This window comes from Chionomys nivalis, chromosome 4 (assembly GCF_950005125.1).
Source record: "Chionomys nivalis chromosome 4, mChiNiv1.1, whole genome shotgun sequence".
Classification (NCBI taxonomy): domain Eukaryota; kingdom Metazoa; phylum Chordata; class Mammalia; order Rodentia; family Cricetidae; genus Chionomys; species Chionomys nivalis.
In genome coordinates this window covers 81,915,288-82,059,466 of record NC_080089.1, presented here as the reverse complement: position 1 = coordinate 82,059,466, position 144,179 = coordinate 81,915,288, and the positions used below count along the sequence as shown (strand labels likewise).

General features: G+C 43.9%; 1 protein-coding gene across 2 annotated transcripts; it reads right to left on the bottom strand.

Moving 5' to 3' along the window:
- Positions 1–72,095: 72,095 nt before the first annotated feature.
- On the bottom strand, positions 72,096–127,295 carry Sh3bgrl2 (SH3 domain binding glutamate rich protein like 2). 2 transcript variants are annotated; one of them, XM_057768468.1, is made up of 5 exons: positions 122,233–122,336; positions 121,999–122,167; positions 97,471–97,656; positions 79,734–79,814; positions 72,096–76,212 (listed from the first exon to the last, which is right to left on the bottom strand). In XM_057768468.1, the coding sequence occupies exons 2-5, from the start codon at positions 122,002–122,004 to the stop codon at positions 76,201–76,203; spliced, it is 285 nt and encodes a 94-aa protein (XP_057624451.1). In that variant the 5' UTR covers positions 122,005–122,167; positions 122,233–122,336; the 3' UTR covers positions 72,096–76,200. The 2 variants fall into 2 exon arrangements, with proteins under 2 accessions (XP_057624451.1, XP_057624450.1); XM_057768467.1 differs by lacking the exons at positions 121,999–122,167; positions 122,233–122,336 and adding an exon at positions 127,102–127,295.
- Between the last annotated feature and the right edge of the window lie 16,884 nt (positions 127,296–144,179).

Here is a 144,179-nt window from a genome sequence, read left to right as displayed (position 1 = left end):
CACAGGAACCACATGGGTGGCGGCCCTTCCCCCAGAGGGGTCATGACTGTGGTTTACTGAGAGCAAGCAGGTCTCAGACCAGGCGCTGTTTCATAAACACAAAGGGGCTCTCACAGCAAAGTCACTGGTGGTTACAAAGAAGGCAGGTGGCCAGGGCTTGAACCCTGGCCCCGCCCGGGGCTCCTGTGTGACTGACTTTAAGTGAACTATGTGTCTTCTCTGCTCTTCCCTCGGCTTCACTCACAAAAGGGGCCAATAATAATCCCTGGTGGGGTTAATATGTGGGAAATGGCCATACATGCTAAGCATGCTAAAAATCGCTATGACTTTATCAGTGAATCGTTCCTCCCATAAGAGTTTGTGTGAGGAGAGAAGCCCCGTGAATCTTTTTTGAGGATAATTAAAGGTTTTCTACAGAGCACAGAACCCAGAGCAAGAAAAAGGAAATATGAAGACTTGAGCTGCTCTACACAGTCTTTTCATGGAAAATAGGACCTGGCTTGAGCTTTTGAGAATGGAAGGGAGGTAAAAAGACAGAAAATGAGAAGATCTGATGTTCTAAAAGGAAGGAGGGAGGGAGGAAGGGAGGGAGAGAGGGAGGGAGGGAGGGACAGAAACAGAGGCAGACAGAAAGAGAGGGGGAAGGAGAGAGAGAGGGAGGAGAGAATGCACTGTTAAAAAAGAGAATAAAAGGGTGGAACAAAAACCAGTCAGAGAGAAGTAAGAAAAGTTATACTACGGGGATGAAGGACCTGGCGTCTCCAGAGTCCTGCGGAAGGGACCCAAAGGGAGGCTGTAGTGTTGTGATTCTCACTAGCTGTTGCAGTTAGCATTGCCTGAAGTGAGGTGAGGGGCAGGCACTAGGGATAGAACCTAGGGCCTTGCTCCTAGTAGCAACCACTCTACAATGAACCATAGTCCAGCCCTGAGATTTTTTTAGAAATGAGAACACTTAGACTCTATTCCAGCCAGATTCTCTCTCTCAGAAGCTCTGGGGGTGGTGTCCTCTTGTAGTAAGGCCGCTTGTTTGTTCCCAGATGTTCAGCCCTAAAATAATCACACAGAAACTGTATTATTTAAATCACTGCTTGGCCCCTTAGCTCTAGCTTCTTATTTGCTAACTCTTACATCTTAATTTAACTCATCTCCATTAAATCTGTGCATCACCACGAAGTCATGGCCTACCAGCAAGGTTGCAGCATGTCTGTCTCTGGCAGCAGCTTCATGGCTTCTCTCTGATTCTGCCTCCTTTCTCCCAGCATTCAGTTTAGTTCCCCCACCCCCCAGCTCTGTTCTACCCTATCAGGCCAAGCCAGTTTCTTTATTAACCAATGTTATTCACAGCATATAGAGGGGAATCCCACATTGTTGTAATAAGAGCGGAGGGGCTGCGTCCCCGGCACCCGGCCACCCGCATGGCTTTACCCGAAATAATTGTACGGAAACTGTATTTTTTTAAACACTGCCTGGCCCATTAGTTCTAGCTTCTTATTGGCTAGCTCTTACATATTGATCTAACCCATTTCTAATATTCTATGTAGCACCACGAGTTGGCTTACCAGGGAAGATCTTAACCTGCGTCTGTCTGGAGTGGGGGAATCATGGTGACTCACTGACTCCGCTTCTTTCTCCCAGCATTCTATTCTGTCTACTCCGTCTACGTAATTTTCTGTCCTATTAAAGGGGCCAAGGCAGTTTCTTTATTACTTAACCAATGAAACAACAGATAGAAAGATGACCCACCTCCATCATTTCCCCTTTTTCTGTTTAAACAAAAAAGAAAGGTGTTCATTTTGACATAGTAAAATTACATATAACAAAACAGTTATCAAGCAAGAAGTATAGTTATAGTATTTATATCTATTTTATCCTTTATCATAACTAAGGAAAACTATAACTATCTATTTATTCTTTAACTCCATCAAAGACTCCAGAAGGATATAATATTACCTAAGTAAACAAGAACTAAGAAACTTTAAACTCTAGAAATGACAGAGACATCTCGCTGCCTGGACAGTCACCCAAAGTTCTTTTGTACCGTTGGGGCATCCATCTTTAGCCTTTAGGCCCATGGTATCCAGCAGACATTTTTATGAAGCAGGAAATTCCAAAGACATTTTAGTCACTTTCTGTTGTGTCCTGTAGAATGTCTCACAGACTCTTTCATGAGTCAGGAACCCTGAAAGACCATCTTACCTTTAGGCAAGTTCAGCAGTCCTCTCTCTGCGGGTTCTCTGTGTCCAGTCTATGCAACAGTCCAGGCAAGAGCAGTTTCTTGTCCAAATGGCTATCAAACTCCATAAGGAGCCTCTTTGATGCCCATCTTCCTCTTGAAGTAGATTGGTACTGCCAGGAGCAGACGTGTCTCATTGTCATGAAAAGTCCTAAATTATTAAAACATTAAATGCCATATTTTGTAGTCTTTGAAAGATATGAAGAATGCTATCTTATTGAAATATATATCTATATATCTAGAAAATCTAACTAACATGACTACAAGCTTGACTATTGATGATTATCCATTAACAACCTATATTTTCTAATTATACATTACATTTTTAAAATGATCTTTACAATCACAATACCTTAATAAAGAGCAGAAACACATATACATATAACAAAATTGACCTTAAAATCCATACCAATGCCCTAATTAAAGCTGAATATTTTATTATAATTTCCGTCTGCCTTTCATTTATGCCGCGACACCACATCAATGTCCTCCATGGGATTCTGATATACAAACAAGATCTGAGGAGCACTGTCTAGTGCGGTGGATAAAAAATCCCATGGTTCTACTTCATTCTTCCCGCTTGGACCACTAGCACCTTCTAGGGCAGCCTCAGCATGGGTGGTAGAGGTCCACAGCTCAGACATTTTCTATAGATGGAAGGAGAAACTCCAGTGGATAAGCAGAGTGTGAGAACAAGTTCCTCCTCACATCTCTATGGCCTTGCAGGTACCCATTCTTGAGTCTGTACTGGTATCTGCAGGAGTAGATACCATTATGCCTTTGCTATCCCACAGAGTCAGTCTTGGGTAGTGGACCTAGGTGAAGAAGTCAAGATGATATCTGGCATATGTTGTTGAGTAAGTACCTAATATTCTTTTATTTTATTTAGGAAGTGCTGTCATAGGAAATGTTGAAATAATTTAGGTTATTTCAGAACAGAAGAATATAGTCCCCAAACTAGTTTAATCCATTTGAGAAATTGATACTGCAGTGATTTTTCTATCTTTCCAATTACATCAGCCACAGTCACTGGCTTTCAGTCTTCATTAGAGTCTGGGCTTCCATGAGCAGCCTAAGGAGGCTGTAGTGTGTTATTTCCTGCTAAGAGCAAACAAATGGCTCTTTGCTATAAAGAAGAACATTTGAGAGCAGCAGAGAGGAGAGAGTACCAACATGTTTGCTAAGTGCCCATGTACATGTTTTGGGAAAGATAAATGATGGAACAGATTAATTGAATTTGCTGATTCTCTTAAATTCCCTTATCGACTTATTTGATAGGTGCTTAAGACTCACAGACAAATTCAACCATGAGTCTACTGATTCCAAAATAATTCCAGAGGATATTAACCCTTTTCCCCTTTTGTTCCAACACATGAAGTACCTTATGTTAGACACAGTTGCCTTTGTTTCATAAGAACATAAGGACAGGGACTGGGAATGCCAAAGAATTGGGAAGCAATTTCTATTTCCATCAGTGTGTAGGTGAAGAAAATTAGTCTATAGTAAATACAAGTAGAAATCACTCTGTCAACTTTCTAGAAGGAATCATCGATATTGCTTATGCTATCTTGCCCAACAGCTCTTCATTTGCACAGCATGGAAATCTATACACACTGACAGACAAGAAATTAACACAGGCTTGTGAAACCAGACTCTGAAAGTCTTGAGCTTCTATTTGCAATATTGCCTAACAGGCAGGAAAGAATGTGAAGCTGTCATTGGTCAGTTATTGATAATTGTAACTAGCATAAAGTACTGAGACTCAATGGCCAAGGTGTGTTTTTCTATTTAGGATGGGAAAATGAGAATGAGGAGAAATAAATAGATAGAACTTTTTCTTTTCAATGAGGAAAGATGTATTTAGGTTCACAGTTTCAGAAGTTTCAAGCCCCCTTGGCTCCATTGCCTCAGCTCCATGACAAGATTATCATGGAGGAAGGGTGAGCAGAAAAACTGTTCACCCTATGGCAGATGGAGGAGAAGGAAAGACTGATATGATATACCCTCTAAGTCTTCTAACTAGGCTCCACCTCCTATTAGCATCCATTTAGCTAAGAATTCATTAATGACTGAATCCATTGATGAGATTGACACCTTTATGATCCAATGATCTCACAACAACACCACTTATAGGAGGGCAGTCTGTCAATAAATAAGTCTTTAAGGATATTTTATATCCAAACCATAACATTCTGCCCATGTTTCCTAAAGAGCTGTGTCCACTTCATAATGGAAAAATGCATTGTCTATCCTCATGAGTCCCCCAAGGCTCATCATCATTGCCATTTCTCAAAAATTCAAGTTTAATGTCTCCTAACTCTTAGTTATGAGGCTCTGTTAAATACAAGGGCAAGGTACATGCTTGTAACACACAAGTATGGCACCACACAGATGGGGCCATTGACTACTAGCAGCTCAGGGAACTGCATCCCTTGGATCATGACTATAAAGACCTTAGAATGCCTGGAGTGTAGAATACGGGAAAACACTTTCCTAGAAAACTTTTTGTAAGCAGGGCACCCTGGAGGTCTCTTTTCCAAATAAAGCATTTGAAATGAGTTACAAGGTTTCCTTGAGTCTGCATATGAGCGGTGTCTAGTCAGTTCCTGAGATGACCTCCATGCATTGCTCCTTTGGTTTTAGGGCAAATTGTCTGTCTCATTTTTAGCGGTAATATTTTCTTCAGCTATCATACTTTTCTTAGTCCCAACTTAAAATATATTATTGAGGGTGGATAGCAAAAGCAAGTTTTTCAAATCTTTCCACTCTGTTTTTTTCCCTGGGGGAAGGGAAGGAGTTCTGATTATCACTATAAATCCATCTAAAAGCAGCTGCAGTGCCCATACCACACCGTGAATGATGGGATGCCTTGAAACTTCCTCCCACAAAATCTCAGGATATGAACAAACTGAAGACATGATTTCTTTTGAGAGTATAAGAGGAGTGGACTCCAGCTCAGATCCTAATAGAGTCTTTGCTCCCTCTGGGAAGCTCATGAGCAGTCACCATTGTCCACATGCTTGTCAGTGTTTTGTTCGTCTGAGTTAACAGCAGAGCTGTTTATGCAGCCCTGCCCACAACATTCCAGTCCACGTCTCCATTTCCTTTCCTAATTTCCCCCACAAGACTGCCCCTACAGCCCCTCAACCCTCCTGGCAGATACAGTCAGGGCGGCAGCCCCCATTACTCAGTACCAGTTTTCTGTGTTAGTTGCTTTTTATCTCCATAACAAAACAAATTAAGGGGGAATGCTTTCCTTTGGGTCATATTTTCTATGCCTTAGAACTACTTACAGGTGTAAACAGAGCAGCTTCCAATAGATGCGTGACACGCCAAGTGCTTCCTTGTGAATGATGCTGCCACTGGGAAGCCACTCACACTCCACAGACATCTGTTGGCTATTGTGAAATGTAGCCTGGGGAGACTCGATAATATGGACACACTGTGATACCATGGCTCTCCTCAAAAGTGTGGGACACAAGAACACATGACTGTGGTCTCCTATTTCTGTTATGTGATGGGCTCTTCCTATCCCCCTGCATTCAGTCTTTTTTTAAGGCAAAGTAACATAAGTACAAATAATTAATTATTGATTTGACAACTGTTCTTGTCAAAACAGACTGTCATATGTTGTTTTTCTTGTCCCATTTGGAATTTAAATTTTGCTAATTCTTTCAATTAAATCTGGGTCCCACAATATGTTTCTTGGACTCCATACAGTTATTAGCAGCAAAATATGTTATTATACAGCTGAGTGAATTTATTGTTTTATAAACTTTGGTGTTTATTATTAAAGATTAAGAACCCTAATGAGATAGTAATTTGGGCTTTATTAAGACTATGCATTCCATTTTTTGTAGAAGTACTTTATTTTCCCTCAAGTACAGTTTAAGGCAAAATGAGATACATAAAAATTTCACTTTTCGAATTAGATCTAAATGTGTTGTGGGGGCACAGGGAGATAGCTCCTCTTAATACTGGTGTAAGATGTAAGCTGGTAGAGCCTTCCTGAGTGGCAACTGAGCAAAATCATTCCAGATATAAACTTTATAAAGTATTAGTAAAGCAAAAGGCAGAGTAGAGATGAGGCCGTTGCGGTAGTCCAAATAAACAGGGTAAGGAGGGGTGTATCCAAGACAAACCCACTGTCAGAGTCCCAGCAGGGCGAGGAGGGAACTGGAGTCGATGGACAGCAGTAACAGCTATCTGCTATAGGACAGGAGAGCTTAGTTGTGTAATTATTCAGCCACCCATAAGGCTGCACTTCCGGGTCGCCCGTCATCAGTGTCTGACACACTCATGCAAACCCCTTGTGTGCATGTGGGTCGCCCGTCATCAGCATGTGACGTAGCCCTGTCTTCCCCCTGTGCGCATGTGCTAGGCAGCCTTTTAAAGCTGGACCACCATCTTTGCTCTCTCTGTCCTCAGAGAGGCAGCCTAGAGAATCTTGTCAGTTTCAGGGAATTCCTGAAGCTATTTTAAATTCTTTACCTTCCTGCTAACTGCAGCATGGAATGTTTCAATTTTGGAGGAAACTGTTAAGCAGCAGCGTGTGCGTGCAGGCATGTGTATGTGCATACATGTACACTTGTCTATTTATAGATTCACCACAGATTTACTCTCTGTTCACTAAGAGCTCAGAAAGCCCTGCAGTATTCGTAGCAATGAACATACCTAGTGTCTAGATTTTGGTTTATAAATGCCGTTCAGTACTAAAAGAACCAAAGATCATTGTATGAATGGTACCAGATCTGGGGCAGGAAAATAGAAACCAAGCCTGAACGTTCTTACTTTGCCAAAATCAAAAAGTGCTCAGAGAATGAAAATAGCATGTAGAAAATACGGCAGCAGCTTGAGTAGGTTGAACAGGTCTGGGGTAATCAGTGAATCGAAACAAGTTATGGGCTGAAGAGATGGCTAAGAGGTTAAGAGCCCTTATTGCTCTTGCAGAGGACTCAAGATAAGTTCTCAGTACCTACATGGCTACTTACAACTGCCTGTAGCTCCAGTTCTAGGGGATCCAATGTCTTCTTCTGACCTCCTAGAGTTCCTTCATGCACATGGTACCCATAAACTCACGCGGGCATATACACACATACCCACACAAATAATAAAGACATTTAAAAATTATATGATGCTAATGAATTATAACCTACAGAATCCAGGAGTTTGTAATGATATGAGTAAATGAATGAAGGAATGAATTTGAAGTTTGGAAAAAAAAACAGAATAATGTATGACTTCAAAATGCCTTCCCACAAATGCTTATTAATTAAAACGGGGAAAGAGTTGCTTTATAGTAGAGACAGGATCAACATCCTTTAACCAGGCAAAGTTAGCCGAGTGACTGACAGCACAGGCTGAACTCATGTACCACCTGATAGGACACAAAGACCACAGCAACATGACTTCTGTGATGCGTGTAAGCTGCACTCTGAATCCAAACCTCAGGCAATATCGAGTGAACCTCAGCTCAGAGACAATCTATCAAATAACTGACCTTCAAAGCAGGAAGGTCACACAGACAAGGCAACACTGATAAACTCCATCATAAGCAAGAGTGAAGAGAAAATTAACTGTACCCTGTGGCTCCAGCCTGGATCTTTTTGATATTTGGGACATTTGAATCAGTTGATGAAATCTGAGATGATCGGGGCACCAATGTTAATGTCCTGGTTTTGATGGCTGTGTTTGTGGGTAGGAGGGAGGATGTCTAATAAAACACTTGGGGGCTGGAGTTGAAGCCTCAGGTCAGCCGCTCACTTTCATATGACTCGGGATAAAGCTGTTTGCCCTACTTTTACAACTTTCTGTGCACCTGAATTTGTTTCATATACAAACTGCTTTTAGAAGGAGGTTACAAATGGATGGTTTTTGTTATATCCTTTTATATATGCAAAGTATCACGTGTACACTAATATTCAATGGACACATTGTAACAAGCTAAGGACTCCATAAACCTAAGCTTGTTACTGCTACCGTTTTCCATGACACAGCATCCAGTAAGTTTGCAGGAACAGTGTGGAAGAGCAGGCATCTTCTAGGGATACACATCTGTCTCCATCTTATTGATTGACTCAGCATCCCTCAGTGGAACACATCACTGCCAATAGGCTGGTCTGGCTTGCCAACTTGCTCTAAGTATCCTCTGTCTCTTCCTTTCCAGCACTGGAATTATAGGTAGTCACAGGACCCACTTTTCATTTATGTGGGTTCTGGTGATCCAAACATTGGTCCTTATTGGGCTAGGCAGCAAAACATTTAACCATTGTGGGACCTTCACAGTCAAAAAGATTACTGTTAATTGAGATGTAAAACTGAATCTCTCCATCATACAAGGTTTGCTGATGCCATTCATATTGATGTCTGGACTGCATAAATATTCCTTATAGCTTTGCTTGACCTCTACTATCTGTGTAGAGGTTCCTAACCACCAGTTGGAAAACCAAAACACTCCCGTGCATTGTGCAAAGTCCCCGGAGAGACAAGGTTGGACCTAATGGGTCTGCTTCTTCAGAAAGGAAACCTACTTTGGGAAAGTCCATATATTCTTAATACACTACACTGAAATAGCCAGAAATTGCATTAGCTTTTGAGTTTCCTCTGGAATCCATGACATAAGGTTTAATAATATGCAAAATTTTAAATAATCATAATTTCTAACAATAAAGTATTGGTTTAAATAATCATGCCATAATTCCAGAACAGAATACTATATGGAAGTTACATTTCCAGGGCAAACGTACTCTTAGGATTCTGGGCTCCAGTCTAGCCTCACTGCCGGGGAAGCCAGGTGGTCAGTAAGGCATGGAATAACCAAGTGGATCCAATGCATTGTTTCTAGGTCAACCCAGTTAAAAGTGTGGCTTCCTGTGTCATCTATTACTTCCTTTAGCAGCAACAATAGTGCCTTGAGCTCAAGTAACATGACCTTGAATGGAAACAGCTCCACTACTTGAAGAAGAGAAGTAAGGGACAGCCACCTTGTCCACAATAGTCTTTGCATTATCATGAAAATAAACTTTTCTATTCTTTTTCTTCTTCTTTATATGTGAATGATATACATATATATGTGTGTTTGCATGTATAGGGATATACATGTGTGCAGGCATGTGGGGGTGCATATCTGTGTGTATATATTTATGTGTATGTTTGTGTGTATATGTGTGTCTATGTGTCTGTATGTGTGCATCTGTCTGTGTGTCTCTCTGTGTGTATTTGTTTGTGTCTCGGTGTGTGTGCCCATGTGTGTGTCTGAGGTTGATGCTGGGAATCTTCCAGATTGCTCTTCCACTTTATATTGCGAAGCACTCTCCCGGTCAAACCCAGAGTCCCCTTATATGGACAGCTTTATTAGCCAACTTGCCTTTGAGGATCCAGACTCGACATCGTGAGACTGGAGTTGCAGGTGAGTGGGTCACCACAACCACCTGCATCTATGCAGCTTCTGGAGATCTGAACTCTAGTCCTCTTGATTTGGGGCAATTGCTTTAACTACTGAGCTGTCTCCCCTGTCCCCAAAAGGAACACAACTTATAGCAGTCAAGATATCAAGGCTTACTTATTACTCCTGTATAGTTTCTCCTAGCTGATACAGACATTCATCCTTACAAAGGATTAGGTACAAAGAAAATCAAATGTGAACAGAGGACGCATTCCAGTGGTGGACTCACTGCTGATTTATTGATGCCATGCATTTGGACAAAGATTTACCCAGTCCATCAGCTCCTGCACTGTAAAAATGGGATCCAGTGATGAGTGTGGTGTTATCTTCCCCTCGGGGAGGCTCACAATTCCTTCGTGACAGAAGACAGTGCGGGCAGTATACTCTTCATGCAAACGTCAGGGGAAAAAAATAAGATAAAAAATGTTTTAAACATTGAAAGAATTCTACATCGATGACTCAAAGAAAAACATGCAAACCCGCCCCTTCATGCACCCCTGGCTGCATGTATTTCGCAGAACCTCGTCTGTACAATGGTTTAAAATCCTAAGCTCCAGGATGCTGTGTCGTGGTGGAGCAAGCCCCGTTGTGAACACGGTTTGAGGAGAACGATTTCATTAGATTTTTAGTCTTCCCCCTTGCCAAGGTGTCGCCTGTGTTTAGGACTCGCTGCCTGTAATCTTTCCGCTCTAGTTGCTGCATGAACGTTCATTATTTTAGATCAAAGAAAACAGAGGAACCGCTCATACACTTCCCCAGTGTCTCTCTCATTAAAAGTAATTATTTCCCCAGTTCAGTCCTCTTTGTTCACAGTCGCGTCCAGCGAGGAACTGGGTCTTAAGAAACCCAATTATGTCTGAGGCGGTTTCGGAATCCGATAAAAGGGTTGGGGGCTGGGCGTCAGAGCGGCCTGGTGGAGAGGAACTCCGCATTTTCAGCTCTCAGCCACATTAAGAATTCTGCTCCCTAGGATTAGCTTGGAAAGCACTTGGCCTTAAATAGAGAAATTTTCTAGTTTTAATGTCTAAAGCTGAAAATAATGAATTTCATTAAAAACGAATGAATTCATTTTCTGTATTACTTTACAGCATGTGATTTAATTACTGCACCAGCCAATGAAGACTCACAATTCATTCTGGGAAGTGTTTTGGTAATATTGTGCAGCTATGAATTTTTTGCTTGCTTTATTTAATGAATCTGTAAAAGACATATAAACGATCCCTTTAGACTGGGGGGATTTGATTCCCAGCTCACGGTGGAACAAATAGATCGATTATTATCAGCATGTCAGCCATGCCCAATTAAAGGTCTCTGTACAAATAATTTCACAGAAGGGACACGATAGTCTAGTCTAACATAGTTTATGCTAATTCTTATTTATTTGTAGAAAATAAAATGGAAAATTAAAAAGGAGCTTTGTGTCTGAACGACAAATAAAAATGTGTTTAAAATTTTAGAAGAATAGTGAAAACTGAGGAAAAGTCTCTTCTCTCACTTACAGAGAGAGCGTGGGCCCTGGGTAGGACCTGAGTCCTAGAAGGCACTGGGCTCAGAGCCCACGTTCTGTTTTCTGTACTGGCTGTGACTTTTCATGATTGCTAGAGACATGTGGGCTTGGTGATGCTGTTCACACACACCTGGGAAACAGCCATAGCTTCCCTCCCTTGGATGTGGCTCTAAGAACCTTGCAAGGGCCAGTGTGCAGGACCCACCTTCTCCAGAGGAAGGGGGTGGGAGACTCTGGCTCTTTTTCACTTTTTAATGTCTCACTAGGACTTCAAGTTTATTATTTTCATGACCACAGGCTGTAAGTCGGAACCATAAGAGAAAATGCTGCCCAATTGAGCTGAACCAGGAAGTAGAAGATGCCACTTAGCATCAATAATGCCTAACAGTCCCTTTCAAGTGCGGGCACAGAGAGTCAACGCCATAGAAAACACAAATGGCTCTAAGACAATCGCCCTGCACAAACAGCGTGACGAAATGGATATAGCCACAGAACATACACATATCGTAACATTCTGTCGGTCCACTGAGGAATGCATGTTCACAAAAGACAGACATCTGTACGGTCCACCTAACCGTCCTCAAATGACGGTACCTGTATTACACCTGTGCTGACGATAAGCTGCAGGTGCTTCATATAGCCCAGGGTTTTCCTAAAATAAAAATATTTCGAAAGCATTTCAAACATCCATTTGTTCTCTCAGTGCAAAAGAAGATCAACTTACCTGTGTTGCTTTCTATAGGCAGGATTTAGAGTGAAATGCCTTATTTACTGAAAGTATGAAAATGTAGATATTCAAGAAAGTAACTTATGTCTGTCGTGTGAGGGGGTTTTAAACACCAGCCCCCTGAATGATGCGTGGAAAGGTCTGGGGAGGGATCGCCATTTCAAGTTGAAATGGATTAGAATGTTTTGGTATTTATTTATACATCAGACAGCAAATTACTCTGATTAAGATGAGACAATATCACCTTAATGTGGTAAGCCCAGGGAATTTTAATTAGTGTGTGTGTGGGGATACTTTAAAAAACTTGGTATCCAATACCTCATGGCATTGAGGACACAACATCATGAAATTAAGATTGTTCTATGGTGGTTAGCCTCTTTACACTCTAGTCTAAATTCCACTTTTCTTCTAAATCAGCTTAACAGAAAACGAGGTTTTAATACAAGGAAAGTTCTAACAGCTTGGTAAGTTCTTTTTTTCTCTTTCTTTATCAATTAAAAAAAAGGTAGTAAACATTTTGTTATCTTGCTACTCTTATATGTAAAAATAAGCAAAACAGACGAACTGTTTAGGCCAAAATTAAATGCATACACTACAAGCCCCTTTCCACTTGTGTTCACTGGAAGCTTTTACCATTCAAACAGTTGAAGTGCCTTCCAGTGCTAGCTCTGGAGAAAGTTTGAGAACAAGCCTCTCCCAAACTGAAAAAATCAAAGGCCGGAAGTCTGCTTTAGCCTACAGCAAAGATTGGAAGTCTGCCTTACCGTGTACCCATGGGAGTGTTTTAAGAGATTAAACTCTCTCTTCTCCCCAGGATTAAAATGAACATTTACCAGCTTCGTTTGTAAGAAGCCAGTTTTATAAATAGCAAACACTCGGAAAGGTATATAATGACCTACAGGTCTTTAAATCCAGAAGGAAGTATTTTTAAAAATATATTTCTCTGGCTGAGGAGATAGCTCAGTGGGCCCAGCGGTGCTTGCTGTGCAAGCGAGAGAACCTGAGTAGGGATCCCTAACAGTCAAGTCAAAAGCAGATATAACAGCATGTATCTGTAATCCCAGTGTCCTATGGAAAGAAAAGAGAAGAGAGGGGGAAATCCCTAGAAACGGAGGGCCAACTAGCCTGTAGGACACAGTGGTGAACCACAGGAGGTAAAAGATGGAGACTGACATCAAAGATGTCCTCTGACCCCCACATTTGTGCTATGGCATGGGTACATTCACACACACAAACATGCATTCACATCATAAAGATAAGAAAAAGTGTATGTAAATCTGTTTCACATATGAGGCTGTAGTGGTTTGTGAAAAGGGCTTCCATAGACTCATAGGGAGTGGCATTATTTGAAGGGATTAGGACATGTGGCCTTGTTGGAGTAGCTGGAGGAAGTGTTTCCCTGGGGGTGGGCTTTGAGGTTTCAGATGCTACAGCCAGGCCCAGTGTCTCTCTTCCTGCTGCCTGCTGATCCAGATGTAGAACTCTCTCAGCTACCTCTCTAGCACCATGTTGCCCTGCGTGCCACATGCTTCCTGCCATGAGGAAAATAGGCTAAACCTCCGAAACACAAGCCAGTCCCAATTAAACACTCTTTTAACAAGAGTGCTGTAGTTATAGCGATCTTCACAGCTATCAAACCCTAGCTAAGACAGAGGCTTTCATGATTCCTTTTAAATTTTTATCTGATGCCATAATGGTTTGGTTAAGTGGTCAAATGCATCTTTTTTTAAGTTGAACAATTGAGTTGTGCATGATGTTCTCTCTGTAGCTAAAGGTCAAGATAGAGCGGAGCACAATAGTAGAGCTCTCGAGCCTGCAAGAAGCCCTGGATTCAGTCCCCAGTACTGCAAAACCAAGCCACACCAACCAAACCAAACCAAACAAAAATCAAGAAAACATACAGAGCTTCAACTGGCCAATATTCCTTGGCCACAAGACAAGCAGAACCCTTTCCTATCTCTGTTTAAAACCAGAGGAGACTACAGCAAACCTTAAAAATCCCACAGCATAATTCTAGAACAAGGGTGGTGGTGGCTGACAGTACTTCCTCTAAATTCCAGAAGGAACTAGCTTAGGTGCTTTACATCTCATTGCAGCAAAAAACTTACAGTAAATGTGTGCCAGACCAGGGAAGAGGGACCCAGATGAGAATGTCTGATGATGTTACTACTTTTAGAGAAAAAAAATACTTGCAATAGATTTATTTAAACTATACTTTCATTTATTTATGGTTTAAGGAATTAAAACCTTTTGTATTCTCATGCTGAAGGTGGTTATTTCTTATTATGTATTACTATTATTATTATTAATTATATGTATGGGTGCTTTGCCTGTATGTATATATGTGTGTGTATGTATTATATATGTGTGTGTGTGTGTGTATGTATGTGTGTGTGATCCACTTGTATACAAAACCTACAGAGGCTAGAAGGCACCCAATCCCTGGAACTGGAGTTAGAGGTGGTGTGAGCTACTATAATGGATGCTGGGAATCCATCAAGATCCTCTGGGAGCAACAGGCAGTGTGCTGGGCCATTTTTCTAGTCCCTGACTGGTACTTCTAATGCATGCAGTAAATATTCCAGTGTTCAGGAAGGAGTATATTGTTTTGCAGCCAAAGGACAAGACAATTCTTCATGTATTTGATAGCTCACAACAGACAGTTCTAATTCTCTAATTCTAGCTGGTTCATCCTCAGCTTTTTGTCGCTCAGATTCCCTCTCTCCATTCAGCCCTACCTTCCTAAAACTAAATATTGAAGAGAAAAAAATTGCTAGGGTTAGCCTATGCATCGGTAACAACAGTAGAAGAACTGAATGGATCCCCAAACTTTCCGGGAACTTTTATTTTGGAGCCATTTGTCTGGGAAAGGCTGGACTCCATCATTCCATTTAAAGTGAGCAGAAGAGGGACTTAAAGAGAAAGCTTAGCAGCCAAGAGCACTTGCTGCTCTTGAAGAGGACCCAGGTTCCGTTCCCAACACCCATATTGGGAGGCTGGAAACCTTCTGCAACTCCAGTTCCAGAGTATCTGATGCCCTCTACTGGCCTCCTCAGGCAATGCATACATATACTACACACACACACACACACACACACACACATGCACGTCTTTTTTTAAGGGGTTATAAGAACCCCCTTTGTTGATAAACGCTTTCTCAGATAGAGGGGACAGGTCTTGTTGCTCTGACCTTTGGTGACAGTGCTATGTATGGTTCATCTTCAATTTGACAGAGGCTTCTTCACACACATTTGTTTAGCAACTGTCTTTCTGACAGAGTTCCAGGCAGCTGAAGGAAGAGGTTTTCATTGCTGCCCTTCGCAATGTGGTAAAAGCATTTTGACCCCTTGAGTTGCATCTGCAGTTAACTTTCTGCTTGTGTCCCTCAGTCACTCATCAAAGTGTCCCTCTGCTTGCCACTTTGTGTCAGAGGTCCTAGCTGGTGGTGGGATCATCTCTGGACTCACCCTTCAAGGGGATCAATGTTTTCTATTAATTCTCAATCAAGTGAAAAATCCAAGACAACCGAATGCTTTTTAAAATCTACCCACAGTGCTTTGTGACACAAAATGCCCAAAGGTCAATGAGTAAATGAAGCCAACCTGTTTTCAGGAAGGTTCCATACATCATGGTGCAGACCCAAATCCACCCACATCTTTATCAGTGTCTATGCAGATTGAGTCACTTTCCATTTTTCTTCACAGGATACAACCCACAGTTTTCTCTTGGAAGGTGATGCCAAGGCTAGAGGCAAGGTTAGCCATGGCTCTTTTCTCCAGTGTACAGTGTAACTGAAACACGGCAACAGCAAAGACATTCCAGTCAAGTTTTCTATCAGTGGTCAGCAACATTTCACCCTCTTCCAGGGAATTCCATGATCACTTAGAGCGGAGCAACCAAAATTCCAGTGTTTCACCAGATAAAAAGACATCCGCTGAACTTAAACTGTCAGAACTTACAATGAGTTAGCCTTGTTTTCAGAGTTCACTGCCCTTGGGAGTGCGGCGAACTCCCTGACCAGCAGGAAAAGACGACCACCAGACGAGGATTCTTCCCAAATCACGCTTTATTGGAGCCTCTTGGTTGAAGGGAGAGCGGAAGCGAGGGGCCCCCGAGCGCCAAACGGCGGCTGCTTATATAGGGGGTAAGGGAACGAGTCGTGCCTGGATTGGCCGATGCGCGCCTGCCGATGCTCCTGGCTACGGGATTGGCCCTAAGCACATCATCGTCACTGCACATGCGAGAGGCACGGTTCCACTGCATTGCCTAATATGGAGCTGTCCACCAAGCGAGGCCGGGGCCAAGCGCCATCTTGTAATGGCGGTCACTTGAATTGGCTCCCAGCATGGGAGCTCAGCTACAGAGGCTCTGGTTGGTGCAGACTGCTGGGATCCTGAGATCCGAGTAGAGGAAGAGCAGGTGTTGGTGGATTTCTAAGCTCCATTGGTGAGGATACAGTTGACTTGTTTACCAATACACTTCCACTGTCTGACATGTTCCTGTTCCTTCATGAATGTGCAAATAATCAAGTGAGGATACAGGGATTTTGTGGTTGTTGTTGTTCTAGTTTTCTAACATATCATTGAAAATATACAGAAAAACATGAAAGAAACAGAAATAACTGCATATGTAAAAATTTACACAACGTCTTTTTCTTGTTTGTGTTTGTGTATGCCGTGTGTGGATGTGTGTGGTGTGTGGTGTATTTGTGTGCCCACGAATACACAAACAGAAAGGGCAATGGCAGGTGTCATCCTCTGTGCTCTTGACTTTATTTCCTGAGACACTCTCTCATGGAACTGGAGCAAATCAGTTGGCCAGACTGCAGGCTGGTAAGCCCCAAGGATCCTCCGCCTCTGCCCCCAGCAATGGCTTTATAGGCTTGTGTCACCACTCTTGGCTTTCCACATGGGTGCTGGGGAGCCCGGACTCACGTTCTCATGTTTGCAGAACAAGTACATCACCCACTGAGTCATCTCCCAAGACCCCAAGAACTTAACTCCTGTGAGAGTTGAAACATAAAAAGTCTACAAGAGGAGGAAAAAACTTCTTACAGCTATTTAAAAGAAAAGGATTACAAACACAGCCTCGATTCTACCAAAAAAAAAAAAATCAAATCAGAGGGAAGCACAGGGAAGAAAAAATATCAAAACACTTCGCTGGGTAATTGATAAAAGGAGAAACCTACACGGTTAATTTCTAAAAGGAAAAGGAGACACTAGAGACATGCAAATGAAAATAGCATGAGCTATTTGCTCAGACCAATCAGATCGGGACATTATGTATGGAGGCAATCCAGAAATATGGATCAAATTTCATGCTGAGCTGATTAGTTGATGTAGCCATTCTGCTTCTAGTCATTTGGCTTTAATTTTATCTTTATCTTAATTTAAATATTTGATTTAATCTTGAAATAATTACTTAGGCATATACATTTAGAAGAAACTAATAAAGCAAACCACTAGGGAGCCATCTGCTTCCATCAATCATTTTGTTGCTTTTGCATGTCATTCTGAGGCTTCTCTTCTTTTTTTCTCTTCCTTATTCTTTTCCTCTTTCCTTTGGCCGCAAATAAAGAGAGAGTACTAATTGCAAACACTGATGAATGGTGGTGTAGGATGGTGGGTTAGTTGCTGTTTGCATTCCTTTAATCATGCTAATAATTCATGTTTACATTTCCATATTCTGTGGGAAAATTGGACCCATCAGCGCCTCTTCACTGAGATCTGGACTTGCAAGAGACCTCCATGTTCAGTGCCCAAGGGAGTCCCTCAACCCGCTCACGCTCCCACCCCTCTGTCCCCCTATTTTACTCCCCCAAATCCCCACCCCACACAAACTACACTTTTAATGTCATTTTATACCCAGCTGGATGTGGGAGAAATAAAACATCCTGGAATCCAAGCACAGGCCACATGAAGAAAGCAGCACCTGTATTTTCTCAGTTTGGAATGCAACAGACGACTTTGTCAGCCAGGCAAAGAACCTGACACATTCTCTCTTTCTATATAGATAGGGTGCTGAGGTCGCACTGTGTTGCCAGGCTTCCTTCAAGCTCAGGATCCTCCTGCCTCGGCCTCCCAAGTAGCTGGAATTACAGGCATGTGCTCCCACCCCTGGCCTCCATCTCTCCCTCAGAGGGCTCTACAATCTTATTTTTCATAATGCAAATTATGTGGTCAGTGCTGCCAAGCTGTTTTCTCTCTTGTCTCTTTTCAGGAAGTGGTCCCTTCTTTTGTGTCCTTTCAATCGGCATTGTTATTTCTGAGAAGCTTGCATGAATGAGTAATAGTTAAGTTCAGGTCGACAGTAGGACAGGGTGCTAGCTCTGCTCTGAGCATCCTGACATGACAACAAACAGCCTGATTTCTACCTCTCCTCCACAGTGTGGGACCAGTTCAGAAAGGTGCCCAGGTGCCGACCGAGGCTGCTCATTTGTTCCCAGCTGTCCAGACCAAAATAATCACACAGAAACTATATTAATTACAACACTCTTTGGCCAATAGCTTAGGCATATTCCTGGCTAACTCTTCTATCTTAAATTAACCCCTTTTTATTATTCAAGGCTGTGACTTACCAGTAAGATTCTGGTGTTCCAGCATCTTTCTCCTTCGGCAGCTACATGGCATCTCTTTGACTCCACCTACTCTCTTTATATATCTCTTCCAGCCTGGCTATGTCCTGCCCTGCCATAGGCCAAAGTAGCTTCATTCATTAACCAATAAAAGAAACACATATACCAAAGGATACCCCACATCATCCAGGGTCACACGGCTGGCTGAGTACTGGGAAGCCAGTGTTCAGTCACCACACTGGCTCCCACAGCCTGTACTCAGTTTACAGCGTTCCCCTAACACTCCTCTTAGGTTCAGATGTGTAAAATGTAAACTTCAGACACTGTGTCACTTACTGTCCAACTGAAGCTAGCAGAGACCAACTCATGGGCCCTGAACACTGTTGTCTTTACCCCCATTCTCTTTTTTTTAAACATGCTCATTCCTCTTATCACAGATTTTGTTGCTCTTACAGAGTCTGACATCTCGACCCCTTTACCATGCCCACTCTGGCCCCAGCCACTCGCCCTCCCTTCATGGACAGCCCTACCCTCTGTGGAACTAGCTCAGCTTTCAAGGGTACATCACATCTCCTGTCTTTATGATGAATCCCACTTCATTCAAAGATAAGTCTTTGCTGCCTGTGGCCAGCACAGCCCTCTATGACACCAGCATTAGGAAAACACTGGGAATTCTCTCGGGTACTATAGTCCATGAAACACATGACATAGTCAATGCTTTGTTATAAACAAGGCAGGGCTGGAGAGATGGATCTGTGGTTAAGAGTGCTTGCTGCTTTTCCAGAGGACCCAAGCTCCTGTCTTAACACTCATACCCGGCAGGTCACACCACCTGTAACTGCACCTCCAAGGGATTTCACACCCTGTTCTGACCTGTGTGGCCACCTATCCACTTGTGGAAGGCAGCCATACAGACATACACACATACACTTGAGTAAAATGAAGTATTTAATTGAGAAGTGAAGTCAAATGGGCTTTATGTTAGATGCCTCTGCCCCACTGTATGTTAATGTAAGTGCTCCACAACTATTCAAGGAAGACTGGGTGGAGCTGTGAGGCCTGATGCAATAAATGCAATTTAAACTCACAAGAGTTCCTTTTGCAATGGGTTCACTGAGGCAAAACCTTACTGTGAGTCAAAGGAGCTCCTAATGTATTCGCTGGTGAAACAAACAAGTAATTCAAACATCTCTGTGCTTTTCTTCTCTTCTCCTGGCAACATTTTCTTTCTGATAAGTTCTCTATCACAAGATAGCGAAGTTGTACATGGGGAAAGAAAGGGATCTTAAATCAGGAAGGCACTCCCAGGTAATGAGGCTAGGGGACTCTCTAAGTGAGGTTTCCACCTGCCACCCTCCCACCCCCTGATGTCCTCCCTTAGATGCATGCATGAGTCACTGGAAGAGACGGAGGCTACACAAGTTATTCCTGCCACACCTAGTCTGCCTTCAACCCCAGGAGCCCACACTGCCTCTCAACAAGAACCACATAAAGCAGAAACCTTGGCGTACCTAGGGAACAATAGAGCGCACCCAAGTGGAGAGAAGTGCGGTGTTGCTGAGGAGTTACCCTTGAGGGCACAGTTCTGTGTGTCCTGTGACACTGGTCAGTAGCCATTCGTGCATTCATGGCAACCTTTACAGGAACATTGGATCCTAGTTTGTGTTTTTTGCTTGGCCACGGGAATGGGAGTGCGTGGGGGCTGGGGGTGGGGGCCAGGGGGTGGGGTTGGGGGGTTGTGTTCCTCTGCAGCGCCACCCGTGGTAGATATGGTGGCAGCCATCACAGAATCAGCGCCACCTTGTGGCCACCAAAGATGCTACAGTGAGGGGTTCCGGGTGCTTGCTTAATCTAGGGAGACAGAGGATGCCAGAGGAGGAAGTGAAACACTGTTATCTAGAAACATGAAGACCAGCTATTTTCAATAAAAGAAAAAACGAGGCACTTTGTACCCATCATCCTGGCGGAACGACACACATTCCCAGTTCCTCCTCTCTCGGGTCTTCAGTTTCTCTTATCGGTGTTTTCCTTTCCTCTCATGAACAGCTTACATAAGAGAAGAAAAGAAAACAAAAGTCTACCCGATGCCTTTTGGTATTGCTGTCTTATACATATTACGGCACAAGACACATAACAGAGTTCACCGCGTTGCTTTGTAAACATTGCTCCACGCACCCCCACAGCTTCTCATCGTCCCAAACTGGAACTCTGAACCCACTCTTGCCTCAGTTTCTGGCCACTCATTCCACTTGCTGACTTTCTTGTGGGTACCCTGGCTTTTCTGGGGAGTTGGGAAGTTGACACATCCCAACTCGAGGCATTTTCCCAGACAGTGGGAGATTTCTAGTAATTCTCGGTCTTTTCTGACTTCCTTCCGCCCCTCGTACACCCCACAACAGCATGTAAGAAAAGAGAAAACCACCGACAGACGCTGGGGAAAGGGTAAGTGTGTAAGAAGAAAGAGGCTAGGGTGGGTGGGATGGGCAGTCCAGGCTAACAAAGTATTAAGGGCTTGTCATGTGTGGTATGCACTGGTTGCCACAGCAAGAGCTTGTGTGGTTAAGGGGTGGGGAAGCCATGGCCTGCCAGGTGGGCAGAGGGCAAGTCTGGGCAGCTTTGTCTCTCTTGCTGAGAAGCACATCTTTTTAAGTAACAGGGAAGGGGATTTGAAAGAGCAGGTACCTACCTAGTCAGGGACAGCTTTAGGAAGGAAACTGGGATGCCTGAACTATGCTAAGTGGTAGAAAGGGGAGGAGAAGAAGAGAATGCAGGAAGCTAGAGAATAGCATAGTAGCCCAGGGAAAGGTACTAAGGGCCTGAGTTGCAGAGAAAGGTAAACAAGAAAAACTCAGAATAGGAATTTCCCAGTACTCAAAGATGGAGGCAAAAGGACCAAGAGTTCAAGACATATCCCTGCTATGACAAGAATTGTCCCCCAAATGGAAAACAACAACAAAATATGCAAAAAAAGAAAAGGAATGAAAGAAAAGAAAAAGAACTAATAGCAGCTGGAGGGACCGAGCTAGTCTGTGGAGGAGGGAGAACGGAGGGAGGTGCTGACCTTGAATAAGTGAATGGTAATATTTCTCACTGAGTTAGTGCAGTGTCTTGAATGAGAATGGCTCCCACAGGCTTATATGTTCTCATACTTGGTCTCCAGTTGGTGTATGTTTGGAAGGGATTAGCAGCAGTGGCCTTGTTGGAGGATGTGGGGGCTTGAGGTTTCAGAAGTCTCTGGACATTCCTATTGTGCTCTCTTTGTCTCCTGCTTCTGGATCAAGATGTGAGCTCTCGGTCACTGTCCCAACACCATGCCTGCCGACTGCCAGACTCTCCACCGTGATGACCGAGACCCCAGCCTTCTGAGACTCTAACCCCCAAATAAACTCTAATTCTTCTATAATCTGCCTTGATCATGATGTCCTATCACAGCAATAGAAAAACAACCAAGACAGGTGGTCAGTGAAATGGGGTAGCAGATCGAAGGAGAAAGCCTACAGGCTCCCTGTGGGGCATGCTGGGTTCTAGGGTCCTAGAACATGAGGAATCTCAGGGTCAAAGACATAAATAAGGAGCCAAAGAACATATAAACATGGACCAAAGCAAAGGGAGTTAATGGGACCCCCAGGAAGGCCACGTGTGATAAAGAGAAGTGGCACTAGGGTCTGATCGACGCCCTCCAGTATCTATTATAGGTCCTGATTGCAAGTAACAGAGACCACATCTAATCCAGAGTGCTGGATGGAAAGGAACCCACGAGAGGCTGAAGAACAGAATAAACAGTTGTACAACCAGGCCCAGAGTGGACAGAAGGAAGGGGGTGCTGAGATTTCCATGTCGCCTTGCAGCTACCCACCATCTCACATGTCTCCACTCCAGACTGATGTGCCTGGAAGGGTCATCTCGTTATTCCAATCCATGTTACAGTCCTTCGTCCTGAATGATGGTGTTGCTATCCTGCCTTGACATACTCCAAGAACTGTAACTGAAGCAACTGAGAAACAATGCTTAAAGCTAGAGAGAAACCAGGACATGGGCGCTGTCTAAAATCCTGGGAAGGGAGTTGTAAGAAAGAGGGGTATACGGTGTCTAACTCCACATAGAGAGCCAGATCCAGCAAGATGAAGGGTTAAACTCTCAGATTAACTTGGGCAGGTAGGACATCATTGATGAGTTTCATCCTAGCTGGTTGGGCAATAGAAGGACTGAGAAAACTGCAGTGGATTGATAAGGAAATAGGAAAGAAAGGTAGGTGGACTCCTTACAGTGGGAGAGGAAAGGATGGTCACGATGAGGAACTGTTTATTCTGTGACCTGTCCTGAGATTTGATGATGGCAGAGTGTGAACACGCTTAGAGCCTGCAGGGAAAGATCCACTGGAGGTCAGGTGTGCAAAAAGATACCGAGAACGAAATCAAGGGGATAGCAAGGACCCAGGGACAGAGACAGGTCACCTCAAAGCAGAGAAGAGGACACATTCTCCTTTAAGGTTGGACAGAAGGGGACAGTAGTTGTAGCTTTAACTAAGTGCTATGCTCTGAAACACCACACACACACACACACACACACACACACACACACACACACACGATGCCTGGCTGTGGTTATGCTCCTATATGGCTACCTATATCAGAGCTGTTTTATCTGTCACGTGATGGGATGCGGCACAGGGATTTTGAGGAGGCTTTTCCTAAGCCAGACTCCCTCACTTCTCCCCCTCCTGCAGGGCCCACCATCATCTGCTGAGGAGCAGTGACAAGTGACACCAGGAAAGGCAACTCTATTTTAAAATGTAGCTTGAGGTGACCCACTGCTGCTGCTTCACTCTGACCTCATTACAGAGAGGCACCCCAAGCTTCTGCAGTTTGTCGGTAAGATTAACAAAACATTTTGGGAAAGAGTAGCTTGTTGGCTGGGTTGACTCACTGGGACTGAAAAGCAACTGAGTGAACATATCAAAAAGAAAATAAAACAAGTGAGCCAACACAACCCATCCCAAACACATTTGAAAGAAATTCAGTGCTATCCTAAGCCTTTCAGACAAGACAACATTTCAAGGATGTCTCTCTCTCTCCTCTTTCTCTCTCTCTCTCTCTCTCTCTCTCTCTCTCTCTCTCTCTCTCTCTCTCTCTCTCTCTCTCTCTCTCTCTCTGTTTTTCTCTCTCTCAATGCAGATAGGAAGTCAGGATGAGTGAACCGGCTGGCTTTGAGGGCTATTAAGGGCAAGATGGGCTGTTCCCAGGGCTGACCAGTGAGCCACCAGATGCATCCTCAGAGCCCAAGAGACTGTGTACAGCAGAGGCCAGCTGCACTGCCATTTAAATCCTTAGCACCTAGCCTGGCATGTCACGGGGACCTAATTATTGAATCAGCTGGTGACTGTATAAGCTATAAAATATGCTATGTTTCCTCAAGGGAAGATCAACAAAATCCATTTAGCTGGGTTCCTCGGTCTGAAAACTCCTAAAAACCATTTCCTTAATTTCTATTTAAGTGTTCCTTGGTTATCTAAATAAAGGAATTAAGTGGTTATTTAGTTTAGAACTGAGGGTTTTAAGTAAAACAGCTCAAGCTAGATATTTTTTTTCCCTGTCTGGCTCCGTTAGCTTTCCGCCATGCAGCTCTATCCTTGTGTGTCTAACAAAGCCATGTTCACAGTTAATTAAATGCAGTGTCTCTATGAAGAGCCGGGGCAATTTTCCTTCTGTGCTATTTCCACTGCAAACTAAACAGAACAGGTTTGAATTTGTTCCATGACAAAAGTGAAACTAGGGTCTTCCTGGTATCATATTTAACTATTCCATGACGATAGCAAAAGAAAAAACAAGTATCCGGGACTAATAACATGGCTCATGGGAAAAGGCTCTTGCTACTGTAGAGCTTGTTCATCTGGATTCGGTTCTAGGAATCCCCTCACTGAAGGAAAGAACAGAACCAGCTCATGCAGGTTGTCCTCTGACCTCCACATAGACGCTGCAGCGGGCAGGCCTACATATATACACAAATAAATAGGTATATGATGGAGGAAGGTCATTGGTTAAAAAATAAAGAAACTGCTTGGCCCTCATAGGTTAGAACATAGGTGGGTGGAGTAAACAGAACAGAATGCTGGGAGGAAGAGGAAGTGAGCTCAGATGCAGGGCAGCTCCTCTCAGAGACAGATGCCAGGGCATATGCGATGAAGCTCCAACCCAGGATGGACGTAGGCTAGAATCTTCCCGGTAAGCTCACCTTGGGGTGCTACACACATTATTAGAAATGGGCTAGTCCAGGTGCGAGAGTTAGCCGAGAAGAGGCTAGATATAATGGGCCAAGCAGTGTTTAAAAGAATACAATTTGTGTGTTGTTATTTCGGGGCATGAGCTAGCCAGGCGACCAGGAGCTGGGGCAGCAGGAACACAGCCCACAGCTCCCACTACAGGTATAATTCTAAGTAAATAAATATCGAGGGTTTGGGGGTTTTGCTGTTGTTTGTTTCTTGGGTTTTGTTTTGTTTTTGCCCTCTTTCTGGCACACAGGTCCTAGAGCCCTGGACTCTCCAGAATGATATGTCGTTCGTCTGCTAATGAGACCACTGGTGGCTAGAGCTGTCTAGCTGTTCCCTGCAGGGTCACCAAAAAGAACGAGTGTTGGGCAGGAGCTTTAGAGCTTTCTATCAGGTTTGGTGTTGTTTGCTTGTAAATCCAACTTGGGAGGCTGAGGCAGGAAGATGGTGAATTCAAGGTTAGCCTAGACTGTACAGGGAGGTCTTGTCCGTCTGAATTCAAGACAAAAATAAATTAATTAATAAACAAGCAAAAAAAAAAAAACCAAATAAAATGCTTGGCTTGTTCATCCCTCCTCCACTGGGGAGGAAGGAAGGGTTGGAGGTGGAGTTCCTCTCCAAAGGCTAATGATTGAAGCAACTGTGCTTGTGTAATGGTGCCTCTATAACCCCCCAGCCAGTGGACGTAGGGCTGCCACCTTGGTGAGCACCCTGAAGGACAGAGAGGTGGAGCCCACTCCTGACCCCATTCATGTTGATTCGTACTTTTCTCTATGACGCCCTTCCACTTGGCAGTTTCTGAGTTGTTTCTGTCTTACTTTTCATTTACATTTTATTTTGTGTGGATGCACACAGCATGGCCTTATGTGGAGGTCAGAAGACAACCTACAAGAGTCGGTTCTTTCTCCTACCACACAGGTTCCAGGGATTGACCTCAGGGCATCAAGCTTGGCAACAAGTGTTTTCTTACTAACCCTTCTTCTGAGATTTATGCTTTATAACCAACCAGTTCAGCAAGGAAAGAAAGCCCTTCTGTGAATTAAATGAATCCCCCTGGCGAATTCCCAAAGTGCATCAGAGTAGTGGCATCCTCAGTGTAGTTGGTCTACCAAGAGATGGGAAGCCAGGGACTTCTGGTTGGCATCTAAAACAAAACGTAGTCTTGTGGGACTGAGAATTTGAGCTTTTGGGATTTAACTCTAGCCCTAGGAAGACAGTCTCAGAATTTAGCTGAATTACTGGATATCCTTCTAGAGTCAAAAATATTGTGAGTAAAAACCAGCTCACTGTTATTATGTCAAAATAAACTTAAATGGTAAAAAGAAAGAAAGAACTGTATATCTCACAAAATTCTTTCACAGTTAGTTAAGACCCTAGATGATCATACTGGAAAAAGACATCTCAAGAGAATTCAGAGCCCATTTGTTTCCAAATACCTCTTTTCAAATACAATGATCTCTAGGAAGAAGAATCTGAAACAGCTGGAGAAGCTTGGGGAAATCCCAAACTATCATTTCAGAACTGGAACAGGACCTTCAAGACTCCAGACCCATCTGAAACATCTGATAAGACCTAGAGACCCAAGAATCAATCAAAGTTCACCATCTACCAAGAGGTAAGTAAGAGGAGCAGCGGTGTACTGTCCAGGCTTGTCCTGCCATCTTCCCTGCGGTGAGCTTCTGTATGGTCTCACTAACCAATCATGTGCTATGATTCATTTCGACCTTCCCTCAGATCCCATACCTATACCAACCTCCCTAAAGAACCTTCCTCCGTTTAGGACTCAGTCTTCCCCCTTACTCATCAGCTCGCTTTTCTCTTCTGGTTTTTAGAGTTGTGTGTAGTAGGAAGCCACTACCTCACGCTACGGTAGTTTGACGTCTAAGAAAACAGCAAACGCTGAGGGAGTCACTCCTGCCCTCTCCCTCTCTACTCGCTCCAATCAAGTCACACGACTCTCAAGGAGAGGTGCCAGCTCTGTATTCATAATGTAGTAGAGTGACAAAAAAAAAAAAAAAAAAAAAAGGCGCTGACCTCTCTGTTTTTCCCGAGCAAGTTAGCAGACTCTCATAGAAAGACACTCACCCTACACACAGGAAAATACCATCAGTGAAGACATGTATCCCAAGAATCTGAATGAACAGCACCTGCTCACCATCCTCTTCACACACACAACCATTCAGTCATAGCCTCCTTCACCTCTCCATGTCTCTCCACTCCTGACAGAGCTGTGGAACAAAAATATACAATTTTGAACCGGGGAGATAGCTGGATTTGTAAAGTTCTTGTCATGAAAGCACAAAGACCTGAGTTCAAATCCCAGAGTCCATGTTAAAATGCTGGCATGAAGGGGTGTGTCTGCAACAATCCCAGCACTGGGAAGACAGGGGCTGGCAGATTCCTGGGCCCACAATTGATAAGCTCCTAGCCTAAGAGGGATCCTGATTCAAAATATCAAGTTCTGTAGCTTACAAGGAACCACACACTTAAGGCTGTCCTCTGATCTCCAGTTGCAAGTCCCCCAACATGCAAACTCCGCCACCCTCACACAAATACACAAGTTTAAGGTTTCCATTTCCCTAGGAAGGCTCCTTGTGATGTAAAATGCAAGTAAATACGTAGGCTTCTCTTTTGTTAGTCTGTCTTCTGTTGCAAATGCCTCAGCCATGAACCTAGCAGTGGGTGAGAAACCCAAGGCATTTTCCCCTCCCTACAGCTGCTTGGGACTTGGGGGTAAGAATTCTCAGCTAGAATGGGCACAGTGACTTCCAGGCTCTTACACATTGCGGGAAGAACCCACACCCGTTCCTTCTTATGATGAATTTCACTGTAGGTATGTACTATGTTTTCTTTATCCTTTTATCGGCTGCTAGACGTCCTCTGGCTTCCAACCTTTGACTGCTGTTGCCAGTGCTGCAGTTAGGAACATTTAAATACAGTTATGGGAACCCTGCATTGAGGTATTTTGGATATATACTTAGAAGACTCTGGTTTGTGTGACATAATGAAGGCTTAATGCTTTACTGGTATTTTAGCAGAATTTCCATACATTTATTTTTAAAATGTCTATATCCTTTTAAATAACAAAAGAAGGAGTTGCTAATTAGGTATGCGGAAGGAAAATTCAATTCATTCCAAATTATCTGGGAGCTGTGTGCACTGCTCCAGCTGTGGAGAATCAATCCTGCTCAGGAAAATAACGAGCCCTGGCTTCTCTGTGAAAATGGAGCTGTTGGAAATCATACTCAGATGTACACATTCCGGCATGGGGGTAGTTATTTACATGCAAACAATACGCACATCCAGGTCCTTTCAAGAAGCAATCCATTTGCTATAGACTTCAAGACCATATCTTATACTTTTTAATATTATTTTACCAGCACTCTGCTTAGAGCTATTTCTTCAGTCACCAGGTGACGAAAGCATGCAAATCCTTTAAGTGAAACGAGATGCCCAGGCAGCCCGGCTGGTAATTAAGCCGTATCTGCATTTTCTGAAACCCCTTTCATTCATACAGCAAGAGAACTCCAACGTGCCCACGCCCTCCCCAAAGAGGGAATTAGCATGGCGATGCTCTTTTCTCCTTTTCAGGTAGATGCAGCTGCTATCCTGGTGATTAGAGTTACTGTGCATAACCACATTGACAGGACATGTAGGCTCCCGAGGGCTCAGCTTGAAACAAAAGCAAAAATAAAAGAAACAGGCTGCAAATTCCGTGACGGAGGAAGGCAGAAGATGGGGTCCGCAAGTGAAGCTCACTCCAGGGGAACACGCAGACAAGCTAGCAGCCTGATACTAACAGTGTCCAAAGATGGGGAAATTTACACTCCTAAGAGCATGTGTGAGTTTATTTGCTAGTCCACTTTGTTTAAATGCATATAATTTGCTCTCTCTCTCTCTCTCTCTCTCTCTCTCTCTCTCTCTCTCTCTCTCTCTCTCCCTCTCTCTATATATGTGTGTGTTAGGATACATTTGAAGTTCTCTTCTCCTTCATCTCCTACCTTAGTTTTCTCTTGAGAGTCATGGATTCTGACATCTACTTTTGTAATTCCTAATACATTCTCCAGGAACAAGGCTCTAGAATATTATTGCTTTCCGGCCTCTTTAAATTTGCATAAATGCTGTGACCTATGTGTGTCTTGCTTTCTAGCTTTTCTGTCAACCAGGAAGTATGTTTTCTTCCCTCAACATTGGTTTTGGATCTGAATGTCAGTTGTGGCTGTGTAGCGTTCGCGTGTGTATTAGTGCTCCAGTGTATTATTACATATCCTTTAGTGAAGATTTCTTCTTCGTGAAAGTTAACATTAGTTAGCTCCCATCATACAAAGTGTCACAGTAACTTTCTGTTTTGTTTGTGAAAAGTGTCTGTTCCCAGATAAACTTCTCTACTGATGCAATAATCCAAATCAGACCAAATCAAACCAAAGTAGAAAAGGCCCAGGTTTAACAGTTACCAGTGCTCCTGGGTGACCTTCCAGTCCCCCAGAGAGAAACAAAGGAAGACTAGAAAAGCACGTGTTTGTTCTCTGGGATGCAGTTTAAAGGTCTTGAGCATCTCTGGGGAGGGGATCATCATTTGGCTGGCTTTCTCGGAGGTGGGGTCTGGACTGAGGCAGCTCCAACGGGAGGGGGCTTGGGATGGAACTTCCAAACATTCCAGACTCTTTAAATATACGGATGCCAGGGGCTGGAGTGACACTCCCACCCAAACAGTTTGGTCTTTTGTTATTGTTGATGTTGTTAATGTTTGTTGTTGCTGTATTTTTGAGTCAGGGTCTTGTGTAACAGGTTGATGTAGAATTCTTTATTTTTCTGCTTTCACTTGGTGAGTGTTAGGATTATAGATGTGCATCACTACACCTAGTTTAACTTGTATATAAAAAGTAGGTTCACAAAGAGTGTCTCCTCCATTGTTCTCATGCTAAAGACAACAAGACCCAGGAGAACAAAGCAGATAATTGAGGCAAACTAAAGTCTCACGTGATAAACAACTTTATTCAGAGCCCTGACAATTTATACTCTCAGGGTCCCTCCAGTAAAGTTCTCATGAGTTCAAGCTGTAAACATTCACAGCAACAAGCCCCATGTGGCAAGAACATGTTTTGCTAGAGAGGCATAAACATTTAATTGAATAACAACAGCAAGCAATGAAGTAAACTCATCCCTACATTCTACACCGGGAAGGAACACAAAAACACACTGCAAAAACAATCCCTTGTTTCTGAAAAGACTGAGGTCACCAGACTCTCGAACAAGCACTCAGAATTCTCCTTATCCGACTCTATTCCTGGACTGTGTTCTGACGCCCCACCATTATGGATTATCCTTCTGGAACAGTAAGCCAAAATAAACATTTCTTCTTAAAAAAAGATTGGACTTGGACCTAACCACTGTGTCTTTCAAACAGGATTATAGCGAAAAGAAATAGACCTTCAGTTCTGTCATTCGGCTTGGCCCCTGGGAGATTCTATAAGACATAGGATCATGGAACAGCGGGAAATGTCAGACCTGCGATTTTCAATTGGTCCGTGAAAACGCGGGTGGTAAGGTTTAAATGAATTTGAGTAATTATTTTTCAGGAGTGAGTTCAACTGATTTTTAAAAATTGCAAACTAAAGGATAATTCAAGTAAAATGAAACATTAAATAGGTGGTACTGCACCAGGCACTTGTGAAAAACATAACACAACACAACACAACACAACACAGTACTTAAGGATTTGTTTGGCTGACATTCTCATGGCTTACACACAAGGCAGACGACAAAGTGGTCAGATACCCAGGTAGGGCCAGTGATGTTGAAATAAAAGACTGTTTTGAGTTCCCTCGTGATTTCTGGAAGACTGCCGTAGGACACGAGAAGAGATCGTGAGAGTGATAACAGACGGGCACGATAATTCGGGGTGCGCCAAACTACGGCAAAGTTACGATTGTATCAGGCAAAGTCACAATCCTCACGCATAGCTTCTTTCCTTCTTTTGTGCGTCCTGCACTTCGGCCCTTTGGGAAGTGCTGCTTTTTGTATGGCTCTTTTGGAAATTTGGGGAAAGCGTCCATTCATCTAACTCTCATCTCATTAGTAGGAAAAGCCCTGCAGAACATGTTTGTAGCAATGAAAGGCTTGTCTCGGACTAAATGGTCTGTTCATTCCGGAACAGCACAATCTAGAGAAGTTTAAAAAGTGAATTGCCGTCTTCCAAACACTATACAATCAAAACAAAAATGTGGACCCAAGAGAGTTACGGTAAAGTTCCTTTCTTTCTTTTGGTGGCATTTTCCTTTTCTAATTTATCATTTTTTGTTCTGATAGGAAGTTTTGACTGAAGCCAATATGGCCCCCCAAATATTTGTAAGCAGTCAAAATCAGGCTTGAACAATGAATAGAGAGGTAAGCCTTAAAAAATAGTTCATAAAGATCAAGACACAAAATTCTGACCGTTAAGTGTGTCACATACCATGAAGGAGACTAGAAACGTACCAAACGGCATCTGAGTACATGCATTTTAGATGGAAACATTTTATCGAGGTTCTCAGCTCCAAACAAGGCTTTTGAAATCAAACTTAATAAAAAGGGTTACAAGATCAACCATGAGTGAACATGGATTGACAAACCTGCTCATTCACCCATTGAAGATGAATGTCTCAAAATTTGCAGTGACAAAACCGGGGCTTGAAGCCGGACGCTGTGACATACTCATTACTCTGCTGTGACTCATGAGTGTAACAGACTCATGGAAAGGTAGAATTTCCCCTGTTCTCAAAATGCAAAGTGCTCATTAAAATTTCATAATACAGAACAGTTTTCCTTTTATGAAACACTTAGTTAATTTTTAACTTTGTTGCTGACATGATCATAGGTCCATACATTTCGCACTGTTTCCGTGTCATTTCTGTCCATGTCATGTCCTTCTGGACACAAAGCCATCTGCACACAGCTCACAGAGTTTGCTTCTGTGGGCAGGGATCTCTGCATTCCTAGACCGCAGGAACTATGTTGGTTCTTTCCCTGCCCCCACCTCCCCACCTTTTGGCCTTTTACCCTGCAACAAAGCCATGCAATATAATGCATGTAACTATATTCATTATATAGTAATTCATAAATGGTCTTAATTGAGAAAGCTAGAACATCTAATTTTTGTTGTTGTTTTTCGAGTCAGCCCTGGCTGTCCTAGAACTATTAGACTAGGCAGGCATCAAACTCACAGAGATCCACGTGCCCCTGCCTCCCGAGTGCTGGGATTAAAGGTGTGCACCGCCACCACCCAGAATAGACCATTTAATTTTTTTAAGCACAAGTAACTTTAAAATCTGCATACTACAATAGAAAAATCCGATTTAGAAGGAGCAGAAACATATTTTACCAAGATTTAAATTGATTAACTTCCTAACGGGCTGAAACAGCTATGTTGTGTACAGAAGGGTAGGAAACAATAATGAATTTGTCTTTTACATTCCTTAGGTCAGCCTATAGGAAAGAGTACTGATATTCTCCTCATAGCCTGTCCCCCAAATGTGATCTTCCTCCTCATCCATCTTCCTTCCTGAACATCCTGTGTTAACCAGGATGCCTACAGGACAAATTGGCAAACTCTTACACCAATGGTTTTCAACCTGTGGTTTGCAACCCCTGAGGGGTTGAATGGCCCTTTCACAGGAGTCACCTAAGATTGGCAGAAAACACAGATATTTACATTATGATTCATAACTGTAACAAAATTACAGTTATGAAGTAGCAAGAAAATAATTTTATGCTTGGGGGTCACCACCCCATGAGGAACTGTATTAAAGGGTCGCAGCATTAGGAAGGCTGAGAACCGCTGTCTTAGACACACCTCTAATCATTCTTTGTACTAGAGTGTGGGGAACTTAGTACCTTATGTCTCAGATGCCAGTGAACAGGACAGAGTTTTGATCACCCCCACATCCCACAGATTAGAACAGCCAACGTATTGTCCTGGTATCGTCTTCTGCTGAGTCTAATGGTCCCTGGTTGACATGGCGTAATGGGTGGCAATGATTTCGGTTCAGCAGATAACTTTGAATTGTTCTCTTATGACATGTTTTCCTTTTGCTTTGTGTATGTGCGCACACACGTGTGTGCATACGTGTGGGAGCCAGGGGTTGATGTCAGCTGTCTTCCCCGAATACACTCCACAAGGTACAAAGTCTCTCATTGTACCTGGGCTCCCTGATTCAGCTAGATTGAACAGCATGCCCCAGGGATCCTGCTGGCTCTGTTTTCCCAGGATTGGGATTCCAGTGTGCATTGCATGCCGAGCTTTTTAAATGGGTGCTGAGAATCCAAACTCAAGTCTTCCTGTTTGCAACTGAAGCACTTGTCTGGCAGAACAGTCTCTCCAAGCCTCTAGTAGCAAGTTTTGAAAAAGGGCTGCCTTTAAGTGTCATACAACATTTGATTTGATTTAGAGTCTTACAATAGATGATATAACCTTAATGAGTTACACATTTAGAGCCTTACAATAGATGTACAATAGATGATATACCTTACTAAACAAAGGACAAGATAAGATGAATTTGCTGTTTTTCCAGCTGCTGCAATACCAGAGCAATTTGTCAGTAATCCATTAGGTGTGTTTTTGTTTTCAGCTGAAGGGTGGACCGGTGCTTAACTGTGCAGTATTGCTTTGAAGACGTATACTCATTAAATCAGATTTACAGACCTAAGACTCCACATCATAAATCCCTTCTGAAATGGTTCCAAATTGCAATTAGGCAAGTAATGCTAGGGAGTTTGAGGATGACTTTGCCCAGGGTCCTCCCCTCCCCCCCCCACCCGGGCGAAGTCACTGAGGCAGCCCTGTCAATGAGCTGTGCTGTTTGTGTTCTTGGGTCGATGACCTGGAAGCCCGAGCAAATGAAAGCCTGCTCTTATTTTTCCCTTTCCTTTCTGTTCCTGGCTGGTAATCTGGGCACATGAGATCAGTGAATAGCTGGTTTGCACTGCCGAAGCTGACCCATCAGGTGGAGCCCCTGCAATAAATGAAGAAAGGGACTATGAGACGCTAAGACACTGCCGTGGCTTTTGATTTGGAAGGAGGCTTAGGCTTTGTTCGTTGATTTCTTTATAACATACACTGCATGAGAAAGGAAAAATAAAGGTTGTGTGTGGCTTCTTTCCATTTAAAGAGAATGATGGGTCTAGTTTGCTGACACAGAGACAGGAAAATTAGTGAGCAGAATTCAATCATGACGATGGAATCTTTAAAAAATTCTGCATCTTTCCCTTTAACAAGAGGCTGTCTAGATTGGGTGGAGCAGAGGACCTCAAAACAGGTAAGGGGCGATACTTCAAAGAAAAAAAGGAGGTTAACTGGAAAGGGGAAACAGCACTGTCCTGATCTACATAACAAGGTCCCTTAACTTGAGCTCTACCTACGGCATTGCATTAGCCTGCTCCCTTTGCTCCTTCTGGAATCCCAGTTCTTCAAAGCGCACTGGGAGCTGAAATAAAAACTCTCACCATTAAGAGTGGCTTCCTGTTCTCGATACCACAGACTCCAAGGTGGATGGGATGCTTCAAAATCTGTTTTTAATCCCTTCACTCTGCCTTTCAAATTAATGCTTGGCTCAGAACAAAGGAATCACCGGAAACAGTATGTGTTATTAAAAGTGTCTGTTGTGTTAGTTTTTATTAGTGTGTGGCCAGGATAGTTAACATAATAAGCTTTCCAGTTGTTTCAAAACGGTTGCTGGTCATAGGTCACAGTGGTGGGACAGGAGGATCACAGTGTTTCATTCTCTGATGAATTAGTCACGGATTAAGGCAGTGCTTCTCAGCCCTCCTAATGCTGCAGCCCTTTAATACCCTATGTTGTGGTGACCACAACCATACAATTATTTTGGTTGCTGCTTCAAAACTGTAATTTTGCAACTGCTCTGAATTGTACTGAAAATAGCGGTGTCTTCTGATTGTTTTCAGTGATCCCTGTGAAAGGGTCACTTGACCCCAAAGGGGTCGGGACTCACAGGTTGAGACCTGCTGGATTAGAGAGCCTGCGCTGCTGGGCAAGGCAATTACGGCTTTCCCTGGAGCTGAGGAAGGAGAACTCAGTTGAAAAGGCTCTCTCTTCCCGGCCAGGTCTCTAAATTGGGACTGCACTGTATGGCGGTCAGTAGGGGGAGGTGCAGAGATCTCTGGATCACCTGGTCCCATGGGAATTGTCACCTGGGGGGAGATTGCTGTCGATCTGTGTCACGACTTGCCTTTTCTTCCAGCTGAAAATCTTCCGTTACAGCTTTTATAATTTGAAGTTTAAAACATCATTTTTAAGCTCGCGGGGGTTTGTGTTTTTTTTTCCCCTCGGTCACATCAGTTGTGTTAGCTTTGGCAAGTTCACAGGAATGCACAGGAACCCCAGGGGGAAGACATAGACCGGGTCTGTGTCCCTTTTCAGCCATCCTCTGCACTCATCCCGCACCCCCAGGAACAATGAATTTCTCATCACAATAGTTTTGCCTTTTCTAGAATGTTCTATAAAAGGAACCATACAGCATGTGGCTTTTGGCACCTGACCCCCTTCCTTAAGCACGGGGATTAGTGAACTTCTGTGACGCGGCAAGCAGTAGATATCGTCAGCTTTGAATTTCCACAATATGGCTACATTACAGTGCCTGTGTCTGTTCCAGACGTGTAGCAGACTGAATTGTGTTCGAGTATTGGTGATTATGAACAAAAACTGAACTGTGAACTGAATGCGTTCCCCAAATTCCAGCTGAAACTTAATCATCAGTGTGATGGTCTGCAGAGGTAGGGCCTTAGGAACTCTTTACGTTATAATGGCTCCTTCTTCCTGAATGAGATGAAGGCCCTTACAAAAGAGACTTTACCTGGGCCTTCTGCTTGAGGGGAACACTGCATTCACCCACTCTGAAAGGCTGCTACAGCGAAGCGCCAGCTTGAAATAGAGTTGGGCTCTCATTATGGACCACACCTGCGCTGGCCGTCAGACCCTCCCAGCTCCCAAAACTGTGAAAATAATTTTTGTTGTTCCTTTTGCATCACGCTGTCTCAAATATTTTGTTAGGACAGCATAAGGAAACTGAGCGGTTATTAAAAAAAATGCACAAATGTTAACTAAAGTTCCATGCTCATGGGCAAAGTGGCCTGGGTGTTATCGTAGAGCTGAATGATGCGGCCTGTGAAGTTTAATAAGAAGCTGACTGGACCAGGTTGAGCTGGTCACATGGTGGCAGATTTGAAGCCTGTAAGTCGATGATACTTTGTTACAGGGATGGGTTATCACAGCAGACTATGCCCCATATTGCTTATCTTTAAGTCCTTAAGTTATTGCGCTACACACAAGATGTTGGTAATATTTCTCTCCTTGAAGATGTTCCTTATTTTCATATTCCATTCCTTGTGTATGAAGTCCATTGGATACGTTCCTGGGCCCTGCTCTGACTAGTCCTTCAGTCTGTATGCTTAAACCACAAGGCACGTCATGTCTTGTTTGTACTTAATGTGGGTAGTAGGATGTTCTAAGTTCCGATGAGAACACACTAGGCTATTGACAATAGAGATACCATATTGGACCGATAATGGATTTCTTCAGGAAATCTGATAACAAAACTCCAAACATTCCATATTCACCCGAATTTCTGACTGTCTCAGTTTCTCTATCATAAGAAACATCAAATAGCACAGTTAAGGGAGAGAGAGCGTCAAACTCTTTTGGCTTAACCCACTCCCCATCATATTCCACAATGCACCTACTCCAAAGTCCCAGTCTTCCAAGCACAAATCAAGAGGGATGATGGGGACCTCCCCTGCAATCCCAGCATGGTAGGAGGCAAAGACAGAGAGATCTGAGCTCTGAGCTGTATAGTGAGACCTTTATCCAATCAAAACCAAATGAGAGGGAGGGAGGGAGGAAAGGAGAAAGAGAGACAGAGAGACAGAAACAAAGACAGAGACAGACAGAGCGGGAGATGGGAAAACTTTAGCCCTGTTCCTATTCCTTACTGATTGTGTGACTTTTAATGAGTCACACTTGCTAAGTGGAGTCTTGGAACAGCTTTTTCTCCTGCCAGTTTCGATATTCTATGAACAAGTAGAGAAGAAGTTGAAAATAGATGGTAGGAAATGTGAAACCTGACTGGGGACTAGGGGGTTGTTAATCAGTTATAGCATCGAGCATATTAAACAGGTAGATAACTGACTTCTATTTTCTTTAAAAAGCAACAATCACGGAGTAAATCCATCAGGAGCTTGAAAAGTTAGTGGCTGTCCAAACTCAATTATGATTTGCAATTAAGTGAAAGCCCATGCTTGAATAATTCTGAGTTTATGACTGAGTCGGCACCTCTGTGCCCTGCTAAAAGGGAGACCGTGGGGAGCTGCAGGTTAGGGGCTGAGAACAGACAACAGTTCCCGGAATATGGAAGGAATTGTTAAAACTTCAAAGCGGCCACTTCTCCACTTGCTAGAGAATTTGAAATTAAAAATCAGAAGAATGTGGGAAATAAGCACGAATACCAGCTAAGCACACAGAGGATTGGGAAAGCCCCTATGCCTCTAGAGGAAGAATCAAAAACGTCTGAGAAATTTGACAGAGAACCACTGATACTCAGCAATATGAACTTAAAGGAAAGGTATTGGCCTTGTCCATCTCAGCTTCCTCACACCTGCAAACATGAGGAACCAGAAAAACTTCATTATAAAGGTACACGCTTTTGTACTTTTGCAGTAAGTAGTTATCTCAGTCATATAATGTAGTCTATTGTTTGCTACTGAAAATTTGTTTAAACACCTTTTTACACACCTTCCTCATGGTGAATTTATATTGCTTACTGACAGGACATTACCAACACTTGATGTCTTGTTTGTATTTTCTATTTGCCTTTATCATGACCCTGCTATTTCTTTCATTTTTCCTTTCCAATCCCCTGACAGTTTAGATGCTCTGTGTTGTATTTACATTGAACCTTACCCTTAAGTTAACTTTCTAGATATTGAACGATATGTTTTTCTATAAGTGCTTAAAGTTTTTCAGTATTTTCATCTTCATACCTTATAGGACACAAACCTTATGATGATCTAGCTGTTAATTAACAATTCCTGTTATTTTTAAAAATTTGGTTTTAAATTGAAATGTTCTTTCAACACACACACACAGGTACACACACATGCAGATGTTCACACTCACACACGCACATGCATGTGCGTATGTGTGTTGTGTGTGAGGGGTTGGAGAGACAGTTCAGTTGGTAAAGAACTTGCCATGTAATCATGAGAACCTGAGTTCAGCCCCCTGCCACCCTTGTGACAATGGTAAGTCCAACACTGGAGAGGTAGAGACAGAAATAGTCCCGGGACTTTCTAACCAGCCATCCTAGCAGAATTGGCAAGCTCCAAGTTCAGTGAGAGAAGCTCTCTCTAAAAATAAGATGGAAAACTGTTGAAGACAGCCGGCATCCACCTCTGAGTTCCACATGCACATGCAGGTAGGTTTGAACATACATGCACATGCAAGACATGGAAAAGTGATAATTATATAGTCGATACATACTCAGTAATTTTTAGATATCTTTTTATGACATTTGTTTTCTATAACTCAGCCTTATACATTAACATATTTGTTTTATTTTTTAGGTTTATTTATTTTACAAAATTTTTAAGAAATATAATATTAATTCTTTCAGAATTTCATGTATTTTTTCATATTCATCCCCATCCCCCCACTCCTCCCCGATCTACTCTCCCCATTCTCGCCTTCCTACCCTTGGAACTGTGAGCACCACTGCCGCCCCCCCCCCTTCCTTCTTTAAACACATCTAGTCCTCTTTGTGCTGCCCTTATATGATTGGCACTGGGGCTTTCCCTGGAGTGCGGCTGACTAGCCATGGATAACACCATGAAATAAAACCGACTGTCTTGCCCCAGAACCTATGTAATACCCGTAGCTCCTCAGCCCGTGGCGGGATTTCTGTGCCCACATCCCTCCCTCCCACGCCATGCTGGCACTTTGTCCAGCTAGAGCATTTGAAGGTGCTGTGTGTGTATGCCATCATAACCACCATGAGTTCATATGTGCACCTGCCTTGGTGTAGAGAGCGATTGATATGGAGACCATGCGCTGGTCAGCATGCAGAGAAATGCACTCATTTTGGCATAGCAATCCTTTAATAATTCTGTAATAATTCAATAATAATTTATTGCGTGTAAGTATTTTTACTTTCAATCTGAAAGTATCTTTTAATCCCAGTCTTAGGCAACAATTTACCTAGACAGCAAAACTGGACAGCTACTGTCCCTTCAGTTTGCAAAGGATATTAGTGCTTTACTCTCTGGTGCTCACTGTGATGGTGGCAGCTCAGTTGCCGTTCTTTTGCTACGATTGTAGCTATTTCTGAGTGCCCAGTGATTCTTAGTGTGCTAAGCACAAACGCTGACTCCTTTGAGACCTCACAACTGCCCTGAGGTTAGTGGTAGTGTTTCCGACTGGTGGATGATGAAATCAGAGCACCCACCATTGAATGTCATTTTTTAAAAGATTTACATTGTTTCCATCATATAAGTGTTTGTGTGTCTACATGTGCAAATGAGTGCCAGGTGCCCAGTGGAGGCCGGAGGTGTCAGATCCCCACGAGCTGCAATACAGGCAGTTGTGAGTTGCCTGACTTGAGTGCTGGGTACCATACTCAGGTCCTCTGCAAGAGCGATTCGTGATCTTAACCACTGAGCCCTCGCTCTAAGATCGGTGTCCATAGCCAGCTCACGGTAGAACCAGAAGTGTGTATTTATCTTTCTGATGCCTGCTACTCTCAGAGTGTTTGGGGGCCAGTGAATTATGTTCTTCGGTTAGTTTAGAAATTCTCTGTTTTCCATTATTCTGATTGCTTTCATAAGACTCCTCGGTGGCAAGGGCCATGTGTATAGTCAAGACGGCAGACGACAATTTTCTCCGGGGACTATTCACGGACCCTTCATTTTCAACTTAATTTCTGCCAATTCACCTAGGGACAGCTTCAGCCATCGTCAAAGGGGACTCTCCACTGCATGTTTGCTAGGTAGCTGTTACAGACGACCACCTCCGGGATGAAGGTTGTCTGCTGTGTATCACTCTGTGAAACAGTTCAGGTTGATCCCAGCTTCAGAACAATAAAGATAATAATAACACCCACTTCCCCTGTGTCCTGCTCCACTGTCTGATACCAATTGCTGCAAATTATTTAACGTGATTATCCCCTTGATTATGCATTGTGGCATGTCTTTGTGTGTGGTGGCGGGACTCATTTTTGTGATTGCTAAGTAATGTGAGAGGTGCCAGGCCACTCTGGGCGGTGCAACCCTTGGGCAGTCAGACCTGCATTGGATGATAAGTCAGGCTAAGCATGAGTCTAAAGAAACAAGCCGGTAAGTACCGGTACTCCATGGTTTCAGGCCTCCAGTCCCTGCCTCGCCTTCCCTGGATTATAGACTATTACTTGTAAACCGAATAAACCCTTTCCTTCCCAAGCTGCTTTTGGCTAGGATGTTTATCACAGCAATAGAAAGTGAACTAGAACAGGGAATTCACATTTGAACCAGAACATGCTTCTTCACTAATTTTCGCCTTCTCCTTGTCTGCTTCTTTGCCTGTGAGACCAGTTTTGTCTGTGTAGCTACAGTTCTTAAAATAGGGCTGGACTCATTCTTGGGATATTATTTTTTTCAAGTTAATTAATTAAAATAAGTACTTTCAGATACGCTTAATGAAGTTTGAAATTTTCAAAGCACTTTTATGATAGGTAGTACCTAACTTTTTACTTTCAATTTCTCCTAAAATCCTGGACTCTACATTAATATATGTCAAATGAATAATCAACAAATTGGCTTGTGGGTGAGCTAGTAGGTCATATCAAGGAAATACTGCACTACATTCGTCTGTGGGGCCTAATAATAACTGCCGTCACTTTAAAATTTAATGTAGTTAGTTCCATGTGCAATCCCTGCCTTTATTGGCATTTAAATCTATAAGCTCTTACACTTAATCCTTAAAATTAATGCAATGTAATAAGCTTACGATCTGTCAAAGAATCAGAGTGAAAAGGTGTGAGAAACTATAATTCACCACGTTACATATTGATTTCGTCATTTCTGACCCAGGGACACAGAATCAATGTTGGCGATGTTAGTTAATGAGGAGTGGTGGGGGCTAAACGAGCCTGCCTTGTGTGTATTCATAGCTGATGAGTGAAACAGAGGGATCCGCTGTGAGTTCCATCTCTGCTGAAGATGATTAAACCTGAGTGCATATGACTGAAACATTGTCCCAGGCAGGTTGAGCTGCTGGGAGGATACCTGCCTGGCAGGAGCATCAGGCAGCAGCTTCTCTAAGCCCGGGGATTTCACTGCATATATATATATATACATATATATATATATATATATTTTTTTTTTCCCAGACAACTGCAACTGAAAACACTTGGACCCAGGCAACACTACAGAGGCAGCCAGGCCATAAACGACAAAATGGCCATTTCAGAGAAGCCTCACTAAAGGAACAGTGGGGTTTGACAAGCACAGAGAAAGCGGCCCCAGTCACCAGGCATTCCATTAGGTTGTAAAGGCTAGAGTGGAGAGAGCCCTGTCTCTCTGTTGGTTTTGCAATCAGGCAAGGGAGAAGAAACATAAGCAGGTATTCAAGGAGAGAAACACTGTAAGTGTGCTGTTTTCACAGCTGGCCTGAGCACATCATGTATTAGAGAGGAATTTCAGAGCATTGGGGGAGGTATTCGTGCAGGCTAGAAAATGTCAGCATGTGGTTGTTTGTGTGTCTACTTCCTCTCTCCATCCGGCAAATATTCAGAGCTCCTGCTGGGATAGAGAAAGGATATAAAGGACAGAAGTCAGATCTGGGCTCGGGCAACCTTGCTTGGCTAAAACACATGTTATCACTATCAATTAGACTGCAGTTGGGAGCTACGGTGAAGGGCATTTGCTGTGTGGCTCGAACCCACCACTTCGCAGAGTCCAGACGGTTCTCTGCCACACAGGACTCCAGTAGTGCTGTTATCACAGATGCTTATTCTGGAAGGTGCTTAGCATCTTGGGCCATAGGAACACAGTTTAAGAAAAGGATTCCTTCAAGTCCTTTCATATGCATATGCATGTATTTTTAGCAAAGGGCAACAAAAAGGTGATCAAATTCAACAATTTACTTACTTCCAAAGATCTTTATTAATTAATCAGGTGGGGTTTGGGAGGGGTAGTTTTGGAAATCTAGCTTTACTGATATAAAAAGGTAAAAGCAAAGAAAGCATTGCTAATATACTAACCATAATGGTAAATTTGTAACCAGGATTAATGGTTAAGAATATTCCTTTCCAATGACTGGGCATATACTGCCAGGTAGAGAACCCCTTTTAACACAGGATCCTGGAAAAGCAAAAAAAAAAAAAAAACCTGGAAAACTGGAAACTAGAAACTGGAGCTCTACAATATACATAGATTTGGGGGTCCAAAGTAGGCTAGAGCCAACTTAGCCATATGCCAACAATGTAACACCTGGGTAGTTAGGTAGTCTATTATATGACTTTTCCTAGGACCTCAGGAGCAAATGTCTATTTACCCCAGAAAGCATATCAGTGACAGCCAAAGAAATAGTTCCACCCGGGTCTAGCTTACTGACCAGTGCGTTTGGCATGGCTTCAAAGAGGAACAGAGAGCGCAGGTTACTTCTAGAAGTCTGGACGAACCAAAGGCAGTCACAGCACAAAAAAAAAGGCTTCCGCATATGGGTGAAAATCCATGGAAGTTGTTTCCCTGGAGTTCCTAGCATGACCTACGGGCAGCTCAGTCAACTGAAGTCTTTTCTCCCAGCGCACTGCTGTCTGCATAGCCTTGAAGATGGGTTTTGTGAATCCTGTCCATTTCAGAGTTTCTTGAGACTTGTTATGTTTACTTATTTCCTGGGCCTGGAGGACTGTTTACTCCCTGAGTCTTAAAGACCTTCCTTTCCACCCAAGGGAGAAATGATTCAATCTGGAGGAAGCAGTGATTCATCACAGTCTCTCTTAAAGCCTTGGGTTCCTGTTTTTAAAATGCTGTGTACAGTAGCAACTGTTAACCCTCCATGGGCAGCCATGATGAACAGGGGCTTTAGATGCATCTCTTAGTGGAAAACAGTCTTCCCAGGAGAGGGTTGTTAGTACCCAGATTTCTCAGATGAGGACACTGAAGGACCCCTTGTTTCAGGATATATGAAATCCAGCTGCATCATAAAACCAGGTAAAGGTAAATGTCCAGTGTAGTGGTGGCAGGTTGTGCTTTTCCATCTTCTGGATTTCTCTGAACCAGTAAAGGAGACTAACTTCTCTCAGGATGCTCAATTCTTCTAGCCAGAAGTGGGGCAAGAGCACAGGCAACTAAACTTTGGTTTACTGATATAGACCAGTAAACCTGGACCTCAATGCCTATAATATCTGAAAATCAAACTCACGTTACACACTATGATGTAATTTTTATTTCATCTCTCCAAATCTTCATCTGGCCCCTAGGGTGTTTTGCCCTTATTTTGTATCATCTATTAATGCTGACTTCAGTCTCTTTAGTGCACTCAATACCCTCCTTCTTGTTTCTCTTGCTGGTGAGCGTGTCTCCTTTATCCCTTGCTCTCCCCCACGATATGGGTACAATTCTAGTTCACCTGTATCACTAAACCACAGAAATGTGTCACCTCGTAACCCAAATATCAATATTTGCCAGATCATGTGTTTTCCTTTTATGAATGGCATGGAAACAACAGACAATCTCTCTCTCTCTCTCTCTCTCTCTCTCTCTCTCTCTCTCTCACACACACACACACACACACACACACACATGAAAAGGAAACTAAAAGATGCTATCCAAGGACTAAATTGTTGGGCCCCTTGAAATTACTGTGCCCATGCTCAAAACCTTAATATTTTGTATTTTGTATATAAAGTCTTTGAGAGATCAGAGTGTAGTAATACGAGCGGCAGGGCTGCGTCCCTGGCACCCAACCGCCCACATGGCTAGCTTATGCCCCCAAATAATTACACGGAAACTGTATTCTTTTAAACACTGCCTGACCCATTAGTTCCAGCCTCTTGGCTAGCTCTTACATATTGATCTAACCCATTTCTAATATTCTGTGTAGTACCACGAGCTGGCTTACCAGGGAGGATCTTAACCTGCGTCTATCTGGAGTGGGAGAATCATGGCGACTCCTTACTCGGCTTCTTTCTCCCAACATTCTGTTCTGTTTACTCCACCCACCTAAGGGTTGGCCTATCCAATGGACCTAGGCAGTTTCTTTATTATTTAACCAATGACCTTCCTCCATCATTTCCCCTTTTTCTGTTTAAACAAAAAAGAAAGGCTTTCATTTTAACATAGTAAGATTACATATAGCAAAACAGTTATCAAGCAAGAATTACAGTTACAATATTTATATCTATTTTATCTTTTATCATAAGTAAGGAAAACTATAACTAACCATTCTTCAACTCCATCAAAGACTCCAGAAGGATATAATATTACCTAAGCAAACAAGAGATCCAAAACTCTAGAAATGACAGAGACATCTCACTGCCTGGACAGTCACCCTAAGTTCTTTTGTACCATTGGGGCATCCATCTTCAGCCTTCAGGCCCATAGTATCCAGCAGACATTTTCATCAAGCAGGAAATTCCAAAGACAGTTCAGTCACTTTTTGCTGTGTCCTGCAGAATGTCTCGTAGACTCTTTTATGAATCAGGAACCCCAAAAGACCATCTCACCTTTAGGCAAGTTCAGCAGTTCTTTTTCTGCAGGTTCTCACCTTTAGGCAAGTTCAGCAGTTCTTTTTATGCGGGTTCTTTGTGTCCAGTTTATGCAACATTCCAGGCATGAGCAGTTTCATGCCCAAATGACTATCAAACTCTATAAGGAGCCTCTTCGATGCCCATCATCCTCTTGAAGTAGATTGGTGCTGCCAGGAGCAGACGTGTCTCATTGTCATGAAAATCCCTAAGTTATTAAAATTTTTTAAATGCCATATTCTGCAGTCTTTGAAAGATATGAAGAATGTCTATCTAACTGAAATATATATCTCTATATATCTAGAAAATCTAACATGACTACAAGCTTGACTATTGATGATTATCCATTAACCTATATTTCCTAATTATACATTACATTTTTAAATGAACTACACAATCACAATACCTTAAGATCAGAAATACATATACATATAACAAAATTGACCTTCAAATCCACACCAATGCAAATTATTTATATCTATATCATATCCCCCTTTAAATGTAAAAGAACATTTATAAACCATATTTGGGAACATGGGCGCAGTTTTTCTCTCCAAACTGCTTCCTGCTGAATGGGGGCGCTGTTATTCAGATCTTTCATGGTGTAACCTGTGTGTCAGGGTCATCTCGGTTGGCAGTTGAGTGAAGTAATTTTCTGAAGGTGTTCACAGCAACCTTTCAGGAGGGCGTGGTCTATCATACCACATTGGGATAGACGCAATCCACAGAGTCTCATCCTCTGTGAAAACAAAAGAAGACCCTCTCCAAAGCATCATATCCTTAGACCCATATTCTGAAATCATAATACCCTTATATCCATTCTGGTTTAGCTTGGCAGCCCATATAATGAAATGTCTCTCTGCACTTAGCTCCTTTACAGTCAAAAATTTTAAAGAAAACACAATAATACAAAGAATCCAGACTCTCTGTGAATTTTCCATTTTTACGTGGCTTATTTTTCTTTATTTCTTTTAATCTATAACTATCTGTACTCTGTCTCTTTAAAGACTTTATCCTTTTTTTAAGACATTAACTTTATTTTATATATTTTTTTCTCTCTCTCAAGCCTACGTACATTCATCCACCAGTGTCTGAATCAGTTCTATTGTGAATCTGTAATTTTTTTACTATCCAGGAGTATTTCTTAAAATGTTAAGCACTTCTCAAAAACTTAAGTTGCACCATGTAGGGGTAATACGGTACCGCCTGTGTCCTGCTCAGTCCAAACCTTAACTGCACTGTTATTATGGTAATTATGGTAGTTCCTGCCTGAGACCAGCACAATTCAGCATGGCGGGGTTGAGCCGCTCCTGCCTCAGAGCCTTTTGGTGCCCCTGAGCCACACACAGTTCCAGGCACACAGCAGTCCACATTGCCATCAAGCAAGCCGTAGTAGCACTTTACTCCAAATGATCCATTCAAAGACTCTGTCTCCCGCAGGAGCCAGACAGAGATCGCGATGGCGGCACAGCCCAGAAAGCCGGCATTTTAAAACAGCCAGTTTTTTCCTGTTGCTGAGTCAGGACAATTTCTTTGCCGCACGCAACCCACAAACAGCAAAAAGCTGTCTTAAATTCTCTCTGTGGGGGGGTCGCTGCTCTGCGACTGTAGTGGCCTGGAGTGGGGGAAGGGAGAGCGAGCAGGGAGCGCGCTGTAAATCGCCTTCCTGAGCTCAGGCAACTGGCCGGGAAAGGTGGAGCTTGCGCCCCCCCTGTGCCGGGTCGGGGGCAAAATAGCCCCACGTTGGGCGCCAAATGTGGCGGAGCAAATGAATGTAGACAGATTATATAGATATATACAGCTTTAATAAGGAAATAAACTTACAGGACCACAGGTTCCCGCGGAGCACCGGAAAAGCGGAGCCAAAGAAAAAAAGGGCTGCTGGGCTCACGCCCGGCAGATTTATCCGTAAACATTAGCCCGAGGCGAACACGCCCCCAATGGGTGGGGCTATGTCCCTACATCAGAGTGGGAAGTCCATAGTGATGGATCCTTACGAAAAGAAAAAAGGTTTCTCTCTCTCTCTCTCTCTCTCTCTCTCTCTCTCTCTCTCTCTCTCTCTCTCTCCCTAACCACCATTTCCTGTACCTTTTCTCCTCTCCTCTCTGGCTTTCAAATGCTGCAAGAATGTGGCCATCTATAACCCTGGAAGATGACAGACCGTACCATGAGTTGATCACCTGGCACGGCACCCTGATCTTAAATTTCAAGCTTCCAGAAACAAGAGAAATACTTTTCTTCATTTAAGCAACCTAGTCTATAATGCAGACACTCAGTTTATAATAGGGTTACAACCTCATGAACTCATCATGAATACAAGTTCTCTTAAGTCAAAGATAGTTTGGATACACTTTAGTCAAGCAAACAGCATAGATAACAATGCAGTATATCGTAGAGTTCTGGCTGCTTCCCTCTGACCATGGCTGCTGGGGAGAGAGAACATCACTAGCCTGGGATTACATCAGACTCAAAATTCGAAGTCCAGTTTTTAAGGGTTTATCATTTTCCCACCACTGGAAAGTCAAGAAGTTGCTGATTGAGCAACAGTCTGTATTCTGCCAAGGTACTCCTACATGACGAACATGTAGAGTGAAGAAGGTGTCTAACCTGGTCTTCCCACCAAGCTTACCAGAATCTGGAAGATGGTTGCCATTTTTATTTTATCTATTTTCAAACATGATGTTTTCCTGATTATTTGGGAATTTCATAGGATGCACCATGATCACACTCATTTTCCAGTCCTCCCAGGTCCATCCTCCCGCCCTTGTGACTTCTGCCCCATACAATAAAATAAAATAAGAGAGAAGAAGAAGAAAACACGAAGTCCAATTCATATTGCCCATATACTCCCTGGAGCATGGTCAAACTCCCAGTGGCCAGACCCTTGAAGAAAACTAAGTCCTTCCCCATGCCCCTGCCAAAAGTCATCAGCGATGGAGAGCTATACATCAGCATCTTTATCACAATGAGTAAGGGCTCCTTTCAATGACTTCCTGTCTAGACTGTTTCTTTTTGGGAGTAGGAGTGAGCAAGAGAGATTGTCACAGAAGCCTTCAATGTCTCTCATTCTCTACTGTGAATCTACAGTCAATGATACAATGCAAAAGGCGCTTAAGCCCTTTACAGTTGGCAGCAGTATGGATCATGGACATCCACTTTGCCTACAGCATCAGCATGAACCAGGGACCTCAGTCTGGTTCTTCAGTGGAAGTATAGACCACAGATATTAATATAGCCCTCATCTGCAACCCGGCCCTTGATCGCAGGATAAACCACCAATACCATTATGGACCTCGGAGGTGGCACAGGCCATGAACATCAACATGGCCACCAATGACAGCACAGTCCATGGATGTCCACCTGTCTTCTTGTGGTACCATGAGCCATAAACATGGCCTCTAGCAGCAATACAAACCATGGACATTAGGCATCAGCGCAGTCTAGGGTGGCAGACTGGACCATAGACACCAGCATGTCCCCCACTGACCACAGATACCAACATGGCCTCCAGGGACAGCACAGACCATGGATGTCTTTGAAGAGGTCTAGTCCAGAAAATGAACCATTTTCCATCTCTGACATCTTGTTGCTCAAAGCCAGGGCAGATGCTTATTCTTTAGGTGTGACGCGGTCGCAGATCAAGAGACAATGGCCATCGAAGAAAGCAGATTTTATGTTGGAAGTATAGCTCAGCAGTAGAGTACTTGCCTAGGATGCATAAGGCAAGTTCAATCCCAGCACTAGGGGTGAAAAGAGAATGAATATTTCTGTGCTGGGATGAGTATCTGATGTATTTAAGTTTGTCTTCCATGCCCCTGATTCAGAGCTCAGTGCATGTGTGCCTGTATGTGTGATATGGTAGTCATTTATTAAAAGAGGCAAATACATTGACAGCAACCTTAGAAAACAAATCTCCACAATAAATGTTGGAATCACTGAAAATACAGGTTGATAAGTCTGTGTGAGGTAGATTTGTTATCTGATTCAGTTGGACTCAATAAAGTTCTGTCCATGTAAAACTGCAAGATTTCTGTAAAAAATTCTTCCTTTCTCTATGTGATGCTTTCAATGCTGTTCAATAAACACAGAGCAGATACACCCGGATGTTAGAGACACGCATACCAAAACAGAGACAGATAGGTTCCCAAGATGTCACGGGCAGGCACAGAGTCAGATTCCCAGAACAGAGAGATTACCCGTAGGAGATGGCAGAAGACACGGGGAGAGAGAAGTAGAGACTTCAAATCTGGGCTTGCTCTTGGTAGTGCTTTGATTTCTTTTCCTAAACATGACACTGACACATTTTGGATGCTCTGAGGTTATTACCAATGCATTTAACCAACACAAAATGTATATGCAATTCAAATGTCAATGTTCATAAAGTTTCTGTCGGCCCAGAGTCAACTCATTAAGTCCCAGCTCTTGCTGATTCTGCACTGCAACGGCAATGCTCACCTGCTCAGACACAGATACATTACCTGAAATGCTGCAAGTGCTGGCATTCTAACCCTTTAGAGAAAATGCTTGTCAGCCCTCATATTGCATCATTAATACAGAGCGAGAGTATTTGCATACTAGATGTCACAAATCCTAGAGGCTTCTAATGGGCACTGAGTGATGACTGTTATTGGAAGCTAGAACACAGCAGGCTTACGAGATGGAGGATAACAGAGCAAGAGATAACATCAGGAAAATAGCCTCTGCATCAAATGTAAAACTTTGTTTTCTATTGATGAAATTGAACAAATAAACAGAAAACTTTGTGAATTAAGATAATCATCTCACTGTTATGAGGGCCAGTTCAAATCATGTATTCTTCATATTTCAAAGTTCAAGTGCAGATCCATATGCAGTTGTTCATAGGAGCGTGGGGTATTATTCCTACTGATCACAAGTATGCCTAGGAAGTAGGGTGCACATCACAGACTGATAAGATGAAGAGCGGTGCCTCCCTGTGGAGACAAAGTGTTCCAAGATAGCCCCGGAGGTTATGGCAGAGCAGCAGTCAAGGCCAGAAACCACCCCCTACCCCCACCTCCCACTTCACCCCCCCAGCCCACCCCCGCGACAAGCACAGTCAAATGAGAAGCATTCAAGGGCAGCTGCACTGGATGTTCCCTGCCTCCAGCCTGGGAAAAGGACCAGCCATCTGCTGGTCAGTATGCACTTATCCATCTCTGACATGGAATCATTTACCACCAGATGTTGCAGGTCATTTGCTCAGGAAATGCTTACTTAGCACCTTTCATGGGAAGAAGACTCTGTTTTACAGCCAATGGGAAAGAAGACAGAAAGATAGAATTGTCGTCTCTATTCTCCCAATGTGTAAACATCGTGGGGAGATAAATGATCAATGATAAGAAACAGAAACTGAGAAATTCTGGAAACAACTTATAAAACCATTCAGAAAAGAAAGGTGAAATTCAGCCCAAAAAGTCAAGAGCCCACTCCTACCCTTTGCTGCCACTTCCACCACCAGAGGAGGCAGGAGAAGGGGCATCATGAGTGGGGACTCTAACAAGTTCAGCGTAGGCTGGGAGACAGGCACACTCTAAAGAAAAAATGAGGCTGAAATACATGAGAATGATGCCAGGGGTGGGGATGAAGCTGGAGATAAAGACAGACAGGGAAGGCAGACCTTGGGATTAAGGAGGTTTCTACAGGATGCAAGCTTTGTCCATTTTACAATGAGTATATTCAACGTGTTCGCATAAAGATGAAGGATAATAAATTGATGTTTATGTCAAAGCAACCAACAGCAGAAGACAGAGCTGGATAGTCACAAAAGAAACAGAAAAGGCAGATGGTATCTGGCAGCAAAGAAGTGAGCAGTTTTAAACAGTGGACGTCCCTACACTACAAGATTAAAAAAAAAAAAGAATATTTCAAATTGACATACACATCGTAAAGAGTTCCAGAGATAAGCATGGTAAGAGCCTCAGAGCAAAGACGGAAACATCAGCCTGTGCTGTGAACTGGGGGCACATCACACCATGACCACACACTGGCCACACAGCTAATGGCTTTATTTCTACGAGGACTTGATGAATCTCTTTGGAAAGATGAGACAAGCACTGGACCTTTCTGAAAAGTTATTGTCCTAACTATCTTGAGAATCACGCATACTAGTGAAAGTGGCTCCACGGGGGGGGGGGGGGGGGAGAGGGGGACCCAGAGGGCATTCGTTAAGACTGTTGCTAAGAAGTGAATGTTTGTGACCCTCAAAGCACACTGCTGAAATCCTAATGTCCAAAGTAACAGTTTTGTGGGTAGTAATTAGATCATAAAGATGAAGCCCTCATAGACGGGGCCTGGGCCTTTATAAGAGAGACCCAAAGAACTGTTCTACCCCTTCCATTATTTGAGGACAAAGCAAGGTGTCATCCATAATCAGGAAGGGCTCTCACTGAAACCAAAACAGCAGGCATGTAGTAATTTTGAAAACTTCAGCATCCACAACCATGAGAAATAAATGTCTGTTGCTTGTAGGTTACCCAGCCTAAGGTATTTTGCTAGAGCAATGTGAATGGACCCAACAGGCTTTAACTCTAGACAGAGGAGAGGCTGAGCTTTGGGGTAGATCTCTTGGTAATACCGCCCTGATAAATCTCAGTCTTTCCCCCTTCCCTTCTATCTCCTTCCTTCATTTTTCCCAATCCTTTCATTTCTTTCTTCTTTTCTTCATGGAAGATATTGACGAACAACTCCAGATCCCTGAGCCCAGAGAGGGTCATCATCAAGGCCATTTGCTGTCCATATAAAGGTCTGTGAGCATACCTATACGCATGCTACCCAGAGACGGGTAACTGCCACTTAGAAAGATTTCTAAAAATAACCAATAGTAGGTGACACCTACCTAATGCTGTCCTTGATTTTTCATTCAGTTAGTGACCACATCTATGATTTTTGACTCAAACAATAGAGCAAATCATTTTTAGTAAAAACAATCTTTTAGCTTCGCCAATGGATTGAGCACTGGGTATGGCTTCTGTTCTGAGTCACCAAATCCCAGTGGTGATGTATTAAACTTTAATTTTAGCACTTCAGTTGTTACAGAAGTGACCCATGATTTAAGTGAACTAGGAGTCTGGAATGCGTAGCCCAGAGCCCCGTGTTGTCTTACACAGGCTGCCTGTCAGCACTGACCAAAATATGCTGATAGCTCATTTAAGAATAACACCTTGAAAAACAAAGCAACAACAAAAATAGAATAATACCTCTGAGGGTTGGGAAGACAGCTCAGCAGTTAAGAGCACTTGCTATTCTTCTGGAAGACTCGTTAGTTGGGAGCTCACAACATCTACAACTCCAGCTCCGGGGAATCCATTGTCTTCCTGTGGTCTCTGAAGGCACACACACACCTCTCTGTCTTTTGCTCGTTAGCCCACAAACACACCAATAACTAGCATGGTCAGATTCTGACAGCACTGACTTTGAGAGATGGTGCTAGATCAATTCTGATAGACTAGGATGAATATACTAATAAATGAAATAAATCCTATGAAGAATAAAGATGTTGATAACCCAACAGCACAAGATTTGTTTTGCCAACAGAAAGAGAAGAAAAATGGTTGCAACCAGAAATAAAATGTAATTGGTTTGTTGGGGAAAGAAAACGTTAAAGCTTTCTAAAAAAAAAAAAAAAAAAAAAAAAAAAAAAAAAAAAAAAAAAACAAGCAAAACTTCTGGGGTCAACTCTTTCTATTAAATTTGAATGTGATACTTTAGGAAATTAAAATTACAGAAAATTCTAGAAACACACTTCCAAAAGTAAGGAAAACAATAAAAATTTATGAGAAAAGACAAATCACTACCTTGAAAAACTGCACATTTTGCATGAAAATTAAATACATTCAAATGTCGAAGCGCTTAACAAGGTTATTTTTAAGACTATGATGTTCAGGTCAGTTATTGCAGTGAATACTAATAAGTTGTGAATAGTTATTCTGGTGCTTTCTCTCACAGTATAAATTCAACACCGGTATAATGTGAAAGAAAAAAAAAGTAATAAAAACTCACGGGCTGGAAGCCCACTTTCAGAATCTAAATCAGAGAGCAAAACATAGATCTTTTTCTGCTAGCCAACCTAGTGGATGTGAGAAGTTATATGGTCCAAAAAAATATACCTTCAAAAGAAGAGGAGTATTTACTGGGGGTAACTGCTTTGATGACTCAATGTCTTTCTTCTTTCCTAAATTAAGCTACCCCAGTGGGAATGCTTATTTTAAAGAAAGGAGAAATAAAGATGCAGGTAACAAAACTCAGTTTGGGGTGATAATATTCCAGTAGTTGGAATTGGAACTTAAATCTACTGTATTTAATGTTCATCCTTTGTTTCAAAAGAGGACCAGTATGAAGGACAAGCTCAAGTAACAAGTGTCTGGAAACAAATAAGAGGTTCATCCAAAGATAGATATCAGAGAAACTGCAATAGAACCCATCAGGACTTATAGTAGCATGGGCCATGTGGCTCTCTGGGCAACAAGTGCTGACACAGAAGCAATTGATGGTAACTCAGAGGTAGCTGGTTCAGGAGCCTTTGCTCACTGTGACAAAAGAAAGCTTCCAGCAGAGATTAGAACTCTTCCCTTGAACAAAATGGTGGTTTGCAGCAGCAGAACACCATAAGACAAACATTTACCTCAAAGCCTGGGAGTCCAAGTTCTAGGTCACTAAGAGAAGTACCCGCAGGTAAAAGATGTGTCATCCCTGAATACCATCATCCCCAGGGCACATCACCAACGAGGCCTTGTTCTGTTGAGAAAATAGGCTGTTTTTATTTAGTTAAACTGATTCAAGATACTTTTCTTGTGTTCAGGAGTGAGTTCTAATTTTATAAGATCTGGAGCTTATTTAAAATTAAGAAAACAAAATTAGATATGCTAAGTTGAATCCATCTCAAGTCTTTCCCCATCTTTTTCAGTACTTGGCTACATTGTACTCAATTGTCCACTTCACTGGATACAGAGTCCACCCTACCAGATATGGAATCACCCCACCAGACATTGAATCCATTCTACCAGATATGGTGTTCATCCTGTAATCAGAGACTGCTCATTCATTTCCCAGCCACCCAGACCCGAATAATCACACAGAAACTATATTAATTACAATACTACTTGGCCTATTAGCTCAGGCTTCTTATTAACTAACTCTTATATCTTAAATTAGCACATTTCTATTCATCTGTGTATTGTCATGAGGCTATGACCTACTAGCAAGGGTCTGGCATGTGTTTTCTTCAGTAGCTACATGGTGTCTCTCTGACTTCGCCTACTCTCTCTTGTATCTCTTCCAGCCTGGCTATATACTGCACTGCTATAGGCCAAAGCAGCTTATTTATTAACCAATGGTAATAAAACATATTCATAGCATACAGAGGGGAATCCTACATCACCAACCCAGCAGATATGGTGTCCACCCCACCACATATGGAAACCCCACCGGATATGGAATCCAATATTTACACTTTTGAAGGACAAAATAGACTCTAGGAAGAATGGTGTGAAAGGACTTTGGGGTTTCTTTATTCCAAAATGGAAATTTTAGCAAACTTTGAAGACAAATATCCAAATAGGCAGACCATGAATCAGAGAGGAATGTGGTCTCATGTCAAAACAGTTCTCTTGAAGCCCTTTGCACAAAGTACACCTTGTCATTAATGACTGAAAAAGAAGGAGGATGAGGAGGAGAAAGAGAAGGAGGCGGAGGAAGGGGCTGAGCTGATGAGACAGCTCAGCAGGTAAAGGCACTTGCCCCTGGGCTTGAAGACCTGAGTTCTATATCCAGAATCCACACAGGAGAAGGAGAGAACTGAATCTTGCAAGTTGTCTTCTGGCCTCTACACATGTGTTGTGGTAGGTACATATACATGCACACACATATACATACATGCACACAATGTAAACCAAAGTCAAAGAAAAGACAAAGCAAGAAAGTATGCATACATTTGCTTTGTAATCATACATGACCCTTGTTGCTTGTATTCCAACTCGAGAGAACTTTGCGTTTGCTGAGGAAACAGGAAGAACTGAAGATTCTGGGCTATGTACTGATTACGAGAAGGATTTCCCACAAACTAGTTATAGCTCTGGTGTTCTGGATTATAAGCCTTTTCTGTTTTTCACCTCAATTCGCCTCAGTGGTAGCTGATGTTGGGCATGGTTATGGCATGAGTCCCTCAGGCCCCGTATCACTGTATCACTGATGTGAGTTGGCCCCATTGGCAGAGCGGCTGTTCCTAAAGCTCACCATACCCCGGCAGTTACAATCCCAATGCAGAGAGTGATGGTGAGCCGAACAGTTCTTAATGTATCCTCAATTCAACTTCCCCTCAGCTAAACTTGGCCCGCAGACAACCCAACACATGATGCAATATGGTGACAGAGGAATCTAGAAAGAGTAGGTAATCTTAGTTGATCCTGTAATGAATTTCATGCAAACATGTTGTTGTAGTCTGAATCTTAAGAGTACCCTAAAGGCCCATGTGTTAAATGCTTGGGCTTCAGCCTGTGATGTTGCTGAGAGGCAGTAGAACCTTTGAGAAGTGGGACCTAGTGGAAGTTAGTTCATTGGGGGCATGTCCCTGAAAGAAATATTGGGACCCTTTCCCCTCTTCCTCCCTCCCCCTCTCCTTCCTAGACACCATGCAGTGAACACTTTCCTCTACCATAGACTCCTTTGATACAGACTCAAAGCAATGGGGCCACACTACCGTGGACTGCTATGTTGTGGAAACCAGTGAACTAGGCTGTGAACTATTTGCAGTCTACACTAGCCCTACTGAAGAGAAGGTGGTATGAGGATCCTCTGGGGGAGCTCCTCCTGCATCTCCATTCCCATGCCCTTCTGTGCAAAAGGCCCCAAGCTGTGGACCCGCTGGGGGGAAGGGGGAGTTGAAAGAGAGAACAGTGATGTGGTATAAGCTAGCTATTGCAGGGACACCTACTACCTTAAAACTTAGGAGATTTAAACAATAACAATTCATTACTTTTTATGATTCTGTAGGATGAGAGGGCTCAGCAGGACAGTCCTGCCTCACATAGGGTCAGCCTGGATCTCACACATGGCTATGTTCTGCCAAGCTCAGCTAGCACCTGGCTGAGCTTTACCTTGCCGTCTGTCATTATTCAACTGTCCGGCACTAGGTTCTTTGTGTGGTAGCTAGAGCCCAACAGTGAAAGCAGAGGCTCACAAAGATGAGTCCTCAAATTAGGACAGAAGTTACCTCTCTAGGTGAGCTGGCTCAAGTTGGTCTCACGGCCAGCTTAGATTTAAAGGAAGGGGACACAAACTCCCTAGTGATGAGGAAATAATGCAGGTAAAGGGTAGAAACATGTTGCTGGCACTTTTGTTAACACTCTTAATAGAGATTGAAAGAGAAATAAAGGGACTTTAAGAAAGACAAGGAGTGAGAGTAGAAGCTGATGTTTTGCTCTTGAGGTAGCGAGAGCTCACTGACCCTACCTTCCAGACAGCAACCTCTCCTTCCCTATTCGTTTGCTCAGTCCCAGAGAGCACTGAAGATGGTGAGGACAAGCAGCCGCTTGCACTCCTAGACGGGGCCATGAAGCGTGGAGCAAACTCTGGTAGCCATGTAGCAGGGTCCAGCCTTTGACTAAAACAGAACTAAACTGACTGAACAAACACCCCACCCCCTTTCCTTCTTGTGACAGACTTACTGACTCAAAATTCCTAAGCAGAGACTAATGCAGAACATTTGTGCTTTCTCCTTAGCATATCCTTTGTTAGAAATTAGTCAGTCCGCTCAGGCAGGCGGATTATTTGTAGGGTTGCTTAGACCTCAGATCAGTTTGGAGGTATTAGATGATCTCAGTGGGGTGTCCTCCTCAGCAATGCTTGAAGAAGTGTCTGCTGAATAGGTAAGCAGCCAGGCTACAAGTTCGCACACTAAATCAACTCCACTACACACGAATGTCAGGCTAAGACTGTTCATTCTCTAGGGGTTAAGAAAACAAAGAGGAAATTATGACAGAGGCCACGCAGGATGCACAAATCTTAAAATATTTATTATTTGGCCCATTGCGGAGAAAGCACTGTAAGCCTTGATATTTATTATCTGGTCCATTGCAGAGAAAGCACAATAAGCCTGAATCAACAATGAATTACATGAGGGAGGACACTCATTTCTTTTTTTTTTTTTTCTTGAATAATGTTTACAAACTGCATGTCACCACTGAGAGTGGGCTGTGATGTTAACTTTCTGGTGGGAATCAAGGTGGCATGACACCACTATCTCAACCAAAACTTATACATTGAAGCCGTGACCTTCAGTACCTTGTACTGTCTCTGTATTTGGAGATAGGTAGAGCCTTATACAATGTCCTGACCTTGATGTTCCTGACTGAAGCTCCACTTCCTGCAAAATCTGATTGGATCGGGTTAGGATTTATGGGGCTTCGGATTATGATTAAATGAGGTCATTGGGATGGGCCTTAATCCCCTATAATTAAAGTCCTTACCGGGGGAGGGGGGATGTATGTAGTCGTCCTAGAGGGATGATTGTGTGAAGTACTAGGGAGAGTCATTCCAGAGGGAAGACCATGTGAAGACACAGAGAGAGTCATTCCAGAGGGATGACCATGTGAAGACCCAAAGAGAGTCATCCCAGAGGGATGACCATGTGAAGACCCAGAGAGAGTCATCCCAGAGGGAAGACCATGTAAAGACCCAGAGAGAGTCATCCCAGAGGGAAGACCATGTGAAGACCCAGAGAGAGTCATCCCAGAGGGAAGACCATGTGAAGATCCAGAGAGAAGGTCCCATGTGCAAGCCAAGGGAAGAGGCCTTGGAAGAAAGCAACCCTGCTGACACCTTAGAGCTTTCATTATGAACATATTTTAGAATTATGAGAAAGACTGTATAGGAAATGTCTATGAGCTCACTACAATGAAAGAATGTTAATAAAATTTAATTATACAGTATATATGTGTGTACTTAGTTTTAATGTATGATATACAGCTTCCATATGGCTCATGGTAAAAACTAAAACAAAACAAAACAAAAAAACTGGACAAGCACTCCCTTAAAACAGAGGTGCTCGCTGTATTAGCGAAGAATAGCTAGATTATCCTACCAGGGTACCTGCTGGGGTCACTGACAAATTTTGACTCTTTATTGTTTTTGGTCTATAATGACTACTGTCCATCTATTATCACTGCTTCTGATCTGATACTGTGATCTTCTCTTATGCCATCATGTCCTGTACTTTGCCATGCAGGAAGCTGTTTTTCCTATGGTCGGATTTCAATTTGCTTTGATTTGTAACCACGCTCAGAACATCAACAAATGACTAATTTGGTTATAGATGGATGCAGTAGATGTCTGATATTTTCATCCAAGCAGTGTGGCTTCCATCACTAAGAAATAACCCTCCACGTTCAAAAGAATATAGGGAGCCAGTTCTGGTCATCTGTTCCATGGAACAGGCATGTGACACAGGCTAGTGAAGGTCTTCCCTGATACTCGACATGTAGTCCTTTGTTTTAATTACCACGAGAACTTGGAGTCAATTTTCCTTCCATATAGAAGGTCCTCTCTGTGGGGCAAAGCTCAATTATCTTTGGATTTTGTCTGGCAAGTTATGGTTCCATGAACTGTTGATGGGGTCTTCAGGCTAAACCTCAGTGGGTGGGCTCAAGAAGCCAGAACTGGACTCAGCACCAGGTGAATGAAAAGAAAGAAGGATATAAGCTAGAATTAGTAACCTTAAACAGTGCTAAAGGAATGCGTACCACATACAAGAAACCTCCCTGTAGGGCCCATAACTGAACTAATTCAATTAGTAGGCAACTAAAAGAAAATATTTCCAATATATTACTAGTTTAGAGGAGTCATTGTATATGATGAGTGAGTAGAAATAAGAATTCCTACAAACATAACAATTATTCTCTTAGCTTAATTTTAATTCAGAAAAAAACTAGGAGGGCAAAAATTATGGAATTACAGGGTATTTTCAAATCCAGGTTCATTGCATTATTCTAGCAGACAGTAGCACTAGACACAGCTGGCCACTTAAGTGTCTGTGAGGGTTTACCACTTGCCTGTGTCAAAATTTCCCCAAGCTTGGCTTGCTGTGCAGAAACGATCCCAAGAAGCACATGGGTGGGTTTTCTTCCCCCAAAATAACTTATTTAAAAACAGCATTCTACAGCTCAGAGAATATGGTAACTTTGAGACTATATTTAATTAAGTCCTTGAAGCCGTTCCGGTCTCTAGTGCACTAAGGATTTATACTTAGGAGTGAAATGCAAAGAGGAACAGGCCTGCACAGAATGTCACCAGCCCATGGCATGACCAGCTGGCTGAAAAGCTATTGGTTATCTAAGCCAGCAAGAAGGCTTAACCATGCACACTTGCCATCAATGAGCCTGTGCAAAGGCAAGAGGGCTCTTAAGGATGCAGTCACTTCCCACAGGCTGCTCTACTATGCTTTTTTGCCTTCCTTCTGGAAGCATCTTCACAGGTCTGCTAATGCCTCTGTCTTCCATGTTCTGGTTTCTCGCTGTCTTCTTTCTGAGTTCTCCTGGTTTCTGCAGGGTACATTGCTGAATTGATTTCATTTTTTTTTTTTTACTACTGCTGAAAAACTGAAGGATTTCACCCAAAACTCCTAGGAAGGGAAGTGCAATCCAAAGGTTGCATCCTTGTGTTTGCTTGGCCTGATTTTTGACTGACATTTCTCTCTCCCTTGGCTTTTCTTACACTAGTTTCTCAGGTTGGCTGGTATCTGCATTTCTGCCCTCTGGGACTGCCTGGGCTAATTTGTTACCGCCACTGGGATGTCAAGGCGTGAGCTTACCTGGTTTGTTGGTCATTTTACCTGCATCTCAAACTGAGGCAGTTTAAAACAGCCTATTTCCCTGCCTTGGGTAATTCCATCCACTAACTGAGCTAGAAGTTTGAGTGCGTTCCTTTCTCTTCTTCAAGAGTAAATGAGCATTTCCATGACCATGAGCACAGATCAAGCTTTATTCCTGTGCTTATGTTCTGATTAATCTATAGACCTCTTCATCTTCATACCACCCCCACCCATCACCACCACCACATATTTCCTTAGAATGTAAACATGATTATTTGACCCTCTCAATTTGAATCCTTCAGTGTTTCCCTAAGCCAATAATAGCAATTTTCATATATTAACATGGCCCAGAATCATCCAGGGATCTTGTTAAAATGGAATTGTGACAGGAGTGGTGTCCCCAGGATGCGCTGGTCCTTGGACCTCACTTGCAATAGCCAGTGTTTAAGAATTCAAATCTCATAGCATGAAATTCCAGGCTCCTTGTGACAAAGCCATTCTTCAGGACACACTGTTACCTGCGTTTGTTCCAGACCTTTACTCCATCCCAGGCCTGTGCACATGCTTCTACTGATGAAGGATGTTCTAAACCTTTACTCCATCCCAGGCCTGAGCAGATGCCCTTCTCCTGGGAAACTTCTTTCTATGGATCAAGATTTTAAGTTTCAAATAACCTTCTCTAACAAGAAATTTCCCACAATCTGTCCTTGACAGAATTGGGCTTAAAAGCCTTCCATGTGTGTTTTATAACACTTTTATTCTGGACACCTTTTTTTTTTCCAGTAATCAAAATTCTGTGCACACTAGTTGGCCCCTTTTGATGTAATTACTAATGTGGGATTCCCCTCTGTATGCTCTGAATATGTTTTATTACCACCGGTTAATAAAGAAGCTGCTTTGGCCTATGACAGGGCAGAATATGTCAGACTGGAAGAAAGAGAGAGAGAGGGGGAGAGAGAGAGAGAGAGAGAGAGAGAGAGAGAGAGAGAGAGAGAGAGAGAGAGAGAGAGAGTAGGTGGAGCCAGAGAGACACCATGTAGCTACTGAAAGAGACAGAAACCGGAACTTTACCGCAACCTCGTGGTGATACACAGATTAAAAGACACTGGTTAATTTAAGGTGTAAGAGTTAATTAATAAAAAGCCCAAGCTAATAGGCCAAACAGTGTTGTAATTAATACAGTTTCTGTGTGATTGTTTGGGTCTGGGTTGCGAGGAAATTAAAGTACAGTCTTCATTTACAAATCACTTCATATATAAAATAACAGAGTGATTTGCACACATTTGTCTCTTTATCACGTAGTTGTTCCATAGTTACCTCAGGGGAACTTTAAATTAATATAAGATAAAAACCAAGAATTTGGCAGTTGTTCATTCATGAGACAGGATGTCCCGGCAGTCCTGATTTGGTGCTGGATTCGTAGAGAGCAGCTGGTCCTCATTCTCTGTTGGAATCCCGAAGAAACAGGGTATACTGGCAGTAAAGGGTGCTGCAGCATCAGGATGGGTGAACTTGCCTATGAGGTGCACCAAGTGAGGGTGCACGCCTTTAATCCCAGCACTTAGGAGGCAGAGATGGGAAGATCTCTGTGAGTGAGTTCTAGGACAGCCAGAGCTATACAGAGGGAAAAAAAGTAAAAGCTTCCTTCTTCCATGTCCTTTATATGGACTGAGATCAGAAAGTATGGCCCAGATTTAGGGTTCATCTTCCCACCTCAAATGATTCAATCAAGAAAATCCTTCATAGGCATGCCCAGCTGCTTGGGTTTTCCTTGAGCACATAAAAAGTTGGGTTGACGACCAAGGTCAACATTTTTTCTTGCAGGCTTTGCACAATGGCTTGCACAAAGTGAGTCTCAGTCACTGCTCACCCCTCTTTCTTTAAGGAAAACTTCTCCACAGGCCTTGCAGCAAAGAACCTGCTAGATAAACAGTTCACGCCTGTGGCCCTTCCAGTTTGCTGACCACATTTCACATCCCTTTTGATAGTCTGTGCCATGCACACCAGCTGTGGATTAGGCCACACAGAAGATGAAAATCAAATGCAATTTCCACACTAGTAGGGAATAGATGTTTCACAAGCTCTTCAGTGTGAAATAGTTCAATAATATCACATTTGTTCCACATTTCTTAACAACTCACCTTTGGGTCTTTAGCACAGAGAATTTTTTTAATGAAAAAATATCACTAAATTTTTCATGAGGCAAGTGGTGAGAACAGAACAGTGTAAGAGCCTCACGAAAAATATATTACATATCTTATTTGGAAAATGGTCTTTTAATATTTTCATTGGGTCATCAGTTGCTCATCTTCATTCAAGCTTTATAGTTTCTTTTTATCATTAGAAGGAGCTAATAAAGAGGTAGATTAAAATACATTTGATATATTCTACTGTTTGGCCAGGTTGTACAATCTTTTATACCACTGAAATGTAATGTTTTTGTGAGCAATCACCTCTCACTCTCTGTCTCATCTTCCCTCCCTCCCTCTTCATCCCTCCCTCCCTCCCTCCCTCCTCCCCTTCTCTCCCCTCTCCCCCTCACCCAGGGATACACTTCCAACAATATCACTCAATCTCTTATTAATCATAGCAACCAATGAACTATTTTATACATTTCTGAACCTTTGCATGTTGGTATTTGCTCTGTTAAAAGCCATGTACTTGGCTAAGTCTTTCTAATCACTCAGACGCTGAGCTGATTTCCTCAGCTGAGCTGACCTAGTTATCAATGCGTACAACATTTTACTGTTGGAAATCTGATTTATCTGCATGATCCACACCCTCCCCACTTACAGACAGGAACTTTAACTATCCTTGACCTGAATCACAGGGTTAGCTGATACAATGCTCATGATAAGCAGGAAAATGTCCTCTGCTAAGATGGTATGTGGACGCCTTGTTTTACATTGGCCTAAGCAGGTTTGCTAATGAAAGGTTCTGGAGACAAAGAGTTTATGCTGGATTATTACGCATGGTGACCCAAGGTAATCGCAGGGTCCTTTCCAGAATAGGGAGGAGTGTCTGAGCTAAGGGAAGAGATGGGAAGTAGCTCGTTAGTGCGTGATGTGACTGTCAACCAGGCAGCCTGGAGGGTCTGAGGAGGCAGGGCAGCTGATTTTTCTTCTGGAATCAACAGAAGTCACCTCTTTTAACATTTGCCACCAGCCTGCAAGACCACCAACCTGAATTCTACATGTATCTGTGTTTTCAACCACAGCATCCAGATGGTTTATCAGCAGCAGGGATCCACTGCGGTGTTCAATTAACGCTGCATGCGGATTGCAACAGACCCTGCAGCCATCTTCTCTCTTCCCCTAGGTTGTAAGTCCTTTTCTTGAGCAGTAAGGGAAAAACTGACCAAGTTGGCATCCCGGCCCATTGAGGCTCTGCCCTCAGCTTTCTACTGGTCCAGCGCTGGGCGCTGTGTGGCTTCCCCCAGAGCCTACATTAAAGATTTTCTGTGTCAATTGGTACAAGAGCCTGTGGTTGGTGGCGTGGGAAATATGCGTTGTTCTGTGGTTTTTAAGAAACCTCTAGATCCTTTGACAGTGAATTTTCAGGAAATAACTTAGAGAAACCGGCTTCCTCCAGGCTCGTCCCCCTCCTCCACAGGAACATACCCTTCCCCTTCCTTCTAGAACGAAGTTTCCCAACCTCCTTAGGTGATCTGGAGTAATGTAAAGATTCGCACACTGCAAACAGTTTTTTGAAAGGCAGATTTCACTGTAGCTGCCATTTTAAGGTTCCTTTTATTTGTTCTGGTGATGGTTAAAATGAACAGGAAGCCCTCTACTTGTATCCAGCCATCAGGCCTCTAGGTGTCGCCACTGCCCAAGCCGTTATTAAAGGATGAACTGCTTGGTACACTGGCTGAGCACTTACGGCTTTCTCAAGATTATCCAGTGTGTGTGTGTGTGTGTGTGTGTGTGTGTGTGTGTGTGCGCGCGCGCGCGCGCGCGCGCGTGCACAAGCGCGCGCACGTTTGAATTACAGAATATTATCACTCTTTATATCTGCATAAAACTGAAGAGACTATATAATGTACTTGTAAATGTCAACCCTTTGTTCTATTTTCCTCCTGAGCAACTAGAATATCCAGGCTCTTCTCGTTAGACAGGTCCTGCTGGCCTGTTCAAGCAGCCTCAAATTCTTAATGCTCCTGCCTCAATCTCTCAAATAGCTGAGTTTAAGGTATGTGCCACCACACCAGACTGGATTTATCAACGACTCTTCATTAGGAGTATAGCATCCATATTCATAGGGACTGGCTTCCCTTGTACAGCATTCTTCAGCATTTTCCCCTCTGCCAGATTTACCTGCACTTTCTGAAGGTCGTAGAAAGCAGCAGGCATTGGAGAATGCATTCGAGAGCTGGAAACACCATGATCAACTGGGATTCATGAAGACCTAAGGCCTTTTTAATCTAGGAGTTTTTGCTCACTACAAATTATTTTGGAGTAAGAATACTACATAGAACTTAGAAGTCCTTAATTCTACTTTGTTTTCTATCTCTGTGACAAATACCAGGGCCAAAAGTAACCTGGGAAGAAAAGGTTTTATTTCATACAACAGCTTACAGTGTCTCATAAAGGGAAGTCGGGGCAGGAACTCGAGGCAGAAACTGAAGTAGAGGCTGTGGAGGAGTGCTGGACACTGGCTTGCTTCCCATAGCTCACTCTGCCAGCTTTCTTTCTACCACACAGGACCACCTGGCCAGTGGTGGTACTAATCCCAGTGGGCTGGGACTGCCCACCTCCCACATCAACCATCAATCAAGAAAACACCCCACAGGCATGGCCACCAGACACTCTGATGGAGGCAAGGTCTCAGCTGAGGTTCCCTCTATCCATGGGACTAGTTTGTGTCAAGTAGACAAAAACTAATGAGCACAGCCTTAGAGGAAGGATGAAGCCTGCTGTAAGGAACCAGCCTGTCCCTTAGGACTGGCTTTCTTCCATTTGACCAGACACAGAGACTCTGTCTTTATATTAAAATGTGGCACGATTTTTCCAAAACTGTTGACTGAGCCTTTCCTTTTGACATTAACATTGCTTACTTATAAAAATGCATTTCAGTTGGGACGTGGGCTGTGCACACCTTTAATCCCTTCACTTGGGAGGCAGCCTGGTTTACTGTGCAAGCAAGTTCCAGGACAGCTGGGACTACACAGAGAAACCTATCATACACACACAAAAAAGTGCGGGTGTCTATGGCCTTGGGGCACTGGATCCCCTGGAGCTGGAGTTACAGGCAGTGTGAGCTGCAGATGGAGAGAACTGTATTCGGGTCTTTTATAAGAACAGTGTGCACTAACAGGTGAGCCATCTCTCTGGCTCCACAGCATTGTCTCGGGGTCACACTTTTCCCTTAGCCTGGCTTTCTAGCTTACTGTTACTGAAGGTCACACTTCACAGCCTAGGCCAAGACTAACACTGACTAAATCATAAGAAGATCCTATTGGAAGATACGCCTTGGCCTTCTCTCTGCAATTTAGTAGAACTAAAACTTGAGGCAAATATCCACTAAGATGTATACAACGAGACACACATACATGTTATATAGTATGTAATATCTACATACATAGATCAAAATAGGAGAGCTTCCTCGACCTTGCATTTAACATATATGCAGTCATTTCCCAACAGCTTTTGGTATATGCAAAGTTATTATTAGTCAAAGAACTTCACTCTGACTGTAATCTCAGTTACTGCAAGACAAGAGAACGTGCTGTTTTTACCACCCACCCACTTGTTCCCACCCAAGAAAAATACTGAACAGCAGTTAGCTCAGATATTAAGGGCTCCATGTAGTAACTGCTGAACTGCCAGATTTCTGTCAGGCTTCTACTAGGAAATTATATTTATTTCTGGCTTTAGAACTGAGGCTAGGAAAAAAAAAAAAAAACAGAAAGGCCAGAGCTTTTTTGTTTTTGTTTTTCTGAATCAGAGCAACAACCCAAAAGTTGGTAGTGTCTACACTGACTGGCTAGTTAAGGGTTACAAAATACGCATGAAACTAAATGAACTGATGATATTGATAAAGGAGATAGTATAGAAAAATATCAGGTTTGAATCTATTTGTATAGTACAGCAGAAACAGTGAGCCCTTCTCAGTTATTGAAAAAAAAATCAGGCTGTTCAGTTAAATAACACTTTCCTAAAGTCCCCAAACTCCCTACATGGCTGGCATTGCAGTTTATGTCTGACAAATTCTGGGCTTTCGGCTGAAGGTAGTCAGCTTCTAGAACCAATGTTAGTGCTAAGTACTGCTGTGTGGACATCCACATAGTCCACACAGCAAGAGCCTACTGCTGCTCAGGACTGAGGGCACCTCCTCCAATGTGAGAGGTGATATATGCTGAGAATATGCTTTATTGCCACTGGTTATTTAAAAAGCTGCTTTTGGCCAAAGGTTTAACAGAGTAAAGCCAAGCTAAAAGATACACACACACACACACACACAAAGGCAGAGTCAGGAGATGCCATGGATCCACCAGAAGAGAAAGACACAAGCTGGTACAGTAGCCGGAACCTTGCCGATAGAAAATGAACCTCAAGCCGGACGGTGGTGGTGCACGCCTTTAATCCCAGCCCTCGGGAGGCAGAGGCAGGGGGATCTCTGTGAGTTCGAGGCCAGCCTGGTCTAGAAGAGCTAGTTCCAGGACAGGAACCAAAAGAGCTACGGAGAAACCCTGTCTCGAAAATCCAAGAAAAAAAAAAAGAAAGAAAGAAAATGAACCTTGCGGTAAAATATAAAATAATAAAAAATGGACTAATTTAAAAAAATGAGTGAGGTAGAAATATACATAATAGGCCAAGCAGTATTGTAGTTAATACAGTTTCTGTGTGATTATTTCGGTTCTGGGCAGCAGGGAACAAACAAGCGGCCTCCTCACAACATCCTTTCACACAGCACCTTTCCAAGGAAGACTGTGATGGTCAGAGTGCTGTGACAAGCCACACGGGGAGGGACCTTCACGTGCCTATCAAGGTACACAATGGTACTGGCACTCCGAACTGCAATCAGCAGGTTGATATTGCTCTTGACTTGGCTAATGTGTCTTGCTGGCACACAAACCCTCGAGGTACTCGTGATAAAATCAAAACATAAAGCAGACACACGCTGAGGCTCAAGGAAGGAAGTAGAGTAGCACCAGACAGGAAAACCACATCCTGGGCCAGGCGTCATTCATAGCCAATTACTTTGTCAGTAAAATAATTTTTGACTTTGTACGTCCTTGGAGTTAATAAGAGGGTCTGTGGCAGGGTCACCGATCTAACCGTCTATTCACCCACCGGCTCACTGGATGTCTTGAATTGAGTCAGGGTGCAAGCCATTACAGAGGCTGGCATGTGCCATTCCCTAATGAGACCTGTTTGCTCTTTCACTTCAGGTATGATTTTTTTTTATTTGCAACATGAGTAAATGAGGAAGAGGGTGATGAGAATGCATACATAAGCCCAAGCACATGCTAATAGCCAGGTCCTTTAGATACTACAGAATTAATGTGCTCTTCTTATTTACTGTTTGCAGTTCAGGGACTAGGCTAAGACCAAGGCTAAGACAAGCTAGCGTTTATCATGAATACCTGATTACATGAGAAATTACATTACAAGTTTCACATATATACGTCAGCCCTGTAGTATTTCCTTTTTCCTACTTAAAACATATATAGGTTAGGTTTTATTATGGAGCCCACCCTGACCTTGAACGTCCAATCCTCCTGCCTCAGCCCCCCAAGTTGTGGGATCATATATGTGTAAGCCCTCACAAATAAAATGAATTTCATCAGCTTGAAGAAACCAGGTAAACCATCAGAACAAGGACCAAGCCCGAGCTCTGAATCCTTTCCAGTCACACTTGTGTCTGTGACAAGTCATTCCTCAGTTAATTATCACGAGCTCTCCAAGGTCAGCCAGCAAGGCATATGGATTTCCAGTAAGACATTTTTACTAAATTACCCAGGGTTTACAAAACACTGGCATGCTCATCCTTTAGCTCTTAACATGACTGACTCCAGATGACACTATGAGATTTCCTGTTAGAGAACCCTTTCATGGCGTCTTAGTCACTGATTTATCCTAACTCCAAATTCACTCTTCCATGGCTGCTCTGTGGTGATGGGGAGAGTTCCATTAAGCATTGTTCTCTTGAAGGGTCACGATGCTAGCCTTCCCAGTAGAGACTGGAGAGACACCTGTCTAGGGGCTCTCCTACTGTGCCTGACTGCTGCACAGTAGGTCAGGAGTGAGGGTAGCTTGTGAGACACGTGGTTCCTTAGGGACCTTGCACCTTTGGCCTGACCTGTGATAATCCCTTTGGTGTGGACTAGGCCTTTTTTTGGACACTGCTACCTGCTCCTTCTGTAAGCATGGCTGCCCTCTTACTCAGCAAGCCCTAGCTATACTCCATGGGTTGCTTCCTGCTCGCCCAGAAAACTCTTGCCATCCAGGAACTACAACTGAATCTCTCCAAAGACTTCTGAAGGGCAGCCTCCCTTCACGCTTTCCCTTCTTGAATATTCTCCACCCAGCCCCCCACCCAGGGATTTCTTATATCTGACAGGATTTTTTTTTCTTAAAAAAAAAAAAAATCAGAGTTCAACAATTCCTTATATTCACCTCCCTTGTTTAAATCACTGTGTGGTTCTTATCTCCTAAATAGTCTTACCCTAACATATTTCAAACTTATAGCTGTCAGCAGGAGAAAAAAAAAAAGATAAGGAATCAAAGTTCCAGTGATAAAGTACGAAAAAAATCGGGACTTCTTAGCCATATAGTGACTTACCAAATAAACTGCTAATATTGCACATACCTGTGACAAATTTATGGCCCACAAGTAAAAAGAAGACACAAAAGTAATGGCTCTCTTAGTCCAAAAGCAGGACAAACTAAAGAAAATTAAATACACTAGAGAAGAAATGTCTGACACCCACACAGCCAACATTTGTACTCACAGGTAGGTTGGCAAAGGCATTAGGCACTCTTCAACCGCAGGCAAACATAAGCATTCACCCTGCCGCCAGCAAACCCCACCAGTGGTCCTAGGGTAGCGTCTTCTGACTCGTGCTGCTGGGCATGAACTGGTGACTACGCCATTATCCAAGAAGGAAAGGTTTGTTTGATTTTCCTTCTCCTTTCTCAGAAGTTTACCAACTTAAAGTCAAGGTACAAAGAAATAATTTTTAAAAAAAGATTTTAAAGGCTAGAGACATCGGCAGTGATAGGAACACTGGCTTAGGCTGTAGGAAGCCCTGGCTCAACGCCAGTACAATAGGACACACACACAGTGTGTGTGAGAGATGGAGGAAGAAGAGAGAGGGAGGGAGGGAGGGAGGGAGGGAGGGAGGGGGAGAGAGAGAGAGAGAGAGAGAGAGAGAGAGCGAGCGCACAGATTCTTAGGCTTTAGCTGGACAGCTAATTTAGAAGCTTTTTTTTCTGACATGTCATGCAAATTACCATATGATACCAATTCCACGAGCAAATCACTAGAATGAAAATCATAACAACATACTGAAAACAGTACCAACAAAGAGCCACTTGGTAAGATTCACTAATAAGCAGTTGTTACTAATGGGGAAAACCTTGGAGAGAACTGACTTTGACCAATATCTACCCTCTGCACTTAGCTAAAAAGATGACTCCTGGGGTAGACACCTCCTCCAGGTAGCAGCTGTCTAGGTTCCAGTAGTCTTTGCTTGCACTTAGTGCAGATGTAATTAGTTGCACACCGAGGTTCAAGCAAAGCTGGCCACAACTGGCCACACTAGCCTCTCCTTCACTGAGAGGCGCCATGGTGCCCTGTGTGAGCTCTGGCGGGGGAAGGAGTTTCTTACTGCTCTTCAGTAGTTGTCCACAGTTATGAATGTTAGTCATCTTAGCAGCTAAAATCCCGCTTGCCAAACCACCTTTTAGGCAGGCAGACTAACTTGCTGATACTCAGTTCCTCATGCATGATTAGGATGCAGCACAATGTTAGCGAACACTCGCTAGGACACCCGATGTAGGGAGCTGCAGCTGGAGTCACTTGGACTCCCAGGCTGGAGACTGGAGTGTGGCTCCTGTCACATCTTGTCACCCAGCTAGCTGCTGCCCACGTTTCAGGCAGCGCATCCAGAGTGGTTTACCACAAAGACAGGGGTGAGAAGGAAGGGCAAGTCTTCTTGTTGACAAACTGATGGACCTCCAAGCGAGGCCGTTGTCCTCGGCATCCACCACGGTGGCACTTTGTATCTTCTGTTTTCAAAGGGGAATGTAATGGCTCACACAGATACCAGCTATTATCTGCAGAGCTGTGGCAAACATTCCTGGGACTTAGCCCTCAGTTTCTCAGTTATCTGCAAAGCTCACAAAAATGTATGGATAATTAATCTGCCTTTTGGACATTTCTTTCTGGTCATATTGCCAAAGATTAAAATAAGCTGCCCAGGGTTTTAAAGTACCTTCTCCTATTCTCTTAGAATACTAATTTCAAGGTAAAGCTCTAGCTCTCTTGCCATTAAGAATAATTGAGTAAAGGATTTTCTTCTTTTTATTACTTTGGGAATAAAATAGTAGTGAGAGTGAATTAGTTGAACAGCTCTTGCAAGCATGAGAGATGCCAGTCATCTGCATTCTGTTCGGCTACAAGTCCTGCTGCTTTGGGGTGCATAATGTGCCACGTTAATGAATTGCATGCGTGTGTAGGATTTCACTTTCTCGAATGGGGAGAACACCACATTCAAGAACAACATTCTTGCTAATCTGATTTGTGTTACTAATATTATTTTCCCACTTCTTTTATCTGTTTAACTTCTCTGATACTTCTCCTTGCCAATATGTTTCATGACTTGTACTAATAAAATCACTAGGTACATAGAAATAATTTGGGGTCTAAGACAGTCCAAAGCTTGGCTCTAGGTGGAGCTCTGTAAACTGATGGGGAGGTGGGGATGGGGGGGGGTGCATGTGCAGAAGTCTGGACAGAGATGTTGAGCATTCTGACAAGCATGGCACTGCGGGTGTCCAGAATAGACTCTCCCTTCACTACAAAAATGCTTCGAGCTATGGGGGCAAAAAGCAGAATGAAAACGTCCTTTTGGCAGCTATATCAGAAGATTATGCTCCCAAAGGTAATCACATTTTTCAGTAAGAGAAATAAAGAATTTTACCAAGACTAAAAATATTTCAAATGTATTTATTACTATAGTGCAAATTCGGAAGCAAAAAGAATGCTATAAGGCAGTGCTGTCCGGCAGGGAAACAATAAAAGCCACATATGTAATCTAAAATATCCCAGCGGCCACATTTAAGGGTGCAAATGAGCACCTTAATATTCAACTTAATAAATTCAGAGTACCATTTTAATGTGTAACCAATAGAAAACTTATTCATGAGTTCATTTAAATGTTCACACTCAGTTTAAATCCTGAAATATCTTTACATTCAAACCATGTCACAAACCCAGGTGGGCTCATTTCAAGGGCTCAGTGCCTCACGTGGCTTACTGGTACAGTGGATGGCACCACCCAAAACTTCAGGGACACTTGCTCTTAACCTTCAGAGGAAGGGTAGGTTATGATTTTTATCATTATAGGGCCCCATATTATGTATAATAATGTAGGGGTCTGTTTCATAAGAAGTTTTTCTCAATTTCTTTTATTCACTATAATGAGCTTTGTTAATACACTTTCAAATACCAATGTCCAGAGTCCACTGAAAATGTCCCTTAGTAGGAAGAGAATCCTGCATTCTAGTTCCTTATAGTTCTCCACACGTGTGAACTGCTGCCCCTGCCACTCTCTGGGCTATGCTCGGCATCACATGGATCCCCTGGGATTTAACAAAGATTTTCCTGCTGTTCTTTTAAGTGTCAAATCATGTTTGGCCCATTGCTCCAGGCCCACTGTATGTTGACATCCTAAGCATACATGCACACATGAACATGAAGTCTGCATAAAGACTTCCTTCTGCTGAAATCCAGGACAGCAAACGGAATTGCAACGTTAATGACATTGATTTCCTGCCAAATAACAAACTGATGAGCCCTAAGACACTTCCGGAGATGACAGCCTCCTAGAGCAGTGACGCCCCCAGCACATCTCATGGCTGACAGGCTACAGCAGCATACTTACCTTTATTTTCTGAAACCAGAATAAGCATCCACGTGCATTCCACACATTTCTGGAAAAAAGCTTCCAAAGACTATGTATTCCTGATTTCACTTTAAGAACTCATGGGCTAGAGGTATGTCTCAGTGGTAGAATGCTTACTTAGCATGTGCAAGATCCTGGTTCAATACCCAGTGATATAAGCAGAACATTTAATAACTAAAAATATATCCAGATATCCAGACAGCTGAGAAGTTTGACACAGGAATCCCATAATAAACATGCTCAATTTACTAATGATTTTTTTAAAAGTCAAATCCATTTTGCATACTTGGCACAAATTTGACTAGCAGTCACACAGATTGATCGGGATGTAATCCTAAAAATGTTGGCATTCTTGTGGGAATATATAGTGGTTCAAAAGCTCGAGAAAGCCATCTGACTCTGTCCTTAAGGAGGTTTGTGTGCTCTTACTGTACAGTCAGCAATTCCACTTAAGGTGTGGATCCACTCTTGTGTAACTGCACCACAAGGCAAATGAAAGAATGCTCACAGCAAGGCTCAATGGTCAGCAACTGGAGAAAAAAAATTTATAAATTCATCTAGTAGAATAATTTTTAACAATGAAATTTCCCGTCGCAATGGATGTTAAAAGAAACAAAAAACTCTATCTGGTTTAGCTCTGTTTATTATTCTTTATGGATACATACATGGAGACAAAACTCTAAAGGGTAGAAAGGTTTCGATTCACACAAATACAGGTGAGGCTCCCTTTACTCAATAGGGAGAAAGAGAAGGTCAGGGAGGGGCCCAAGGGGTACCTAGGGGAAAAGGCAATAGGCAGGCAGCAGGCATACAGGGGTTATTATTATTACTTTCATACTTCAGTAGATATGTGTGTACATATGCATGTAGTCCACTGCATGTATAAAATCTAAACAGTCAGGATGGTTTTAATAAGGAACAACCATTAACGTCCCTGAAGACGAGCTGTAGCCTTGAGTACTGACAACTTACCTGGCCTCCCACTGATTGCTGCTGTGTTGGCTGCTTTCTTTTGCTCCCCTCATCCTCCTGCTCAGATGGGACCCATCACCTTGTGAGGGCTTATACAAGCTGGCAGAAAAGACAGCCATGCTAATCTCGCCTGTGTGTCTAGAACTGGGAAGCCCTCCCACTGGAATCTGGGTCACAGGCAGGCAGGGTTATTTGCTGACTTGGTTTCATGAGCTGACACATTTCTGCCCGCTTAGAACTTGTTGCCTTTGACCCCTCCTCTACCCTCCATCTGTCCTGGTGTATAAGTTCTGCAATTGTTTCTTGGTGAGTTCAGCCTCAGCCGCTGCTTTCCTTCAGAAACGTTTTCTTTTGCTTCCAAATGCAGCTCAAAGGAAGCCCAAGTGAGAGGGTCATGGTCACCTATCGTATTTTCGGCATAATATCAGATAAACCACTAGAGTAGACTGAGTGTGCCTGGGAGACCACAGAATACCTAGACAAGTGTCTAAGACCTGCCTCAGCCCTGGGCTGCCTGGGGTGGGGTGGGGGTCTTTGCCTCCTAGCTGGTCTCCCAGTGTGCCCAGGATTCCTTCTCAAGGGAGTGGCTGTATGAGCTCTGTACTTTAACAGTCCAACCCTTTCATGGATGGCAGCAGAAACAGCTTCCTAGAGAAACAGGACCCAGCCAACACCAGAATAAAAGCTGGAAAAGGAGTGAGAATAGGAAGAAACAACTCCAGTTTCAGAATGCCATGTTTTCTGGAATTTATTCTCCTTTAATGAAGACTATAAAATCTGAGATTTCACCAATGCCTTGAGAGACAGGTACAAACAAACTGAAATGAAAACAATTACACAGACTGAAGTAGACCCAGACACTTAGGGACAAATCTATATCAAAGTATTCCTAGAAAAAAAAAAACAAATCCCACAATAAAATCAAACAAACCAAATGAAACATAAAAAGTCTTTGGTACCTTTCAGTAACAAAAGAAAAAAATCTTTATATGGTTAAATTCACACAATATAAAAGTAAAATGTTGGGTTAACTTTACAAGATAGAAAACAAGCCCAAAATGTATTAGCATCTCCAGGCAAAATGTCTTCTTTTTCTCCTCTTAGATTTTAGTAAACCCCCAGGATTGGCAAATTATTTCCTGAACTAAATCTTCTTCTGGTCTGCGGACACTTGGCAGTATGGCATTCCACACTCACCTACGGCTTAAATGGCACCATTTGGTGTCAGCAGCACATTTCCTTAGTCCTACAAGGAAGTCAACAGTCTGCCTTGAAAGTTGGCCTTACAGCCTTGCCTGCACTTCTTTACCTCTCTCCTAGGCTTTGAAGATGGTGGTGACCAAATCTAGAGGCAGCCAAAGGGAATAAGAACACTAGTTCAGCCAAGTACGCAATCCTAGCACTAGGGAGGTAGAAGGAGTAGGTTCCAGGTCTACGTAGCAAGACTGTCCCAAGCAAGAAGCAATAGAAAGAGGGAAAGGAAGACAGGAGGAGGAAAGTCAGTCCGTCACTCAGTAAAGACCCAGTGTGCTCTACACACACCATTGCCTGGGAACTATGGTCAACTCCATACCGTGGATTTCTAGCCACAGGAAGAAGGAACATCCACTAACCCCATGTTTTCGGTGCTGACTCTCCAGTGTTTGTTCAAAAAGAATCATGGCAAGAAAACGGTATGCAACTGTGATAGCAATTCTAAGCATACTGTCTGCTCAGTGTTTTAACAAGGCCACAGCAGGTATGGTACGGCCAATCAAAAAGGTATACTGACACATCTGGGTAGCTTTCTGTCTCCCAAGTATGGTGATGCTCCTAGAATCCAAAACATGGTAAGACTTCACTTTTCTAAACGGGTTCTTGGCACTCATTGGCAAGAACAGACTCAGTCAAGGTAAGCTGGGCTGACTTCATGAGATAACTTTAAAATTGCTCTATTTTAAATGGACATGTGTCTCGTCAGAAGACTCACAAACTCAAGCACGACATCCAGTTAGAAGAGAAAGGAAACAAAACAAAACACAAAAGTCCCTGGGATTTATCAAATGGAGTTTGACCTGGATATTGTTTAATACCAACTAGCCAGTAATATCCATGACTCGACAAGCTTTCTCTGGAGAGAAAATTTTATGTCAGGCATTTGGTCCATTCATGAAGAAAGCCGTCCTGTCTTCCAGCTGTAATAGGTCTGCAACTCTCAGGCTGGGATCTCAATTTTAGCATTCAAAAAAACGCCTCAGAACATGTATCCTAGCTCATGGTGCAGGGGGCAGAGAGAGCCGCTAGCCTGCTCTTTCAATTTCTCAAACATTTCCTTTTCACAGTCAGAGTGAAAGGTCCCACATCACGCTGCTAGGGGTAGGTGGAGATTTCAGTCACCCCTGAGTTTATCCCATTGAAGGCTGGCCCTATGTTTGGTAATTAACTCTAAAATATGCCAGGATGTAGAAAGATAATCTCTGCCCTGATGAACTAGAGCTGTTCAGTGTGTACCAGTGTCCGCCCAAAGGGAGCAGGGATTTTGCTCCTCAAGATCGATGGACGACCCCCTAGACAGCCCCTTCTCTCTATGCTCTCTGAAATCTCACTTGTTCTCATACATGAAGCAAGAATGTGTGTTTGTGTTATTCTGAAAAGTCTGAGACTGTGAACTGGTCTGAATATGAACAGAGAATAAATGGTAAGCAGTGTTGGTGTCTGTTTCCTATGGTGCTGGAGCTGAGGGCAGCAGCTTGTGTGTGCTATGCAAGTCTTCTTCCGCTAAGCCCAGCCCCAGCAGTACTGGCGCCTTCCAATGCACTTCATCAACAGCTCACAAAATATATCTAACCGAGTATTTCCTTTCTCCAAAAATATAATCCCTTCACAAAATAGAACAAGCAGCTGTTACTCAGGGAAGCTGCATTTAAAAATATATGTGCACATGTGCGTGCGTGTGTGTGTGTAAGTAAACTACAAGAGCTGAAAATGCCTTTGCATATGGACAGAGCAAACTTCTTATTAATTTACTTCTTAAAATACATCTCTCAAGCAGTCTTATGCATACAGTGAGACGTCCCCCTTGCGAGGGATAAGGAAGGAGATGTTTCCCCGAAAGCAATTCTTTTCTGTCCTGTAACTTGGCTGTAGTAGTGCAATGTTGCAGCGGCGGTTCTGGAAGCACCTGTAGGAGCCTGCAGAATTGATCGGGTGAGAGGTCCCATTACAGAAAGGAGTTGAGAGCATCTAACTTCTTCAGCAGGTTATTACAAAGTACCAGAGTGGTGACATTTGTGATTCTGCAAGAAGAACCCTCAATGTCCTTTGCCAACCAGCATTGTTTTTCTCCTTTCTGATTCAAAGTCGTTACCATCTTGGCAAACTGGCTTCAAGGATGCAATGCAGGTGGCTTAGAGAGGAATGGTTTTATGCAGTACTGGTGTCTAGTAAGATTTAGGGCAGATCCAACATCTTCTCCCCGATGGTGCTGCCCCATTGGCCTTCAGTCATTAAGGAAGCAGACGATAACAGGCGGTGGTATTTTCAGGTGAGGCAACTGCAAGCAAAAGAGAAAAGAAGAAACTCCACCACCAGAGCCCCGATTAGCTTAGAACAATCACGCAGTCCCCATCATCCTCACGTCCTCCAAAAACACTGTTTCCAGGTCAAGCAAAGTTGCTGATTGTGCGTGTGGCTTTGTCACAGTGATGCATCAGGTAAGCAGGTATGTGCTGAGTACCACGGTGCTCCAAATGCAACTCCGTCACCTTCACCCTTTATGTCTAAGGCTCGGCCTATTACACAGAAGAGGGAGAAAGGCATAGTTCTTAGATTACAGTGACAAGAAAATCTGCCTTTGGCAGTTCTCTCTCTCTCTCTCTCTCTCTCTCTCTCTCTCTCTCTCTCTCTCTCTCTCTCATGTCAGGAACAGAGAAGGGGAGGTCATGAGTCACCCTCTATGACTGACAGGAGATAGTCCTGACTTTTAAGCCAGAACTTCGATTGCAATCACACACACCCAACCTCATTTTTCGGCAGCCACCAAGTCTCCTTCCTCTGAATGCTGCTGTGCTAATAGCTCACAGCAGGTGGCTGTGAGCTTTCTGGGGCACAAAGAGGTGCTGGTTAAGGGTGATGCTGGGTGAATGACATCATCAGAATGGCAACGTCATTCATAAAGCATCACCGTCCCAACTGTCCAGGCAGCACTCTCGTCTGTTCCCATGACCCAGTTAAACAAGGGTCCCCATGAAGTCACTGCAATTTGATCCAGGTATGGCCAAAGAGTGTGCAGTACAATCAGTTGTTATGTATTCTGAAAATCACCCCATTGCTAGGGACCTGGGTGCAGAAATTTCCATAACAGGATCTGCTTGGAGTCTATTAGAATAATGAACTTTGTGGCCAGTCACTGCTGACTCCTGTCGCCTCCACCTCTCCCAGCTCTGATGGAAGTGGAAACCCTCACATTACAGCTAGAAATCCGCTTACCTTTTCCTTTAAAAAGTCCCTGTGCAAGACAAACAGTGTGTCCTGAGCCAGGGTGGCCATTAGGCCACCACTCAGTGATCACTGCCCTTCCCCGCTCTGTCCACTTTGGAGAGTAGTCCAGTCAGAGCCACCGGTGCCTGCACACTCTCCTACCTACTGTGGGGGCTACACAGATGCTACGTGGGCTTCTGTGCCTCCCGGCTTTGTCTTCTATGTGTGTCAGCTGCAGTGGTGGGAGAAAGGGCAGGGTCACTTCCGCTGTATCACAGCTATGACCACTTTGTCCATGCCATCAAATGTAGACTTCTTATGAATGCTAACCAATGTGCAAAGTAAGCAACTAGAAAGGGGGACTGCTTACTAGTGCTTACAATCCCACCCCTCGCAGAGGAAGATGAAGGATATATATTGCTGTGCCTAAGGCTCTGAGGGCTCAAGTGCCCAAGTGGCACGGATACTATGCCAGAGTTGTGTACTCTGCCCCAAGGGGTCCTACCTAGGAACTCCATTTCCAGGCCCTTTATGTCCTTTGAGGGATAAGCTTCAATGGGTCTAAGACCAAATATCACTGCTCAGGCACCATGTGAGAATAGACTCTACACAGACCCCCAACTTCCCTTACAAATGCTAAGGAGAAGACACTGTGGGGTTCCGTTACTGTTTTGAGCTAGGGTCTCAAGTGGTCCAGTCTGGCCTGGACCTCACTATAGAACAGAGGATGACCTTAAACTTCTGATCCCCACCCTTCACAGCTCTGCAGGGTTAGGGTTAAAGGGATGTTGCATGCTGGGAATCAAACCCTGGGTGTCATACATGCTAAGCAAGCATGTAATGACTGAACTACAGCCCCAGGCTAATTGTCTAAAGAAAACAGAACAAAACAACAAACAAACAAACAAAAAACAACAGCTTGCTAAATCTCTAAGGAACTGTACCTTTGGAGAACATGAGAACAAAGACGGCAGGCACATTGCATTTTCTCGGAGGTTTTGACACAGACAATGGTGCCTATGGGGTTCCTGCTGCCATCAGGTAATCCTTGCCCCAGCCACTGCCCACCTCCAGTTCTTTGAAAATAAATCTGGATTATTTAACATCTTTAGGTGAAATATTTCATGCACGGAACCCATTTTCCTAAGAAATATTCAAATGTCTAACTTGTATAAAAATAGCTTTAGGAACCTGTAAATACTCTCTGCGTGGGCGTTGCCTCTGTGAAGCCTGCACACAGGAACCACCCACAACCCATCTGCAGGCTTGCTGATGCTAAAACAAAGCCCGTTTTCCCAGGCGCTCTGCTCCCCAGGTGCTGCCGGAGGAGTTCTATTATTGATGGCCTCTGCCTTCCTCCCACAGGTGCTCCTGAGATTGTACCTGTCCCAGGCAGCCTCAGAGGACCTGTTACTTACAAAGTTCCCAGAATGCACTGCAGGTTCAGCTGTGTTAAAAATACACGCTTTAGAATTCCCCTCAACCTGAGCTACAGAGCCAAGCCTCGATTACTATGTATAGAAAGAAAAATGGAAAAGTGTCAATGTGGTCAGTTCTGGGTGGTGATTTTAATATTCTATTTTATATGTATTTACACCTTTCCAATTTTAAAAAATAAGCCTAAATTACTTTTCTAATCCCCAAACCAGTGTTTTTAAATGAAGTAACCAAACTATTAACTTATTTGGTAAGTATTATTGTTTTAAAAAGTAAATCTTGTGTTTTATGCAGTTGTGGGAATATCCATTATTTCTAAGTCTTAGCACAGGACAAACTCAGGTTCTTCATGTTTTTCTTTTTTTCCCTTGTCTTTTTGTTTATTGAAACATTTTTTTGTTGTTATTAAAAATTTCTGCCTCCTCCCCGCCTCCCATTTTCTTCCCCCTCCCCCATCCCTTCCCCCTTCCTCTCCAGTCTTCATGTTTTTCAAAAGTCATATGACTCAATAAAGAGGCTTTAAAAATATTCGGATTGGTTTAGGAACTGTACGCAGTATCTCTTTTTGTTGCATTCTGGAGATGCCTCTCAAATGTGGCTTTGCTTTTGCTCGTGCATAAAGCTGCTGCCCCTTGGCATCTGTGGTGATCCTTCTCAGGGCCTGGCTGGGACCCCAGGATTCTCTCTCTCGTCTCTCTAGTTCACAGTACCTGTAATTCAGCCATGTATGTCTGCCCACACGGAGATGTTATGAACAAACAGATAGCTACGCAAACAGGTCTTATGCTGTGTTATTTAAGAAATAAAGACAGGAAGGCTCAGTGCTTGGGAGGCAGAGGCAGAAGGAGTTCCGTGAGTTCAAGGTTAGCTTGATCACCATAATGAGCTCTAAGACAGTCAGAGGCAGAAAGACCCTGTCCCAAAACAAACAAACAGCGACAAGGCCAGGAGAAAGGGAGGCTGAGTAGTTCAGTACTGATATAACATTGTTTCAATATTTGCAATCGGACCAAACAAATTACAAGTGTGAAATCCAGACACACAGTAAAATGCAATGTGAATTTATGATTCAAACAGAAACTAGCTACCTATTTTGCTAACTTAAATTACTCTTCCAAGAACAGGAGTATAACTTAAAAGTAAACTAATACTCTCATTTAAAGAAGTTAAAAATTAGGAGGAGGCATTTAGAGGAGTTAAAAAGTGTGTTTAACAATGCAGTCTATATTTACCAGGGACTCAAAGTTTAGGGGGAGTAGAGATGTGTCCTTTTACCACCTCTAAGGTCCATTCCAGCGAGATAAGCTCTGGACGAGAGTACAGAGGGTTCACTACCCTGAACGCCAAAGCAGGAGTAGGAGGGTTGGCCTACCTTGAATACAGAAGGTTAACCTACCGTGGATGCTGGCCGCGGCTTCAGGCCTAAAAATGAAAAGACTGTGTTGCTCTCCTTTGATTCAAAAAAACTGTCATAGTCCTAGAAAAAGAAAACGAAATAAAACCAATGAGCAACAAACAACAATTATCTTTATAGTTGATGCTTTCAAAATTCCTACATAGAAGTAAGACAAGGAAGACCCACATGCACCTTGTGGGTTCAACATGCTAGAGTTGAAAGGGCACACCCTTTAGTGAGAACACAGATATAACAAGATTTTTCTTTAATTCAAAACTAGGATAGCATTAAAAATTTGGCAGCAGAAATAAAAGAGAAATCACATTCCCCTTTCTTCAGGTGTCAATTAGAACTTATCTGCATGGACTCACTTTGACCTTAATAGATTACACTCTAGACCCTACTGTGGACATGGCCTCCCAATGCCATGCTTTGATGTGGGATTTCCCTCTGTATGCTGTGAATACCATTGGTGAATAAAGAAACTGCTTTGGATCTACAGCAGGGCAGAACTTACGTAGGTGGGGGAGACTAAACTGAGAGAAAGGAGGCAGAGTCAAAGGGAAGCCATGGATCCACCGCCAGAGACAGAGACACACTGAAACTTTGCTGGTAGGCCACAACCTAGTGGTGATACACAGATTAATGGAGATGGGTTAAATTAAGATGTAAGAGTTAGCCAGTAAGAAGCTAGAGCTAATGGGCCAAGCAGTGATTTAAATAATATAGTTTCTGTGTGATTACTTTGGGGATGAGCAACTGGGAACCAACAAGAGGCTCTTTATAAAAATGCTTGATACTTTGTTACCCAAGAGTTAAAAACAAAGCAGAAAACAGACAAACAAACAAACAAACAAACAAAACAAAAAAACACTGGTAAACTGTAGAAAAGTCACAGGGGAATGCAGGTGTCAAGTCAGTTAGAATGTGAAGGCTTCTATTCTGCTTTTGAAGTTTCCTGGGGACAGGCTCAGAGGAAAAAAGCAGAATGCTATCAAGGCCCAAGAGTGACAGCTAGGAGGTGGGAAAGCTGGCTCCTGCTGGCGCTGTGCCCTTGAACTTCAGCGGCTCTTTGTACTGGGCACAGTGTTAGCCCAGAAGGAAATGGGCATGGGCGCACACATCCTGGTCACTGAGCACAATGAATTTCTGGCCGAGCAGAGCCAATGTTGTTACATATTATAAATACATATGAAATCTAAATGAGCCAACAACTAAGAAGTTTAGATCTTACTGAGCCCCGTTTGATTAAAATTGTGTGAACTATCATATTTGGTTCTGTGGACAGCCCCTATCAGCAAGGTGAGTCCATGGCCTTCAAAGTAACCCAGATTCTAACCAGCAGGCAACCTGGCCTCGGGTTTATGTAGCTACTCCTCTGTCATTTATGAACCAAACCAAGGAGGAGCGTATCTGAAAGGAGAGGCTCAGCATGTTAAGTACAAGTCTCACGGATAAATAGAGTTTGCCCTGTAAATGGTTGGGAACAAGGACATTTAGGGCAAGGACAGCATGGGAAAGCAGGGAATTGGCAGGGTGCCTTGTACCATGTGTGCTGGGTTTTGTATAATTTTACCTTAAATACAAAGGAAACAGCATAAGGGTTTTGAAACGGAATAAAATGATCTCACTTCTATGATAACACTCATAGGTATGAAGGGGGGCATTAAGAGAACTAGAGAGAAAGCTAGGGGGTACTGGTGATTCAGGCCACCAATGGTCCCAGCCAGGACCAGAGTAGAGGCAGTAGACAGGGACATAGGCAGAAGCACATCCCCAAAGCAGAAACTGATAGTCGTTTTTGGATTGGACATGTAGATGAGGGAGAACTGAGAACTAATGTGACTCTTGGCTTTAACTTGATGGGAATTTTGGCGGAAAAGTAGATGGGGGGGGGAACTGGAGTTGAGCTGAACATGTTGTTTAAGACTCATAAGACACCTGACTGAAGCAGATCTTTTGTTTGTTTTTGAGACAGGGTTTCTCTGTATAGCACCTCTGGTTCTCATGGAAATTGTTGTAAACCAGGCTGGCAGGCTGCCCTCAAACTCACAGAGATTCTCCTGCCTCTGCCTCCTGAGTGCTCGATTACAGATGTGTCCATCACCACCCAGCTTGAACAGATCTTGATGAGGAATCAACGGTTGCTAGTGTTACTAGGACATTGCATATTTTATTAAAAAGTTGCTCATCTAGAACATATGAGACAAACAACATTATACACAGGACTAAGCCGGAAGTATTACACAGGAAAAGTACCCAGAAGTAGAACAAGACCACATTCTTTTTTCTTTTCTTTTTTTTTATTGTTTATTTATTTATTAAAGATTTCTGCCTTCTCCCCGCCACCACCTCCCATTTCCCTCCCCCATCAAGTCCCCTCCCTCATCATCCCTAAGAGTAATCTGGGTTCCCTGCCCTGTGGGGAGTCCAAGGACCACCCACCTCCATCCAAAGACCACATTCTTTGCTACAAAGCTTTTTATTAGAAGGTAAACACTGCTTCTCTGATCCAGGCTCAAAACCCTGTCTAGTGTGCTTTCCTCCCCATAACCCACTGACGACCGTCTGGCGGCACAGGTGAGGGATACGTTACAGCTGGATTTCATCCATCCTCCTGTAGGAAATTCAATGGATCTGACCCTTTCTCCACCATGTTCTGCCTCTGCCCTATCTACTGTCTTTTCCGAGGGCATCTCTAACAGAATTCACTTCTAGCTCTCATCTCAGCGACATTCTAGATCCATGCAGCAAGCTAATCAGCTCAAGCAAACCCCAGTTCCAGGTCTTCACTCTGCACTATGCATCTCTAAGAAAGTGGTCCCACTCTAATGAGCATCCCATGTCTTACATGAGCACTGCACACCCTAACAATGAGCACTGCACGTCCATCTTACAGACGTGAGCACCACACATCTTACACCCATGAGCACCACACATCTTACACCCATGAGCACCACACATCTTACACACATGAGCACCACACATCTTATACCCATGAGCACCACACATCTTACACACATGAGCACCGCACATCTTACACACATGAATACTGCACAACTTACACACATGAGCACTGCACATCTTTCTTACACAAGTGAACAGTACACGTATACAAATCAGCACTGCACATCTTGTGTGAGGCATCATGGGTCTTTTCTTCCCACCGTCATCCCTTAAGCCTCCCCAGTTTTCTGTATTTGTCTTCAGCAGACCAACCCAAGCTGGACTTTTACCATGGGACCTCATTATCAGCCCTTGCCTAATCCCACCTATTTGTACCCAATGTCATATTCTGCCAAGGAGGAAACACTGATGTTTGAACAATGCACATTTGACCTTTTACACCTTTTTTTGCAGACTTTGGGTGTTCATGAAGTACAGCCTAGGATCCTCAACCCGGTCTTGAAGGCCCTGCCCAACCCTTCAGTTGGGGGAGACAAAGGGCCCTTTAATTGAGCCTGCACTGACCAGTATTCACAGATTCATTTCTTGGCGAGAGCAAAGGGGCATGCTCAGTCATGGCCAGTGGTGGGCACAATGCATGTCAGGTTCACAAACTTGATTGGCCGTGACACCTCCCCAGCTGTCTCCCCTGCATCACATGCTGCTTAAGTCACTGGAACTACAGACTCGGAGGAGCTGCCAGAAGCAGACTGACGCTGTGCCCGGGGCCAGGCCCCACCTGGGCACTGCTATGGTTATAGATGACTACTAGAAAACCTGGATTTTCCTTCTTTCCACTTTCAGAAGAATTTAGCAGTAATACTAAAATATTACATAAAACAGTAAAGGCCTTACAATGAGAATTGATGTTTATACATCAGGAATTACCTGTAAACCCCCAAAATGATCATCATTCCCCAAATCACAAATTTAAATAAAATAAACTTTCATACACTTTTCAAGTAACACCTAAAAGTACAGACAGGCAGAAAAAAAAAGCAACAATATCAATAACCCACTTATCCACATTGAAATGAAGCTATTCTTACAAGTTTTGGTCAATAACAAAGGTATTTGCAAATGCCAGATATTTAAAAATCTCATTTTATAAATTTTATAAATTTCTAATTTATAAAAAGAAGATTCTCCTAAACTACATTTCTTCACAAAAAATGATAAGTATTTTTTTATTCAATCAATGTTCAGCTCAATGCCATGTAGCTAAGGCTAGGGGCCTTCTGGCCTGAAAAGTGCCAACCTATTTAGTGATATTTCACTTGTATTTTAATAAATAAAGCCTGCCTAAAGATCAGAAAGCAAAACAGCCACACTAGTCATTCATACAGGTCAGGTAGCGGTGGCACACACCTTTAATCCCAGCAGCCACACTAGTTACACTAGTTAGCCACAGAAACTGAGTGGTGCACGCCTTTAATCCCAGCACTAGAGAGGAATATAAGATAGGACGAGACAGGAACTTGCTCTCTTTCAGTCTGAAGATTTCATAGAGGTAAGAGCTCTCTAGTGGCTTGGCTGCTTTGCTTTTCTGATCTTCAGGCTGAACCCCAATATCTATCCCCAGCTTTTTATTATTTGTATTACAGACTCAGACTCATTAAGAGATTAGGAATCTTCATTAAGATAACCCCAAGAGAAAGCGACAAATATCAAAGTTAGTAATGAGCTATAAAAGCAGAATAATTTATAGCCATTTGAAAACTCTATAGTATTATTCTGTGTATGATATGTGCGGATGTGGAGGAGGCATGGTCATGCCATGACATTTGGAGAAAGAGAGAGAGGACAGCTTTGTGAAGTCAACTTCCAGGGATCACACTCTAGAGGTCAGACCTGCACAGTCATCAGGTTTTCTAGACTACCCAGCCAGACACCTAGACAGCCAGACAGTGAGCCGGCCCAGAAAGTAATTCTTAAACTCAGTATCTGGCTTCTACCAGACACATCAGATTACCAATAAAACCTATGTCAAGTGAGCGGATCAATTGTGTTTGTTAATTATTGACTGACATGTCATGTGTTAGCATTCAAAGGCTTTTTATAGTCCTGTTGAATCCTAAAGAACGCAAAAATAAATGGTTTTTGTCCTATTTGGACAAAATGAAGTGCTGAAAATTTAAAGTTTAGAACCTTTTAATATTTCTTTCAGAGTTAAGCTATATGATATGAAATCATTTAAGAGTAACACAATCACAGAATTTTAAAAATTAAAATATAGTTTCTTATTTATGACCTTAGGCCATAATATATTCCAATAAGAGTAAAATAATTAATGTTTTCTTATCAAATGTGTTTCATTTAACAAACTTTTAAATGTATTTGTGTGTGGGTGTGTGTGGGTGTCAGAATTCCTCCCAAAGGGGAAGAGTATTATGGTTTATAAATTCACACAAGGCTTCTAACACAGACCAGCTGAATTCCCTACAGCTGACGGCACTCTTTGAAGCTGCCATCTGTAAATACACGTCTGTGGGCTGCACTGCACACTGCAGAGAACTCCGCTCCATGACTCCAGGCTATAAAGATCAATTCACACTGACTCTGCAGAGGACACAAACACAGAAATCATATTCAAGGTTAAAGTGCTGGGTTTCAACAGCTGGTATGTTTTCATTACGGTTAAGACAGAGGATGACAAAGAAAAGTCATCACTTCTCACGGCAACAGCCACGGAAGAACGTCTGGGCTTCACAGATCAAGCATAATGGGGGGGTGGGGGGCTCTTCTAAATGCCATTAAGAAGAATAAAGCTAAAGCGCCATGGAGGAATTTTAAGAAATGCATGGGGGCGGCGGGGTTGTCATCATCTATACTTCTGCTTGTATTACGTTCAAATGAACACAACGTTGAGACATTTATAGGCCCGTGATAAAATCCGTAGCAGGTAGAGTTAACAATACCCTCATTCTTCCACAAAGCCCAGAACGACATTGCCCGCGTGCGGATTGACTCTTAAGGTCTAAACAGCCGGTGGAGACAAAGATTTTCAAGTTCTCTGCCTTTTCAGTGTTCCTATGAGAGCAGTTAGGAAAGCCCACAGGGCCACTCTAAGAGGTTATGTGGCCTCCCTGGCTCACTAATGGCAAGTGAGTGACAGACCCATATTCTTTCCACACACAAGGGCACAGTCAAACGGAAGATTGCTGGGAACACAATATATGGACAAGAAATGGAGCCAGCGAGCAGTCTACATGAGTCAAAGGAGCTGGTTTATTCAAATGGAAGAAATTTCTTAAAAATCTAACTTCTGAAGACTACTGGAGCTGCTGCTGCTGCTGCTGCCACCTAAGACAGACAAAGAGCCCTGCTCCATTTTCTCTGGAGCCTGAGGGTAGCCTCCAGTTTTTGGACTAAGAGCTGTTAATGCTATATTCTATTTTGTGAAACCTTGATACAGGGGGAAAAATAGCTGGCAGACCCAAGCCTGGCAGGACAGAGAGGTAAGAGACAAACAACTCCACTCAGCAATTCTTACGCCAAACACTAAAGGATCTCCAGTTCTGAAATCATGTTTAATATTTCTGGCCAAACTAGTTCAGGATACAGTGTGGGCATGTGTGTCACCTCTTGTCATGTCTGGATGCCATCTGAAATGAAGCGGGGCAGGAACAACATGACAGCGTTATGCCTAGGAAGGCATAAACCAGCAATAAAATTCAATCAAGACCTAGAATGTATAGCAACTACAATTGGACTGGTAGAGAAAACCCTGGGGGGAGGGGGAGCTAAATCCCAAAGAACAGTTGAGCACAGAGCCGGGGGAAAGAGGTGATGGCAATAGTGTGTTTGCAGAGGCAGAGGCAGTCTGTCCATCCTGGTGCTGGGAAAGCTGGGATTCTCTGAGAGACACCGGCTCCCACCTGTAGAGGCAGCACCTACCAAGACTACAGAAGCTCAAAGGTGGTCACTCTGGACACCTCAGGACACAGGGAGACGGAAAAGCTTAACCTGGAAGGAAGACACTGGCCTTCATTCCTTTGTAATTCTCTCTTTTGTTAGCAGTCCAGAGGGTCTAGCCCCCTACAATTCCCTTTGCTCTCCTATCCAAGCAGGCCTGTGCGGGAGGGGGAGTGCGGGGAGGGTCACCCGGTTTCTAAAAGAATAAGTCAAAGACCAACAGCCAGAATCAGAGCTGGGAAGGTACAGGCCACAAAAGAAGTACATTCAATATCCCTGGAAAGATTTAACATGCTGTATCCATAAAACAAGAACAAGACATTATTTTTAGAGGAGAAATAAAACAACAGCAAAGGGGTTCCTAGAAATTAAATTTGATTGCTAAATAAAAAAAAAACATGGAAACGGAATGATGTAGAGCTGAAAAAGTAGTCCATTCGGCTAGTGACCTAGACAACACTCAAGAATGTCACTTGCATCACTTGCATGCACAGTACAACATCAAGATCAAGAGAGTAATTAGTAGTTGAAAAAAAACCGTAAACCACTGAATAAATAAAACAAATCCTGCAGGTGGACAGGCGAAGAATGAAAAGTCTAAGGAATAGGAAAACTTTTCCAAAGGAGGGGAACTGATGTTCACATTGAAAAGTCCTTTCAATTGCTGAGCACAAGGTTCTCAGGCAGCAGGGTCCAGAACTTAGGACCAAACAAACAAACAAGCAAACACCTCAAAGACTTCCAGAGAGGTAGGCCAACCTAAGAATGAACTGCAGCACACGAGTTCTTCCATCAGAGCAAGAACACAGGAAATGAAGTCACCTGTCTTCGTAGGATATAACTTTAAATCTGTGGCCAATGAAATTATCCAGAAATTATCCAGTAAGAATGAACATTAAAACAAACAATAACACAAAAAACTCAACAACACTGGAAAATTTTTGTAGACAGAGTGTAAAGGAATATAAAGAAATAGTACATTCTTTGCATCTTTGCCAAAGAAGTGGGCGTGGGAGTGAGTGACTGTACAACTTTCTTAGGAGAATCCCTGGATGCTGGCATTTGCACCATTCTCTTTAAACTGATGGGACTTAGTAAGATAGGATTATATGTCCTTCCCTGTGGCTGGTCACACTGCTAAAGAGTTTTGCAAACAGTATTTACAGAATTACATGAATATAAGCCACGTTTACGCAGCAGTTACAACTGCAGAAGAGTGGGTAACGAGCTTCAGCAACCTCGAGTGTAAATGTGTATTCATGTATCAAAACCGAGAAGCAATGAGAAACTGCAAGAAAGCCAGTTTCCCTTTATCTTTCAGAGGAAAAGTAAACACCATCCAATGTGAAAATCAAAGAATATAGACGAGTAAAGCAGAAAGCAAGGAGGCAAAACTCCGTGCGAAGGTGGCATCTGGGCTCAGGCCTAGAGGGAGCATAGGAAGGACGGTGGGTCAGGGAAGGAACTTCCACGTCACATCCTCCAGAAACCAGCTTTGATCTCTCAATGCTGTCATTAATGTGCCCTTCTTGTCGGCACGGTTTTACTTTCTTCATTGCCTTTAGCTGCAAATGGCTCAGAAGAGTAATGTAAACAGAAAGGAAACCACCCGTCTGGACAGGAGTTCCAACAACTGCGACAAGGGTGGCCTCAAACCCCCAGGCTGAAGGCTCTCAGCATTCACAGCACGATTCTTCATCTTCATGACAGTCACATCCCAGGGACTCATCCCCGTACAGTTCTGAGGCAAGCATCTCAGTGAGGTGAAAATGGGAGATTAAACATTTATAGACGGCAAAATAAAAACCATGGTTAGGAGAGTGAAAGCTGCAAAGAATACCCACGCTGGCTGCTGAGCAGGGGGTGGCAGCGAGAACCAAATCACACACCCCTCCCCCACGGCTCTCCACTAACCCTGGAAGGGTGCCTGCCACGTAATACCGTGTGCGGCCCAGCAGCTGACGAAGAAATCTCTCCTTGATTAGATAACTGGTCTTTCGCACAGACGGTGCTGACACACGCCAGAATTTTAAATTAATATGAAATTTCCCAGGAAAATATGTGTGGGATAGGTGAGCGTCTAATGGTGGCAATTTTAGCAGATTTCACTGTAAAGGTTTACAGGCAGGCTAGGTAAACTTGCTTGTCGTGCATTTGGCTTTGCGCTTTATAAAATGGAAATGCAGCCCAGTCTGGCAGCAATACTGTACTTGAGTATTGTACAGTTGCAGACATAGTGAGCTCTGCTGCAGTCAGTGCGGGCTCACCTCCTTCTACAGGAGAGAAAAGGGAGGCGAGGCATAGCACCCACACCCACTGCTGGACAGTTACACTTTCTGTTCCTCCAGAAAAACGGCATTATGTGGGAAGGAGGTCACAGCGGGTCCCAAGTCACTCCTGAACAAACTGGGAAATATCTTACAGTCTCTGATTGGTTAGTAACGCACCCAAAACTTAGGCACACATTTGATATTATAAATATCATCTAAAAGAGTGTTTAAAAAGTCCATCAATTTTTAAACATTAATAACCTTTAAACTGGTGGGCGGTGATGGCGCACACCTTTAATCCCAGTACTTGGGAGGTAGAGGCAGGCAGATCTCTGTGAGTTCAAGGCCACTCATCTAGCTAGTTCCAGGAGAGGCTCCAAAGCTACAGAGAAAACCTGTCTCAAACAAACAAACAAACAAATAATAATAATAATAACAATAATAATAATAATAACCTTTAAACTGTCTAAAGGGAAAGGCCAGTTTGTCTTTCATTTAAGAAGACCGCCACCTGCATCTCAGGTAGGCTGCCCTGTGTTGTTAAGACCTGACATGAATAAAGGATTTTACTCTTGAGTAATTAGCAGTATTTTGCACTCACTCCATAGCCCCACTGTCAACCAATACCTGACTGAGCAGCCACATCTGCAGCCAGACTTTCACGAATACGTCTTGACTATTTAATGCTATGTGTCTTACTCCTTGATGGTTAGTCCACAAACTGATTACTGTGATTTAAATCCTATACAAATATCTAAGTGCTAGTTTTTTAAAAAGAGAAAACTAAAAATGAATTCAGCAAAGTCACATGACACAAAATGATCACAAAAACGTCAGCTGCATTTGCACACAATGGCAGTCAGCTGCACCTGTACACGCTGGCAGTCAGCTGCACCTGCACACACTGGCAGTCAGATGCACCTGCACACACTGGCAGTCAGCTGCATTTGCACACGCTGGCAGTCAGCTGCATTTGTATGCAGGAGTCAGCTGCATTTGCACACACTGGCAGTCAGATGCACCTGCACACACTGGCAGTCAGCTGCATTTGCACACAATGGCAGTCAGCTACACCTGCACATGCTGGCAGTCAGCTGCATTTGCACACACTGGCAGTCAGCTGCATTTGCACATGCTGGCAGTCAGCTGCATCTGTACACACTGGCAGTCAGCTGCATTTGCACACACTGGCAGTCAGCTGCATTTGCACACGCTGGCAGTCAGCTGCATTTGCACACACTGGCAGTCAGCTGCATTTGCACATGCTGGCAGTCAGCTGCATCTGTACACACTGGCAGTCAGATGCACCTGCACACACTGGCAGTCAGATGCACTTGCACACACTGGCAGTCAGATGCACCTGCACACACTGGCAGTCAGCTGCATTTGCACACAATGGCAGTCAGCTGCACCTGCACACGCTTGCAGTCAGCTGCACCTGCACACACTGGCAGTCAGCTGCACCTGCACACATTGGCAGTCAGCTGCATTTGTACGCAGGAGAGCTTTATTTCTACACAGCAAAAATGGAAGGCTGGAAAAGAAGGCTGGGAACAGCCTCAGAAGAATACAGTGTTTCTAACACACCTAGCATGAAAGATGAAGACTTGGACATATAACATGTGATGAAAGCAACATAGTAACGTAAATCCTGTGTTCACAGACTGGAATACTTAATTTTGTTAAGACGTGACTACTACCCATTACAAACTGCCAATGGAGTAAAATCCCTACCAAAATCCCAAAAGTAGTTTTTTTTCCTCCCTAGAAATTGGGGGGGAGCCCCTAAAATCATAAGGAATGTTAAAAAAAAAAAAAAAGCCCAAACAGCCAACACATTAGAAAAAGATACTTCCTGAACAAACTATTTGCAAAGCTATGGTAATCAAAATAGTACGATATTGGTGGAAACAAAAAGCAACCTTGAATATATGCTCTAATGATAGACACATGGCTGCCACTCAGTAGGGAAAGGATGTCTCTTAAAGAACAGAAGGGAACAACTGGGTGTCCTTGTGCAACAAAAATACAATTAAACTGTTAGGGAATATTGCTTTTAGGTGTGTGACTTCTGTTTATGTTGCATTTGTTTAATTGTGAAGCTGTGATTCTTTGCCTGTGTAAAACACCTGATGGTCTAATAAAGAGCTGAATGGCCAATAGTGAGGCAGGAGCAAGGATAGGCGGGGCTGGCAGGCAGAGAGGACAAGTAGAAGGAGAAAGGAGGAAGAAGAGGAGCAAGAGAACAAGGGGAGGAGGACATCAGGGGCCAGCCACCCAGCTACGCAGCAAGTCAACAGAGAAGGAAGAAGTAAAGGTAGACAGAAATCCAATCTACAAAGACAGAAGCCCTCAGGCAAAAGGTGGCTGGGATAATTTAAGCTAAAAAAAGCTGGCAAGAAACAAGCCAACCTAAAGCCAGGCATTCATAAGTAAGAATAAACCTTTGTGTGTGATTTACTTGGGAGCTGGGTGGCAGGCCGCTCAAAAAGCCAAAAGAATAAAATGCCACACAACATTAGACCCCAACCTTCCAGTACAAACAAATAATAGCGCAGAACATTAAAGGCCTAAGTTAACCTATGACCCAAAACTTTATGACCACCTTTAAGAAAGCCCAGGGATGAGCGATACACATGTACAGATGACAGATTCAAAAAACAGCTGATTGGTACACTAAACAGGAAAACTTTCATTCGCCCAAGAGCACAATCAACAACGAGAAAAGGCAAACAAACAAAAAAAAAATAAAAAACAAAACAAAAAAAAAACCACCAGCAGATCAGGTACTCCTGAAGGATCATGATCCAGAACACAGAAAGACCTCCACCAAGTCAGCAGCAAAATCTGGTGATGACTGAAAGATAAAGGCACTGATTGAACAGACATCCCTCAAAAGAGAATCTGCAAATAGAGAACTTGGACAACAAATTCTTCATCAGTTATGCAAATTAAATCCACAGTGAATATTCACAATTTAAACACACACACTAACAATGAGACATATTGGTAAGAATATAAAAAAGCTGGAAATTCTTGGCACTGCTGGTGTAACAGGTATGGAAAGGGGTTCTCTGACTATTCCCTCAAACAAACAAACAAACAAATCCATCCAAAGGTACCACATAATCTAGCAACCCCACTTCCAGTTACAAACCAAAGCAGCCGCAGAATCTGAAAAGGATATGAGAGAGCCGTTGCTCACAGTAGCACTATCAAAACTGCACAGGAGGAGGCTGGGGGGGGGGTGGCTTAGAGGTTGGAAGCACCAACTGTTCCTCCAGAGGACTGGGGTTCAAGTCTCCGCACCCACATGGCAGCTAATAACTCCCTGTAACTCCAAGATCTGACACCCTCACACACACATGCATACAGGCAAAATACCAATGCACATAAAGTAAAAATAAATAACATTTTTTAAATGGCACAGGAGTAGAAGCAACCCAAAGACTACTGATGGATGAACGAGTAAACAAGATGTGGGACAGACACACAATGCTGTGCAGCCTTTAGACAAAACAGTACGACGCGGATTTAAAATTCCAATTCTGCCAGCTCATAACAATGTGAGTAAATTCAATAGTGAACTGCACACATTAATGTGGCCGACTTCACACACACACACAGAGTTTTTAACAAGAAATAAACACGTGATGATCTGAATCATCTGTGTACTAACGGGGAGGAAGGAGATAATGGAGGGGGAATGGTTTTCTTCCGTGGAGAGGCATGCTCATTTTTACTGCATTCCAAACAGGTCAGTTCAAAAGAGGAAAAGACTTAAAACCTCAAATGTGAGGTCTAAACCTTCCAGAATTCAAATCAGACATTAAAACATATCAGAAGAGGTCGAGAGCTTCAGGAGGACCAAGTCCCATTACCAGATTTCTCCCTGCAGTGAGATGCAGCTCAGTGAACCAGCAGGCTAGTTAACAGCTGCACCAGTTTGGAGTCTTGGTTGCCAATACTTGACAAGGATGCTGGCTGTTGGGAGGAATGTATGGAGGTGTAATACAAACTGAGGAAAAAAAACCATCATAGCTGGAGAAACAGTTTTAAACTAGGAGGAATTTTTGTTGCCTCAGAAGGCAAGAACATCTTAGGCCACACCACAAGGTCAGCTATAAAAGTCCCAGCTAAGCCAGGTCCAAATCCCTCCTGGACAAGTACTATTGTGATGAGCCTTCAACAGTTCCCATGTTTCTCCACCATTCCCCCAATTCGAGGGAGTGAGTGAGTGAGTGTCTTGGGAGCTGTTCAAGCAGTTGGGAATCCCCAGGAGACAGGCCATCCACATCCTGACAGAGAGGAGGCCCGTGCCCACACTGGTTACCAAGGAGCTTAGCGGGTACTTACCCTAGGCTTTATCCAGCTTAAAACTAAGTAGGACATTTCCAGGCGATCTTGGGTATAGCAGACTCTGCAGACTGTTGAGATCCTGTCACTTGTCATACAACATTGCGCACAAGTTAGCTAACCAGACGACACCCTCATAAACCACGACTGGGGTTTAAGGTGTACAAATGAAGGCAGAGAGATGAAGCCCACTGCCAGCTGCATCACTGATGCTCTGTGAAGGTCATATTATTTGACCTTGATAAGAGAAGCCATCGTCTTTACTGGTCCTGACCCCTAGCAATCACATAACAGGACACCAGGCAGCAGCTGCTGCCACTTCTTCCTGGGACCTTAGCTGCTGAGGCAGAGGAGCAGCCATTGATCTGACACAGTTCAATCAATATGAAAGCCAGCTCCCGCAGGGTCTACCTAAAGAAGTCCCATACACTCTGTGGAGCAAAGGCTTAGATGTCAGAAAGAGGTAAGAAGGATAAAGTTAGCCTTATTTACAGCATCACAGTCTTTATCTACCCGGTACAAACTCCCGTTCTAAACCCTATGCAGACTGCTGTGCCATGACCGTATTAACTGTCATCTGCCTCTTTTCCCTCCAAAGGTCAACAAAACAAGGAGCTCAAAACCACAAACAGAGGCTCATTTCTGACACGACTCGAAGCATCAATAGCAAAAGCCTACACACAGGCAGGCGACGAATGGGGAGATGGTGATGGATGTGAGGGCAGAGAGCAGTGATGGTCACGGTGCAACGGCAGCACCAGCAGAAGCCAAAACATTCAGGCCACACTCAGTGGATACACTGGCTACGGCGAGGGGCCTGGGCAGCGGAGATGGAAGACAGCAGTTTGGTTCCCAAGGTGCCTCCTCCTCTAAGGAGTCAGACGGTATAACGAACAGTCATGTCTTCCGGAAGCAAAAGCTTTACAACTGTCAATCACAGACCCCTGAAATGCAAGGCTCTCCGCCCAATCCAAGTACCAAGACAGAGAGAGAGGAAAAGGAAAAGGAGGAGAAAGAGAAAGAAGAAAAAGAGGGAGATGGGAAGTGAGAAGAAAAATAAGAAGGAGGGGGTGGGGAGCAGCAAGGGGGAGAAGAGCAGTGTAGACAAGGACAAGAGCTGCTGCAGAGGACAGCCAAGGTCAATGAACTACACTGAGTACACTCACTGAGTCATGGCCTTGCATTCATATCATAAAACATAACATTTAAAGGGGAGGGAAATAAGAAAAGAGGTGTATGTGAAAAAATACACCCTAAAAGGATTAAGATATAAATTAAAGAAATCTCCCCCAGAAAACAGAAAGTCAAAGACAATAGAAGGAAAAGATAAAAAATATTACAAAACCAATCTTAAAAGCCCAGTGCCCAAGTGAATGAACACTTGGGAAAACCAGAGCAAGGAGAAAGTTTTCAAAGGAAATACTAGAAGAGTATATAAGGCACGCTTAACAATTTCTTGAGCACTCAGCAATGAACTCCAGAAAATACTTCACTCACTGGTGATTCACCAAGCAACTTAGAATGAACATGTGTGCAACAAACCTTCAAATTCGGCAACAGCAGAAACTGACAAACACCCACGGAATCCCAGTAACGGCATTTGACACCTGAGTTACATTCCCCAGAAATCAGATGATAATGACGCAACAGTCCTAGAATTCTATGCCTAGAAATGACTCCACAAAAAAACAAACAAACAAAACAAAGGCCTTTTTATAGCAGCAACATCCCAGGGAAAGACAGCCACTGGCTATTGTGCTGGGCATTCTGACATACTATTTTACTGGTCTGGTGCAAAAATCCCTGCAGTTTTTGCATTGCTGCAATTTGTCATTTGATATTGGAATACATTCTTAAATAAATATGGTTATGTTATACGTAACTTTAATGCCCGTGTATCTCTTCCTCCTTTCTGCTAATGATTTATTACCAGACATCTATTTTTCATGTATTATATAGACGAAAAGCAAATTCAGGCGATTTCTTGAGTTCAAAATGGATAGTTAAAAAGTAGAGACAACCCCAACCCAACAAACACATTTGTCCAGGAACTGCTAATGAACAGGCAGTTGGGTGATGTTTCAATCAGCTGTGCAAAGGGGGCCAGAGCTCCAAGATGAGGAGCACAGTGGTAATCACGGGGGTTGACAATGACCAGTTGAGAGTGATGGCTAAAGCCAATCCTCTTAGGGTCACACAGGTCAGTATGGACCATTTTGGCACTGAAGCAAACAGGAAAGGTAAAAAGCTTGCCAAGTGGGGGCCTTGTCAAGTGACCAAAACAAGAAAAAGAAAAACGAACCATTCTGATCCATTGTGGAATAAGAACGAAGCATTTCTCAGCCGGATTGTGACGTGTGATGAAAAGTGGGCTGCTCATGACAACTGCGACGGCCAGCTTAGCATCTGCACTGAAAAGCTCTAAAGCATGTTCCCATGGCCATGCTGACAGCAGAAGAGAAAGGCCACGACCACTGTTCCGTGGTCTCTGCCCATCTGATGCACTACCGTGGAATATGGTGGGACCTTCACACCTGAAAGGTAGCTCTGCAATCGGATGAGATGTTCACGGAGCTGCAAGCCTTCCCCGCACTGCCCCCACCTAGGAAGGACCCAACTCCCCACAGCGATGCCCTGCCACCTGTCACACGGCAGTGCTGCAGAGCTGAAGGGGCTGTGAAGATTTGCCTCATCCGTGACACTAACTTTGCCCCCCCTCCCCAGGCAAGCATCACTTCATGGATCCTGACAACTTATCACAGAGAAACACTTCAGGGGTAGCAGGATAAGGAAAAATTTCCGAAAACTTGATGAATCCCAAGGCACAGATTTTTACACTACAGGAGGAGGCAACCATTTCTTATTTGCAAAAATGAATCAATTAAGTGGCTTTTATTTTGATTAATAAAGATGAACTTGAGTCTACTCACACTGATTTAAAATTCACATCCTAATCTGAAATCCCTTTTGGGCTAACCCAATCCTTGCAGCTTTATTCTGGGCTGCAGTTGACAAGGATTTCAACTAGTCCCTCAGCTTAGTCAGGAAGCCAAACGGAGCCTTGGTGCCGGCCATCACGCTGTACGCACCCTTCGTTTCTACGCGTTTCTCCACTAAAGTACAAACTCATGATGCTATAGCAGAATCTCCCAGTCTTTATCTTCATGTGATAACTTATTTAAGAAGATCTTTGGAAGCGGACAAGTAGAGCTGGTGTGTAGCTCTGTGGTAGCGAGTCTGCAGATGAGGGGGTGACTCCTGGGGCAGAGCCTGGAAAGCTGAGAACAGGAACACACCTGCAATCCTGGCACCAGGGTGGACGCGATCAGGAGTCAGTACGTAATGAGTTTAAGGACTAAGACACTGAGGCTTAAGGAAATAAGAAACCTTCCATAGGTGCCATGGACAACACCGGGCAGACAAGGGTCATGGGTGCAGGACTCAGCTCACCACACTACTGAGATGGCTGTGCACGGGTGGCTGATTTCCCACTCTCTTCCGTAACTCTACAGCCACCAAGCATACAGTTACTCCTTTCTCCACCCTAATGACAACCCAGCCGCTTAAGGGCACCTGCAACACCCCGGCACTGTAGCTTCTTAAAAAAATTGCACTCCTGAAATAAACACCCGTGGGCGGAGTTGAAAACCGTGGAATAAAGCAAACCCCAGTTTACCCAGTAGGAAGAGGTTTCTTCGATTTTTGTCTTAGCCTAAGAAATAAGCTAAGTGGGTAACTAGACAAAACTCACTTTGCTTTCTCATATACTACCCAGCAGGAAGGCACCAAAACAGACCTTAGATATTCACAGTAATCCCTCTGTTGATAATCTTTTTTGAATATGAACTCTGTTTTCTAATCAGCTACCCATGGGGAATAATGATTCAAGAATAATTACCTCTTCAATCTGGGCCAAAAATGTTTTAATGAAGAGACAGGCTTGAAAAGCCAGATCACAGTAAACACACACTCTCTACTTTCCTCCCATAGCAAAAAAAGGGACAGGGTGGATGACTGCCAGCCACCCTTGAACCCTGTTACCCGCCACACAACGCTCCAGCAACCCCATCCCCCCCACAAGTCTGTGCTGCTGAATTCCAAACTGCACTGAGTTTCCCCCTCTGCTAGGCCCAGGACTCTGAGCGGGTGCTACCCAAAGTTACCGCCTTTACTGTAAAGGATCCGACACACTCCGGGTGTCATACTACGGTAACCAAGGGACACAGTGTGGGAACAATCCAGCCACTTACTCCACAGTATCGGTCGCCGTTAAATATCTGAGGTGGCAGGGGGTTGCCCTGCGCAGGCTTCTTCTCAGGGGGAATGTTTTTGTACATCCACTGCCTCTGTTCTTCCGACATGGTGATGTCCACCTCCTCAAACTCTATCTTGTTGGCTTCCAGAAATCTAACCACATCCTGCTGCTTCTTCTTGATCTAGAGAGGATATAAACAAAGAGAAACGCTTACCTGATGCGGTAAGTATGCATTTGCAGACCAAACTATCCTAGACTTCCCACAGTCAGAGGGCATGTGCACAGCTGCCCTCGCTGCGTCTCTAGACCAGGACTGAGCCAGCAGTGGTTCCTCCACCCAGACATCCCAGACGGCTGACACTCATAGTTATGACTGAAGGATAGAGAATGAGTGGCAGGTGAGATAAGACACCCACTTAAGCTCTCAGCAGGCCATGGCCACTCCTCATCCCCCACCCTGCTAGAAGCGGACATTTACATCCAGCCAAGTTCCCTCTGCTCAGGACCATTAGTAAGCCATGTATTTCCCATGTGAGATGGACACTTTGGTGACCACCGAGAGCAACATCTTCATTTCTCTTGATATTTCACAGCTATAATCTCGACTGGGAAATAATCTCCCATCGGTTTGGTTTGCAAGAGGAAACGCTGTTCCTCACTTCTAGGTGAGACTAAACCATAAGCATCTCTCAGTCTTAACCCTTTTGATTCCTCACGGTTCCCTCTCCAGTCACTAGGGGTCAGGTGTGCTCCTCAGCAGCCTCAGGGGCACCAGCCTGTCTTCAAAGGTTAGGGACCCTCTCGACAAAAATGGTACGGATCCACTAATTTACACGGAATGCCAGTGTTCAGTGCCTTCAACACAGCACATTAAACATAAAATGTGCCTGCCGGTTGCCTTTTCTAAGTGACTGGAGAAGGTGCATCTCTTAAAATGTAAGGAATGACCAGCCCAAAGCTGTGTGAAGAATGAACCCTCACACAGATTTCCACCCCCTCCGTCCCCCAAACACCCCTTGGAAAGCATGTGACCCCGAGGCTGGAAATCTGTAACAGGCTGTATGCAAACAGCTCGCTACTGGTCCACAAGTGTGAACAGGATGAGGGTGCACAGACACAGAAAATCCTGGCAAACAGCACATCACTAAGCTGGGGTGCGTGGAGTAGGAAACTGCTGTGTGGTGTTATAAACCCAAAAGACAACGGCTTCCCAGTTTCTTCCCAGAAACCGTCTTGTGTTTCTGAGAAGGGAGACTGTCTTCCCTCACATCGGATACATCATCCCGGAAAACTGATTGCACTGGTTTGCAAATTCAACTGCAGGGGAGACTACTCATTCTGCTTGAAAACAAGATGATTGTATTGCTCTGTCTCCCAGTTAAGAGCAGTTCCCCAGCGTGCGGTCAAGGTCTAACAGCTGATGTATGTTGTACTGAAACACCCAGAGCCATCCTCCTGCCTCATATCCTTCTTGTGGGACCCACTCTCTGCCCTGAGGGACCACACACACTTCTGGGCAGGCACATCCATGATCCAGTTTCTTGACTATAAAAAGGCCATGTTTTGAGATATAAAACAGTGTCCTATAGTCCTTCTAACCCAGGCAACACATACCAAAATCAAGAGGAGGGGAATAGAGTTCAACGTCTTAAAACTGACCTGCCCTCATATGGGGTCCTATAACTGATTGTTGGGGCTGGGGAGCAGGGGTGGCAGAAAACAGTAACAGTTTTTGAACTCACAAGAGGCCAAATATTAATTCAAAACCTAACACATAATAAACCTGAGATGTCCCTGGCCGGACTGACCCATGAGGTCAATGACTTCAGCGTAGCCTGGGGTCTGAACACAGCACTCTCTGGGAAGGTCATCACAGCACTCAACGCCCAGTGTGTCAAGCTGACAAAACTAACTGGCACAGAGACATCTGTACTTTAAAGAGGCCCAGCCAAGTCTGCATTTCCAAGAGACAGCTTTTGTACTGTGCAGCTTAAGACCTAAGATGGAGCAGAAGCAGAGGCAGCCTGCTATGAACCGTTAGCACTGTTCTGGAAAGAACCACAAGACTGATGAGAGGTTTCAAAAAGTGTAGACCAGACTCATTTTTTAAAAAACAACAAAAGCAATGAAGAAAACTGGGGATATATTTGTTATACTGAAAAGAAAAACTCTTGAAGGTCATATAAGAAACTAACAGGAAGTGCAGGGACACTGAGGACCAAGTGAGGAGCCAGGGCTTTACTCTAAAATCTTTTGAACATTACAAATGTGTGACTATTCAAAAAGTTAAGGAGAGAAATATGTTTCAAGAGACAGTAAGAGGGCCAGACAGAGAACTGCCTGAGGGGGCAGGAAAGTTTCCCTAACTAAAAGGAAGGCAGCACAGAGCATTTTGTCATGGACCTCCAGATCACCTTCACTAACATGAAAGAAGAATCGGTTGAGAGAGACCACAGACGCTTAGCCAACACTCCAGCGAGTTAGCCAAATACAGGGTAGGAGAAACCTAAGCACAGGACCAAGTATCCCAGAGGATGACACCGGCTGCCGGAAGGAAGATGAGTAACTGCACACCGGCTGTTTGTAAGCTGCAGGAGTGTAGTCTGGAACTGTGGCGCCCAGGCTTGCATGGGAGGAGGCAGGGACATGGTGAACACCCAGCCTGATGGGTGAGCCCCAGGAGACAGCAGGATGTGCTGGACAGGACACCAGAATTCAAATATAAACAGTACTTGAGATCACTTCCTCTGCGTGAAGCATTTTGTTCTCTCCAAGTTTCAAATTTTCTGAGATGAAACAACCTTATACACAGTATTTCATTGCTGGGCAAATGGGAAAGGGGTAAATTGTAGGGGCACAGTCGGTGACTCCATCTGTGTCAGTTCATCCACAGGTGTGGGGCGCATGCTGCTCACACTGTATTTACCCAGACACTTGGAAGCCATTGCAGACAAGAGCTGTTTACCCATAACCAATCCCACTGAGAGTGCCCTTGCTCAGCTACAGAAACCAGTTTTCCCCAGAGTCTCTGGAACAGGAAGTGATCTCCAGCACAGTTCTAGAGACAGAACTGGTGAGATACAGGGAGAGGGCCTCATGAATTAGAAACAAATCCCGGCTACCAACCCAGCACGCAGGGGCCGAGAAAGAAGGAGTGAGCATTTTCCTTGCAGAACTGCTGGCATGGTTAGCTGGAGAGAGAGAAAACAAACACCATCTGCTAAGGATGACAAAGGAGGCAGGAGTCTTGGTCCCTGATGATACCTTACAGCTGCCTCCCAACCTTTCCTTTGTCCTGAACTTTCCTTACTCAACAAATAAGCCCCTAATAAGGTAAGCCACTCATCAGCATTTGAGTGACAGAGGGAAGAAGACTGTAGCAAATTTGAGGCTATTCTTGTCTATGCAGAGAATTCTAGGCTGGCCAGGAATACATAATGAGATTCTGCCTTTAAAAAAAAAAAAAATCAAAACATCAAATAAATTTAAATTTCTGGTTCACTTTCCCAGGGAGCCCTTCTCACTCAGTGGAGTTTTTAACCAGCCATTCTAGAACATTCTACTCCCTTTCAAGTCCTTCTTTTTGTTTTCTACATCCGGGACTTGTTTCTGTCTGCCCATTTATTCCCCTGCACACACACATGGAATATATACTCCCTAAAGACAGGCGGCTTTGCCTGTTCTGTCCACAGCGTGTCACACAGTGCATATTTGTTACTGAACACACAGTTTTCACAGGCAGCTGGAAGCAAACACCTCACAGCAGCAATGCCAGGTCCTCGGGGGCAGCAGCCCTCTCTAACCACATTACGGGCGTCTCATAGCCCGCATGTACTGACCTTTAATCCGCTGTTTGTTCTCGTCTCTCTTCACAGGGCAGACTCTGAGCATGGGGACTGCTCACAGAGGTGGTCCTCAGTGAGAATGTGAGAGAACACATTGCTTCTAACTGACAGTTACTGAAGTCAGTCTTAACTACGTATCATTCCTATTTAAATTCTATTAGTATTTTTAAACACAAGAACATAGCTTAGTGTGTTGTTGTTTTACTAATTGCTGGATTTGCGCATTGACACTAACTGAAAATCAAGCAAATGTTTCTCGTATCTGCTTACTGGTATCCTTGACTAGATAATCTTCAACCACTTCCCCAAATGCTTCTAGACTCCGAAGCAGACTCTTCAGATGACTGACAGCGACGACCTTCCTTAGCCACTGTGTGGCTAACCTTTCCCTTTCAGTTACTCACTCCCGGATCTGTTGAGGACCCCACCACCTGCACCTCACTGTTAACGACACACTCGCAGGCACCTCCACAGTGCACTGTCTGGACCTATGTCTCAGGCTTTGCTGATGGGGGCATGGTCACTCAATGACCCGTAGAAATTAAGTGAAGATGCCTGTGGCTTTCACAGGTCCCAGCAACCTCTAGGGGGTGGATCGGAAGACAGGCTAAATAAATCACACTGCAGTTGACTCAGGCTTAGACCCTAGTCTGTGGCAGTGGCCTCCAAATAAACTTTCCTGCCTCTACACTCTGGGAGAATTAGTTCTTTCCCAGGAGGGGGCCAGTTAATTTATTTGGCTAAACAGCCCTGTCGCAGTCAGTTCAGGCTTCCAGACAGGCCACCTCTTGCTTAAATTCCAAGTGTGCACAGCTGATGTGGCACATGGGGCCTTTGGACTCACTTGTAAACGAGGAGGCATAATCAATTTGAGTAGATGTGGCTTTTGTTGTTTAAATTAAGATTTAGTATGTACAATTGTGGGCAAGCGAGTTTAATTACAGACAAACTGAGCACACACAGAGGACAGGGAGGAAACCTGGGGGTGGCAGGGCAGGCACAGACCGGCCTGCCTGGAATCAGAGTCCTGTGGGTGGGAGTCTTAGGAAAGTTACTTAGCTTCTCTCCCAGCCTCAGTTGTCTCAGGGGTGAGCTGAGCCCAGGACCTTTGCTATGGGTTCCAGGGGCACAGAAGAGGGTAATAACAGATAAGACTCTGCTGGGCTGTCTCTTTCAGTCAAGCTGTCAAGCCTGCTGGCTTTTCTTTCTTTGCCCTAGATGTGACCTTGTACAAACACCATCAAGTGACTTCTGGAGGCCTTCAAAGGCTGCAGGTATTAGATGAACCGGATCTTTATTTCACCTACGTCCACAGTTCAAACACATGGCTTCCTTGACCCTACACTGGATGGATGCCCGACTGATGAAGGCCAACCTGAATCTCATGTTGGAATAAGGACAGCAGGCCACAGTTGGGAGTACACCCAATGGCGTGTGTTTGTAACAGTGCACAGCCAGGAGAAAAAGAAGCACAGCACAGAAACTAAAACAGAATCTGACAAAAGAATATACAGTCTCAACTCTGTGCTACAGCAGGCAGATGGTCAAATAAAACCTGATACAAATTTCACCCTTTAGTCCATACAGAGAGCTAGAAATTCACTTTTCTGTTTTCTAATCAAAACATTATTATATAGTCATAAAAACAACTTACTCCACAGCTATAGTTCACAAATAAATGAATAAAAGAACCGTAAGCTATTTTTCATTTCAACTATTTCAATATCAAAAGTGTTTTTATCAATTTGGGAGAGTAATGAAAAAAACTTGTTATATGCTAAAGTTAAAAAAAAAAGTTCATAAATACTCCCCTAACACAAATTTTCCTCCCACCTGAGGTGGAGTCTATCTTTTTTCCCCTTTAATCTCCTTTGGTCATGCGACTTTCTTTGGCCAATGAGGCATTGGCAAGCCTGCTATCTGCAATTCTGAAAAGCACTTGTGGCCTGTGTTCTTGATGCTCTAGGGAGAACTGAGAGACCTCGTGCACCAAGAAGCTGGCTGGAGCCAGCTCCATAAGACACAGGACTCCAGCATCCCATTGTCCCATCTCCCAGGGCAACCGTCATGAGCCACAAACACTTGCTGGTGCTTCCTGAATCCTGTGGCCTCTGGTCACTCTTGGTTCAACTCACTTAATGGCTCCTGCACATGCTCACTCTGTGCTTCTCACTCCTGAGAGACTCTGCCAGTTACCCTAAAGCTTCTAACACAGGAGACATGGGAGACAGAGGCAAGCAGATCTCTGAGTTCAAGGGTGGCCTGGAAAAAGACATAAAACCAAACCAAAACAGAACAGAACCTTTCAGGGCCTCCTTAGAGGACAGAATGAAGTTCCTGTTCGAAGGTTGACAACTGATCCCCATCAAATGCAAAGGCTTCTTCCTCTCTTACCTATCTCATGCCCAGAATTCTTTATTTTCCTTTCTACTCCCCTTTGTCTCAGATGCCCTCCCACCCTCTCACTCAGTATTTACCCACAACTCTCCCTACAGGGTCTGACGAAGAGGTCCTCTTTAACACAGCACAACCCCAGCACAGAAACCCTGACACCCTCTGGACAGCTCAAGAACAAGGCACCACCCCCATTCACTCTGCAACTGCCTGAAAGTCACAGGTCTTATGACATACATGACATCAAATATCCTGGAAAGCAGGCTATAGTTGCTATGCCCATTTGATGTCAAGTGCCTCGCACACTACACTCTGTATATGATGACTCTGCAGAAATAACAGCTGTGAAACTGCCAAGGCCTGGACCAAGCCCTGAAATCAGCCATTCATCCTACACCTACAGCATTGCATCATATAGCACCTCTCTCATCTGACAAGAAAATAACTCCGGATGTGAGCGATAGTGGAGGCAGGACCAGAACCCATATCTTAACACTAAGAACCACTTCCCCATTCTGTCGGGTTATTTGAATTCCACAGAGTTTATGTCGTGTGAAGACACAAAGCACCATGTATCATTCCGAGGAACTACTTTTGAGACAATAGCAAGGAAGAAGCAAATATTCAAAACTTAAGCAAATGTGTCCGGGAAATACACAAGGCATCATTAACCAGGGTTATGAGGACAATGGAGGAATGGGGGGTGTGGGCAATCTCACAGGTATATCAGACAGAATAAACATAAGCATGTTCAATATGATTAGGTAAATAGAAGAGGGAGAAAGAGACTGAAGAGCTCAGAACGCTATCAGAACTGGCAGATACAGTGAAGCAGTGGCACACCACACCAACATATACCAACGGAACCAACGTTGTTGCCTCTATACCACTTCTCCATTCTACACGGTCCAGGATCTCAGCCCAGGGGATAGTGCTGCCCACGGTAAACACAGAAGACAAGACAAACACTGGTGAAATGTGCCGAAAAGGAAAGTCTCCAACACCCACGACAGGGATGTGAGTCAGTGCAGCCACTATGGAAGGCAGTGTCGGCAATAAAACACCAAATTATCATGTACAGCTCCCCTCTGGGGTACATAGAGCCAAAGGAAGTAAAAGCATACACCAGAGAGATGAACGCACTGCCATGCCTACTGACTACAGCAACTACTCATGACAGCCAAGAGATGCAAATGGCTAAGTGTGTTAGACCTGGGTCCTGCCCTGTAACATGCCACTCTAAGAGACCAGAACTGACAGTCTGGAGAAATAAGGCCACACTCCCGCAGTGCTCGCTCGCTCTCTCTCTAGTTGGAAGCCAGTGCTGTGCTGGGGCCATGCAGCCCTCATCCCTGAAACTAGAAGGTAAGTGTACAGTCCTGCATAATGCCTGGCCCTTGTTGAGTAGGCTATGTCAGACTAAACAAGGTAATGTGTAACTGCCCACCAGAACCGTGCCAAACTTACCAATGCCAGAATACCACTCGTTCCAGGACTTTCTGAGCTGTTCTTCCCCTTTCCGCACCCCCTTCCCAGTGTATGTGTGTGGTGTCAACCTTGCTTATGTTCACTTTAAGCTATCTCTCTCGATGATGCTTCTTCCCAGGCACTGAAGGAAAGCCTCTTTCCTTCTAAGGTTCCATCCCATCCTGTGTCTCTGACACAGTCCTCTACCCCTCCTAACTGTGCTTCCACCTCAAGTCTGGATCCCAGGCCCCATGTCTGGAAGGCTTTTTCCCCTAATAGAGCTTGCTGTGCCTTGTAATTTCATGCCAGCCCCTTCCCCAACCTGCCACTCTCATTCCTAACGAAGAAAACATCAGTGGGAGAATGGATAATGAAAATGGGGTCTATGGACACAATAGAATACCGCTGTGCCACAAAAAGGGACGGAACCCTGTCACTTCGACAACAGGTGATGTGCATGCCACTATGTGACAAGAAATAAGCAAGACACAGAAGAACAAGCACCACCTAGTCTCCCTCAATATGGACTCTGATGAGGCTGACTGCACACAAGTCACGAGCAGCAAAGTAGCTGTCAGAAGCGTGGGAGACTGCTGTGGGAGGGATGGGGAAAGGCTGGGCAAGGGGTACCTTCTAAGGTCTAGTTAGAAAGCAGAAGCAAGGTCTAGTGTTCCATTGCATGGTGGTGACAAGGGACAATGCTGTTCACCAGAAGAAAATGATGTTGGAGGACATAGGTTTCTAAGGAACAGTGCCCAGTGTGCAGTCCTGGAATATCACACGGCTCCCCAAACAATAACAAAGCCCTTTCAGTTTCACCATCTGGGTGACGCTGCTGTTCACCCTCCCCTCGTTCACTCTTGCTCTCTCCCTGTGTGCTGGAGATCAAACCCAGGGCCTTGAGTGTGCTAGGCAAGCGTTCTACCACTGAGCTACATCTCAAGCCCTGCATTTTTTTTTTTTGCCCTTGATTCACATTTTCTCTTTTATGTCTAGAAGTTCGTGTTGCATATTAAAAACTGTAGCTGCCCGTCTACAGCGTCTGAAGCCACTGGTCCCTTCATTTTGCTTTCCTTTGATATGAAACCGAATCTACTCCTACTATTTACTCTATTTGGTTTGCTGAGTTTTGTTAAAAGTCTGGCTTCATAGCCCAGGCTCCCTCAAACTCCGAGTCATGGCACTATAGGAAACTGTCACCATGCCTGTCTTGGGTTTGTTTCTGAAGCACTCTATCCTATTCATCTCTGATTTGGCTCCAGTACCGAACTCTGGTATCTTTTTTTCTCAACAGCACTATGCTAGGTCGTAGAAGAAAAAGTAGCAGAGGACTGTGGCTTAGGGAAAAGAAGGGGGGAAAGTCACAGGTGGAGCCTCCGGAACATAGGACCCCAAAGACTAGGTCCAGTGTATGGCCACAGGCTAACCAGTGTGATGCTACTGCCAATCTAGGAAGGAAGAAAAATTAAAATCACAGTATTTCCTCTCACAGAGAATACAAACAAGCAAAAACGCTCCCCTTTGTGTAAGAAACAGATGTAGGCATCATTGAAGTTACTGGGTGCCAAATAAAAAGTGTTTGCATCCTCAAGGAGCAGGGATACACTACACAGAGGGACGCTGATGCTCTAACATGTATAAATCACAGTTTCAAATATGCAATCATCCAAAGCCCAGACTTATGATCCAAGAGAAAGCAACGAGAAAGTGTTCCTAGGGAGAAGGCTCAGTGGGTAAGAGTGCCTACCATACAACCATGAGGAACTGTGTTCAGATTCCCAGCACCAACACAACAAGCTAGGTGTGGCCACACATGCCTGTAACCTCAGTGCACTGGTGGATAAGGTGTGGCTGCACACACCTGTAACCTCAGTGCACTGGTGGATAAGGTGTGGCTGCACACGCCTGTAACCCCAGTGCGCTGGTGGATAAGGCACGGCTGCACACGCCTGTAACCCCAGTGCACTGGTGGACAAAGAAAGAGGATCACTGGAGCTCGCTGGTCACCAGCCTAGCTCTAAACAGCAAACTCCGGGTTCAATGACAGACCCTGTCTCCAGGGAATAGGGCAGAAGAGATAGAGCCCGCCCAAGGTCCTCCTTTAGACCCAGTAAATGAGCCTGCATATCTAAGTGTGCACACATGTATAAAACATACAAACACACATAAAACAAACAAAAACACTACCTTAAGGGATGGGGAACTAGATCAGTGGCAAGATACTTGACTAGCATGCACAAGGCCCTGGGTTTAAGTTCCAGCACACAGGACTGGAAGCGGACAAAAAGAATAAGTCAAAAGTGGTTTTATGTGGATATACCAAGACAACCAAAAATCTCAAATCAGAGACTCACTAAATGACATTATGGACCCACAGTCATTCCCATCGTCAAAATGTCACCAAAGCAACCCTTCTCTGTCCTAGGTCCATTCTCCTCTGCTTGGAGGTTTCCCAGGCATTTACTCATCCTGAAAACATTTACTGAAAAATGTGGTACAAAAAGTGCCAAGCCCTTGAATGATCCCTAACATCTCTAACATCTCTGGCTCCACCTGGGCCACACCTCACCCATCTTCCTTCCTTCCTTCCTGCACACCTAAAATCCAGCCCAGCAGACTCTCAGAGTCTCAGTGACAGAGGACCAGTTTGGTGATGCTTCTGTTTGAATACTCCCATCTTTTAAAAACAAGGGGAAAAAACTAGAAATAAAAAGTAACAAAGTAACCCAACAGAAGCTGACAGTTTCCTTCACTCCAGTTGAGAAACATAAAATTACCCTGTAGAGTTGCTGTGGGACTTCGCAAGTGATTCTCCTCAGCTGCCATACTTACTATCTTCACCCCCACCTCCGAAGGGCTGTTCCAACATTCCTCTGGGTGTGTCCTTGGATACTGTTGCCCAACTACACTGTGTCCCTCATCACCCAGCCTTCCTATTCTTTTAGTACTATGTATCTATTCCTCATGGCTCAGCCCCAAATGCACAAGGTTCCTCAGATGGTCCCACTGCACCTGGGATTATTCGTATTCTCCAAGAGACCCGTGGGATGTCTAGAGGTCTTTTGGTTGTTATAACTGTTACACGCATAGACTAGTTCCCATGAACTCTGCAGCTTAAAGTTCAACAGTGCTGAGGGTGAACTGTAGATGGAGGATGGAGGGTGCTTGTTTATTTCCTGGCTGCCCTGACCTGAAATAATCACACAGAAACTGTATTAATTACAATACTGTCTGGCCAATAGTTTAAGCATATTTCTAACTTGCTCTTAAATTAACCCATTCCTATTATTTTATATTTTACCACGAGGTTCATGGTTTACCAGTAAGGTTCCTGGGCATCTGTCTCCTTTAGCAGCTACATGGTGTCTCCCCGACTCCTCCTACTTTCTCCCAGCATTCAGTTTAGTTTTCTTGCCTAGCTCTATTCTGACCTGCTATAGGACCAAAGCAGCGTTATTCATTAATAAAACACATTCACAGCATACAGAGGAAAATCCCACATCAGTGAATCCTTGGCTTATGTTGATTCTATCCACTAGATCACCGCCTTCCTCAAACTCCTATTACAACCGCAGTCACCGTGACCTGGCATTTAAGGGCACACAGTCTCACTGCTGACTAACAGCAGTAAGCTTCTGGCCCTTTCCCCCAATTTAAGCATGAACTCCTCTGGATGATGGGGTCAGCAGTATCACCTGTGCATCCCGTGGGCCTCTGGATGGTGACTTCAGTATTGCTGCCCACAGCATACCTGGCAGCCAGGAGTCTCTTCTCTCACCTCTCGGCTGCAGTGAGCTGGCTCTAACTAGTTTCTCAGTGTTTGGTCTCCACTCTTTCTGAAACCTGGATCACTTGGTGATGAGACATGAGCAGAAACAGGGAAAGATGTGGGTGGGCTGGCTCTTACTGTTTTTACATTTCCTGTCAAGATTACATGTTTACTTCCTAAAGAAAAAAGTCAGCCAAGCATAAAATATGAATTTACGATGCCACTATTTGGCGAGATTCTCCCTGTAAATTATATACAACGCATACATGTGCTTCCTGCTAATTAGAGGATACTGTGTGGAAGAGCTGTTCCAGCGAAATCTGCTAGAATCGTCAAAACCCTGCCATCGAGAGGAAATCCTGCTGACAGTGGTGTTTTCCACAGCATGCTACAAGACGGCCGCCCAAGGCCGACCTGCAAAGGCTTGAGGTGTGGTTCTGTAGCCCTGATTCTGGAGTTCACTGTTTCCACCTCTCCATCAGTCAACTGGCAAGTGCGTGAAGAGTAACTGATTAACAACTACCTCTACTTAGAGCTGAACGAGGACGTGGGGGACAGCAGATCATTTTCAAAATTATATTTTATATACAGTAATTACAGACTGTGATCTGCTCACATTCTCACAGCAGGAATAAATTAACAAACTGAAGTATAGATGCTCTAACCTGCACTGTACAGACCAGGCTTCTGTAGTATGTGGAGTTTGTGTGTGGTGTGTGTGTGCGTGTGAATGTTTTAAAGGAACCCAGTCTAGCGTGGACTCACCATTTCCCTGCCTTAGTCTTCCAAGTGGTGGCATCAGAGACCAGCACCACCATTCCCAGCTAGTATTGCTTCTCCAGGGAAAATGACAGTCATCAACTTCAGCTAGACACTGGAAGTTTCTTTCCTAAGCGAATTGCCTCCAGGAGCTCTGATGCCCAGCTCCAATTTCCATAGGAACCTCCTCTGCCCACTGACAACTCTTTAACTCTGCATCCTGGGTGTGGATATGGTAACCACCTTTAATTTACAAGTGATTCTGAATTCTGGTCTCTACCTCAAATTCCTCCATATCTTCAGCCTTAGAGTTCTCCATTCCATTTTGACTCAAAAGAGTAGAAAAGTTAAAATTAACAAAAGAGAGAGTGGTGGGGAGCGGGCAGAGAAGAAAAACTCCCTGTCTTCAGAACCCAGACATCCACAGTTGTTGATAAGCTCCTAGGATGTGCTTTTGTTGCCCTAGGAAATAAAGAAAACTCAAGGGTAAAACAAGGCCTCAGTCAAGTAGAATACAAATCCAACAAGGCAAATAACTTATTGGGAAAGCACATGAGAGAGCTTGAAGCCAGTGATGAGTGAGCAAAGAACACAAGCCCAGCACCAGAAACACAATAAGCAGCAGCTCAAATGAACAGCCTCCTGGACAAACAGAGAGTGTCTCCAGACATTACAGCAGAACGTTAAAAGGAAGAGGCTCAGTCTTGGCTGAGTCAAGAAGAAACTAGATACTTTCTCAGGAACTAGAAACTGAGGCTTTCTCTGTCATCACCCTTACTCATCTAACCACAGAGATATTGCCCTATTTTATTTTAAATGCTCACCAAGTATGCTCTCTATTGTTGAGCCAAGTACGTTGAATCCACATAGACCCAACATGATTTGATCTGCCCTGGAATAGGCAGGATCATGACACTTGTTTTTATACTTTGATGGGGCATGCTGACATTCTCAGAGGCCATTTGTTGTGGAGTAATCTTTTTGTACTGTGAAGATGTGTCTTTGCCAAGGCACCTACTTACTGGTTTAATAAAAAGCTAAGTGGCCCATTAGCTAGGCAGGAGGTATAGGCAGGACAGCCAGACACAGAGGACACTGGGAAGAATGGCGGAGTCGCCAGTCAGGCACAGAGGAAGCAGGAAAGCAGCATGGGCAGTACAGAGTAAAGGGAAGCCATAAGGCAGAAAGTAAATGAATAGGAATGGGTTAATTTAAGTTATAGCAGCCAGTTAGAAACAAGTCTAAGCTATCAGCTGATCTTTCGTAATTAATAAAAAGTCTCTATGTGGTTATTTGGGAGTTTCTTGGCAGGACAGGAAAATCTGTCTACAAATGACACCCAATGTCTGGGCATGTATTTCCACATAAGATCTGAGAAAACATTTAAAAAAAAAAATGGTTCCAAACACACAAAAATGGAGTCAAACACAGCTTCCTAGTTCTACAGTCTCTCATGCCAGCCATGGTACACAGACACATCTCTTGGCAGCTGCCTGTGGGTTTGAGGTGCCAGTGCCATGTGGTAAGCTGCAGAGTGGTTTAAGATCTTTGCTCATGCAGACAGAAAAGGTTACAGATACACAGTAAAGCAGATCCAGTGGAAAAGAACTCTAAACAAGTTGCAGTGTGCTTAAAAATGTGTGTCAGCTTAAAAAAGAAAGTGGGTATAAACCATAATAGAAAAAAAGTTTATAAGCTAAAGTTTTTAAAGAGAAAATAATATAAGAAGGATAAGCCATGTAAAAATGGAAAATACACAGGGAGTCTGAATCCTGTTTTCTGTTGTATTAACTTTAAGTTTTTTGATTGCTGATAAGCAACAAAAGCTGCCGAGAGTCACTGGATTATAAAAATTACTAAGTTAAACCAATCTACACATTTTAAAAATATCCTAACTTCAAAATGTAAGTCAAAAAATATGTTACGTTGGGGAAGAGGTTATGCTTTTGCTTTTACAGGAAATGAAAGGTTATGGATTTGTTCAAGGTTAATAGACATCAAATTTAATCAGGGAAGACCCCTGAAAATCCCAGCTACAGACATAAAGAAACAGACATAAGCTTAAAATAACTACAAGACAGGTGATATATATTTTACCTGCTCAAACGTAACAAAAAAAATCATCTTTGGCTGGTTTGTGTACAACACAGTCTATACTTGTGTAAATGCAGATATGTATGTTGCCTTTCAAAGTTTATGTGTTTTCAGAGTAAGGGGACCAGACACCAATTAAAATGGGTGGCTCAGGTGATTCATCCTCTCAGACAAGGCAGGGAGGACCATAGGATCAGTCAGAGTGGAGGAGGAGCCTGATGTATTTACTGTCAGAGAAAACAGCCCAGAGTGCCAGACCAAGCATCCAGGCTGACTGTTAAGTTCTGAGGCTCAACCAGACTTTTCCAGGCCTTCTGGACCTAATACGGAGGCTTCATCTCATTAGCACATGACTTTTTTAATGGGAACAGAACTCAAAAGGTAAATTATTAATCATCTCAGGTCTGTTAATTATCTCTTAGAACCAGGCAGTCACTAGTAAAAGGTCAGCATGAGACAAAGCACACAGTGCCCATCCACCTTCCTCTGGACACACACATACAGGCAGAAAGGTATCTCAGGGCTAAAGCAAAGGGCGCTGAGGAAGGCAAGTCACACCCACCTCTGCGGCAGAAAGAACAGAGCCAACAACACCCGCTCCAGTTCACAAGCTTATGGGAAATATTTGGGGGAAGAAAAAAAATCCTTTGGCATTCCACTGAAATCTTTTATCTAGACATTTCTAGAATCTTAGAAACAGCCGGGATTACCTCAAGAGATGCAACTTCTGTATGGCTTTCACTCAAGGAAACACATCTGGGCCTGCGACTTACCTAGTGGACTTATTTTCCACATGACCTTGCCCCTGATTCTTGGTCTCTGTTTTCCACAATCAGACCATGAGTTGTTCGGGGGAAGGATCATGGCTGCTCACTCGCTCTGAATCCTAAACATGAGCATTAGGAATATTAGTTAAGTATCTTGTTAGACTCAGCTAACTAAAGAATCAGTACAACCATGACCCTGTAGCCTGCAGCAGCCTCCACAAGAGCCAGGACAATGTCAGGAGCTAGAAAGCAGTGTCGCCTAACCTAGACACTTCACAGTCACACACGGACGCCTCTGATTTCTTTCCTACCCTTCTTTCTTCTTGAGACACAGTCTCCCTAGTAAGTCTGGTAACCCAGGCTGTCTTCAAACTCAAGATCCTCCTGCCTCTTCCTGTACAGTGCTGGGATAACAATGATGGGGAGCATCACTGAGCTCAGCTTGCTCACTCGATGCCATTGTCTGTTCTGTGCTATTATAGGTAGAGCAGTGCTTGTCAACTGAGGGGTGCTCTTACCTCATGGGGCATTTCTGTATGTTTGGAAACGTTAGCTGTCAGGACCTGGGACTGAGGGTGACTCAGCAGGGAGAGCCCATGCAGACTGCTCTACATATACAACGCACAGAACAGCTGTCACGGGGGAAGAATCACCCAGCCAAAAACATCAGTAGCACCGGATGAGGGCCCAGAGAAGCGTCTGATCAATGTGTCTGATCGAAGCGTCTGGCTCTGAGTGTAACAATCTCAGAGCAGCAGATCTGTAGTTGGTGTGACTGAGAGACCAGCACCCAACTAGCACCATGCTCAGAGCATGCGTGTTCCCATAACAACCCACACAGACCGTCTGGACTGCTTCTGTTGAAATGCCCACAGGTGGCAGGCAGTTAAGAGGGCAATGTGGCCCATCAACACTAAACAAACATTTGGGACTATTATTTCCTTCCTTTGCAAAATGGCCTACCTTGGCTCCCATCTTCATAAAACATGTATAACTATCAATGTAGTCTTGGGCTTCCCAATTTTTTTTGTTGAGCTCTACATTTTTCTCTGCTCCCCTCCCTACTACCCTCTCCCAAGGTCCCCATGCTCCCAATTTACTCAAGAGATTTTGTCTTTTTCTATTTCCCATGTAGATTAAATCTATGTATGTCTCTCTTAGGGTCCTCTAGGTTCTCTGGGATTGTGATTTGTGGGCTGGTTTTCTTTGCTTTATGTTTAAAAACCACTTATGAGTGAGTACATGTAATAATTGTCTTTCTGTATCTGGGTTACCTCACTCAATGTGATGTTTTTTAGCTCTATCCATTTGCAAAATTTAAGATGTCATTATTTTTTTCTGCTGTGTAGTACACAATGGAGTACCACATTTTCCTTATCCATTCTTCGGTTGAAGGGCATTTAGGTTGTTTCCAGGTTCTGGTTATGACAAACAATGCTGCTATGAACATAGTTGGTGCTTCCCAATTTTGATAGACATGCATGTTCATTCCTATTTGGAAAAAAAAAAAAAAACCCACAAGCTCAATGGCAAATAATTCACAGCGGGAAAAACTTGGAAATACCAGAGAGCCGTGATGATGATGATCTCAAGGGTATAATACCCGCTGAAGGAACCACCCACACAGCTCTGGGGGACTTGAACCATGCCGCTACGATGAGGTGAGTGCCAGGACTACAGGGCACTTTCACCCCCTCAGGAAGAGAGCCCATCTTGATTCTGTTTTTGTGACATAGATACCTTACAGCACCTAAAATATACTTGCTCAATATTTTCAAAACTCTGTTAAGTCAATAGGAGGTTTTTCAATCCAATCCACATTAGTTTTAATAAGCAGTGTTAGCTCTAAGTCTTCCTAAGCCTGGCTGGGATAGACCTCATCCAGAATCCATTATCTGATTCGTACAGCAAATTCTTTCCTCAGATGAATCTCACCAGTTCATTTAAAGTTGAAGAGTCACAAAGACAAGAGAACGATCACTGCATCAAACTTAAGTGACACTCACACTAACCACAGTGGCTGTGATGTCAACAAGCTTCAACAGCCTTATAAATGGAACCGTGAGTTACAGGGAGATAGATAAAGACCCACTCAGCCTCCTTGCCTGCTGGTGCTCCAGAGCCAACACCCAACTGCTCCTGAGATCCACCTTCTTTCCAGGCGTCCTCATCATCTTGCATCATATAAATTTCTTCTTCTCTCAGGCTTACGGAGTTCTGAGAGGAAACTACATGTAAAGAACCTGATCACAGAGAGATTGGTGACCATAAAGTGCAGAATGCTGAACAGTTAAATGGAGCCGAGGAGGCACCAGCTGCAGCTTCTTCAGTGATCAATCTGCCATTCCCGCTTTCCCAGGCACACTGACCACACCCTTCCTCTTGCGCCAGAAGGCTGTCCGCGCTCCGCCAGGCCTTCTCTCACCACTTTCCACATCCGCTCCCCCTGCAGGCCGCCATAAACTGATAAGCTCTGCCCCTTGGCTACTTTTTTGTGGAGTCATTAATGATCAGGCCATGGGAATTCATTCTCCCAAGAACAGAAGGTCCAAGGTAGAAAAGAGGAAGGCGTTGGTCTATACCACCTCCTGGCACAGCGGATCAGCTACTGCCCAAAGGCTCCAGTGCCTCAGTTATCCTCTACCCTTGACCTCATCTCTGGGACCTCATCTCTGGGTCCCAGACATCCAATCCCTCTCTCTTCTCCCTTTTTACCCTATTCCCCTCCTCCCACCGCACCCCTTCAATGTGACACATGATGTCAGTTCCACCCGACTTTGTCACACACAGCAGTACAATCACATTTTAGGCAAATCACACAGTTGAGTTTCAAGTCACTCAACAAAACATTAAGCAGTCCCTTCAGCTATTCTCCCTTTAATCTGATTTCATCTTTCTCTGGGATAGGGACAGGAAATAGAAATATGACTACTAACTACATCTCGTTACTTCAAGGAATACAAATCATAAACACAAAGTACCCCTGGTACTTCCTACACATGGTATAAATGATGTCACTATTACAGTTATGATGTCTTCCCTTTCTATTTCAAACCACACCCCATTCATCACTTACCAGTTTTTACAAAAGTAGAATCATTGCTTTCTCCTGCCCTAAAGACACTGTGCCTATAATACCCACTGAGCAGCAAAGCATGGGACTCTGGGACTGCTCCTTGAGAATGCTGCCCCATCCCATTGTAAAGCTCAAGTCTGCACAATCTAGTTATTCTAGTCAGCTCGATGGTTTAGCACAACACACGCTTTCTCGGTCTCCAGTCAGGGGCTCTTGTGATGGGCAACATGGGAAGGGCACAGAACTCAAAACTAAAGCACAAGGCTTAGAACCTAAGTCCCAGCAATGAGGTGAATGATCTCAGCATATGTGACCACCCTGTGCCTTGATATTCTTATCTATAAAATGGGCATAAAAATCACAGTTTAGAGGATGCTTCCAAGAATTAAACACACACACACCACATTGCTGGGTACAGGTAAAAAAAGAAATTGTTCACCCACCCTTTTAACACCAAGGGCTCAGCACAGTAGGACACCACTCCAGGCATCTCTTTCTCTTGTTTCCATGGCATTTTCCATAAAGCCCCCTTCCCTTCACTTCTTTTAGCATCACCTACCTGCCCATCTGATGGGGCTACAAGTATCCACCCTAAATTATAAAAGCATTCCAACTTCAGAGTCAGAACTGTGGACATGCCAATGTGGAAGACACGTACCGCTGTAACTTACCCATCAGTTCTACCTGGTGCCTCGTGATTCTCTTCCCTGCTACTGCTAGATTTGAAATTCTCTTCATTCAATTACACAGTTCTCAGAGGCAGTAAAATACAGTCTAAGGCCTGAGAATAAGAACACGGGGACCAGCCTGGATCCTGTTTCTCTGATGTCTGTGCAGATTCCAGCAGCAATCATCCTGCTCATTACAGACAAGCCTCCAAACCAACTCTCCAGGAAGAAACTGGTCCTTAGTCTCTGACACCATTTAGAAAGATCAGACAAGTCTCGAAAACTTTAAGTCAAACTAGGACTCTAAAACTAGACACACACTGAGCACAGAAGAGTGGCCATCGGCATAGCAATGAGCACGCTGGGACAGCGACTAGATGCAATCATATGAACCACCTATCAGTGTGAAAGAAATCACCGTGAACACACAGTAATTGGTCTGTTTAAGGAACCACAGCATATCCAAATCATATGCTCTTCTTAATCCAAGTTCAAACACCCAAATTCCTGGTAAACTCTCCTAAAATTATTTCGCAATGCACCTCGGCCTTCGCATGTATGCTGACCACATCTTCCTTCTAGCACTATACACCATTTGGGGATGGGAAGGATCGCACATGGGTCAAGGTCACGGTTGTTTATTACACTACTCCATCGCTTCCGATGGCAACCCAACAGGAACAACAGTGACCACTGGGCACCACCCTGGCACTGGTGGGGTAGCTCTCACCAACAGGAACAGCAGTGACCCCTGGGCACCACCCTGGCACTGGTAGGGAAGCTCTCACCAACAGGCACGACAGTGACCACTGGACACCACCCTGGCACTGGTGGGGAACCTCTCACCAACAGGAAAAGCAGAAACCCCAAGGACTGCTGCTTGCTAGCTTGCTTCCTTGGACTTGCTCAACCTTTACATAGCTCAGGACACTTGCCTGAGAGGGCTGGCACCCCCTACTTCAATTAGCTATTTAGAAAATGCTCCCCAGGCCAATCTTATGGAAACCATTCCTCAATTGAGGCTCCCTCTTCCCAAGTGACTCTAATTTGTGTCAGGTTGACAAAACTAACCAGTACATTTGTCCCTCATCGGTGGCATCCAAGATCCTGAAAGTCACTGCTTTAACCATGTTGTCTACAGCCTACCAATGACAAATTTCCCATGGATAAATGCAAGTACATGAACACAGGAACTGAATGTGAACCCAATCTAGTGTTAAGTAAGTCGACACATACTCAGCACAAATGCGTGTTCCTTTTTATGCATTAAGTCTTAGGAAAGTGCAGGGCTGAAGATGAGCTCAGGTAGCCAAGTGCCCATTGTGCAAACCTGAGAGCTGGGGTTCAATCCACAGACCCCATGTGAAAGCCCAAGTGGAGGTGCATACTTGTAAACCTTTGCCCTAGTGTGGCAGAGAAAGGTGGCTCCCTGGGGCGGGCCAATCTGCCTAGCCTGCTCAGGGAGATCCCAGCGGTGAGAGATCTTAGCACAGAAAACAAAAAATAAAATGGGGAATGATTGAAGGTCGATCTCCGTCCTCCACATGAACACACACACATACATAAACACACACACACACACATTCATATTTTAGCTCTCTCTCTCCAAGTGTAACTCAAACTCCTGTCAATCAAGGTTCCAGGCTTATGGGGGAGTCAATTCTCACTCAAAGGAACACAGCCATTAAAGCTAAGCAGCAGAGAGTGGGCTGCTGAGCTGCAGGCCACAGGGGAATGCCATGAATTAAGCAGCCCGCATCCCACCCGTGCTGGGCTACGTCAGCTATGTCGACTGCTGCTCTTTGCTTTGCTTTGTTTTTAATTTCGGGCTGGAATGCAACAGCTGCTGCCCTCACATGGGACATTTAACAAAGGCCACTGATCTGACCTGTCAAGCAGGTTAACTTAACTGGGTCTTTTATTCTCTGCCCTCCACTCCCATCTCACCAGAGCCAAGAGGGCAAAATGCCCCTTACAAGCGTTGGGCCACCACCCAGTGGGAAGAAAGAAACACACTCTTACACAGTTGCAAAAGGCTGCTTCAGTCACAGCCAACACTGCTGCTCTGGGAGATCCAAAGTGGTTGCTGGCAGGGGCCACCAAGGTCCACACAACGCGGACACACCCTGAGGCACGACACACCCTGAGGCACACCTCGCCCTGAGCCTGACCTGCAGGTGGCAGTTCCGGGAAACCCCTCCTTAAGTTCTGCCAGGCACTGAACCAGTCCTGAAAGGCCGGATTCCCTCAGGAACAAGCTGTCAGTGCTGACAGAGGAACGGAAGGAACTGTCAGGTGGGGTGAGAGTGGCACAGACCCCCAAAGTGCCTCTGTAGGCAGAGGCCTGAAATGCGCTTCCCAGTCTACTGCACAGCTGTCCTGAGTCCAGAAAGGAAGCATTTAAGAAATTGCTTTTTTGAGTTTGATTTCTTTTTTTAGAGTTTGAGGGGAGAAAAGCAACCTATTATACAAGAGATAACACTCCTAACTCTTCAAATTATGACAGCCAGTTCCTAAGTCAGCAGCAGATGCCAGAGGGAACAGGCAGATAAGCCTATTAAGGGAGGAGACAGGGAAGCTGCGGGGACACAGATTACTCAGTAGCTAGCTAGTTCAGGCTGCCATCTCTTCTCCCTTCATCTCCCACCTCTCCAAACACCAGTCACCCCTAAAACTTAGGCCATAGCACTTGCTGATTACTTTCCAAAAACCACTAGCCATAAAGCCCAATGGCAAATTTTCCTTTTTGTTCTTGTTTTTGTTTTCTGAGACAAGGTTTCTCTGTGTTAACAGCCCTGGTTGTCCTGAAACTCGCTTTGTGGCCTCGAACTCACAGAGATCTGCCTACCTCTGTCCCCTGAGTGCTGGGATTAAAGGTGAGTGCTGCCTGATTCTTAAACCACAACTAGAAAGAACACCCCCCTCCACCAGGGCAAATGTTAATTTCCCATTTTGCATATGTATTAGTCCTTTTTTTTTTTCTTTCAGGTTTGGAGGCTTAAAGTTCAACTTCAGGCTGGTCCAACAGCTCAGTGTCCTGTAATGATGTCCACTCCACTCTGACACATCATGGCAGACTAGAGAGGATTATAAGGCAAACACAGGAAGTCACAGCTCATGAACAAACTGAGGTACCAACTACCTTCATTCCTTCCTAAGGCAGCCCCCCAAATGGTTATTTAAACCTTCCCCACTAAGCCCTATCCTCTCCTGCAATCTTTGGGAGATAAATCACATTCCAAACCACAGCAAGGGACAGAAGCAGATTTTCACTAAATTTCTAATTTGGGAAGTTAAAGTCCTTTTCTGCATATTAGATAAGCAACATAAAGTTAATCCAAGAAAAGTAGTGAATATAGAACGTGACTTAAATCAAAATGCAAGTGTTCTCTGCAGCTACAGTAACCCTAATCCCAGGAAATCAGTCTCACCAAAAGGCCCAGGAGGGTCCCCTTCCAGCTCAGAGTTACCAACTAGCCATTTTGCTGTTGTTTTTTCCAGGAGTTCTAAGATCATTTTAAAATCTGGATTTGAAAGACAAAGTAATTAGCTGAAGACAAATAAATAGACTTTTTATCATGTATTTCTATTAGAAAGGGGGGTAAAGAAGGATTTTTGCGTAGAGAAGCTGATGTAGAATTTGATAAAAACAAACGCCCAACACATAAATGGGACAGAGTATGTGGGAGAGTGAGTGGGGACATGGTTTCTTCCCAAGCCTCCAGGACTGTAATGGATCTGTATGTTCTGTGTGTGGTCAGATAGTCACTTGCTTCTCATTTTTAAATATTTTAATTTATTATCTGACAATTTTATACATGTATTACTATATTTGATCATAGGCACCCTCTAGGACTCTCACTTATCCTCTCTTGCTCCTGTTGGACTCCTTCTTCTTCCTAACGAGTTCTCTTCCTGCTTTCGTGTGTGTGTGTGTGTGTGAGTGTGTGCATGCGTGTGTGTGTGCATATTTGCATATGTGTATGCTGTGTGTGAGATATGTGTATATGTGTGTGGTGGAAATATGTGCGAGTGTGTATGGTGTGAGTGCACGTTTATGTGTAAATGTGTGCATATGTTTCACTGAGTTTTATAAGGGTTTCCTGAATGAGCAGGTGGGAGATTATTTTCCAAAGCACGGGCCTCCAGCCTGCAGCAAGACAGTCGACTCCCTCTCCTCTAATAGTATGCTGCATTTTTAGAAACTAAATTTTGGCATGTGAGTAATTTCTTGATCTCATTTTCCAAACCTACATTTCAAAATATAATACTTAACATTTCTGTATATGTAATTATCAGTAAATCAGGCCAATTTTTAATTTTAAGCAGAAAAACCTCTTGATAAATATAGACTTTCTATTCTATCATGTTGTTCTAATCCAAGAAAAGTGTAACTCATTTCAAAACGTTTTATAAACTAAACGTTAAAAACCTAAATAGGAGCTAGCACTGTGAGGGAGACAGTACAAAGTAGGAAAGAGCTTCTCTAAACACAGAAGAATCTGAGTTCGCAGACAAGAGGAGACAGGCTGATCTCTGGCCCTCCCTGGCCAAGCTAGCCAATCAGTGAGCTCCAAGCTCAGGAAGAGCGCCTCTCCCAAAAAGGAAGGTGAAGAGTGATAAAAACAGACACCCAACATCGACCTGGGGCCTCCACACATGCACAAGCACGCGCACACACAGGCACACACGCACAGGCGCGCGCGCGCACACACACACACACACACACAACACATTCACATGAAGAAATTCTATTTTCTTAGGAGCTCACACCATTTCACAATGGACTCTTGAGTCTTTTTCACGACAGTAGCTCTCCTCTTCTGTGTTTCATTTTTAAAAACAAAACAGAATATCCATGTAGTCTTACATTCTGCCTGAGGTATGGAAACCACCCTGAACTTCATATCACAAATACTTGTCAAGATGTAGCTTACCCAGATGGTTTGAAATGTTGACTCAAAATATCTAAACACAAATGGATAAAAAGAAAAAAGTCCCTAATTTCACAAAGGAATTATTATACTCATATTGGCAAATTTTAATGTTTTTGTAGAAAGGAGAGAAATGTCAAAATTGGGAAACATTGAAATGTACCAAAAGAATTGAGGTCAGAGCTTCCCTTCTGATGGTAATAAATAAAATAAAAAAAGGTTCGCCCCTCCTAGCAGCAAAGCCCACACAGGCTCCATGCCATACAATTTGCTATCGAGCTGCTAACTTTAAAGTGAAGAAACCCACCCAGAACCTTTCCAGCTAAAGAGAAAATTCTACTCTCAGTCTGTTTACTTCAACCCTCAGACTGGACATGGCTCGAGATTCTATTACATGCACCTCAAAGATACCCAAGTACCAACTTTTGGTACCTGTGAATGTGACCTTATTTGGAAGCCGGATCCTTGCAGATGCTCCTTAGGATGAGGTCATTGGAGTAGGCTTTACTACAATAAGCCTAGCTGGGGGTGGGGGTTCTGAACACCAAAGACAGACACAGATATGTACATAGGGAGAATGCCACATGAACACAAAGGCTATCAGGGCAAGCCAAAACATGCCTACGGTTGCCAGCAGATGATCTCAGATGGTAACACCTGGATCTCCAACCTCCAGCAGCAAGAAGACTCAGACCTATTTCTGATATCTAAGCCCCGCAGTTCTAGGAAACAAATGCAGTTTCTACTTACCTCCATGCCTTCGGGCCCTCAGGTTATTCCTGCCTCTTCTGATCACTTCTTGCGCAATCTCATCCTGAAGCCTGCTCCTCACTCCTCCCCACTGCCCTGCAGCAACACTGTCTCTGGCCAGGGAATCACTGACCCATAGGGAAGCCCTTTGTGCAGATAAACCTACAAACTGCAAGATGGATGTCAGCTTCCCTGGTGCACACACACCCCCTCCCCCCCCAGAGTACAATGTACCTAAGGACAGACAGCACAGGGAGAATTGCTGCTCTAGAAGCTTAGGGGCCAGCTGTCATCCAGGGCTTGACGACAGGTCAGGGCACCAGCTGAACATGATCTGGTTTGGGTCAGCTTTCTTCCACCTCTTCAACTGCAACACGGCAATGACTATCCTACCAAAGGACAGTGACGGTAAGTCAAGGATCCAGAGCCCAAGCGTCTGCTCGCTCCTATCAGAGTCAAGCAACTCAGCAGAGAATCCTGTTACTGTGCATGGTCACCTCCTGACGTCGCTGCTTCTGAACTCTTTTCTAAGGCTTTCTTAAAGAAGAGCTTCACTGAATAAACTCAACAGGGAGGCAACAGCCTGAACTGGTAATTGCATGGTAAAATAATAACCAGTTATGCACAGCAGCAAGGACATACTGCACAGCTGCAAAGCAATGCAACTCTGAGCGCAGCGGTTGTCTGTCCTCCCCCTTCACACCCACCCTCACCTTAACACAGGGCTGCAGCGAGCCCTCCACTTCCAGTTTTCCTTCCAATGTCTGAATCGCCTTTGTTCCCAGATGGTGACTTTTCAGCATTTCGAGAAGTAGAATACACTGCCCTCTAGCCCATTTCCCCAGTTCACGAAAACATGCCTCTAGCCACTGTAATGAGTCTTTCTCTGTCCTTCCAACCAGCTCCCAAATAACGACATGGATTCTTATTAATAATGAAAGCTCAGCCTTAGCTTAGGCTTGTTTCTAACTAGCTCTTATAACTTAGATTAACCAATTTCTAAAAATCTACATGCTGCTATGTGGCTCATGGCTTTTACCTCTTCTCCTGCAAGTCCTGTTTTCTCTGCACCTCACTGGCAACTCCCACTTTCTTCTTCCCAGAGCTCTCTCTGTCCAGAAGTTCTGCCTATACCTCCTGCCTAGCTTATTGGTCATTGAGCTTTTTAGTAAGCCAAGCACAGTATCTTTACACAATGTAATCAAATATCACACAACAAGTCACCATTAATCCCCCTTGAGGGCAGTTTGCATGCTAAGTCTCCAAGCTTGATGAAGACAGCAATGATTTGGGCCATGTCTGACCATCCTAGTATGTAGCACCTAACACCACCTAACTCGGTACTAAGGTTAGGGCTCAGCGGGTAAGAGTGCTCACTGCACAGGTATGTGGACCTGGGTTTGAACTGCCATACCTTCCTAAAGAGCCAGGGGAAGCCTTGCACACACCTCTAACCCCAGTGCTCTGGGCAGCAGAGACAAGAGGGCTGCTGGTCACCAGCCTAACGCCAAGGTCAATGGAAGTCCCTGTCCTAAAGAAATAAGGGGGAGAATGTGGAGCAGGGTACCTGAGGTCCTCCTCGGGCCTCTGCGGGCCGGTGTGCACATATGCATGTACACATACAGCACACACGTACATACACACACATACAGCACACACGTACATACACACACACGGGAAGGAAAGAAAGCCTGGTAGTTTTCAATGTTTAAAATAAGCACATGCATCAAACAATCAATGTAGGAATTTGGCTTCCAATTATATCTCACTGAACACTGGCTACATAGATGACATTAGGTCAAATCACTTCACCTCTGGGGAAGCTGTGTGGTTGGATTTCACCTGTATTATGCTTAGGTTCCCCTGCGACTCTCAGCTGGGTCACAGAACTTCAGCGAACAGTGAAAGATACCCATGCAAAAGCCCAGCTCTCACTCTTTGATACATTTTAATCTAAGGCAAGCAGGGAGTCTTCTAAAACCTCAGACCTGAAGTCCACCCATGAAGGACGGTACCCTGCTAAGGACAAAAGGTTCTGGGCAGCAGACTAGCTCTAGATACTGAAAACCTCTCCACGAGCACTGTGGAGTCTGAATTCACAGGCTTCCTTTGGGTCCTCCAAAGAGGCCCACAGGGGTACCTGCCGCTCACCCCTCCTTCCCAGGCACCTCCACATCCAGCCCGAAAAATCAAGATGGGCTTGGGAACACTATTCTCCTGCACTCCTCTCCCTGCTGGTTGTCTCCACATGCATATTTTATGATTCCAGCATATTCCCTCCATATCTTACATCCGGCAAGGCATCCCTCCGCTGCCTGGAGTATTTCTGCCTGGCAAATGTTTCCATGGAGGCATGTCCTTGAGCTTCAGGACCTACTAGAGGGTCGATCTTTCCTAATGGGCGCCCTCACCGGGTCTGTGCCCTCCTCAAGATCGGAGACCACACCCTCTATTCTCCTAGGCTTGTCTGCAAGACCAAGCATAGAGATGAGCAGGGCACAGGCAAACCAAAGCAAATTCTGTTACATACATCAATGAAAAAATTAAAGTCACATTAACATATTTCCTGGACAAAGGTTACTAAGGCCTCGGCTCTCAGGTACACAGGCACAATAAATTAGAAACTTAAATAACATCTCTATGGCTCTGTTTTCTTAGAGCTGAAGAAAATGCCCTCACTATAACAGCAACACGGATGGTATAATGTGGTATAATTCTTATTTCCTAGTAACAGTGGGCTTCAGCTGGAGCTGGGGAGGATGAACATGCACTCACCCCTTCGTGTTAGTCGTTCCTACTGCTGAAGTTCCAATGCTCAGGGGAACCAGGAGATAGGAGGATTTTTTTTTTTCCTACACAGAATGCTTAAAGATCCTGCCAACTGGGTTTACTTAGCTGGATCTAATTCTGGTCACATTCCTTCCTTGTGATTTAATACACGATGGCTAAAACCAAACTGACTTGGGAATACTCTGTTTGCCCTTCCATATATTTGCTGGTCACTGATGGGAACAGAATAAATCAGTGCCAACAGTCACCCCGACACTGCCAGAAGGAAAACACAGCGTTCCCAGAAACCCTTAACAGAGTTTAACGTTGTACCATTAGCCTCCCCTACCAAGAGTTCACCTACATACTTTGGTTATAGCCAAAAAATCAATAGCCTTGCAGATAAGTATAAACTTTATACAATGTAAAATACCAATATCAAAGAAAAACTTAATTGTACATGAAGTAGGAGATAATACTACAAAATGAGGAGACTCAGTGAGTATTTCTGAGACCTGAAAAGAGTAAGTTTTCAAAGAGAAGACTGAAATGAATAATTAGTGTTTACAGGCTGTGTCTGTGTGGTGCCTGAATGTAACCTCCCAATCAAATGAAACCACAGCAGACCACATGGATCCGAGACTCTGTAAAAAGCCAAAGTGGAAAACTCCACTTTGAAGCTAACCAGTGTGCTTGTTCAAATGTCATAAGCTGTCAGGAGCATTCACCTTTATTTACTCCACTGATAGAATCAAAGCATTTTAACAGTGCGGCACAACCACAGTGCATCAGCATCCTTCATGGTATGGGAGAGGCAGAGCTGGGGCACCGCCGGCCCCTACTACACTAGTCAGGGCACTGCCAACCCCTCTCCTCAATTCAGCTTCATGTACAAACCATTAAATCTAAAACTTAAGTCAGTAAATATATATGCATTCATGAGCTTAATGAAAGCAGGATACAGGATGCAGAGCCAGTCTGGATTCAGGGTGGCTAAGACAGGTGACTTTTCCCAACACAACCGCAGATCTACACGATAGCGCATCCCTTCCACAATCGACAAACTGTTTTTGAAATAATTACTGAAGCAGGCGACTTTATGATAAGGCTAAAAGCTCTACAATAAGGATTACATTTAAATAAATCTATCTGGGAGGTACTAAGTGTTTCAGGAGGCTCAGCTTTAATGGGGAAAAAAATCCGTAGAAGTCACCTATGACTAAGCAATGGCAAAAATAAATAAATAAATAGATAGATAGATAGATAGATAGATAGATAGATAGATAGATAGATAGATAGATTTGGAAATGTGAGGAGTTTGAGAACCACAAATGCCTACACATACAGGTAAGCCAGCATTTTCCCATCTATTGTGTCTAGTGAAAATGGGGAGTCCTTGTGGAAAAAAAAAAAGTGGGAGGAGGTTAAATTAAAAGTTTCACTGATTCACAGGGATTTTTCAAGCAGTATTTTATTCTACCTCTACCCCACCTACTTATATTCTAGGACAATCACTCTGTCTACTGGGCCGGCAACCAGCCAGACTAAACTTTAATCATTCTTGCACTTCCTTCTTTATCTGATTAAGTATCTCACAGAGCAGACTTTTAGAGCGGTAATCTAACTCTTAACTAAGGAAATCAAGACTTAATAATCACGTAGAACACGTGTGCTATGTGCACCTCAGTCATATGCAATTTTCCTTAAAGTATGACAACTCTAGCAATTTAATTTTCTTAAAAAAAAGAAAACTTCCTAAAAGAATTCAACAGTCTACAAGCAGAATAGCTAAAAATAGAAAACACAATTTATAGATTCCTAAAATGAAATTAACCACAGCATGGGGGTGGGGGGAGAGGACACATGCACACAGGTTTACTTACAAATGTAAAAGTATCTGTAGCACCCTAGGCTAAAAAGCGACAATTAAAACAATTAACTCTGACCTAACAGGACAGGCGTGGTTTACTGTTCTCTTTGCTCAGGTGTAGACCTAAAGAAATGGACTTGCTGGGGACGAGAGGGTGGCGAGCAATTCCTTTAAACGTGTTTCCTTCAGACGCCAGGTCAGCAAATCAAAGTAGTCTAAACTCCCATAAAAAACCATAATCCGACACAATGTCCCAAGTCGGGAACCTATAAACTCGGGAAAGGGGCCCCTGGAGCCGACAGCTGCGGCAGGGGACTCGCTCCCCTGCTTCCCCTTCGCCAGCTGCTAGCGCAGGCAGTGCGATCCCTGCGCGTCCACTGGGTCCGAGCCTGGCGGTCACCTGCCCGCGCGTCTCCCACGGGCGCACGCGCCGCGCGCGTCTGCCGCGATCCCGCCCCGCTCACCGCCACGAAGCCCGAGGACGAGGCGACGAACACGCGGACCACCATCCTCTCGCTGCGTCAGGGACCGCCGCTGACGCGGACGCAGAGGCGGAACGAGGCTGAGGCTGCAGCCGACCCGCGACCGTCGGAGAGGACCAGGGCGACGCGTCTAGCTCCCGCGGCTCAGCGGATGAAAGCCCAGCGCCTCCGCCGCGGGCTGAGCGGGAGGCGGGGTGGGGCCCGGCGGCCGCGGGACCTGATGGGAGTTGTAGTTTTCGTGGCGCCCAGCGTGACAAGGCTCTGCGGTCCCTCCAGCCCGACCTGCTTCTTGTGAATTAATCGTACATTAATTGACTTAGGGAGGATCCAGAGGCTTGGGAAGCTATGTGGTGGGAAGTCAGAGTACAAGGGAGAAGCAAATTAGACAAAGGGCTGGGTTCAGAGTCCAAGCTTGGGCTTTGTATACTGAGGAGCCGGGTGGAGCAGGGAGCTGCTGAGACCCACTGTTTGAAAGCAGCTTTGCCCCAGAGATCTGGGCTGGCTCATGGTTCTAACAGGTGGTGGAAGTGGGTAGAGCTGTTTTTTATTTTGTTTTGTTACCTGCAGTTCAGGAAACTGTGGAAACATGATTTTTTTTTTTTCTCACGAAAGTGGTTTTAATGTGTAGGCCAGGCTAGCCTAGAACTCACAACCCTCCTTCTTCTGCCTCCCTAGTACTGGGATTACAAGCAAGCATCACCACGCCTCATTTGCAAAGGGAATCTCTTAGGTAAATGAAAGAGGTTTTCATCTTTATTCTAAAGACACTGAACATTGGAGACCCAGATGAGGACATGGTATTTTATTTTTCTCAGCAAAACTGTAATTGTAGTAGAAAAAAATAAGTACTGAGAGAAATGAAAATCCCCCTATCGACACTGGGAATTAGAAGCCACCCACCCCACCCCCTACCCTACACAATGGCTTTGCTTCTATGCCCCTACTGATATTTACAGTTGAGCCAAATCTGTGCCTTTTTGAAAACCACTGTGCATTCCAGCGCAGTATCCCAGGAGGATACCGTTAAAAGGAAAGCATTTGTGTAGTGGCTAACAGGTTACGAATAGTTCTTCAGCAGGTTGTTTTTACTTGGCTAATGCCCAAGCCGCTCAGTTTTGTGGAAGTGAACCAGTACTGTATTTACTTTCTTCCTTTCATTAGGGGACTTCAGCAGAGCTCTGGGACCACTGTTAATTAATTCTAGAGAGAAGGAAATGGCCTGATAGAAGTCTCCCTCGTTTCCAAGTTTCTGGCACAAACAGTTTCTGCCTGATGGATTTTTTTTTGAACTTTATTAATATTTCGCGTTTCTAACCTTTCTTGTTGCTTATGTTTTAAGCGGTCTTATTTACTTTTATTTATTTGTTAATTTTGTGTGCATGCACATCCGTTCGGCACAGCACATTTGTGGAGGTCAGAGGACAACTGTGGAAATCTCTCCTTCCACTATGTGAGCCAGGATTAGGAGCAAGTGTCTTCACCCACTAAACCATCCCACCCGCCCTCCTATTGCTTATCTCAATCCACTTTGTCAAAGACCTTTTAAAATTCAGTAGAGTAAGAGAGCATACCATCTTGATTGGGCTTTATTTCTTTTTAATGTCAAAAACAACATATGTAAGTTCTGCTGTAGTTAATTACATGCTGTAAATGTCCTTTAACTTTGCTCTCACAAACATGGAAATGCATGCTTATGAAATATGAAATAATTTCATACAATTAGATACATATTTCCTGGGTAAGTTGTGGAATTAATGCAGCAGTAAAGAGAAAAAGCAGCACTCTGAGCAAAATGGATAAAAAAACAAATTGACTAAGTCATTTCCTCCATCAGCCTGTTGGAACTGGGTCTGGGAAAGTCAGGCAGCATGAAGTTGTGACAAGGAACTCACAGCTTTGAGAAGCTGTGTTAGTCATCTTCCTGTTATTGTGACCAATCACCTGGGACAGCTTACCAAGGGGAAGGAGAGGTCAGCAGGTGTGGTGTCACTGGCCAGTTACCCCACCACTGGGAAGACCAAAGCAGGAGAAGGTGAGGCCACTCCCTTCATGGCACCAGAAAGCAAAAGAAGAGAAAGGGGTCTGGAACTCAGTGTGCCTCCAAGGTCATGCCCATCGTGACTTAGCTCCCCTCCGTTATGCCTCGTACACTAAAAGTCCCACCAAGTCCTTCTGTTCTTGTAGAGCCTCCGCACAGCAGAGTGGAGAACAAGCCTTCAGTGCAGTGCATTACTCTCTGGGAAATATCCACAATGCTAGTTGTAACTGAAGTCACGTCTGCTTGTCTGGTTCATAAGAGCCAGAGAAGCTAAAGAAGCAAGCCAGTAAGAAGGGGATAGTAAAGCAGACAGGGAAGAACAGATGCTTCAGAAAACCACCCTGGCAGTGCTGTAAGTTAGGGGGTCCTCAACCTAAAACCTGTCAAACTTGGCCATCTGTCCATTTTACAAATAAAGTTCCATTGGCTCACGTTCCACATATTTTACGGCAGAAAATACGTGGTCCTCCTGGTCTGAGGTTCTCACTGCTTGCCCTTTACAGGGAAAGCTTGCCAGTTCATTTCTGGTTTAACCTGTTCTGCTATCACTGACTGGAGGGCGATGTCACACCTCTGTCTATATCATAAATTCTCTGACTTGCTTAAGCCTTCACAAATGGCTTTTGTTTTGCACAAAGGCAAGAACCCAAACGATTTCACACTTAATCTGTAACATTCCAAGGACTATTTGAAGATTTTTGTCATAATAACTCTGGGTTTTTTTTCCCACCTTGGTTTAAAAAATATTGATTTCTGGAAATTATATGTGACACAAAATATATTCTCACTCAGGAACCAAGTGAGGAAGTAGAGACCCAGAGTTAGAAAACAAACTGGAGGGATGCCTTGGAGCTACTTAGATTCTGATCTGCAGATAGATCAGGCAGTTAAAACTTGATAACAAGACTCAGTGGGTCAGAGTTGCTGCCCTGTCCAGTTGGGCTTGATCTCACCGAGAAATGACACTACACCATCTGCCAAGACCCTTAGCTTTTCAGGGAGAAAGCCAGAGGCCCTTTAACTCTATAAGGAAATTGATGGATCCTTTCTCAAAAAGAAATGTTCTTAATGGTGTATCCGAAATCAGAATTAGACTACAATGAAAGTGATACTATCACAAAAAGTTACCTGAATTTCAGCACACCTTGGTGCGGGTGTGTGCCTCCTCCTAACTGCACTCAGGAAGAAGGTCTACTGTCAGATCACAGAGCTGCCGTGGGTTCGAAGTAATAATGGGGAAAAGTTTAAGACATTTACAACAACCTGAAAACATGAAAATATTGTGACTTCTACTGGTAACAAGCCACGTGTATTGTTACTACAGACTGCTCAGACGCAGGAGACAAGAAACTGGTGACTTTTAGTTAACAATTGATGACAATAAAAAGATGTGATTTTTTTTTCTTCAGTCATGTTTATGAACCTTCTAACTTCCACCTATAAGGCCCTTAGGCTAGGATGGGAAGAGGCTCCAGAAATCCTAGGTTGAGAAGTACTGGTATCTGCCTATATTCAAATGTGAGAAGCAAGAGAATTGGGAAGGAACAGGTGTTGAAAAAGCACAAAGCAAAGCACAATCAGAACAGCATGAAAGGGAGACTACAGTAGCACAGGACCCAGAGAGGTTCAAGTTTCAGAAAGGTAACAGTAGCTGAGGGGTAGCCAACAGCTAAAGGAAACAGACGCTGGCAGTCACACTCAACTGCCAAGTCACGGATGTTTATGCCACACCCCTGTTTTGGCCCAGCATGACCTAGTGCCGCTTGAATCCCACTGATGGAATAGACGGCAGGGCTCAACAATATATCCCGGCGTCCCGAGGTCCTCCTTCAGGATGTTGCAGGCGGGATGTTGGAAACGTAGAAATGTGATGAAAGCTGTATGATGCCGTGAGAAGGGAATGAGAAGCCTTGTGTAAGCGGAGGCAATAATAGATCTAAAACAATGGGCAAGGAGAGGAAGTTGGTCCAGGGTGGAAGCCACTGTGACTAAGAGAGACACAAACTAAGAGACAGCCATGGCCTCACTTCCACCCTTCATTTGCATGGACCCATGTCTGTCGATTCCTACCCATAAATTGCTGCTGAAATAGTCTGACTTTTCAAAGTCGTCTTGATCCTTACTGACACACTGAGACCAAACCATTTGCCTGTAACTCCACCCTCCTCTGCCTTCATCGGGCACTTACATATGAACACACCCCCACACAGACATACAGATACACACAACAAGAGATAAAACTAATCCCTGAAAATTGATTATTGCTTAAATAGTTCTAGACAACACAGACTATAGAAATTTCTAGTAATAAATTTTAGTTACTAGTTTACTCTCTTGTAAACAATTGCCATGTTATAATAAACATTACATTTTGCATTTAGGTCCTAGTTAAATTCAGAAACTGTTTTTGATTCTTCAGAAATACGTTAATGATTTTTCTGAATTCAATTTAACTTCTCATTATTCCAGGCTTATAAGGCCATTTGTGACAATTGCAACAGCAAACGTGTAAGATGTTTATATAGAGACATAATTATAGAAAATCAGAGTGTTGTAGCAATTGCCTTTTATTGTTTTCATGAAGTTTTGAAAGACCTACGAGATGAGGATTATGAACATTTGGTGTTAGTGCTTTTTTTTTTTTTTTTTAAATCCAGAGTCTCATGTAGCCTGGCTAGTTTCAAACTGATCCTCTTGTCTCCAGCCTTCCCAGTGTTAGCATTTCAGAAATGCACCACTATTTCTGTTTTGTGTGTGTGTGTGTGTGTGTGTGTGTGTGCTTTTTAATACGAGAAGATGTAAGATTATGGAAAGAATAGCAAGGTCTTCTTTTAATTCCTCAACTCTTTCCTAAAAGTAAACCCAAGGGTAAATTAGAACAAATAACAATTTGACATGAGTTTATCATTCCTTCTCGGTACTTAGCATCTACCTCTCTCCAATCATTCAGAGGCAGCTTAAACTGCAGGTACCACTGTGCTCTGCCCAATACGCCCTGCTTTGCAGCCAGAGCTTTGGGGTTAAAACAGCATCCTTCAAAGGGAACCCGTTTCTGCACCATGTGGTTGGAATTCCTTTAACACCGAAGTCTGAGGAAGGGATCTTCCGGAGCTTAGCGTAGCTCACCAGTGCAGAGCAGCTTTGCTCTCACCAGGTGTCACTGAGTCCTTGACAAGATGAAACACTCATTAGAAGGCAGGCCATCTGGTGCTAATCTCTCTCTCTCTCTCTCTCTCTCTCTCTCTCTCTCTCTCTCTCTCTCTCTCTCTCTCCAACTCAGACGTCTTTGGAAAATTTATTAAATTCTTCAGAGAACAACACAGTAAAAGAAATGCATCGCCGTTGTGTTCAGTTTACCTTCGCTGGAAATAGATCACTTTTAAAAGGCCACTCGGTTTAGTTCGAATCATTTGTTGCCTATCTGCTCTCCGTTAGCAAGACCATCAGACTCCTCCTTTCAGCAAGTTTGAATAATTTTCAGGTCTGGAAAAATGTTAATAGTGTTTCTGCTTTCTTATCTAAAATGTGAGCCGTCTACGATTCCCTTGAAGAGAATCTTTGTAATATGGGCAAACGTTACCAGCAGAAAAGTCAAAGTTTGAGTGTTTCTAAGGCCCCCAGTGTCTGCTTCCTTCTGTTTGCTGTTAGGAGTAGCTCAGGTGGGTGTGTACGCCTGCCTGTGAGTCAAGGTCAGGGAAAGGCCAGTGCTGGAGAAGACATTTTTCGGTACTGAGTAGCAGCCTGTCAGTCTTAAAGATTTCTCCATTTCCCCATCCATCTCTGTTCCACATCATTTGACTTGGCCAAGCCTGACAAACTTCCAGCAAGAGTAGTGACACTGAGTCATTTCATTCAAAGAAGTAACGACATGTACAGGAAGATGCAAAGAGCAGGACTTTACTGCTCATGGCTCTGCAGCCTGGAAGGGTCCAATTAGAGCACCAGAGCTTCGATGTGCAGTGAAGGCCTGTTTCCTGCCTCATAATGCAGTTGTCATTTTGACCTCATAAAGAAAGGGCTTATTAGCTGCTCAGAGAACAATGCTTACTCCCACTTCCTCCTCTTCCTTTTCTTCCTCCTCTGCCTCTTCTTTTTCTTTTGCCAGTCAGGAGAGTAGACAGTCCACTGGTGATGTGCTTGCTCCATCCGAGACTGACTTCTGGCCTCCATATGCACGGGCACAGGCTTTAATTTAATCTGCACTTCAACCACCCGTCTCCAAACACAGTCACCTCTAAAGTGCTGCAAGTGGAGAAAACCAACATGTGAATTAGGGGGCGGGGACACAACTCTGCCCATTACAGTGAGTGTGTAAGATGAGTTTACAATGAGTGTGTAAGATGAGTTAGCAATTAGAGGTTCCCTGAGTTCGTTTGTTTGTGTCTACAGTGAAGTGCCTGATGCTGGGTCATTTTCAGGAAAAGAGGGATGGTAAGATCACAGGTCTGGGTTTCACAGCATCCATTGCGCCAGCTCTGCTAAGACCCCTTGGCAGATGGCACCATGGTAGCAGAAGATGGGGCAGGAGAATGCATGGTAAAATAGGCCCCGAAGAGGCAGGTCTTCCGGGATCCCTTCATAACACACGCCCCCAAGAACTCTACCACTGAGCGACATTCCCAGCCCAGTCTCCCAACAGTCCATCCCTCAGTACTGCCTCCCTGAAATCTAGCACATGAATGCTTGGAGGAGAACCCACCCCGGCAAGCCAGAGCAATGTGGTGCTAACATGGGTTGTCTTTAAGACCAGCACAGACTCTGAGTTCAGCTGCTTTTGTTGCCTTTTCAAATCCTTTGCAAGAATCATTGTTTACAACTCTATGACTATGATTCTGAGAATGCTACAGACTCTCATCAATTTCTTTCACTGTAATAAAACAATAAACCGATACTTCCCAATTAAAAAATTAAACACCCTAAAAATAACGAAAATAAAACCCAAAGTCAGCATTAAACTCCTAGCGAGGGTGCAAGGGAACACGGCAGGAAGAGAAAAGCGGGGGAGTTGTGCTGTAGGCTTTGGAGAAGAACATGGAAAAGTCACCGAGCACTGATAAACACACCCTGAATGCTATTCTGTGAAATCGGAAACATTTGCTTTGAAAATGGGCTTTTCGATCAAACTTCCAAACATCAGGGAAATTCTGTGAGTCTTCGTCTGTTTTTGAAGTTGCCTCAAAGATAGCTTAACAGGAAAAAGTTTCGCACTTGTGTCTGCTAGTGGCCACGTCAAAGCCCCAACCCTCATCCATTCCATGTAAATAGAGCACAGCCTTGTGGTTAAAAAGTGGGGGGAGAGCAGAGCAGAGGCAGCTGGGTCCTCTCTATCCTCATCTCCTCCAAGAGTAAGTGGGCCTGGCAGGCAGCATCCTGGAGGCCTCGGCTGTACCTGGCATTTCCTGCTCAGCCCATCTCGAAAGCTTTAGCTGGAGTCCAAACCTCAGAGGTCTGAGGGGACAAGAGAGGGTAACTAAAAGTCAAAGGCCCACAGCAAAGTGGTACAAGCTAAGCTGCTTTGTTCAGAGACTAGCAAGGGTACTGAACTGCTGAGCATTGGTGCAATGTCAAAGGGACAGGCATGTGCTGCTAAAAACACACATAAACGTGAGAAAGAAAGAAGGAAAGGTCGGAAGGAGGGAAGGAGGGAATGAGGGAGGGAGGAAGGAAGGAAAGAAAGAAATTAATGATGGAAAACAAAGATTTAAGGATGTTTTCTATGTGTAATCTATGCGAATGTCAGGAAAAAGGGCAAATAAGGGGATTTGGTGACCCTAAGTCTGTCTGTGAGCTATTGACATGAGCTTTAGATTTAATGAGGAAGAGTTAGTTGTAACAGGAGCAACAGGAACATAAAATGAAGCAGCCTTGGTTAAATATTTCTGATGATCTCTGGTTTGGGTCATCAAAGTGGTCCATCACTGTCCTCAATTGGGTAGAGCAATCTAGTTCCTGTGAGGTGATCACTTCTGTTCCAGGAACCTGTCTCTCCAGCAGAGAAAATTTCCCTCGTTGTAGGGGTTTTCTGTCTTACAAGGCTTCAGAGGTTTTGCAGTCTAAGACTTGTGTCAGTTTTTTAGTTTTTGAGACAGGGTTTCTCTGTGTAGTCTTTGCAATGATCTGTCCTGTCCCTTTAAGAGACAAGCCCCACCCACTCCCTACTCCATCCACTGCCAAGGCGGATCTTCCTTCTACTTCTACCCAGAGTCCTTCCTTTCCCTCTCTCTCTCCCCCTCTCTCTCTCTCTGAGGCAGCTTCTGCCTCTCTTTCTTCTCTCCACTTTTCCCCTTTCCCCCCTCTGTTTCTCTTTCTCTCTCCCTGCCTCTCTCTCTGTTCTTCTCCCTTCTTCCCTTCCCATTTTTCCTTCCCTTCCATAACCCACTAAATAAATATCCAACCTCACTCCGCTTGGCATACCTATCTGTCTACCTCTCACCCGTTGTGGGCTGTGGCTCCTCGTGGGACCGGCTGCCCTGCCAAGGTCTCTCACCCACCTTGAGGCTCCCTGTTTAGGCTCCCTGCCTAGGCTCCCTGCCTAGGACCAGCAGGCCATGAGGGGGTTCCCTGCCTGGACCAGCTGCCTTTGTGGCCCGCAATTTTATTTTTACCATTACAGTCTTGTCCTGGAACTACCTCTGTAGACTGGATTTAAATGAAATCACAGAGATCTTTCTGCCTCTGCCTCCTGAGTGCTGGGATTTAAGGCTTGTGTCACCACTACCCTATAGTAGAACAATGACTCTTGGCACCTTCAGTGCCAAAAGGAAATGACACAAGGAAGGTAATAGGTTTTCTGTCCCCTAATAAAAGGTTTCTCAATGATACAGTAAGCCAGATCAAGCCAAATTTAAAAAGTATAACAATGGGTTTATTTGAGCAAAGCAACTCCCAGGTGGGTTCTCCAGTCTCAGAGATTGAGGATGGAGAAGACACACACTGGAACTAAAGCAGGGAGATTATATAGGTTTTAGGCAAGGAGGGATAACGTATCCACAAACCAAAGCTGGGTTTGTGTCCAAGTATGGCCAAAACCTGAATATTCTAAGAGAGGAATTGGGTGACTGGCAACTTTAGGAAACTGCTATAGCAGTCAAGAATGTAGAACTGGACTTTTTGGTGCCTTCGCTTTGTTAGGAAATTCTCTGACAGAGTTGGATTTGGAGGACAGGAATGGGGCTTCTCTGACGAGTGCAGGAGTGACTTGGAGGTTCCAACCGAACAGTAGGTACTACCTGTATTGCAGAATATTTGATCACACTGTGAACCCTTCAGTTTGTGTTAATTAAATAAAACCTTGGGTCAGGAGGCAGAGCCAGCAACTTGTTAACAGAAAAGAGTCAGAGAGTCAGTGGGATCACAGAAGACAGCTGCACAGGAAGTAGTGTAGAACCCAGCCACGATAAGCTTAATAGAAGCCTGAGTCTCAGTAGTTATCCCTAAGGCAGTACCTGGTTGCAAGAAAGATCATAAACTGAGACTACCCAGGCACCACGGAGGAACACACCATCCAAAGGAAATTCCTAATATTCCAACTTTTGGAGATTGGATCACCTGCCAGCACACCTTGCTTTTCACCAGGACACCCATAGACATATGTCAGCCAGTCAGGATTGAACCCATCACCCCGAACTCTACTAATGTAGCTTTTCTGGGTTTTGCCTTTAAATAGTGCTCTCTAGAAGGGCGGGGTACCTCCTCTCACTTCTGTGCTGAGGTCCCTGCGGTCCCTGCGGGCTTGTACACAGGCATGATAATAAACCTTGCTTTTGCATTTCAGTGAGTCGGTCTCCCTGGTAGCCTTTTGGGGTTCCCACAGACTGGGCACAACAGTAGTAGGAGGGACTTTGTCTTTTTTGGTTTGGGGCAGTGGAAGGGCACTCTTGCTGGGTCTCCCAGCAAAAAGAAAGGTCATCTGGTTACTTCCCAGCAACTTTAAGCTAGCAGGTTTTCACCCCGACATCTGCCTCCCTAGTCTTTATTGGGGAAATGAATGATAAAGCCTTGGTTAAAAACTACATTTGGCTACAGAGGCAAAGACAGTTTCCGCCAAACGTTGGCCTGAGCAGCAGGCCTGTGATTGTGAGGCCGACATCAGGAGCTGAAACAGCAGTAGGTGCAGGTGCATAAAACAACACGCCTGTTTTACAATGGATGTACCTTGGTGATTGACAAGACCCAAATCTGTTCAGAGTTAAGCAGGAAGGGATCTGATCTGAAACAAAGAAGACGCACAGAAATGAAGACATCCATGCCAGGTTTTCTCCCTGCTTTCATTACCGTGTGGGCCCAAGGGAGGCGTCAGTGGCTTATAGCAAAAGCCACTTATTAGTTTCTATTATAATCCATGATGAAATTTTCAGGGGTGAAGTTTCAAGGTGTCTATTACGTGAGGTAAAAAAAAAATGAACTTAATAGTGAATACAAACATACCAAAGAATCAAAAATGACACAATACTAATGATTATTGAATCAAAGCATTATTTTCATAATCAAACATCAAGTGAAAATTTACATGCAAAACACAGTCAGAGATGCTATCTGGCTCCTAGCAAATAGATGGTCTATGCATTTTTCTTTTTTCTTTTCTGAATCATTGAGCAGAGCTCCCCAAAGTGACAAGGTAGCAACTGAGGGGTGGAAGGGATATGGAGATCACCTTCTCTAACTTCAGAATGCGACCTAGGAGGAGAGCTGGTCCCTGAACACAAAGGTTGTTAAAGAGTCAGGCCCTGCTTCCTTGAGGCTTTGTTCTTCCCAGGAGGAGACTGAACTCCAGAATGAGAAAGACACAGATGCAAAGCTTTCTGTGCATCATGGGCAAGGCAATTAATGTCACTGAGATGTGTCTTCCTTGTGGTCTGTTAACAAGGATAGTAAGCGATTCTCACATAGCCATTACGAGAATACAGTGAGAAAACCGTGTACCGAGGACTCCGAGGAGATATGCCACGCTGCCTGGCCTTATTACTGGCCGTCAGAGCCTCTGCATCCTCCCTGTATTTTTCTGCCTCTGTGGCTTTTCCTCCAGATAACCGTTTTGGCATCCTTCTCACTGGAGTGTTCAGAGGAATGCCATGTAATGATCAGGCTTCTCGTGGGTTCTTCTGACTCTATCATCTGATAGGAGCCATGCTGGGCCATTCTGCTGAGGAAAAAAATGTCGCCAGCAGCTGCCCAGGGCCCTGCTGCCTTCCAAACACAACAGAAGGAGGTGGCTACAGCCTGCATTATCATCATATAAAACCCCAAGAAAACAGGGGCGATTAGAAAACAGATTTTTTTTTCCTATGCAAATATAAAATATCAGAATACCCAGAAAAAAACTGACATTTAGTATACTGTGAGCTACAACCCACACAGGAAGAGCCAAAGGCTTCTGAAGTTAAAAGTAATTTGTCAAATGTTTAATGAGTGTCAGGAACTAAACTAGGCATTCTGCTGGAGCATCTACACTTAATCCTGACGACAACCCTTTGAGGGAGACTTTTCTGCTCACAAGACAATCTGAAACATAAACAGATTGGGAAGGTTTACCCTGTGCTTTCAAAGATGATGACACACTTCTGTGTGTGAGCCAGGGTGTCTCAGTGCAGAGCGTGTTTGTCTTCACGGTCGTAGCCTCATTCTTCACAGGTCCCCTTCAGTGCCTCTCTCCACTGTACTTTGTTACCTCTCTTCCTTGAAATTGCCTGTTTTCTCTACCTGTTATGGTTTTGCCGAACACAGCGGTTCTCAGCCTTCCTAATGCTGCGACCCTTTAATATAGTTCCTCATGTTGTGGTGACCCCAATCATAAAATTATCTTCATTGCTATTATATAACCTTAATTTTGCAACTGTTGTGAATTGTAATATCAATATCTCATATGCAGATGGTCTTAGGTGGCTCCTATGAAAGGGTCATTTGACCCCAAAAGGCACCTTGACCCACTGGTTAAGATCCACTGCCCTAAACTATGTCAAGTCAGCTGCCAGATTGTCTTCAATACTTGACTTCAATACTTGACTTGGATAATCTTCCTAAGTTCATCAAGTTGATTTAAATATTTTCTTTTGTGGCACCCTAAAAGTCCAAGCTGAATCCATGTCAGTATTTCTTGCATCATAAATTATTGGACTGGGATTTCCTTTAGTATCGATATTAGACTCAATTATCTTTGTATGTCTGACCTCATTCCCCTACATTAGGTCTCTAAAGCAGATGGAGGGGGATGGATGGATGAATGATGAATGGATGGGTGGGTAGATGGATGGATGAGTGAATGAATAGGGAGAATGAAGGCTACCCTGGCTTCACCTTCTGTTAACATGAGTTGAGGAAGGGATGAGCACTAGCAGCAGTGGTTTGAATAACTATGAACTATCAATTGGTAGTTTGGTGCCGTCAAATGCTATCTATTCCAAGGAGGCTTATCTAATGATTTGCTGCTGAATCCAATAACTGAGCCATGCCATGAAAGTCAATGAACTGAAGAACTGAGTCCTAGTCCTTGCTTTCCCTTGCATTTCTCCATAAGCGTGTGACCCTGGACAAGTTATTTAGATTGTAATCTGGATAGTACTTTTTTAACTTGGACCCAACTTAATGGGTCAAAGCAAATACTAAACTATGAATTAGAATACTCAACAAACAAAGGCCCATGAGATAGCTCAGCAGGTCAAAGTTCCTGACACCAAGCCTGGTGACCTGAGTTTGACCCTGGAACCCCATGATGGAAGAAGGCAACTTGAATCTACAAGTTGTTTTCTGACCTCCATAGTTACTATCTGGGATATGTGTCCTCCACCTTCATACACACAAAATAAATAAAAATGCACTTATTCTAAACAAAAATGGATAAAAACAAGCCAGAGAATGTAAAAAATTAGGGTTGGATCTTGGCACATGGAGGGGTCTTACGCAGGTATTTTTCTTACTGTGGATCATAGTGGAAAAGCATAAAACACTTTAGAATCTTCCAGCTCAAAAAGTCAAGATGTGTAGAGTGCTTGCAGCTCCTCTTTTCAAATTTGAAGTTGAAAATGAGCAGGAAAGGATGCTTTAAAGGAAAAAACATCCCCACTAACGTCTAGCAACTTCAGATTCTGCAGAGGCCATTATGCAGTATTTCCTCAAGACTTCATCACAGGGCCAGTGACAAACACAGACCTCACTTCCCTGCATGTCATGCTTTCCAGGGTGACACGGTTATCTAGTTCAGCATCTTCACGTGCTGGGGTTGTAGGAAACCCTACAGGGCCTTGGTCAATGAGCCCTGTTAGCAGAGGTCTCTTGACAGTTGTAACACATCATTCAAGGCAAGAAGAAAAGGACCATGGGGCGACGGAGAGGGGCAAGGGGAGGAAAAAGAACCATAGGGTGATGAGGGAGGGGTAAGGGGAGGAGAAGAGGAGATGGGGTGATGACTTAGTCAGTGCAGTGCTTGTCATACCAGTATGAGGGCCTGAGTCTGGATTCCCATCATGCACAGAGACCCAGGACTATGATCTCAGCAGTGGGGTGGCAGAGACAGCTCTGTGACTTCCCTGCCTGCCAGCCAGCTTAGCCAAATTGTTGTGCTCCAGGTCCAGAGACCAAGCCTGGCTCAAGTAAGTAAATAAGGTGGAGAATGTTTGAGGAAGTGAGCCAGCATCAGCCTCTATCTCCACATGCATGCACCCCCACCCTCACCACACATACACAAACACAGGGAGGAGACAGAGCAGGGAGAGGGAAAAGAAGTGTGTGTGTGGGGGGGGCAAAAGGGAAGAGGACGAGTTAATATTTCTTTCTCCAAAATCATGCTACGATTCTGTGGATTTTCCCTTCCTGCTGTGTTCCATGAGATCTCTAGTCCTCCTTAAAGCCCCAATTATTATAATAGTGTGATATTAAAATGCGCTGAAACGAAGTGTTAGCGGTTCTGCTAAGGTCCTGCATTTGACTCTCATAGGAAAGACAGGTTCAAATCTTAGCTCTCCATAATCCAAGGACCATTCAGGGAGTGTTGTTTAGCACCCTTCCTGTGCCTGATTGCTCCCCAAAGCCCTGCTTTTTAATACAGCGAGTGGGTGGATGGCTTCAGCAGGCCACGCCAGTTTTGCGGAACATGAGTATTCAGTCCACATGCTCTAGGAGCCCCACCTTGGGGAAGTCTGGAGACTCCACACCTGCCGTGTGCTCCTCATACAATCCAGGCACTAAGGTCCTGAAGGTGTGCCTATAAGGAGCATCCTACAGTGATCCTCTTGAAGCCTGGCCCTTCCTCACAGCAGGACCCCAGCAGAGTCCACTGTACACTTTGTCCCTCTGGATAAAGACCCAGGAAACTCTAACCCAGAAAAGGACAGCTCTTTCTGATTGGGTGGCTTTCCCTCGCTCTTCTCACTGTACTTACAGTGACTCTCTTCCAAGGATTTGGATACTGATCGTGTCCTGTGTATCCCTGCAGCAACAATGAAGCAGGAGTCTTGGGAGGGCACAGAGAATGGTTACAGAGGAAGAGTGTAGCCTACAAGCTGGAGCTGTGCTCAATCACAGCATCACATATGTATGGGCCACCTTCCCTGGGTACCACAGCAGGCTCCGGCCCTCTCTCACTCTGGTGCCCACTTCCTTCCATACTCCACTTCTCTGGAGCCAAAACCTAGGTAAGCAAAGAGCCTTCTTCATATCACTTAAATATTCTGAATGGTGTTTCTTCGGGGAAAGATGCATCAAATCAGGTTTTATTTTGTCTTATTCCAGGAGTAACTGCAGGTAGGGGTTCCAAAGTCCTTGCAAACATTGTCTCAAGTTTACACAAGAGCTGATCTCTGGAGACAAATATTGTCAGATGTGGAGAATGATTTAGCCGCTTCTCCACACAGTTTGCTTGATATATACCCAGAAAGTAAAGGCTGTAAAATATATGATAAACAACTGGAAATAGTTGAAAATGAGCCTGTTACCCAGTATAAAAGAGCTGCTGCCTCTTTTCTTATAACTTTTCAAGCATTTTAAGAATGAAGCATTGATATTTGAACAGACAGATTTTGGATATGAAGTTTGAGGCTGGGATATGAACGAAGCAGAATTTCAAAACTTTCCTTTTTTCTGAACCACAGATTGCTTTCATTTCTGGCTCTGAAAGTCTCAGTCTGCCTTTGTCTTTCATCAGCTGTATGGTGCTTGCTTTGGTGGCTAACTAGCCCTGCTGAGGTACCATCCACTCTTCTCAGTTAAAAAATATCCCAGACACACTGACTGTCCACCGGTCTGGGCAGTTGCGTTTTAAATGTCTCCCATAGGCACATGTGTTAAAGCCTTGTTCCCCAGCCTGGGGAGGTGGTAGAAGATTGAAGAACAGGATCTAGGGAGAAGCCATTAGGTTATTGTGGACAAAACATTGAATGGGGTAAAGGATCCTGGCCTTCATTTTCTTTCTCTTTTGTACTTCCTAGCCATGAGGCGAGTGTCTCCACAAAAGCTCCCACCATGCTGGCTGCCTTGCTGGAACAACAGGGCTGACGACTGATAAACTGAAACTTCTAGAACTAGGAGCTAAAGTTAACCCTCTCCAGAACTTGACTGTCTCAGGTACTTTTGCATTGACAGAAGGCATAATCACAGCCAATTACAAGAGCCAGCAATGAAATATTATAGTGAGGAGGTGCGGGCTGTGTTCCTGTCACCCGGCTCTTGGCCACCTGGCTAGCTTATGCCCCGAAATAATAACATGGAAACTGTATTCTTTTAAACACTGCTTGGCCCATTAGTTCCAGCCTCTTAATGGCTAATTCTCACATCTTGATTAACCCATCTCTAATAATCTGTGTAGCACCACGAGGTGGTGGCTTACTGGGAAAGATTCAGCATGTCTGACCTGGCGGCTGGCTCCATAGCGTCTGACCTCACTTCCCTTCTTCCCAACATTCTATTCTGTCTACTCCACCCACCTATGTTCTGACCTATCAGGCCAAGCAGTTTCTTTATTAATTAACCAATGAAAGCAACAGATAGAGATATGACCTTCCCACATCAAGATATCCCTGAGGTCTATCCTTGGTGGCCTTGGTGGTCAGGAAGGATGTTGGTGGGTGTGGCCAGCCAGTGTCTGCTAAACTCATAGAATCAGTAAAGCCCAGAATTTCTCACTCCATGATGAGACAAATTCTAGTTTGATACATTTTGGGTATTGTTGGAGGATTTGTGCAGCAAGTGTGCAATAGTGAGCAAAGGGGACTTTTCTGAAGCCAGGCAGATTTTGAGCAGCCTCTTCCTGCTTTCTGATGGATTTGTGAGCTCAAAAAATTGGAACTGATTTTACCCTAGGTAGCTCTTAGGAAGTTTGTTGCCAAAACATCTTAGAGATGCTGGTTAGTTTTGTCAACTTGACAGAAGCTAGAGCTATCTGGGAACAGGAACCTCAGATAAGAAAACACCTCCATCAAATTACCTGTGGGCAAGTCAGCAGGCTACTGTTATTATATTATTGCTACTATTATTATTAATGATTGATGTGGGAGAGCTCAGTCCTTGGTAAGTAGTGCTGTCCTCAGCAGGTGTTCCTGAATTATGTATCAAAGCAGGGAAACCACGAGTAATAAGCAAGAAAGCAGTGATCCTCTGTCTTCTCCGCTTCAGCTCCTTCCACCAGGATCCTGCCTCGAGATCCTGCCCCACTTCTGTCAGTGATGGAGTGTGACCTGGGATTTGTAAGTTCAAGTAAAACCTGTCCTCCAAAAGTTGCTTTAGATCATGGTGTTTTATTACAGCAATAGAAACCCTTACAACATCAAGTTTCAGGAGGAAGACCAATAAGAATGATTTCTGCATTGTGCAATGGTCTCTGTTACACAGGAGCTTGGATTTCACGGCATTATCACTATGGCCATCTTTTCTCTCAAAACATACTTCCCACTCCCCCATGGATACACTGAGAGCACAGAGACTTTTGCTATTACACCTGGCTTTTCTGTGGGTTCTGAGGATCTGAACTCAGGTCATCGGGCTTTTGTGGCAAGTGATGTCACCCACTGAGGCATCTCCTCGGTAAAATGCTTCA

Bases quoted from the DNA above. Each gene is read 5' to 3' on its own strand.
- Sh3bgrl2 (XM_057768467.1), bottom strand. From the start codon at position 127,146: ATGGTGGTCCGCGTGTTCGTCGCCTCGTCCTCGGGCTTCGTGGCG. The intron at 97,657-127,101 runs GTGAGCGGGGCG...TATCCTCTCTAG, and splicing joins CGTCCTCGGGCTTCGTGGCG to ATCAAGAAGAAGCAGCAGGA. The intron at 79,815-97,470 runs GTAAGTGGCTGG...TTCTTTTTCTAG, and splicing joins ACGGCGACCGATACTGTGGA to GACTATGACAGTTTTTTTGA.